Source organism: Hyperolius riggenbachi, chromosome 3, assembly GCF_040937935.1.
Source record: "Hyperolius riggenbachi isolate aHypRig1 chromosome 3, aHypRig1.pri, whole genome shotgun sequence".
NCBI classification, from domain to species: domain Eukaryota; kingdom Metazoa; phylum Chordata; class Amphibia; order Anura; family Hyperoliidae; genus Hyperolius; species Hyperolius riggenbachi.
Genome location: NC_090648.1, coordinates 75,305,634 through 75,449,812, shown reverse-complemented (window position 1 = coordinate 75,449,812; position 144,179 = coordinate 75,305,634). Strand labels below are relative to the sequence as shown.

Below are 144,179 nucleotides of genomic sequence, written 5' to 3'. Positions count from 1 at the left end.
GCATATTTAGGCATGCGAAAGCAAATGCATATTTGCATGAGCAATGTCTCGCGATTAGCCAATAGGCCAAATTTGCAAAGCCAGATTTGTCAGGTTCACTTGGTTGATGCACACATTTTCTCTCTGTTGTAATTAGTATTTAGATAGTTTACTCTGTCTAATTCCCCCTCATCTGTGCCTAATCACAAGTTGTAATTTGATCTTTCCCCTGTGTCAGCAGACTGCCATGGCAGATAAGCTAAGTTGAAAGCACAGGATGTTAACAATATGTCTGCTTCCATGAAAGCAGGAAGTAGACACACTGCAGATGTCTTGTAGGATTTGTATCAGCTGTAACAAAGAAATGTTTTTCTTTAAAGGTTATTATGATGTTGCCTATCTTTTAGAGCAGAGAGGAAGTTCTGAGTTTAGGTTGAGGTTTATTTGTCCAGCTATACAGTAGACCTCTCCTTAAATGGATACTTCTTGGTTAGGTAGCCTGCTGATTGTGCATTGGCAACACAGTTGTCCATGATTTTATCCCATGGCTTCTTACAGGCTCTTCACAAAGTTTCCATGCTGATTTCTCTCCATTCTATTTTCAGCGTAGTCATTGATTTCCTCGTGTAAAAAATGAATAGTTTGTAGCGCAGGAAACCTGGGCACACCAGGCGCCGCCATCGACCATAATAGGAATTATGGCTATAATTTGGGCAATGTCAAGTGACGGAGCCCAAATTACGATAAAAACAGCGTAATTCGGCTGCCAGCAATATTTTTCTCACAGCAAGGAAGTTCTTCATGTCTTTAGTGCAATGCCTGCTGGCTCAATCCCAGACTCTTTACCCCCTTACTAAACAAGTGGCAACATTATATATTGACACACTTCCTTCTAACTGCTTGTGGGCACCAAGCTTTTTTCAGTCTCAAGAACATAAACGCCTGAAACACAATCAATCACAACTTTCTTGCTCATAGGGCCTGTTCTCACCTGAGCGGGAATCGCGCGATTCCCGCTCACGGCAAACCGCTAGCGGTTTGGCAAAAACGCTACACAATGTAGCGAGTGGCAGTGTTCTGCATGCAGCGGTTTGTCGGCGACGAGCGTTCCGCGATTAGCGATCGTGATTGCGATTGCTCCAAAACCGCCGCAGTGTCCAGTGATTTTTCCGCGTTAATCACGGGAAAATCACTCCAGCAACGTTTTGCGATTATAAGTGTGAACGGGCCCTTACTGTTGATTAGAGGCAGGGCTTTATTTCTGTCCAGACACATTGCCAAGATACAGGCAACACGTGCACTTTCATAGCCGGTCGGATGGAACGTAGAATGAGGAGGCACCTCTCTGACCAATTGTGAATTGAGATCCTTGACCCATAAACACTGCAGTTTCATCCTCCATAGCAATCATGTTGGAGAGATGGTATTTCAGAAGCTGTTGTTCAGAAGCTGGGAACATACCCAGTGTGTCTGGAGGCCTGTCAGATATGGCTGCTGCAGTGTTATGGCCCATACTCACGAGGGACTTTTGTCGCCTCAACACGCGGCGCGCGCGTGTTGCGGCGACAGGTCGCCCGTGAGTATGGGCCGTCGCACACGCGCGCACCCCGAACTGTCGCCCGCCGCTCATGTCGCCATGCGATTGAAACTTTCAATCGCATGGCGACAGTCGCCGCTGCCCCCCCGCCGCAACTGTCGCTAGTCCGCGTGAGTACGCGGACTAGCGACAGCAACCTCCATGTAGGTACATGGAGCTTCCGGCGGGGGGAGGAGGAACGTCAGCGACAGCTTCCGCCTTGCCGCTGGTCCCTCTTCCGCGTGTGTACGCGGAGGGACCTGGCGAGAAGCTGTCGCCGGCCTGTCGCCCACACGCTCACGTGTGCTGGCGACAGGCCACATTTCTCGCCCGTGAGTATGGGCCATTAGTCTCAGGGTCAGCGGCAGTGTCAGTTCTCTGCCTGGATTTAGCATTGCTGCGTGATGTGGGTGTGCTGGGTGATGACGAGCTGCTGCTGTTGTGGGTTGGTGGAATCGGGGAGCCTGGAATTGTGCCTGCGAAGAAGGAGAGAGATATCTGTTGCCTGTTCAGAGCAGCAGCGCCATACGGGGACGCGAGGGCAGATCTTGTGAGCGGCCGCCGCAATCTTTTAAAAAAAAGTCAGTGAGTTTGCGCAGCTTACTGCTGTTTTTCTTCCTACTGCCAGTCATGGCAGATAGAGGAGAGATTTCCCTGTCAGATGTGCCCAGGAACGAGGAGGTTTGCTGCAGATTTCCACTGTTAGTCGCTTTGAAGGAGCCGGGCTGAGCGCGAGCTAAGTGTTACGTGTCCTGACACATTGGCTTCCGGGCACGCCACCCAGAAAGATGGTATTTCAAAAAGTTGATGCCATCAACAAAGGACTTAAATGAAAGTACACATTTAATAATTTAAGTATCTTCCAACTTGAACAGTAATGTCAACCTTCTCAGATATAGTTCATTTCGCTGAAGAAAGCCATCCACCTAGTGTTGGAATACTCTGAATTCTGGGACTGCGGATATTTCTAAATGTGGTAGCATTGAGTATCAGCTCTGCGCACAACCAACCAAAGCCTTTGTTCTCCAGTCTGCAATCTATTCCCTGATGATGTCTTCCAGCTCACCTGATTCTTGTCCACATGCTCTTGACTGAGGTGATCATACTCTGCAGGCCACTTTCAGACCATTCTTAGATCCAGCTTCTTCTCTTTGCAGAAAGTTCTTGCCCTGAGAATCCTCCACAATTCCCTTCTTGTGTTCCACAGAATAGCTCTTCCCTTTTGCACTCATGTTGCCTGTTCACATGATTGTACGGCATCACGTTTTGCAAAATACGCTATCACCATTATTGCAGCTGAATGAAAACTGGGGCTTTTTTTTTGGGTAGTTCTTATATTACAATCATAATGAGAAAATCATGCTATGGCTTATTTTATGGGTAGGTCTTTTTTTCTGGGGAAAAATGGTATGTAGCGTATAAGCTGCTGTGCCAATACTAATACTAAAATGGACAAAGTGTGTCTTGGTCCTTGTTTTAAAAAGTGTTTCTAAAATGTTCCCACTTCTTCTGAAGTGTTTAATTCCTTCTCCCTTATTAACACTTCAGCAAACACTGAACAGAAGGAGCATTAGTTAGCAATGAGTCATTTTTAAGGTAAACCATGGGAGTGGCTTTCTACTATCTTAAAGGAGTTGTAACCCGCTTTATCTGCTAGCACCTGGCACTCCGCTGTTCTTTAAGTTTGTATTTGTAGCACTGAATACACTCTACTCTAAATACCTGCCCCCTGAATTGGGCTCCCCAAAACAACAGACAAAATAAAAGATAAAGCAAATAATCAAAAAGGGTTAATGCAAAAGAAAGATAAACAAAATAAAATATAATGTGACCGATGCACCCCACTATACCATCAACATCTCCCCACTACAATAGAACTTTGTTTAAGTGCACTTTGATGTTAAAGCTGAATAAACTCTGAATTAGAGTTAATGCAAAACTTGTAATCCAAGTACGTTAACTCTGTAGCTTGACCAGGTATCACCTGGTTGCTCCTGCAGCACACTTTAATATCACAAGATGCAATGTGACTCCTCCTCCACTCTTCCACTGTAATGCTGACAGGTTCACTTTAAATATCAAACTCTTGTTAATTCTGCAGAACACATCTACTGAAGAACTTGTAACTTAACTCCTTACTTGAAACAGACTTGACAGGAAGTCAGGAACAATGTCTCTTGATTCACTAGACCCTAATGCTGGCGGGGGCTGAATCAGCTATGCGGGTACTCTAGGGAGGCTCACAAATGTCTATCAGCCGCAGCTAGGCCTGAACATGCAATGTACTTCTTATCATCAGCAGTAGCTTCTCTTAGCACAATGTCACTGTGTTTGGAAGGCTCTCTCACACTAACAGTCTCTACTAGTAACACCACTTTAAAACACATTATGTGGCTTGAGGTTGGCCCGCAGGCCTGTATTCATCTGTCTGTGGCCTCTGGTATGGCTCGGGTGTTGGCAGGGTCTGCCTCCTCCAGCCTCCGGTCATTGTCCTACCTGCTGCCGCTGTCCTTACTGTTCTGCGCTCAGGGCCGGATTTTTACTTACCAGTGCCCTAGGCCTGCTGTCACCAAGCGCCCCCCCCCCCCCCCCCGCCACCACCACCACCAAAAAACATTCTGGCCAACTATCTGACTAGCGATCACTGGTTTGAATGGGCTCATTTCAGTTGTGCTGCTGTGCCCCTCATTGAACAAAGAATCAGTGGATGCTCTGTCCTCTCACGAATGTGCACAGCAGCCGATAGTGTTCTGGGCATGCATACTTGAGAAATTACGGTGATGTATGATCGGTACTTGTCAAGAATGCATAACACTATACTGGCCTCGGTTGCTGAGCCTGTGCACATCTGGGCAGGAGCAGGAAATTACAGGGAGTGCGAGTGGCCAGAGCATGCGCTGCTTCTTTATCCTCTGTGCGACTGGCTGCAGTCGGAGCCACAAACAGGTGGCAGGGCAGTGCGAGTGGCCAGAGCATGCTCTGCTTCTTTGTCCTCTGTGCGACTGGCTGCAGTCGGAGCCACAAACAGGTGGCAGGGCAGTGCGAGTGGCCAGAGCATGCTCTGCTTCTTTGTCCTCTGTGCGACTGGCTGCAGTCGGAGCCACAAACAGGTGGCAGGGCAGAGCCATGGAGAGAAGCCCATCCAAAACAGAGAACAGGTAAGTAGCAAACATCCTGTCAAGACCCACTTTGGATGTTCTGTTGTAATTACAGTGGACCTGAACTCAGAACTTCCTCTCTGCTCTAAAAGATACACAACAACATAACCTTTACATAAAAACATTTTTGTTACAGCTGATACAAATCCTGCAATAAATAGACAGTGGCCCATATGCAATTCACTTTTTCACCTGAGTTTTCTCCTAGGTGATAATTTTAAACTTGTCAATAAAATGCCCTTTAAGCCACCAGAAAGCAAGAACATACTGAAAATAAATTTGATAGTACTTTTTTACCTACTTTTTGGTACTTTTTAAATTGAAAAGTACTGGAAAGTTATCTTAAATCGACGATGAAAAATTATCTCCTAGGAGAAAACTCAGGTGAAAAAGTGAATTGCATATGGGCCATTGTGTCTAATTCCTACTTTCATGGAAACAAATATATTAACATCTTGTGCTTTAAAATAAGCTTATATGCTGTGGCAGTCAGGTGACACAGGGAAGATATCACATTTGTGATTAGACACAGATGTGGAAGAATTCGAAAGGCTCTCTAAATACATACAGGGTGCATTCCTCTGTTTTCCTTCTGTCCTGTGCAAGAGTTCAGCTCCACTTTAAAGCATCTGAATGTCATTTATTTATATTTGCTGAAAAAATCTACGTATCTCTTTTGAATGCTGAATGTACATATGGTGGTGTGCTCTAACATATTGACAGTATACGGGGACAAAGTCTGAAGAAGGCTTATTAGCAGAAAGATTACTCTTTTTCTTTTAAGCCAATAAATGGTATCATCCTGATTCAAAACTCTCTGCTTTTGCTGATGGCTAAGATGGTAGAATGCTCTAATGCTACAGGAAAGCAGAAGGATGCCAAACCATACACACTAGCATAGAGGTAGTAACAGCTTAGGTGACAGTGACAGTTTAGCAATGAAAGGGAAGCATACAGCATTTTTATTCCAGGCTGCAGCAGTTCTCATAGATGGTCAGAGCTGACGGACAGAAAATTAGTCAGGAAAGAGTTAACTTAAGCAGGGAGGAGATCACTGGCTAGGAAGAAAAAAAAGCAATAAATTACGGCTAGATAAGAAAGTGTAATTTACAACTGCTGGGGTCAGTGTCAGAGCTGTAAAAAAGAAGGCAAAGAAACTAGCAGAAATGTTTGTGAATGCCTGCATTAGAACTCAGCGGAACTTAGTTTTATCTGCTTTGTAATGTAAATCCCTGGTATTTCTCACATCCACTTGTACTGTATGTCGATCATAATTGGATCATCACTGGGTGACAGTTATGATTGATCCTGATTGTTATAACACATCAGGAAGTGAGAGATGCAGGGATTGGGGAACTCTGGAATTCAGCTATTAGTGCAGAGCAGGGCGCTGGATGGCTGTGCTGCGGGAACAGAGGAGATGATTTACTTTGACATATGACCTCTTCTCTCTCCAAGTCGTGCCACCCTTCTGATCTTATCTGATTTTACGCCCTAGGCCATGGCCTTTGTGGCCTTTGCAGAAATCCGGGCCTGTCTGCGCTGGCCGCCGGGTCCCCTCCTACTGTCCGGGCGACTGCTACGGCCTCTCTGTGTCACCTCCTTCCCGCTCCGCACCACCAGCTCCTGGCACAAGTCCTTCTCTTACTCTCTGGCGCCCTGTCCCAGTCTCAGCCTGTTTCCCTCCGGCTACACCCTGTTCTCCCCGCCCCCTGAGCCTGCGCAGTAACTCTGACTGGCCACGCGGGGCTTCTAGAAAGTTCCAGCAAATTCCCCTAATTTGTATATTGGATTGCTGGCAACAGTCTATGCGACATTTTAGTTCCACACAGGCTTAAAACCTCAGTGCTGCCATCTTGTGGCCGTTTTACAGAAGGCAAATGTGCAATTATATTTTGTAACCTTCTTTTGGGGGTTACAGAGTTATCAGGGGAAAAAAATCACAAATGAGCTTTACTCACCTGGGGCTTTCTCCAGCCCCTTGCAGCCGACTGTCCCACGCTGTCACCTCCGATCCCTGCCACTGTCCCAGTCTCCGCACACGGTATTCAGGCTGACCCCGAGGTCGTCCTTACTTCGGCTGCGCAAAGCGCCGCTGTCGATCATGGTCATGTTGCCCGCAGCGTACTGCGCAGGTGCACTAGTTCTTTCCCTGATAACTCCTTTAAAACTCAAGTAATATTAGTACATGTTAAGTCACGAATATACTAGAGCAAGAAGTTTTGAATCAGGATGATACCATTTATTGGCTAACTTAAAGAGCAACTGTTAGCCATAATATGCTCCCCACAAAAACACATATGTAAGTGGATAAATACTTGCTCTACATACATCCAGATGTATTGCATTGTCATCATTCTCCTGGCAGTGGCCATCTTGTGCCCTCCAGGTTAAAGAATCCCCTCTCTAGCATTCCCCCACCCCCGGATCCCCCTCCTCCCCACACTAATTATGAGCACAGAGGGGAGGATAAATGCAGGAAGCACAGACTCACCTAATAATGGATCCAAGCGCTGCCGTTCCCATCTATTCTCTGCACTACCGCTGGCGGTAGTGCAGAGAGTATAGAAGGGAACTTCAGTGCCTGGAACCATTATTATGTAAATCTGTGTGCGCCACCTTTAACCTTCCCTAATAGGAAAGAGGGGGAATGCGGCGGCCGGCAGATGCGGCAGAGGGGCGGGCATGCCACTGGAGGAGGGGGGCAAGGACAGTGACAGGAGATAGCGTGTGGCCCCCCTCCCAGTGCCTAACAGCAGCAGCGAAAACCGCAATGAAGGGGAGACCAGGCGGCTAATCAAAAAGGAGAGAGGTGAGTGACAGAGGCTTCAGCCAATCAGGCTGATTCAGCATGCCATGTCACTTCTCTTTTGCATCTGTGTACCAGCATAGAGCCTGGGAGCATGGGGAGAGAAAACCTAATTGGAAAAAAAGTAAGATTGATTTTAAAGTTTTGAATTGCCTGGTTAGTATCCTTTTTACCCTTGTAACAGCCTGCAATAGAGAATTAATTTTGTATTTAATGCCTAACAGTTACTCTTTTAAGGAATAAAAGCAAGCTTTCGGGTGTGCAGCCTTCATCAGACTCAATCCTGTTTGCTTACAAGCTGTTGGAACAGACAGCTATATACATGCAACTTCAAAAGGGACACTGTAACGATCGGTGAAGCACAGAGAGGTCTGATTACCGGTGACCTGCAGCGTCACGGGGAATACAGACGTATACCAGATTATATGTGATCTGCAGTATCACCGATAATCCAATATACTAGCTAACCTCCGTTCACCTGAGTAGAGTGTAGTGTTAGGTGTAACAGTAACACTTAGAGGACTAGGCCTCAGTACAGCAAGACGTACTGTACAGATTCCCTCCGCAACCGTGAGCTCTCCAAGACGGGAGGGGTCAGGCTGCCAGCAGGAAGGATCTTCTGGAAGTAACCCTCAGGCGGAAGGGTCACTAACAGAACAAGGAACCGCCTCCAAGAGTGAGGTCGGTTCTCGAGGTCGGACAAGCCAGGTCGTACACACACGGACAGATAAAGTACAATACAGTAGGCAAAGGCGGAGTCAAAGTACAGGCAGGGTTCGGCAACGGGGTATCAGATATATCGGGGTACAAAATCAGGAGGCAGAAACAGAGTCTAGGAACGAGCCGAGGTTCGGCAACAGAGTATCAGAAATATCGAGGTACAAGGTCAGAGTTCAAGAGAGTAGTCGAGCAGGCAAATTGTCATAACAGATAATCACAATCAAACTAGTACTTTAGCTATCAATATCTAGCTAAGTGTAGGATTACGGCTCCAGCCGGTCCCGGCACACTTAAGGATCTGACTACGGATCTGGGTGCTCCCACATATGTGATCGCAACGCCAGACAAAGCAAGAGTGAACAGCCGGCAGTATATATGCCCCTATGCATCCCCCAGCACCTCCCAGATTGCTGGACCAATGGGGAGCGGAGTAAGAGTCAGCTGACCTCCCTGATCAGCTGACTCTCTCCCGGGTGTCATAAGGGCTGTTTGAGTGCGCGCGCGCGCGTCACTCTAAACCCTGTGGGACTACGAGTCCCAGCCACCGCAGCCCCGCTCAGCGGTGTCTCCGCTGCGGGGACATGTGCGCCGCGTTGCCCCACCTGCTGCATGGAGGCAGCCGCCTCATGATGTGAAGAGGCGGCTGCCTCTCCGTGTGCTGCGGAAAGAGCCGCCCGCCGCTGGCTCATGGCGGCGGCTCTTCCGCGATTCCTCACAGTACCCCCCCCCCCGAGGAGTGGACTCCGGACAGCTCCTTCTGGGCTTCTCTGGATGTAAAGCGTGAAATTCCCTTACTAGCTCCTCCGCATGCATGCGGTTCCCAGGTACCCATTGCCTCTCCTCAATGCCGTACCCCTTCCAATGTACGAGATACTGTACCAAGTTCTGTACAGTACGTGAGTCTATGATCTTCTCCACCTCATACTCGGGTTGGGCATCGATTAAGACAGGAGGAGGAGGAGTGGGACCCACCTGGGCTGCGGGTTTGAGAAGTGATGCGTGGAAAGACCTCACTCCACGCATGCTGGCGGGAAGATCAACGGTATACGTGACATCGTTGATCTTCCTAGTAACTGGGAATGGACCCACGAACCTGGGACCAAGTTTGTCAGAGGGTTGTTTCAGGGTCAGGTGACGGGTTGAAACCCAAACCAAATCTCCTGGTTGAAATTTCCACTCTACCGAGCGTCTCTTATCAGCCTGACCTTTCTGACTCTGAAAAGCTTTAACGAGATTATTCTTGATGGTCCGCCACATGTCTTTGAATGATCTTTGCCAGGCCTCCAAAGCTGGGAACGGAGTGGATGCAACTGGCAAAGGAGAGAATTTAGGCAGTTTACCTGTCACAATCTGAAATGGACAGAAACCCGAGGAAGAGCTCTTCAAGTTATTGTGGGCAAATTCTGCATAAGGTATATATTTAACCCAATCGCTCTGTGTCTCGGCAACATAGCACCTCAAAAATTGCTCTAAGGATTGGTTAACCCTCTCCGTCTGGCCGTTTGTCTGCGGGTGGTACCCCGAGGAAAATGACAATTTCATGCCCATTTGGTGACAAAATGCCTTCCAAAATTTCGAAACGAACTGGACTCCCCGATCGGATACTATGTTTTCTGGAATGCCATGCAGTCTGAAGACATGGATGATAAATAAATCGGCCAGTTCCTGGGCCGAGGGGAGTCCTTTCAGAGGCACGAAGTGGGCCATCTTACTAAAACGGTCGACCACCACCCAAATAACTGACATGCCCTCCGATCTCGGAAGCTCTCCCACGAAATCCATGGACAAATGGGTCCATGGTTCACTCGGGGTGGGCAAAGGCTGTAAAGTACCTACAGGTGCCAGGCGGGAGGGCTTGCTTTTCGCGCACACCGCACATTCCCTGACAAACTCCTTACAGTCGGCGGCCAGCGAAGGCCACCATACACATCTGGCCACGAGATCTTGCGTTCTAGACGCTCCCGGATGCCCCGCGTTCTTATGGGAATGAACCATCTCCAAGATCTGGAAACGGAGTGGTAACGGAACAAATAATACCCCGTCCGGTTTCCCTTCTGGGATATCCTGCTGAAAAGGACTCAAAGTCTCTTTCCAGTCCTCCCAAGTCTCGGTGGCGGCTAACACCATACTTCGTGGGACAATGGTCTCGGGAACAGAGGGCTGTGCTGTCTCTGGCTCAAAACACCTAGAAAGTGCGTCCGCCTTGGTATTCTTACTACCTGGCGTATACGTGATCAAAAATGTAAATCTCGAGAAAAATAGCGACCACCGAGCCTGTCTCGGGCTTAACCTTTTAGCCCCCTCGATGTATTCTAGGTTTTTGTGGTCGGTATAAACCGTGATCGTGTGCTCGGCTCCCTCTAGCCAATGACGCCACTCTTCAAAGGCCAATTTGATGGCTAGGAGCTCCCTGTTGCCTATGTCGTAGTTTCTCTCTGCCGGAGAGAACCTTCGAGAAAAATAGGCACACGGGTGTAGTCTACCCTGAAGACCAGAACGCTGGGACAGCACAGCCCCCACCCCGATCTCCGAGGCGTCTACCTCAACAATAAACGGAAACGAAGTGTCCACATGTCTGAGTATGGGGGCTGAGCAGAACAACCCCTTTAACTTAGAAAAAGCCTGTAAGGCCTCGGGAGACCAATGAGTGGTGTCTGCCCCTTTTTTAGTAAGGCTAGTGAGAGGGGCGACAACTGTGGAGTACCCCTTTATAAACCTTCTATAATAATTCGCAAACCCCAAGAACCGTTGCAATGATTTTAACCCCACCGGCTGTGGCCATTCCAGGACTGCAGAAACCTTGGCAGGGTCCATAGACAGACCTGAGGTGGAGATTATATACCCCAGAAAAGCCACCGACGTGACCTCAAAAATACATTTCTCGAGTTTGGCGTATAACCGATTCTGCCTCAGTTTGTCTAAAACCATCCTGACATGAGTTCTGTGTTCCGGGAGGTTGTTAGAAAAAATGAGAATGTCGTCAAGATAGACTAGGACGAACTTCCCCAAGACCTCCCGAAAAACCTCATTGATGAGTTCCTGGAAGACGGCCGGGGCATTACACAAGCCGAAAGGCATCACCCTATATTCGTAGTGCCCATCAGGGGTATTGAAGGCCGTCTTCCATTCATCGCCCTTCCTTATACGCACCAGGTTGTATGCCCCCCGTAAATCCAGTTTTGAAAATATCCTAGCCTCCGTGACCTGTGTGAACAAATCGTCTATAAGTGGTAACGGGTAACGATTCTTCACCGTGATTTTATTGAGGCCACGATAATCAATGCAAGGCCGTAAACCCCCGTCTTTCTTTTTAACAAAAAAGAAGCCTGCCCCAGCGGGTGACCGGGATGGCCTAATAAACCCCTTTGCCAAATTCTCACGGATGTACTCCTGCATGGCGAGTTTCTCGGGACCAGATAAATTATATAAATGGCCTCGAGGAGGCATACAACCAGAACGAAGGTCAATGGGACAGTCAAATAGGCGATGCGGGGGTAATTTATCCGCGGCCTTGGGACAAAACACATCGGCATAATCTGAATACTGTTCCGGTATACCTTCCACCTGTACCTTAGTTAGACCTAATGTTAGTCTCCCCAAACACTGCTGGAAACAATGAGGTGACCATGCTGTCAACTGTCCTGTGGCCCAGTCTATTTGTGGGGAGTGAACCTGCAACCAAGGCATGCCTAGGATTATAGTGGAGGTGGACATGTGTAAAACAAAAAATTGTAACTGCTCCTCGTGCAATACCCCTATGGTGAGCTTCACAACCGGAGTCTGTGACAGGGGACAATTCCGCTGCAAAGGGGAATCGTCAACAGCCGTAACCTGAATGGGGGGTCTCACGGGAGTGAGTAGTAGACCCAACTCCTGAGCAAACTCAAAATTCATAAAGTTAGCCGCTGAGCCGGAGTCAATGAAAGCCTCAGTGGCAACAGACTTATCATCCCATGTGATAGTACAAGGGAGAAGTAATTTTTTCTCTTTAAGAGGTGAAGGTTGTGTGCCTAGGGTGTCACCCCCCACTACTCCTAGGCAGACCCGTTTCCCGCCCTGTTGGGGCAATTTCGCACCCTGTGCCCTGCCTCTGCACAGTATAAGCACAGTTGTTCCGTCATCCTCCGCCTTCGCTCCACCTGGGTCAGTTTTGATCGACCAATCTGCATCGGCTCTGGTGAAGGCAAGGCCGGAGCGGGCGAGACAGGCGGAGATGCTGTTACAGAGGATGCAGCAACCGGTGCCGCATACGAAGTCACCCTGACACGGTGACTACCCCTAGCCTGCCTCTGATGGCGTAGTCTGCGATCTACTCGAATGGCCGATGATATGGCCTCATCAAGAGTCTTGGGCTCGGGTACCGTTAACATTAAATCGGAGACCTCCTCCGTCAACCCAGACAAAAAATAATCCATTAGTGCGAAGTTATCAAATCTGGAGGTGACTGACCACCTGCGGAACTCCGCCGCATAATCCTCGACCGAACCCCTGCCTTGCCGCAAAAGTTTGAGCTTCCGCTCTGAGGATGCAGCAAGGTCAGGGTCGTCATAGATTATGGCCATGGCCTTAAAGAATTCCTCTACCGAGGTCAGGGCGGTATCGGTGGGAGACAGGTTATATGCCCAGGATTGGGAGTCCCCAGTCAACAACGTTTTAATAAAGATGACCCGTTGGGTCTCAGTCCCCGAGGATCGGGGTCTTAATTCAAAATATGATAACACTCTACTCCTGAAATTCCGGAAGTCAGACTTGTGGCCGGAAAACTTCTCAGGGACAGGCATACGTATGTCATCACTAGGAGGGGATCGCACTGAATCAACTGATGTCTGGAGGGTTCTCACGGAGCCGGATAAGGCATCAATTAAGGCTTTGTGCTGGCCTAGTGTTTGGTGAATGCTATCCACCGAAGTGGCAAGCACAGTCAGAGGATCAGTGCGTTCCATCAGTTGTTTTGGTCTGGCGTTCTGTAACGATCGGTGAAGCACAGAGAGGTCTGATTACCGGTGACCTGCAGCGTCACGGGGAATACAGACGTATACCAGATTATATGTGATCTGCAGTATCACCGATAATCCAATATACTAGCTAACCTCCGTTCACCTGAGTAGAGTGTAGTGTTAGGTGTAACAGTAACACTTAGAGGACTAGGCCTCAGTACAGCAAGACGTACTGTACAGATTCCCTCCGCAACCGTGAGCTCTCCAAGACGGGAGGGGTCAGGCTGCCAGCAGGAAGGATCTTCTGGAAGTAACCCTCAGGCGGAAGGGTCACTAACAGAACAAGGAACCGCCTCCAAGAGTGAGGTCGGTTCTCGAGGTCGGACAAGCCAGGTCGTACACACACGGACAGATAAAGTACAATACAGTAGGCAAAGGCGGAGTCAAAGTACAGGCAGGGTTCGGCAACGGGGTATCAGATATATCGGGGTACAAAATCAGGAGGCAGAAACAGAGTCTAGGAACGAGCCGAGGTTCGGCAACAGAGTATCAGAAATATCGAGGTACAAGGTCAGAGTTCAAGAGAGTAGTCGAGCAGGCAAATTGTCATAACAGATAATCACAATCAAACTAGTACTTTAGCTATCAATATCTAGCTAAGTGTAGGATTACGGCTCCAGCCGGTCCCGGCACACTTAAGGATCTGACTACGGATCTGGGTGCTCCCACATATGTGATCGCAACGCCAGACAAAGCAAGAGTGAACAGCCGGCAGTATATATGCCCCTATGCATCCCCCAGCACCTCCCAGATTGCTGGACCAATGGGGAGCGGAGTAAGAGTCAGCTGACCTCCCTGATCAGCTGACTCTCTCCCGGGTGTCATAAGGGCTGTTTGAGTGCGCGCGCGCGCGTCACTCTAAACCCTGTGGGACTACGAGTCCCAGCCACCGCAGCCCCGCTCAGCGGTGTCTCCGCTGCGGGGACATGTGCGCGAACCGCCGCGTCCAACGCGGCGGTTTCGCCGCGTTGCCCCACCTGCTGCATGGAGGCAGCCGCCTCATGATGTGAAGAGGCGGCTGCCTCTCCGTGTGCTGCGGAAAGAGCCGCCCGCCGCTGGCTCATGGCGGCGGCTCTTCCGCGATTCCTCACAGACACACAGATTTTGTTGCAAGCATATTTTGTTGCATCTATGTATCCCTTTTGAAGCCAATAAATGGTATCATCCTGATTCAAAACTTCTTGCTTTTACTGATGGCTAACACGGTACAATATCCTACTGCTACGAATATACTACAGCAATATCCAGGCTTGTATGTTGAAATTATTAGTCTTAGCAGTTGTAAGTTAACATCTATTTACTTATAAGCCAGGCAGTGAGTTTTTAATGCTGTCTTTATCCGCATTGGTTGAGATTTTCTCCTGGTCTCTATTTGTGGAACTGCAGTGTCTTTAATGAGAACTTTGGAGAGAAATGAAAGTCTTACATAACAGAGGTTCCTGGGTAATATGGAGGCTGCCATAGGTGACTATAGTAACTGCTTTGAATGGTAGATATTATTAATTTGGGCGACTGGGGCTTCTGATAAAATAGCAGGCACAGGCCAGTCTCGCTATGCAAATTGCGGCTACAAATAGCAGGGAGGAATGTGGCAATTAATGTAGCTGCCTATGGCGGCGCCTATATTAACGGTGGAGGGGGGGTTGTGGTTTAGAGTAAATCATTGGAGGGGTTTTAGTGTTAGGCATCGGAGGGGGGGGGGGGGGTAGGCTTCGGAAGGTTTTTTTTTTTTAGGGAGTTAGGCATCAGCAGCATCAGCAGAGGGGGGGGGGGGGGTGGTTAGGGTTAGGCTCTGTATGAGAATGAGGTTAGGCAATAGTAAAATATCTGCAAAAATTACCAATATATTACTATTAGAATAACTCACTGAACTATAGTAGAATATTGGTAAATTACCGATACTCTTGCGGCACCTTAAAGAAAACATATGACAGTGGTTGTACTTCTTTCCAATGTATAATACCTATAAAAACCCATAAGAGTTGTTTCATATCCATTTCGACACTATCCAAGTCTATTTTTCTTTAGGCCTGGAGCCCACTAGAGAGCTTTCAGCTTTCCTTTTGGAATTGCCAGTGATTCAAAAAGCTCCAGGTTAATGAAAGTCAATGGAGGTGATCCCATGGTAGCCATTGTGAGTTGATGAACCTGCAATCGGGGTGCCTGTAGCATTCTGGAGCATTTGTGCTTCAATACAAATTAAAGGGTCGCTGCAAAACCCGCTTTCTATTGCTGTCCAAAGCGATTATGCAACAATTTTATTACCCAAAACCACTTGCTGTACCCACAATGCCTTACACTCAGGGTCGGATTTACCATAAGGCACTGCAGGCACGTGCCTACAGGCGCCTGATGAAGGAAAGGCTGCCCCCTCCCCTCCCTGAGTGCCTCCCTCCCTATGCAGAGTCCTGATGAGATAATAAATAAGAGATAACTCATCCTGCTCTCAGCATTCAACTGATGAGATCTCCCTTCAGTCAGGTGCACCTCTAGCTACTTAATATTGAGGATCCTTTAGCTACTTAATACTTGGGGGCACCTCTAGCTACTTAATGTTGAGGATACATCTGGCTACCTAATACTAAGGGGCACCTGGCTGTAGCTATCTATGATGGGCAAGGAAAGTAAGGAAAAAGTGATAGCTGGGACAACCAGCACACTTGTGGTGAGGTTCAGAGGGAAGTTGTACAGTAGATTGCTAGAGGGCAAAGTCTAAGGTGCCAGGACATCTGTGCCTATAGGCTCCTCTGAGGTAAATCTGGACCTGCTTGCGCTAATGGAAATCAAAATCACTACGCAGATAACTAGCACTAAATTAAAACACTTCCAAATTGCCAGAAATTGCTCAGCCTACCTTAAAATGCTTGATGTTTCCTTTAAGCAATTTCTATTGTGATTTCTAGTAGGCCCCAGCCAGAGTTGGGTACCAAAAATGAAAGCACCAGTTACTTTTGTGACAATCCCCTCCAGTGTGTTGTCCATCCAGAGGGGTATAGTAAAAATAAAGTTCATTTATTATATGAATGTTGTCTTCATTCTGGTAAGCCACATCATATTTTTCTCTTTTAATTGATTTGAACTCAGTTTTTTATTTATTTAAGTATTTATATAGCGCCAACATATTACGCAGCACTGTACAGAGTATACTGTCTTGTCCCTCAGAGGGGCTCACAATCTAGTCTCTACCATAGTCATATGTCTATATATGTATCATAGTCTAGGGCCAATTAAGGGGGAAGCCAATTAACTTATCTGTGTGTTTTTGAGAGGAAACCAGAGTGCTTGGAGGTAACCCACACAGACATGGGGGCCATACAAACTGCTTGCAGATGTTGACTTGGCTGGGATTCGAGCCTGGGGACCCAGCGCTGCAAGGCGAGAGCGCTAACCATTACTCCACCGTGCTGCCCTCTATTATACCCTTGGGCACCTCTTGTGCTTGTTCACCCTTCTCTGGAGGAGTGTACCCTGGCCCTATGGGGCCTTTCCGCCATCAGGACCAATAGTTGTTGTCTTTATATGAGGAGGTCGACCACATGCAGCTTCTGTTGGACACCCAAGAGGAGTCAGGTTTATACCTACCTCCACACCCCTGACATATCCCCCACTACCATGGCCAAGGTCTCCTCCTGCCTATCTGCCATCTCCTCCTGGATGTCCGCTAGGTTCCTGAAACTAAATCTAGACAAAACTGAATTATGATCTTCCCACCCCGGTCATCCCTGGACCTCCCAGATGTGCAGGTCAATGTTAACCACACTACCATTCGCCCTACCTCTCAAGCCCGCTGTCTGGGTGTCATCCTGGACTCCACACTCTCCTTCACTCCCCATATCTAAAACCTCACAAAGTCCTGTAACTTCCACATTCGTAACATCTGTAAGATTCGCCCTTTCCTGACCTCTGCCACCACCAAACTCCTTATCCATGCCCTCATAATTTCCCGCCTCGACTACTGCAATGCCCTTCTGTCTGGTCTCCCTATGACCCGAATAGCTCCACTGCAGTCCATCATGAATGCGGCAGCCAGAATTATCCACTCCTCCCATCGCTCCACCAGGGCGGCTCCCCTCCGTGAATCCCTCCACTGGCTTCCTATCCAGTCCAGAATCAGATTCAAGATATTGTGTCTGACCTACAAATCCGTCCTCAAAACCTGTCCAACCTACATTTCTGATCTTACTCAAAGGTACACACCAAGCCGCTCACTCCGCTCCTCCAATGAACTTCGCCTGACCGTCCCCCACATCACCCAGTCCCATGCACGCCTCTAGGACTTCTCAAGAGCCGCTCCAACACTATGGAACTCCCTACCTCCACCCATTAGGGCAACCCCCTCCTTCAACACCTTCAAGAAGGCCCTCAAAACTCACCTTTTCACTCTGGCCTTCCACCCCTTACAAGTGCTCCAAACCCGCAGCTGAACTCTGGTCCCCTACCTCTTGTGTCCCTACCTCTCCCTCTAGATTGTAAGTCTTTGGGCAGGGTCCTCCTCCTTTTGTGTCCTACCTGATCATGCACCTCCATTACTGTAAACCCATGCTATGTATTTGAGTGAACCTAACTTGCCTAATCTCCATGCTCCCCTCCAGTGACTGACTAAGCATTACCTGGTACTAATACTGTGCTGCGTGATCTGGTCTTTCTTGTATTCATGTATTGTCATTTTGCTGTATGTCACCCCTAAATATTGTCTGTAACCTAAATTAATGTCCAGCGCGGCGTAATCATGTTGGCGCTTTATAAATACAATAATAATAATAATAATAATAATAATACCTCTCCACCTGCTTCTAGTGGTTGGCTGCCCCTCTTGCACCTTCCCTTTGTGATTACTACCTTTCCATACACTTTGGTCTTGACCCTTGTTTGACAGGCTACACTATTGGGGCTCCTGTTGTCTCTGTGTTTTTCTTATTAGAGTGTTTGCTCGCCCTCTCTGCCTATACTTCTAGACTTTGCAGCATATTTTGTGAGCAAAATTGAAACACTACAGAACAGCTTTCTAAAGCAACCCTCTTCACCGGTCCAATCACCTCTTCCTTTTTCCTCTCTGTCCGGCAGCTCCCCTACTATCAACTATCCCTCTCCACATAACCACTCACGCACTCATACCTCCTCCCCGCTAACAATCTTCTCAGCCTTAACTGAACAGCGTCTTTCTTCACTAATCTCTAAAGCTCATCTTACTACATGCCCCTGAGACCCTATTCCCTCTCATCTTATCCCCCAGGTCTCCTCCCCCCTCATTCCTGCTTTAACAACACTGTTTAACCTTTCCATCTCAACTGGCACTTTCCCTTCTTCATTTAAACAAGCTATCATAACACCACTAATCAAAAAACCCTCTTTAGACTCTACGGCCCTTTCTAATTACCGCCCAGTCTCTCTCCTTCCCTTTGCCTCCAAACTGCTGGAACGCCACATTTACTCAGTTGTCTAACTTTCTCTCTGCTAATTCCCTGTTGGACCCCTTCCAGTCTGGCTTCCGCCCTCAACACTCTACGGAAACCGTTCTCACTAAGGTTGCCAATGACCTCCTAGCTGCTAAAGCCAAAGGCAGATTTTCGGTACTAATACTCCTAGATCTGTCCTCTGCCTTCGACACTGTTGATCATACCCTACTTCTCCAGACCCTCTCAACACTGGGAATCAAGGGCCTAGCACACTCCTGGCTCAACTCCTACCTGTCTGGACGTTCTTTCATGGTCTCCTATGCCAATACCAACTCCTCTCCACACCCACTGTCTGTGGGAGTACCACAAGGGTCCGTCCTTGGACCCCTCCTCTTTTCCATTTACACCCATGGCCTGGGACAGATAATAAGCTCTTTTGGGTTTCAATATCACCTCTATGCTGATGACACCCAAATTTATTGTTCTGCCCCAGACCTCTCCACACTACTATCAAAAGTTCCCGAATGTCTATCCGCTGTATCTACATTTATGTCATCCCGCTTCCTTAAACTCAATATGAGCAAAACGGAGATTGTGATATTTCCACCTTCGCTCTCTGTTCCACCTCCCATTGTCACAATCAATGTAGATAACACCCCAATAGCATCAACTCCCAAAGCTCGTTGCCTAGGGGTAACTCTGGACTCTGAGCTCTCCTTTAAGACCACATATTAACACTTTAACTACCTCCTGATACTTCCATCTCAAAAACATTTCCAGAATCCGTCCCTTCCTTTCACAAGAAGCAACTAAAATGCTTGTACATGCCCTAATCATCTCCCGCCTTGACTACTGCAACACCCTACTCTGTGGTCTACCAAAAAGCAGACTGGCACCTCTCCAATCCCTACTAAACTCTGCGGCCCGTCTCATCCACCTCTCTTCTAGATCCTCTGAGGCAGCCCCTCTCTGCCAATCCCTCCATTGGCTACCAGTTGCCCAAAGGATCCAGTTTAAACTTCTCACACTTGCATACAAAGCTCTATACAAGCTATCGCCTCCATACATTTCCTCTTTAATCTCCAGATACCTCCCCGCCCGGACCCTCCGTTCCTCACAGGAGACCCTTTTGTCCTCCAGCCTAGTCACCTCGTCTCACTCTCGCATCCAAGACTTCTCACGGGCTGTCCCTCTCCTTTGGAACTCTCTCCCTCAGCCGGTTCGTCATGCCTCAAGTCTGGAAACCTTCAAACGTACTCTGAAAACACACCATTTCAGACAAGCCTATAATTTGCTATAGGCAGCACTGAAGGCACACTGGCTCACCCACTAAACCTTGTGTTTCCTTCCCTTTTGTTTCCTCCCCACTACCCTCTAGATTGTAAGCTCGCAAGGGCAGGGTCCTCCTCCTAGTGTTTCTCATACTGCTGTTATTTTAACATATGTACATGTACCAACCACATATCAACTATGTATGTATCTGTATTTACTCTATTCAATGTCATGACGGTACAGTGTCTTGTATTTCTTATGTATATTTGTTCCCCATTATTTGTTTGTACTATGTACAGCGCTACGGAAGATGTTGGCGCTATATAAATAAAAAAATAATAATAATAATAATAATAATAATACTTCTTCATCAAGGCTTTGGCCAGTGAGGAAATATTATTATTCTTGCTGGCCTGGGACTCCACCGATGGCAGTTTTGCTGATGACAGCCTCCTGTGCTTTGTCAGGTCAGTGTAATCTGCTGATACAGGCACATTTGTTGTCACCAGCCCAGCTTACTCAGTGTGAGATATCAGGAAGCTGAAGATCACCCTACGCATGAACTTACTTTCAATTGAGGAAGTCAGGAACAGAATTTACTGGAGACAGTTAATGCAGACAAAATCCGGTGCATCGCGGAACGGAAGTTCTGTTGCTACAAAACTAATAAACACCTGCGCCACTGGAAATAAAATGTACCATTCAGCCTTCTGGGACTGAGTACAACAGGCATGATAAACCAAAGTTTCCAAAGTGTTCTGATTCAGCTCAGGAAAACAACAAGGTGATGATTGAGAGTTTACAGGATTATTGTTACTGTGTATTTATATAGTGCTGACCTACCTCGCAGTGTTTACAGAGTCCATTGTCATGTGAGTAACTGGCCCTCACAAAATCACAGTCCGTGCCATAGTCAGTCCAGTATGTCTAAAGGGGCCCATACACTTACCGATTTTCCCGCTGATATACAGCCGATTCGATCACTGTGATAGAATCGGCTGTGAAATTGTTGCGCAAACGCTGACTGAACGATCGATTTCCCTCCGAAATCGATAGTTCCTGTCGATTCCCGTCCTTCCTGTCCGTACGGAAGATTTCGCTCAATCGCCGGCGGGTCGGGAGTGCGTCGATAGCGGCGTTCGAATGCCCGACAACCAACGCAATACAGCGGCAATACATTACCTGCTCCGCCGACACGAGTCCCCGCTGTCACCGCTGCTTCTTCTCCGCGCTAGGCTCCCAGTCCGGCAGGCTTCACTTCTTCCTGTCCCAGCAGGAAGTTTAAACAGTAGAGCACCCTCTACTGTTTAAACTTCCCCGGACAGGAAGTACAGTGAAGCTGGAGAAGAAGACAGCGGAGACTGGGGGACTCGCGCTGGCCAGATCAGGTAATTTATGCGGGGGCCCGGGGGGAGGCAGAGGCGGCAACGGCAGCTTCACAGATGGTAAATCGATTTCATGCTGAAATCGATTTACAATCTGTTTGCAGTAAAGGTGCCATAAGATCCCTCTCTGATCAGATTCGATCAGAGAGGGATCTATCTGTTGGTTGATCTGATGGCAAATCGACCAGTGTAAGGCCACTTTTTGAAGGGACTTGTACAAGAGAGACAAAAAGGGAAACCGAGAGCCCACAATGGTTTAGTAAAATACAGTAGAGGTAAAGATGTAAAATATAGGATTGAATACTCACAGACACAGGTTACCGCATAGGTAACCACTGTAAACGCAGGTGGGGAGAATAGACCTGACCCCACTCAGGTTAAGAAATCGCTTTCTGTAGACAATAAATTAAGGGGACAACACCTCTAAAGGATAAACTATGCTAAAAAAAAGTTTAAAAAGGGAGGTAGTGGTGGACTTACCTCCCTAAAGTAGACTCAATTCTGTGGATTATGGTCAGTATTTTCTTTATTAGAAAACACCACAATGCAATGCATTTCACAGGTATAATCCTGCTTCATCAGACCCCATGCCCACCCCCCCCAGACTCCCCTCCCGCTCCACCCACATGTCATGGCCACGCCCACTTTCTGTGGAATAGCCACACCCATTTTTGCAGTGAAAGGTATGCAGTGACTGCTATACTAAACAGCTTGTGGTCACACAGATGCAGTGAAAGGTATGCAGTGACTGCTATACTAAACAGCATGTGGTCACACAGATGCAGTGAAAGGTATGCAGTGACTGCTATATAAAACAGCATGTGGTCACACAGATGCAGTGAAAGGTATGCAGTCAGGGCCGGCGCTACCATAGAGGCAAAGGAGGCAGCTGCCCCAGGGCCCCAGAGCTTGTAGGGGCCCCCAGTGGCTACAAGAAGCAAAAAAAAATTTCAAATCGCCCTTATAGTTTTTGAGAAAATCGATTTTAAAGTTTCAAAGGAAAAAAAATACACATTTAAAAACCTGCCGACTTTAATGGTTAATAGCAAATCCCCCTTAAATGCTAGAAACCCTAAATTTGCAGGATATGTTAAGGAGAGCATTAGGAATAAGAGGAAAAAACAATTTTTCAAAAAGACCTTATAGTTTTTGAGAAAATCGAATTTAAAGTTTTGAAGGAAAAAAGTATACTTTTAAATGCGGTAAATGTCACTTTTAGTAGCAAACCTAACGGTAGTGTAATTTTACATGCATCAAACGAAAGCGCAATAAATTTCCTGACGGGGTTTCCAGGGGGTCTATACGCAGCCGCAGCGCTTTGGCCAGGGATCGCTTTACAGCCGCAATATGGCTGTATGAAGATCCCTGGCATTTTTTCCTATTTTCCCAATTTTTTTTTTTATGTTTAGAGTGTGGGAATTTTTTTTTTTTTTTAATTATGTGGGGTCCCACCTCCTGAAGCTTTTTAACCCCTTGTCCCCCATGCAGGCTGGGATAGCCAGAATGTGGAGCTCCGACCGATTGGGACTTCACACCCTGACTATACCAACTGCAAAAAAAGGTCCCCTAATTTTTGTTCCGGGGTATATGTTGGGGGGGGCCCCCAGGTTTATTTTGCCCTGGGGCCCCATTGTTGCTTAAACCGGCCCTGTATGCAGTGACTGCTATATAAAACAGCATGCGGTCACACAGATGCAGTGAAAGGTATGTAGTGACTGGTATGTAAAACAGCATGTGGTCACACAGATGCAGTGAAATGTATGCAGTGACTGCTATATAAAACAGTGTGCGATCACAGAGGTGCACTGAAAGGTATGCAGTGACTGGTATTATAATACAATGTGCAGCAGTCACACTAGGCACTGAATGTGCTGGGCCTGGCACAGTATAGCAATTAGCAACAACCAGCTGCAACAGACAGGGCTGTATATGCAGTGTCAGTGGGCCACAAAAAAAAAAAAAAAAAAAAAAAAAAAACTATCACAAGAACATTAGCTCTCAAAAGAGCTGTTTTGGTGGTGTTTTTCAGCATCACATATCAGGAAGGAGCAAGCTAACAAGAGCCTAACTAAGCTTTCCCTATCTCTGCAGCAACCTCTCTCCCTTCTCTCTCTAAAACAGCACTTCAGCAGCACACAGAGTGAGAAAATGGCCGACGCTGCTGCCTGGGGGGGGGGGGGCTCCAGGAGGGAGTGCAGCCTGATTGGCTGCCATGTGTCTGCTGACTGTGATCTAGAAGGTCAAAGTTTAGCCCAATGATGTAGTATGGGGGGCGGGTCGAACTCGCATAAAGTTCGCAATTCGATATCGAATGTGAACCCACGTTGTTCGCGCGAATAAGTTTGCGTGCGAACCATTCGAGACATCTCTAATCATAACGTGTAATTGTGTACCTGTTACTGTGGTTAGTTGGGAAACTGTTAAGTCCTTTAAATGTGAAATATAAAAGCAATTTGCAGGGGATGTAGTTGAGAGAAATGACTGCAGGAGGAATGTTGGGCCCCGCTGTATGGCAGGTGTATTATTCTGCAAATTCCAGCCAGTATTACTTGTCAGTGGGAGGCAGAGAAAGGCTGGCTGGTCTCATTTATGTTTACTCCCTGTAGGCATTTATTAAAGGGCCAGCGAATATAAACAATGGGATGCTATAAGTAGAAATAATGCATTGTTTGAAACCACACAAGTGAGACTTTAAGAGAACAAATATTTACAAGTGAAGGGTCCACTGGCATAATACACAGCATGCTTAGGCAATGTCTTACCTCCTCCCTATTCCTTTGGTTTTCAAGCCTGCATAGGCAAGGGTCTTAAGCTGTTATTTCTGGTAATTTGTGTATCCAGGCCCAAATTTACATTGCTGGAGCCCATAAGCACACATGTCCTGGCACCCTAGACTTCACCCTCCATCAACCTACGAACCCCTGGCAAACCACACCACTGGCCCAGCTGTCACTTCTCACTTACTTCCCTTACCCGTTGTAAGGCTTGGTGGTATAACTTTCGGAGTCAGCGTGAATGCCCCAGACTAGAGGTCTCGCTCTTCACCTAGCTGTCCCTGCCTGGCACACCACTAGTTGACACCTAAACTGTCCCTGCCTGGCACACCACTAGCTGGCCCTAATTAGGACTTAGGTGAGCAAGGCATACAAGCTGACGTAGAAGGCAGATAAACCACCAAGAACCAATATGACTATGCAGCTGGGTGATATTAGGTAGTAGAGCGGAATGCTCTTGTGGAGGAAGTTATACAGATCACACTAGGAGCTATGAACAAAGGAGCAAGATTGCTCAGAGCATCAGCAGCTCTGAGCTTCCGATAACTGTCACAAATAAACAAGACACAGTGGTTGCTAAGGGTAACCGCAGCCCTGAGCTTCTGATGTCCAGCACACAAAACAAACAACAGACAGACAAACGAAATGCTTGCCAGCAAACAAGACACTGGTTGCTCAGGGCGACCTCAGCCCTGAGCCTCTGTTGACCAGCACACAAGACAGACAGCAGACAGACGGAATGCTTGTTAGCAAACAAGACACATTGGTTGCTCAGGGCAACCATAGCCCTGAGTCTCTGATGTCCAACATACTGAGTAACAAAGACAGACAATAGAGAGACAGACTGAATGCTTGCCAATCTAATCGCTGCCCCATCGATAGCAAACATTCACATTGACAAGCACAAGACAAACAGGTAGGAGCGTAACTAATAGCAACCACAGCCTATAGTTACTGTACCTCCACAGGAACAGGACTAGCAGGGACAGACAGACAGAAGGATAGTTTGCCCATCAATAGCAAACATCCACACTGGCACAGACAAGACAAACAGGAAGGAGCGTAACTAATAGCAACCGCTGCTACAATCACGTCCACAGGAACAGAGCAAGCAGGAACACCACCAGTCACCAATGTGGCAAAGGCAGTCTCCAACTAACAGGAAGGCAAAGACTCCACTGTACCCCCGCGGGTGCAGTGAACGTCCAGGCAGGCAAGGCAAGATAATGCAATACAATAATACAACTTTCACACCATGAACCCAGCAAACAACTATGGCTAAGCTGTACGCTATGTCGGGCGAGGTGTGAGAGGAGAGGCAGGCTTTTCTATGGACATCAGCCAATGAGAGCAGACATGCAAATTCCCACACAGCTGAATGGTAATCATGCAATCCTGTGTTAGCCTGATTGAAAGCTGCAAGCTGCCGGTGAATGGAAAGGAATTTCATTACAAATGCATGCCAGGATTTAAAAGTTATACAAATGCTACCTAATGCTAAGTAGCTAGTAGTGTCTCCGACTGAAGGGAGAGCTTGTCAGTGGAATGCCGAGAGCTGGGTGAGTAAACTCTAATTTACGCTCTCATAAGCACTCTGCACAGGGAAGGAAGCAGGGAGGCTCTCGGGGAGGGGAGTGAGCCGCCTTTCCATCATCAGGCGCCTGTAGGCACATGCCTACAGTGCCTTATGGTAAATCCGGCCCTGCATGTGTTGGTAAAAATGCGATTCTCTTCAATTAACTCTTCCTTCTGTGTTTTATCCCAGGAAATAATCTTTCATCCTTTCTTTAAAATAACTTGTTTGCACCTTGCAATTTAAAAAGTTATTATTATTATTTTTATTTGTATGGTGCCAACATCTTCCATAGCGCTATACATAGTACAAAACAAATATTGGGGAACATATATACATGAGACGTTCAATACACTGTATGATCATGACATCCAGTATTACAAGTACAAATACAAAAATACAAGTACAAAAACAAGTACAAGTACAAATACATACATATTTAATGTGTGGTTTGAGATATCACTAAAGTTGGTACACGTTCATGTGGTGAATTACAGCAAAATAAGAAATAATAGGAGGTGGTCCCTGCCCTTTCAAGCTTACCATAAAGTACGTGAAAAATGACTATTATCGTCACATATTCAGGTATACAAGATTTCTCTCAAGCCTCACCCCTGCCTCTGGAAGCCCAAAACACAACAGTCACTCTCTAACCTTTGAAATCTTCAAGCGCTCCCCAAAACTCACTTTTTCAAATACGCATAAGCTGTAGCAGGCAGGTCGACCAAGCGACAGATCGCTCTCTAATCAGAGAGATCTGTTGGCTGCCTATACACCACAGGCCAATTCCCAGTTGATTTCAGAATGAAATATAACAAATGAATCGTGATGCCGCCGTGACATCACACTGGCTCCATGTATTGTATGCGGCAGCATAGGGAGGGAAGCAGAAGCAGTTTGACACTTGCAGGAGCTGAAACAGTTGAGATTTGATTGCACGGGTGCCTACAGGGGCACATTAACATTTAAAGGAAAAGCGGCCAGGAGTTCCGTCTCATTAGTCACTTGTCCCATTATCGCACACCATTTCTGCCGCTCACTTGATCCACCGCGTCGGCCCAAGATTTCCCAGCATGTTTAACCCTCCTGGCGGTCTATTAGAAACTACCAGTGGGCAGCGCAGCAGTTTTTATTTAATTTTTTTTTAAATCATGTAGCGAGCCCAGGGCTCGCTACATGATAGCTGCTCTGCAGCGGCATCCCCCACCCGCTTCGATCGCCTCTGGCGATCTTTGATCAGGAAATCCCGTTCAAAGAAATGGATTTCCTGGAGGGCTTCCCCCGTCGTCATGGCAAAGGGCATCCCGATCCACCCCTCAGTGCTGCCTGGCACTGATTGGCTAGGCAGCGCACGGGGTCTGGGGGGGGGGGGGAATGCGGCGTGGCGAGCGGCAGCTAATCGGCGCGGAGCGGCGGCAATTGGAGTGCACACGCAGCTAGCAAAGTGCTAGCTGCATGTTGCAAAAAAAAAAATTATGCGATTCGGCCCAGCAGGGCCTGAGAAATCCTCCTGCTCGGCATAGCCCGAGCTCAGCTCGGGCTTACCGCCAGGAAGGTTAATCAATACATTTGACTGATTTCTGCAATCGGGTATTCCTGTTGTGGCACTGATTTTCATCCGATTCGATAAAATGATCAAATTGGATGGTTGATCATTTAGATGTATGGCTACCTTTAGGCCATTCATTTTTATTAACAAGGTCCCTTTTTCAATTAACTTTTCTCCTGAGTTTTCTCATAGTAGATAATATTTCATGTTCCCTACAACACACTGTTCTCTGCTTTTCCAGACCCTCTCATCACTGAGGATCAAGGGCCTAGTACAATCCTGGATTTGCTCTTACCGTACCTATCTGGATGTTCATTCACTGTGTCCTGCTCCAATATTAACTCCACTTCTCGCCCAATGTCTGTTGATGTCAGGGGCGCCTCTGGCCATTTTGTCACTCCAGGCAAGAAAACCTGTGGCACAACACCCCCACCCCCCGTGGTACACCACTCATGAACCCATGAGAATAATCGCAACGCGGCAGCATTTCACCACAAAATAATCGTGTTACAGTAGTGGTTCAGTACAATACTAGGAGCCGCTGATCTACCGGCGGTCTGCCACTATACCACTGTGTCAAATTGAAAAATGTTCTGTTTAATTAAAATGTTTATATATTTTTGCACCGGATTGATCTAAAGTATTATCAATGTGATTTTCTTCTGGCAGACTCAAATTGTTTGAGCTGCAGCCACTAAGATTCACTCAGTAGGCAGTATCAGTGTTAGGGAGTCTTGCCCAAGGTCTCCTACTGAATAGGTGCTGGCTTACTAAGTAGGAAGAGCTGAGATTTGCACCCAGATCGTGTGTGCCAGAGGCAGAGCCCTTAACCAGTACACTATCTAGAGAGAGGGGAGAAAAGCACTTTTATTTAGCTTTCCTGTATGACAAGAAGACAGCCAGCACTAGGGAAAGGGGGGAAACGAAGGTTAATGAGGGAGTAAAGAGAAGTGGAGAGATACTGAGAATAGCCTGAGATGGAACAGAGAGCTTATCTGTATTGCAGCCACAGCACACAGAGGTGACTTGCCTGTAATGTGACTCCTGTCCCTGCCAATCTCTCACACAAGCTGCAGCAGCCCTCCTGGATGCTAGGGACTGTCAAATTTTTAACCTTGTGTAATACCTTATCCAGCTGTCCACATGCAGCCTTTACAATGGTGAGACAGCAGACAGAGTTTTTTTCTACAGACTCTGTACAGCAACCAGCTTGCCGGTTCCCCTGGGGATCAGTGAATAATGGCGCACAGTGCCTATGCATAGAAATGGCGCCGTATTAAAAAGATACGCTTATCGCTATTTATCGTTAGTACTGCATAATAATGGCGCACAGGGTAAAAAGAAGAAAAACGGCACACAGTAACGTTATTTATCAATAGTGGCACACACTAACGTTATTTATCAATAGTGGCACACACTAACGTTATTTATCAATAGCGCCCTACATAAGCCAAACTGCAGAAGTTATTTAACTGCAAAACGATGAATGGATTTAATGTAACACTGTCAAGGTTAGGATTAGGCACCACCAGGGGGGTCTTAGGGTTAGGTACCATCAGGGGGGTGGTTAGGGTTAGGCACCACCAGGGGGGTGGTTAGGGTTAGGCACCACCAGGGAGGTGGTTAGGGTAGGCACCACTGGGGGTGGGTCTTAGGGTTAGGCACCACTAGGGGGGTGGTTAGGGTTAGGCACCACCAGGGGGGTGGTTAGGGTTAGGCACCACCAGGGGGGTGGTTAGGGTAGGCACCACTGGGGGTGGGTCTTAGGGTTAGGCACCACCAGGGGGGTGGTTAGGGTTAGGCACCACCGGGGGGTTTAGGGGTTAGGGATAGGTATAGAGAGGGTTCTGTGTGTTAACGCTACATAACAATAAGGCTAGAAACCCACTAGGAGAGCTTTTCTGAGCGCTTTGTGATTTGAAAAGCTCTAGCTAATGTAATGCTATGGGTGTGATCCCACTTGAGTGATGTGATTTCATAAAAATCCCCCATAGCATTGCATTACCAAGAGCTTTTTCAAATCACTCACGCTTACAAAGCTCTCCTAGTGGGTTTCTAGCCTCAGGCTTTAACGCTAAATAACAATAAGGCTTTAACGTTAAATAGCGATAAGCGGCAAACGGATTAGCGGCAACACCGTGCGTCATTATTCACAGGCGCCATTTTCAGATGGATGCGTTCCCCTGTACTTGTACTATTATTTCCTTCAGCCAGCTTAGTGCTTCACATTGCCTTATACTCTGTATCAGCAACCTGGGGGAAAAATCTAGTCCCTTCCCCCCTGGCCAGTCCGTTCTGGAATGCCTTGTACCTGCTTCGATAGAAAGACACCATCCTCCTCCTCTGATGTGTTTTCTTTTCAAGGTCATAAGTAGGGGCGGAACAGGAGTGCACAGACAGGCACACTCTAGATCTCCAGATAACTAATTAGGGAATGTCGTACAAAATTTTGTTGTAGAGAAAAGGTTTGTAGATTCCTTATGAGAGGCTTAGCAAATGCTTTCATTAGAACTTTTTATCTCCACAACCTTAGTCTCCAAGGACAGGAAAAATAAACTTTTTTTCCCCCCTGGAAGCCCGCTCCTAGATAAAGCTGCGCTACACTCATGGCCTGGGACAATTAATAAGCTTTTTTGGTTTTCAGTATCACCTGGCTGAGGACAACCAAATCTATTTCTCAGCTCCTGACCTCTCTACACTATTATCCCGAGCCCCTGAATGTCCGCTTCCTCACCCATAGTGGCAATCAATGTAGAAAATACCCCAATACCACAATAACCTCAACTTCAGCTTGCTGTCTGGGTGTAACTCTGGACTCTGAGCTCTCATTTAAACTACATATAAATACGTTAACATCCTCTAGCTACTTCCAATATCTCTAGAATTCATCTCATCCTTTCAAAAGAGGCTATTAAAATACTTGTACATTCTCTAATCATTTCCCTTCTTGGCTACTGTGACACCCTGTCTTGACTACTGTAACATGAGATGAGTGACAGATATTGTGAAACAGAGGAGATGCAGTCTTTGGTGGGTATGTTTAAACTACCTATGATCACTTAAAGTGGACCCAAATTAAAAATACAAGATTTCAGAAATAAAATCTATTTTCGAAATTATAATAATAAATAGCAGCCTTTTTTCAGCTGCATGATGCCAAATATAAAATATTTTACATTTATTGGAGGAACCCCTCCCTTCCTTTCAAATTGCCGGGACAAAATCTGGCAAACTGGTGGAGTAGCAATGAAGGAATGGCTAATGGCTGCCCCCAGTATAACCCTAGTTATGAAAAGAGAAGGGTGAAAAGCATGCACTGAAATGCTCAAAGGTTTGAAGGAGTGTTTATTTATCTTTGTATGTGTTAGAGTGGTGCAACTAAATATTTTTAATTAAAAAAAATGTTTGGTTTGGCTCCGCTTTAAGGCAGAGGCGCCCATTAGGTAGATCACGAAGGAGTTCCTGGTCGATAATGGCCACTAAAGTGGCCGGATGGTGTACTGGTAAAGGGCTCTGCCTCTGACACAGGAGACCATGGTTCGAATCTCTGCTCTGCCTGTTCAATAAGCCAGCACCTATTCAGTAGACAACCTTAGGCAAGTTTCCCTAACACTGCTATTGCCTATAGAGCGCGCCCTAGTGGCTGCAGCTCTGGAGCTTTGAGTCCGCTATGGGAAAAGCACAATATAAATGTTATTTGTCTTGCCTAAAGTAGTAAAGAGGAGGTAACCACTTCCTTTCCAGACCTTGTTTCCAACTTATGGACCAAAGCAATTTTGACATTTTAGCTATGTTCCTATTTAATCAGCAATAACTTACAACTGACACCTAAATGAAGTATATATCTTTTTTTTTTTTAAGCCAAACTATGCTTTCATTGTATGGCATTTTTTCTCTCAAACAATTTTGTTTGCTATGCATTTTAATGGGAAAAAAAGTGAAAAAAAAAAATAGAAAAAAATACATTATTTCTCAATTTTACTAATTCCAGATTAAAAATAGAAAGTGCTACAAATTTTGTTTGGATATTTCTACCTTTGATCACAAAACTTAGATTATGTTCCTGTCAAAATTTATGGTGAGGATGTTTAATTCTGAAATAATGCTACAGAGTGTATTTTTCACTATGAACTGAGAAAATAAAAGCATTTTTAATGGTAAAAATCAATCTTATTGGCTCAGGGAACATATATTCCCATTCACCAATTAGTGCTACAGCAGATAGTGCTGGAGGTGTGCACAGGGGCAATGCATAACCATTCGCAGCGTGCTCCAGCTACAAGACATATATCTACATCCTTGTGGCTTAGATTAAATCACAGAGGTCGTAGATATACTGTAGTGGTGAATAAAGTGGTTAAAGTAAAAAAATGTAAAAGTAAGTTATATTGAATGAATTAAACTGAAATAAAGTTAGAGGCATCCACTATATTATAGAATAATTTAAAAAAAAAACTGTTTGAAAAGGATGTAAATGTTGACTTACGGTACATCCAAATACAGATGAGATAATTTCAACAATGTTTATTAAAGAGCACATGAAAATGCGCTTTTGCAGTCAATCAACCACTTCCTCAGGTCAATCAAACATGCCTATAAGAAAAGAGGTACGCACAAGCTCAAATAACTATAGTAATATGCAAATTTATCAAAGTACACATGCTAGTATAAAGTGAATGACATATACAAAATCATATGCAAAATATGCAATATGCAGATATACCAAAATCCATGTGCTTATGTAAGAGATACAGGATAAATAACATATGCAATAAAGTGGTTTCTGTGATGATTTGCTCAGCTGCCTGTGCAGGCAGCCAGCCTTTTGACCATTGTGTAGGTTTGCATGCTGCAGGACTCTGGAAAGAAGAGCTTCTGTCAGTTTTGTAGCTTGTGCTTGCAGAGGAATTTGCATACGTTGTCATGCAAATTGCCTGGCCACATTCATTGGAGGCGTGTACTATAAGTACTATGTCTTTCCCACAATGCTGGCTGTTCATAAGGATTTCGTCCTATGTAACACTCCTGGTGGGGTGTCAGCCTTGCTCTCTGTTTGAACATCAGCTTAGAGTAATTCCTGAATCTGCGCTAGGCAGATTTCCCTAGTGCAGTTAGGATTGTATTATCTGTATTGCCTGTTCTGTCTTGTCTTGCCTGTTGCCATTGTCCAGTCCCAATGGTGGTCGACAGGAAATGGTTCTGATCTCTGTTCTTGGAGTATAGCTGGTGCAGCGGTTGCTACCAGCTATCTCTTCTGTTCTGTCTCCTGGGATCGCGCTAGCTACTTTTCGCTAGCGCTGGGGATCCTTCTGTTCTGTCTCCTGGGATCGCGCTAGCTACTTTTCGCTAGCGCTGGGGATCCTTCTGTTCTGTCTTCTGGGATCGCGCTGGCCACTTTTCGCTAGCGCTGGGGATCCTTCTGTTCTGCTACTCTGTACCTGGATCGCGCTAGCCACTTTTCGCTAGTGCTGTGGATCCTATCTCTCACTTGTCCCCGTTTTCGTGTGTCTGTCTTATCTGCTACGACCGCTTGCTAGAGGCTCGGTGAGGTAACCGTTAAGCAAGCGTTTGCGTCCTCTGTTTCATGTTTGTCTGTCGATGGTTAGTTAGGCGTGCTTGTCTCTATTGTGCTTATCACGCGGAGACCGCGCATAACCGCGTTCACTGTTGCGAATGAGTGCGGTGTTCGCGGTTAGCTAGCGTTTGTTGTTTTACGCATCTTCTCATTGTATTATTTACTGTGCCTTTGCTACCCTCGTATTCTGTCCTGATCTGCCTTGTGTCACGTCTGGCGATCGCACCTCTCGCGATCGCGTTCCTATTTCATATCTGCTGTTGTGTGTGCGCGGTCGCGGGGTGGCGACTGGATTGGCGCACACACATACAACCTGTCCCTTTGCTCGTTCTCATTCGCAATCGCCTCTCTTGCGATTGCGTTCTGAGCTTCGTACAATTCCTGTCTGGCATTTGTGGAGGTACAGAGGATTGGTTCCTCTGCACTCCCCAGCGCCTTCTGCCGACAGGAATTTCCCTCTACAGGTGCGTAGCACCTTTTGCTGGGTGCCTGCAAATATACGCTTGTGGAGGATTTCCGCCGTGTCAGCGCACGCGTTGTGCGCTGATCACGGAGAAAGTTCCACAATCGTTACAGTTTCACTATAAAATAATCATGAAGCAATCGCTGAGTAGTAATGTCTGTAATGTGCTTATTATGATTTTGTGAAATCTCACGTAATGTTTGTAATTACAATTACAATCGTAATGGGAAAAACGCAATCACTAAAAATTATGTGAAATTTCGCACAATTACGACCACAGAAGAAATTACGATTACTTTCATAATCATGATTGATTTTGTGGTGACATTTTTGTAATTATGAGTATTTTTCAGGAGGAATTTTCATGTCAAACACGAGATTACTATTTCGTGTTACATCCATCTGAAAATGGCGCCTGTGAATAATGGCGCACAGTGTTGCCGCTAATCCGTTTGCTGCTTATCGCTATTTAACGTTAAAGCCTTATTGTTATTTAGCGTTAAAGCCTTATTGTTATTTAGCGTTAACACACAGAACCCTCTCTGTACCTATCCCTAACCCCTAAACCCCCCGTTGGTGCCTAACCCTAACCACCCCCCTGGCGGTGCCTAACCCTAACCACCCCCCTGGTGGTGCTTAACCCTAACCACCCCCATGGTGGTGCCTAAACCTAAGAACCACCCCCAGTGGTGCCTAACCCTAAGACCCCCCTGGTGGTGCCTAACCCTAACCACCCCCCTGGTGGTGCCTAACTCTAAGACCCCCCTGGTGGTGCCTAACCCTAACCTTGACAGTGTTACATTAAATCCATTCATCGTTTTGCAGTTAAATAACTTCTGCAGTTTGGCTTATGTAGGGCACTATTGATAAATAACGTTAGTGTGTGCCACTATTGATAAATAACATTAATGTGTGCCACTATTGATAAATAACGTTAGTGTGTGCCACTATTGATAAATAACATTAGTGTGTGCCACTATCGATAAATAACGTTAGTGTGTGCCACTATTGATAAATAACGTTACTGTGTGCCGTTTTTCTTCTTTTTTCCCTGTGCGCCATTATTATGCAGTACTAACGATAAATAGCGATAAGCGTATCTTTTTAATGCGGCGCCATTTCTATGCATAGGCACTGTGCGCCATTATTCACTGATCCCAATATGATGACTTCTGTGCCTGGAATGCCACATGGTCAAGTACATCACACAGATGCACAGGGCCATCCTGAACCCTTCTGCTCAAGGTCAGGCTGGCGTCGGGATGTTTGGCTTCCTCCATTAAAAGTACAGGAAGTACAGTAGTCAGGACTCTGGATGCGACATATGAACTCTGTGACAGTGTGAGTAACATTCGTAACAAAACCAGCTTCCTCCCAAGCCTTCTGCTCCTAGTTTAGAATTGGAGTCAGTTCCTCAAACAATGACTTTCTTTATCCCACACCCATATCTGGCCTTTGTCGCATTACTTTCCCCTTTTCTCAAGAACTCTGAGACTTCTCTCTCTAGCAGTATTACCTTGAATCATCCTTCTGGACTTTGGAAGAATGCCCAGTGGGCACATACCATTAGGGAGAGTGCAACCCAGCCCCCCCCCCCCCCCCTGGAATTGTGTCAAATTGTCAACACTAGTTTAGCATAGTTCAGGTACAGTTAGGCTAGTGTTAGTGATACAGCCTATTCCTAACATCTGAAACAGGTAATTTGTGTGCCTCCATAGACCGACATTTTAATCAGCTATAGCAGTATTCAGTGTGTAATTTGGGTACCGGCAATAGCCGAAGCCTAAATTACATTAAGATGGGTAGTATTAGGCGTAGGTTTTGCAGTAGGGGTTAGATTAGAAAGTAGATGCTGTAGAATTAGCATAGGTGCAGGTAGAATATCGGCAGTATTGCTGATGCTGCTAAGGTTTTGTGGCCCCAAGCAACACAGTCAGAGGCCCCTTCTCCCATAATAATAGGTAGCCAAAAGTGACCCCTCACCAAAAAAAAAAGGATGGCTTCCAGTATAAGTAGGTAGCCAAAGGTGCACCCCTCCCCCCAGTGTAGGTAGCCACTCTAGTATAGGGCATTGGTGTCAGTGGGGGTATGTAGCTTCCTGCTGCCTCACCATCATTAACACTCACCGACCTGCAGATCAGCAGCAATACGAAGACAGGAGAGAAGCGCACAGTAACTGCACGGCAGACGGCACACTTAAAATGCAGGAAGTGAGCAATGGCCTCAGGTCTGGCTCAGAAGTGTACTCCTTGGTCTCTATGCCTCTCTCCCCTCTGTTCCCGTTGCTGCTAATCTGAGGTCTGTGTGTGAGTAATGAGGAAGTAGCAATGGCCATAAAAGTCACAGATAGTCCAGCCCTGGCAGCATGGGAGGCCCCCACTGTGGGTGAGGCCCCAAGGCAGCAGCTTGGTTCCCCTGGGCCTAGTGTCGCCCCAGCCAATACACTACTAGCAGCTTCACCTGGCACCCTGGTGGCTTTTTTTCAAGGTCCACTCTATCATCTGCATTCTGTTAGCACGGTTGCTGGAGGAATGCTGGACCCGCCTAGTAAGGATGGTGAAATTGCCGAATTCTGAATCCAATGGAATTCCCAAACTTCACATGGAATTCTGAACAATTACCAAATTTTGCAGATTCCGAGTTTGCATGAAATTGTAATTTATCGCAAATATATTTTTGCATTAAACATAAGATTAATTATAGTTTGTGCAAATTTGTTGAAAATATGTTCACATGTTCAAGCAAATTTCAACATAAACTTCCAGATTCAGAATTCTGCTAAATCTGTGCACGGATTCCTACTGTCTGCCCTATGACAAGTGAAATTTCACAGGACTGTTTGGTTTCTCCAACAAATAGTAAGGCTTGACCACGGTGATCACACTGTGCAAACTGCTCCCTTCCACGAGATGCACCATTCACTGATTGGGAGGGGGAACTCCTCCCTTCCACGAGATGCACCATTCACTGATTGGGAGGGGGAACTCCTCCCTTCCACGAGATGCACCATTCACTGATTGGGAGGGGGAACTCCTCCCTTCCACGAGATGCACCATTCACTGATTGGGAGGGGGAACTCCTTCCTTCCACGAGATGCACCATTCACTGATTGGGAGGGGGAACTCCTCCCTTCCACGAGATGCACCATTCACTGATTGGGAGGGGGAACTCCTCCCTTCCATGAGATGCACCATTCACTGATTGGAAGGGGCAGCTTGGACAAGCCTTCCTTCCCAGAAGCCAGTGCGATCAAGGCCGGTGTTGTACTTTTTACTGCCCAAGGCTAACTATCACCAGCTGCCCCTGGACCAACAGCATCCTAAACTACCTCAACAACACTGCAGGGTTTAGATTCTAAGCTCCTCTGAGGACAGCTAATGACATGATGGCAAGGATTACATTATAAGCTCGTCTGAGAACAGTAAGTGACATGATGGCAGTGGTAGGGATTAGATTGTAAGCTCCTCGGTGAGCAGCGCATTTTGTGAGTGACAGGCAGCTCAGAGATCACTGTAAGTGCCTATTTATGGCCCCTTCTTCTCCAAAGTGCCAGATCTGGCTGTTGGTAGCCACCCATCCCTAAGTGCAAACTCTGTGAAGCAGAACGTCCGCAGGCCAGCACTGGATAGTATTGTGTGCAGAGTGTAGCACAGCCAGCATCAGGAATAGCCCGTTCAGGTGCTCACCCAAATGCTGCTAATGTTCTGCAGGTCATCTGCTGCTGCCAGCCTGCTGCAGACAGCTTGAGCCTTGATTTCCTGGTTCCCTAGGCCATGGCCTTTGCGGCCTTGCCTGAAATCCAGCCATGAGTGCGACTCAGCGACGCTAGGAAAGCAGGCTGCAATGGAGCAGTGCTGGTTTCCTTCAGAATTGAGGGATTTATGAACATTTCAATGCATTATAACCCATTTCAACCCATAATTCTAATAATTGCGACTTACAGTATGTGACTAATGCCAGCGAATGAAAGGGGTTTGTGTAATAAAATACAGGGCTGGACAGGGCTTCAAACATCAGAAAGAGACCAAGTATTTCTATATTTTAAATGACTATATTGGGTTTTTTAGAGTTGTCTCAATTGATTGCTCTGCTCAGCAGCACATGCCAGAGAGAAGAGTTCTGCTGTCCTGAATGTGCTTGTTGTGAGCACTAATGCAGCGTAACCTACTAATTAGCTGTAATACGATTGTGTGCATCATCTACAGAAAGCCTATTCTGTGCTTTTACAGTACAGCATTGTCCGCGTGACATACTCATTTATCATACAAGTAGATGTACAGAGGCGCCAAAAGGATAAAATATGCTAAAATGTTTAAAATATTCGGGTGGCGGTGGTGGACCTGCCACTCACAAATAGACACGATGCTGTCGCTTGAGATAAAGACGATTTATTCACATACTCCACGAACAAAGTCACAACGCGTTTCACGGGCACAATCCCGCTTCATCAGGCATTAAACAAGCGGAGTATCACACTGAAAAAATGACAGAGATGAAAGCATATATCAGAGCGCTGTCTAAGTATGGTAGTATTGACATGTAAAAAATAGAATATAGTATAATGGGCCGATAAAATAATCCAGGGTGAAGCTTTTGATATATGTAGGTGGTGGGTGTTAGTGTTGGGCGAACACCTGGATGTTCGGGTTCGGGAAAGTTCGCCAAACATGGCCGCGATGTTCGGCATATTCGGGCCGAACCCCGAACTCCCCGAACATCCCGCTTTTGGGGGCCCTATGGGGTCGCAGGCATAAGGGGGGAGCATGCCCCGATCGCGGGGGGGGGGGGTCGGAAATTCCCCCCACCCCCTCCGCTAGCGCTCCCCCCTCTGCCCGCTTCCCCATACAAAAGTTTAAGGAAAGTACCGGTGGTAGTGGATGGCCTGGCAGTGGCACTGTGGAGTGAGGAGGAGGAGTCCGGAGAGTGACGCATTGAGGGAGGCCGGGCAGCGGGCGGTTCAGCGGTAGTACCCTTGTGGTACTTCCGCCCTTTCTCTGACCTCACGCCCGCTGCCCGGCCTCCCTCAACGCGTCACTCTCCGGACTCCTCCTCCTCACTCCACAGTGCCACTGCCAGGCCATCCACTACCACCTGTACTTTCCTTAAACTTTTGTATGGGGAAGCGGGCAGAGCGCTAGTGGAGGGGGTGGGGGGAATTTCCGACCCCCCCCCCGCGATCGGGGCATGCTCCCCCCTTATGCCTGCGACCCCATAGGGGGGCCGTATTCGGCCGAACAGGGGCCCTGTTCGGCCAGGTTCGGCCAGGAATTGAGCCGTTCGGGCGAACGCGAACAGTTTGGCCGAACACCACCAGGTGTTCGGCCGAACTCGAACATCACCCGAACAGGGTGATGTTCTGCAGAACCCGAACAGTGGCGAACACTGTTCGCCCAACACTAGTGGGTGTAAATAATGAAGTGGGGGAAGGTATGAAAACTGATGATTATATTCCTGTACTGAGTTTGTATGTGTAAGAGTAAATACGAGGCATCTCAAAACGTGTAGTAAAATGTATAGTATAGTGGCATAGAAAACAAATTATGGTGAGAAACCACATCAATATATATACACATATCTACATATACCTGCACATATACATACCCATGTATAAACATATCTACATACACACACATATGTGGTGAAACAACCCAGGGGAGGGGAGGTTTTTTTTGGGGGGAAACATAGGTTTGTGGGGAAGCGACTGGTTAATACAGTACAAAGAGGTGGTGTAATTAGCTGTAATACGATTGTGTGCATCATCTACAGGTATCGGTCCATCTACACCAGGACCACTAGACACAGAAATAGCTTCTTCCCCTCAGCTGTAAACTCACTTAACTCTCACCACGCACTCCCCACCACAACGTGATCATGTTTTTGCCGCCACACATATCCTTCATACACCTGAGTGCCTTGTAAATATGCAATATTGGAATTTGTAAATTGGAAGTGAAAATTGAGTGTTGTTTGCTTGAATGTTTTCTCTGTATGAAATGTCTGATATAGTGCTGATCCTTTTTGATGTATTCTATGTACCCTACCCTACCTGTATCCTGTACGTGCCAAGTCCAATTCTGGGCACGACCCAGTCATGCTTGGCGAAAATAAAGATTCTGATTCTGTAGTGGGGGGTATCCTCAAAGGGATATGCTAGGGAAAGATATAAGTAGGGGAGTGTGTAAACCAAGTGCATTTAAGCAGTTCAGGGTAATACATAGTTAAATAGTGTAGAAACCTATCGTCAGGTAGTGAAAGTAAAAGGACTCACCAGCTAATGCTCCAATCCGCGCTTGGCACCTCTGTGATCTTGTGCCGGCGCGGGGTCTTTAAATAGCCCTGTGTAGTGTCACAGGGCTATTTAAAGACCCCGCGCCGGCACAAGAAAGTGAATGAGATAGAGGTTTAAAAAATATGAATTTAAAATTAATTTAAATATATTTTCATTTTGTTATACGTTTATAAACTTCTAATAGCAACAACAACAACAAGACATTTGTAAAGCGCTTTTCTCCAGTAGGATCCACAGCGCATTAGCTATTTAGCTTGTCTCAGATCAGTACATAGTGATGTGTACAGGGGGGGAAACAGTTACGTGATCATAAATGCCACACTCAGCAGGTGGCTTTTCAGTTTTGATTCAAACGTATCCAGGGTTGGAGCTGTCTTGATTAAGTTTGGCAAGGCATTCCAAAGCGTAGGGGCAGCATGACAGAAAGGACTCTGGGGGTGGTCAAGTTATTGAATCTTTTTGATCTGAGGTTGTGGAAGGCGTGACGCAGTTGCAACAAATCCTGCAGGTAGCCGGGGCCTACTGTAGGTCATGTAGGGATTTGAATGTTAGCAATTTAAATAATCTGCTGGCGCAAATCACAGGTGCCCAACTTTTCACCAACAGCCTTCAGCCTCCTCACATGCCTCCAAAAGTCAGAACTTGGTCAACTGGTAGGCTGGCAGTCATAAACCCGTTCCATTCCAATTTCTGTATCACGTCCCCTGTAGCACTTACTTTTTTCCAGGGGGGGGGGGGGGGGGTTTGTTAGAGAGACACGGGGACCTAGAAATTGCTCCTGCGGTGGGGATCTGGAGGGTATCTAGCGAGGTGGTGACCCAGCATTAAGGGTAGGGGGTGGGGCCAGCTTACGCATGCAGCTCTGCCCCCTTGCACACGCCTGCATAATTTCATAATTATACTGTGCAGCGTGATGCTGGAGGGGGACAATGTGCCGAACCAGATCCTGCTACAGTGTCCCTGGTGAGAAGCCCAAATGCACCCACATAATATTGAAATTACGTGTAGCAGCGGGGGAGGATAGGGTTGGCCAGTTTCCACTACAAGCGATTTACCGTGTTCCCCTGCATGCAAATTCGGCTGGGGAAACGTGTACTATGGAGAGGAATAGGCTGCCATCCCATTCACATGTGAAGAAAAATATTGGAAGGCATGCAGCATAAAAATGTATTGTGCTAGAGGGATTCAGTTGTGTCTCGCGTCACAGCTGTGCCGACATTGTTGCCTACTGTGCACAGTGAAAACAGGCCCTTAGTCCAATGCTTTGATCTGAAGGGGCAGACACTGTGCCACATTTTATCCACCAACAGCGCCACCTAGCGGCAGCCATTTTTTATGTCGGACTATGTCCCCCATTGGACTATGCTGTAACAAACAATTTTTTTCTTTAAAAGTTATTATGCTGTTGATTATCTTTTAGAGCAGAGAGGAAGTTCTGAGTTCAGGTGCGCTTTAAAAAGGCTATAAAATCTAAAACAGACATGGTATGCATGACTTTCTTCTAAAAATTTTAAGCAGCTTTTTTCAGTGTAACTCATTCTCGGAGCCCCCCTGTTTGGTGACTTCCAGCCAACCGAGTGCTGTGTGGCCCTTTTGTGGCACTCTGTATCTCCGATACAGAGAATGCCATGGCACTTGCCTGCAAGGGGGTGGGGCTAAGCGCTGAGGGTCTCAAAAGATGAGTTACATTGAAAATCCTGCCAAAGTCATGATAACTTTTTAAAAGAACACCATGTATACCACGTCCATTTTAGACTTTATAGTCTCTTTAATTAGAAGTGCACAATGTTTTTTTTGCATTGCAGGTCTATCACATAATGTATCAGTACTGGAAAGTTTGAAGTAGGATTTGTACCATGGGCAGGGCTAAGTTTCTGGAAAGGCCACAAGGACCCGAGCCTTGGGCGCTGCAGCGCAAGGGGGGCATCTGAGCATGAAAGCTACATATGAAAGAGGAGGCTACAAATGGGGAGCAAAACATGAAAAAGAGAAGCTGATTCCCAAGGGAGCTATTTATGAAAGAGCTGCTACAGTACACGAATGTTACACATGGAAGAGGGGGCTACGCATGGAATGGAAGAGCTGCTGTACACAGATGTTACACATGGAAGAAGGGGCTACGCATGGAATAGAAGGGCTGTTGTACATGGATGTTACACATGGAAGAGGGGGCTGCGCATGGAATGGAAGGGCTGCTGTACACGGATGTTACACATGGAAGAGGGGGCTGCACATGGAATGGAAGGGCTGCTGTACACGGATGTTACACATGGAAGAAGGGGCTACGCATGGAATGGGAGGGCTGCTGTACACGGATGTTACACATGGGAGAGGGGATGCGCATGGAATGGGAGGAGCTGCTGTACACGGATGTTACACATGGAAGAGGGGGCTACGCATGGAATGGGAGGGGCTGCTGTACACGGATGTTACACATGGAAGAAGGGGCTACGCATGGAATGGAAGGGCTGCTGTACATGGATGTTACACAAGGGAGAGGGGGCTGCACATGGAATGGAAGGGCTGCTGTACACAGATGTTACACATGGAAGAAGGGGCTACGCATGGAATGGGAGGGCTGCTGTACACGGATGTTACACATGGAAGAGGGGATGCGCATGGAATGGGAGGAGCTGCTACAGTACACGAATGTTACACATGGAAGAGGGGGCTACACATGGAATGGGAGGGGCTGCTGTACACGGATGTTACACATGGAAGAGGGGGCTACGCATGGAATGGAAGGGCTGCTGTACACGGATGTTACACATGGAAGAGGGGGCTGCACATGGAATGGGAGGAGCTGCTGTACACGGATGTTACACATGGAAGAGGGGGCTGCACATGGAATGGGAGGAGCTGCTGTACACGGATGTTACACATGGGAGAGGGGGCTGCACATGGAATGGGAGGAGCTGCTGTACACGGATGTTACACATGGAAGCAGGGGCTACGCATGGAATGGAAGGGCTGCTGTACACGGATGTTACACATGGAAGAGGGGGCTACGCATGGAATGGGAGGAGCTGCTGTACACGGATGTTACACATGGAAGAGGGGGCTGCACATGGAATGGGAGGAGCTGCTGTACATGGATGTTACACATGGAAGAGGGGGCTATGCATGGAATGGAAGGGCTGCTGTACACGGATGTTACACATGGAAGAGGGCGCTGCACATGGAATGGGAGGGGCTGCTGTACATGGATATTACACATGGAAGAGGGGGCTGCGCATGGAATGGGAGGAGCTGCTGTACACGGATGTTACACATGGAAGAAGGGGCTACGCATGGAATGGAAGGGCTGCTGTACATGGATATTACACATGGAAGAGGGGGCTGCGCATGGAATTGAAGGGGCTGCTGTACACGGATGTTACACATGGAAGAGGGGGCTACGCATGGAATGGAAGGGCTGCTGTACACAGATGTTACACATGGAAGAGGAGGCTACGCATGGAATGGAAGGGCTGCTGTACACGGATGTTACACATGGAAGAGGGGGCTGCGCATGGAATGGGAGGAGCTGCTGTACACGGATGTTACACATGGAAGAGGGGGCTACGCATGGAATGGAAGGGCTGCTGTACATGGATATTACACATGGAAGAGGGGGCTGCACATGGAATGGAAGGGGCTGCTGTACACGGATGTTACACATGGGAGAGGGGGCTACGCATGGAATGGGAGGAGCTGTTGTACACGGATGTTACACATGGGAGAGGGGGCTGCACATGGAATGGGAGAGGCTGCTGTACATGGATGTTACACATGCGAGAGGGGGCTGCGCATGGAATGGGAGGGGCTGCTGTACACGGATGTTACACATGGAAGAGGGGGCTGCACATGGAATTGGAGGAGCTGTTGTACACAGATGTTACACATGGGAGGGGGGGCTGCACATGGAATGGAAGGGCTGCTGTATATGGATGTTACACATGGAAGAGGAGGCTACGCATGGAATGGGAGGAGCTGCTGTACACGGATGTTACACATGGGAGAGGGGGCTGCGCATGGAATGAGAGGAGCTGCTGTACACAGATGTTACACATGGGAGAGGGGGCTGCACATGGAATGGGAGGAGCTGCTGTACACGGATGTTACACATGGGAGAGTGGGCTGCACATGGAATGGGAGGGGCTGCTGTACATGGATGTTACACAAGGAAGAGGGGGCTGCGCATGGAATGGGAGGAGCTGCTGTACATGGATGTTACACATGGAAGAGGGGGCTGCGCAGGTATTGGTAGGGCTGCTGTACACGGATGTTACACATGGAAGAGGGGGCTGCACATGGAATGGGAGGGGCTGCTGTACACGGATGTTACACATGGAAGAGGGGGCTGCGCATGGAATGGGAGGAGCTGCTGTACACGGATGTTACACATGGAAGAGGGGGCTGCACATGGAATGGGAGGAACTGCTGTACACGGATGTTACACATGGGAGAGGGGGCTGCACATGGAATGGGAGGAGCTGCTGTACATGGATATTACACATTGGAGAGCGGGCTGCACATGGAATGGGAGGGGCTGCTGTACACGGATGTTACACATGGAAGAGGGGGCTGCACATGGAATGGGAGGGGCTGCTGTACACAGAGGGGGCTATGCATGAGATGGAAGGGCTGCTGTACATGGATGTTACACATGGAAGAGGGGGCTGCACATGGAATGGGAGGGGCTGCTGTACACGGATGTTACACATGGAAGAGGGGGCTACGCATGGAATGGAAGGGCTGCTGTACACTGATGTTACACATGGAAGAGGGGGCTACGCATGGAATGGAAGGGCTGCTGTACACGGATGTTACATATGGAAGAGGGGGCTGCACATGGAATGGGAGGGGCTGCTGTACACGGATGTTACACATGGAAGAGGGGGCTGCACATGGAATGGAAGGGCTGCTGTACACGGATGTTACACATGGAAGACGGGGCTGCGCATGGAATGGGAGGGGCTACTGTACACGGATGTTACACATGGGAGACGGGGCTGCACATGGAATGGGATTGGCTGCTGTACACAGATGTTACACATGGGAGACGGGGCTGCACATGGAATGGGAGGGGCTGCTGTACATGAAAGGGGAGACACAACATACTTGGCCTAGGGGCCAAGTATAAATCCGGCCTTATCTATGTGAACTAATTTTTTGTCTCACAAGTCACTTCAAAGTCCCTATAAGTGTAATGGTAGATGATGACATAGAGAGGGACTGGTTTTAAAAACAGAGGACTCCAGATCTAATGTAAGCTATAGGACTCTTTTCCTGTCAGGGTGTTGGGCTTGAAATCCTTCAAGTGTATTATCTGTATGGACCTTGCAAAGATTTCCTGTACGTCCCCCAGTCAGTTTCCTCCTACATCCTGAAAATATACTGATAGGGTAATTGGCTTCGGTCCTAAAACTGGCCCTAGAGAGCTATCAGAACATTAGATAGTGAGCTACTTAAAGGGTCACAGTGATGTGTTAAATGTTGTCAGTGCTTTTGATGATGATTTTCCTCCTATAAGGAGATACTGAAAGCCAGGAATGCTAACTATATCACCAGCCATCTGCCTATACTTGAGCTATCACAAACCCTCCTCTTATTTAATTCATATGACAAAAACCAGACTGTGTTTAGCCAACAGTGTGTCAGTTAGTATAAAACCTGTACCCACTACACAATTTTTATGGTGACATTTTGCGACGGACGACCGTTTTCTGCGCTATCGGGCAACATCTTGTAGCACCGTTTAACTTAAATTATTTAAACAATGTTTAGCAACGTGCTGTGGTCATGACTGTCATGATTGCGGACGATCGCTCCAATCCTCATAGACCCCTGCACAAAAGTACCACGATTGTATCGCACCCGTTGTGTGCAGAAGATGGATACGAGAACAATCGTTCGTCAGATTGCGGGTCGCTGGTAGTTCCTTGATCTATCGTTTGCCGTCTCATAGCTTAAGAGTGTCCCTGATCGGCAGCTGAAAGATTTTATTGCTTACATTCAGTGGCGTAGCTTAGGAGCTAGGGGCCCCGGTGCAAGTTATACTTGGGGCCCCCCAGCACCTTACACATAACAATTGATATGGCGCACCAAAACCTGCCAGTACAACCACAGTGTCAGAGCTGCAAGAAGGGCATGATGGGGAGCAGCTTGTTAATGATTAGTATCATTCAAAACATCTATGGAAGTGATTATTACAAGCACAGGACCAATAAAGAGCTAATACTGCAGTTCAGGGAGGGCCTTATGGGGCCCCAATGCGATGGCAACCTCTGCAACCCTTATTGTTACGCCACTGCTTACATAAAAAGTAATTGTGAAAATTAAGTGAAGTTTCAGGAAACCAAAATTACACATTTTGATCAACACTAATGCGTGCATGGTGGCAATTCTAAAAGACACGGGACACAGGAGGAGGACAGGAGTGGAACCGTAGTGGCAGATAAGCATGCAGTAGCAGAGAAGAAGTTGCATACCATTCCTGGACCAAAGTAACACGAAGAACAATCCAAAGGGTCCGCACACTCCAGTTTAGAACAAATCCGAATGACGGCTCTCCCTGCTGCTGTTGAAATTCTGGGCAGCATTAATTTCTATTTCCCCTCCAAGTCATAGCAACTTAAAGGGAAAAGAAATTGATGCTATAGCCATGTCAAACTCAAGCGCTATGTGGTGTGCTCTGAGGAGCCCTGCCTTGGCACGATTTACCCTCTAATTGCTTGTTCTGTGGATTTGCTCTTGTGCCCCTATTTCCTTCTTTGCTGAATTTTATCACCTTTTGTGTTGATCAAGCTCCAGTTCATCCATTTTTTTAACTACCTAAAGATCGCGTCATGCCAATGGGTGTGACGGCGGCGGCAGCCCCAGGACCGCCTAACGCCAACTGGCGTCAGGTCTTGAAGCTGGCTTGTGCAGGAAATCGCGTGAGCTGCTGTGCGCGCATCTCCGCTTGTTATCTCTGCCTTCAGTCTCCCAGCTGCGATCGCCGCTCGGAGACTGTTAGTCAGCGAAGCTACCGTCTAGTTAGCATGTCCAGTGCTGCGATCTACAGCAGCGCTGTACTGGGGACAGCCGTGTGACATGGCTGTCCCACTGGGACACAGGAGAGCGATTGGCTCTCATAGGCTGAAGCCTATGACAGTCGATCGCTGTGATTGGCTGACTGAGGAGAACGAAGGTATTTTAGAAATAAATAAGTAAATAGCAAGATGTATTAGTAAAAAAAAAAAAAAAAGTACATATTTGTAAAAAACAAACAAAAAAAAACACTTTGGGGGTGGGGGAGGGGGATTATGGGGGGATCAGACCCCACCAACAGGAAGCTCTGTTGGTGGGAAGAAAAGGGGAGGGGGGAGAATTGTGCTGAGTTGTGCGACCCTGCAGTTGTGCGACCCTGCAGCTATGCCTTAAAGCTGCAGTGGTCAATTAAGTAAAAAATGTCCTGGTCTTTAGGGGGGTTTTACACTGCGGTCCACAAGTGATTAAACTAACCTAAGGGTCTCTTCCTAAAGTTTTTTGAAAATACCAGTAATACTGTATCACAATAAAACTCTGACATGCCCCATGGCCTTCTGGGAAAGGAGAGGAAGCCAGTGTTGCTAACTCATCCCTGCAATTACAGAGATATGAACTATACAGATCTCAGGGCCAGTAACTTAGATGCAATTTAGGAACTGATTGAGTGTTAGTAGCCCCAGAACCTGCATTCCCTATATGTGTCAGTATTTAATGCATGATATCTCAACCCTCGGCATAGCTGAGCTGCCAGTTGCCAGTCACCCAGTGTCGGACTAGGAGGTGGAAAACCTGAGGAAATCCACCTGCTGGCTGAGCAGCAGAATCCCTGTGTTATCACTAGTATACCAATAGAAACCTGCAGCAAGTTCTCACTGCGAGCAGCAACACATGATTACTTCTGCTTGGCCAGCAAGTGGATTTACTCAGCTCTCCCAGCTCCCAGTTGACACTGTTGCCACCCCCTCCCATTGAAAGTGGTCTGAAAGCCAGCATTTCTACTTTGCTCTAAGGGCTGGAACCCACAGGAGCGCTTTTGGCAGCATTTTGGCAGCACTGCGATACGCTAGCAGTTTGCCAAAACGCTGGGCTAATGTTAATGGATGGGGCAACTTCCACAGGAGCGTTTGCGTTTCTCAGAAACGCAAACGCAGGACGTGCAGCATTTTGGGAGCGTTAGCGCTTCAATGTAAAGTATTGAACCGCTAGCGGAAACGCTCAGCAAAACCTAAACTGAGCGGTTTTGCTAGCGTTTTGCGGTATAGCACACTGTAACAAAATGAAAAATAATTCACAGGACCAATCAGGATAAAAACGCAAAACGCAAAACGCTACGCACCCGCTGGGGAAAAAAATACAATGTTGCAAAACACGACCAAAAACGCGCATGAATCCGCTTGCAAACCGCTCAGACAAAACGCTAGCGGTTGCGTTTTGCGTTTGCGGTTTTCAGTGGGTTCCAGGCCTCAAAGATTCCTCACAGCTTTAAAGAGAACCTGAGGTGGGTTCTAAGAATCCTAATTACACACAGAGGCTGGGTCTGCATATAATGCTAATTACAACAGAGAGAAAATGTGTGCATCAACCAAGTGAACCTGACAAATCTGGCTTTGCAAATTTGGCCTATTGGCTAATCACGAGACATTGCTCATGCAAATAAGCATTTGCTTTCGCATGCCTAAATATGCAGGGTCAAAAACCAAAAACCGCAAAACAATCGCCCTGCAGGAATTAGTTCATGCTACATAGCACTATCCAGGGGCACCACCAGGAGGCTTCCCATTGCCCCCATACAACCGGGGGGCCGCGGGGTCCCAGGCTCTCTCACCGCCTGGAACCCACACAGCGGCACCTCAGAGGTGGAGGCTGGGGGGTGCAGGCGATCTCCCCAGCGTGGACAGCGCCGGGAAGAGCCGCCCGTACACACCTCCCAAGATTAAAAACAGGCACTTACCTTAACGTCCATTGCGTTCTGCTATATGCGCAAGACCTGGGCGCGACACATAAGGGGAGGACAGGCGCAAATAGCCTGCTCCAGGGCTCTCACCTCCTAAAACAAGCCATTTACCACTTGCCTCCAAAGAAAAGAAAATGTAATGCTAATTGCATATAATGCCCAGCCTCTGTTGCTATATAGTTCCCCCCACAGGCCCCACTGAGCTCTGCTTGCCCCCATAAATCATCAGCCGTGCTAAGCGACACGCAGCGTGTCGCAGCCGGCTGTTTATGTCTGTACTGTCATTCTCGACGCTCCCCCGCCTCCTCTATGTCGCCACTCCCCACCTGCGTCCCTTCCCTCCCCGCTGATTGGAGGAGCGGTGACATAGAGGAGGCAGTGGAGCGGCGATACTGATAATACAGACATAAACAGCCGGCTATTGACACGCTGCGTGTCGCTTAGCACGGCTGATGATTTATCGGGGCAAGCACAGTGCAGGGGGGGGCCTGTGGGAGGAACTGTATAGCAACAGAGGCTGGGCATTATATGCAGACCCAGCCTCTGTGTGCAATTAGGATTCTTAGAACCCACCTCGGGTTCTCTTTAAATATACTGTCCCAGACATTTTTGTTTTAGCAGAACATTACTGAAATGGTTAAACAAAGCACTTTGTCCTGCTATTCAGCTTTAAATCCACATCCAAACTGGAGATAACAGTATCTTTGTTTACATTCCAATGTACTGTATATACATTTGTCTGTAACAAGTAAAAAACACTTTCTGAGAAGCTGTCTCTGCTTCAGGCACTCACAGAGTTCAGAACAACTCATTAGAAGATGTTATTATATAATAAAAAGCAGTTGGAGCAAAATGCAATCATAGTTTTCTGGGCAAGAGAAATTCCACTTTGGAAACTTGTAATTTGTAGACAGACAATATTACTTGTGCACAAAAGCAAATATGATAACTGTATGAATAGTACAAAGTAGAAAAACACATTTTTATTAATTGTTATGTCAGAGTTTCAGACCACTTGAAGACATGGAAGGTAGTGTGGCCAAGCTGTCATACAGCCCCTATTCTGTTTGGGGGGGGTTCTGAAAGTGAGATGGGATGGAGTTTGGACAAGAGGGCTCTCCAGTCTGCAAAGGGAAGTGGTTGCTGCTGTGAACCACTCAAAAATGTGTATTACTGCAGAAATGTTGTTTTTAGCAATCTGACAAACTATAATAAGGGGAAAATAGTAAAGGTAAATAACATTAAAAATATAACTCGTATGATGTTTTTATTTAACACATCCTGGAGTTGTCCTTTAAGGCCTTGTTCCCATCTGGGTCAGTTTAGGGCCTGCTCACACTGTATGGATCAAAAACTGATCTGTGTAAAAACTGATCAGAGAAATGGATCAGTTTTTAATTTGTAATCAGTTTTTGATCCGTGACCCACCCTTCCTTTACGGGGCAGTCAATGTGACACATGCGCCAATCCATATATACTGAATATCAGCATTTCCCACCAAAGTTGCGGCAGAACAGGCCAATCGGATCCATTTCAACGGAGCAACGTGAACGGATCCTATTGATAAACATATTCTTCCGTTAGGATCTAGTTTGTTATGGTCCACTAAACGGACCGCTTTATGGCCAATGTGAACCGGTTCTTAGGTTTTAACATACTGTTCTGATAGTAAACTTGTGACCTCTACAATCCCTGACTTTTGGAGCCTCATCCATAAACCTATGTAAGCACTGACCCTGGTTCCCACAATGCAATGCAGGTGGCCATACCAGATACAGGAAACATATGGCACCGGCACGATTGCTGCACCCTAGCCAAAATGCACACACTGCTATGCAGTGTTGATCAGACAGTGCAGTCTATATACAGCAGAATCCCTGTTATCCGGAATTCAGGCAAACGGAGGTCTCAACTAACCGGCATGCCTGAGAGGGATAGCATGGACCTTTTTTTAGGGGTTTGGAGGCATTTAAAATACTTACTGAGCCTCCAGTGATGTCTTGTAGTCTCCCTGCAGCTCCTAGCAGCTTTCGGGTGCCATGCATAGGAGATGGCGTGTCACCTGACACAATTTGGGTCAGGTGACAAGCTGACTTCTGTGCACGGAGGACGCTGGAAAGCCGCCAGGAGCCCGCTAGGAGCTGCAGGGAGACTACAAGACATCGCTGGAGGCTCAGTGAGTATTTCTGGGGGGAGGTTTGTGCTTTTTCAGCCAGCTGTTCAAACAACCGGAAAGCATGGGTATCCGGCATCATCAGGCAATCTCCTGGTGGTGGATACCAGGGACTCTGCTGCACTATACTTCTCATGACCTGTCCTCTTAATGTGTATAGTGGGGGCCAGGCCTAGCTGCACAAGTCCGCTAGTCTCCTCCTGTGTTCTGTCTAACCCTTTCTCATCACATTCGCATGTGGCAATAAATGTACTTACACAACACATGAACACATTTTTTCCATGCCTGTGGTTTGCTGATAAATTAAAACATGAATAATGAATCTCACTGAAGAAAGTGAAGTGAAATGAAATGACTTGCGATATCTGCAGGCGGGTGAGTCATGAGACTGGCATTGGGAGTGCCAGGCCACAGCTGTTGCTGCTAATGTGATATCTGGTGTTACATCACACAACCGTTAGGACCAGAATCCAAGTCTCTCTAATGAATGAGGTCTGGTGACTTGCAGGCACAGATAGCATGCAAGGGAGGTGATTTACTAAATCCTCATTGGTCCCTTCTTCAGCTGGCCACCCACAAGCAAAGACTGGGTTGGTCAGCATCTATGCTGGAGTCTCACAGTTTTTTCCTCCCTTTTTAAAGTCATGAAGATTGAAAAGGTCACGTAAAGCACACCAAAATAATGTAAATGCACGAAGATTGAGAAAATGTGCACATGCTGGTGTTGTAACCAGGGCAGGATCATCCACATGGCAACCTAGGCAGGTGCCTGGGGCCTAGTGGGTGTCAAGGGGCCCACCTGCCACCTTCTCTGACCGTTCTCTACTTCAGCTTACCTAAGGGACCACAAGGGGGCACCAAATTTACTACCTTGCCTAGGGCCCCATTATATCCTTATCCATCTCTGGTATCCAGAGATACGTTTTTTTTAAATAAATGACAAGACAGAGAACATTTATATTGGGGTTTTCTCCTGGTGGACTTAAAGTGCCAGAGATGCAGCCACTAGGGCGCACTCTATAGGCAGTAGCAGTGTTAGAGAGTCTTGGCCTAGGTCTCCTAGTCCTACTGAGTAGGTGCTGGCTTACTAAACAGGAAGAGCTGAATCCTGGTCACCTGTGTCAGGCAGAACCCTTGGCTAGTACACTATCCGCCACTCCACTAAATAAGCAGCCCACGCAGGAGGTGGTGCTATGCCTGCCCATGCATGGAGAAATGTGCATGAATGTGCATACATCCTAGTTAATGTCAATGGGGCAATGTTGTTGCTCCCTATCCATGTACAACAGCCCCTCTCCCATTCCATGCGCAGCTCCCTTTTCCATGTGTAACATCCATGTACAGCAGTCCCTTTCTTTCATGAATATCTCCCTTGAGCAGCAGCACTCCTCTCTCATGCGTTACTCCCCCTTTGCAGCCTTCCTTTTCCATTTGCAGCCTTCTCTTCACTGTGCAATAACCTTTTTTTTCATGTCCAACCGCTACCCAAGGCTTGGGCCTTTTTGGCCTTTCCAGAAATTGGGCCCTGTAAAGGCTGTGCCACTGCTGAATACCAGTGTTTGGCTGGACTTCCTGATTTGAAAGCCCAGCCATGAAGCCCCAGCCCCCTCCCCTTACCAGAAATGGGGAGTTCTAGAGTAATTGGTTGTTAGGAGGCAGTGGCGTAGCTAAGAGGTTAAGGGCCCTGATGCAAGTTTTATATTGGGCCCCCCAAGCACTCTATACATAACAATTGATGTGGTGCACCAAAGCCTGCCAATGACGACTACAGTGTCAGAGGTGCAAGAAATCTCTAGAAGTAATTATTACTAGCACAGGATCCAAAACAAAGATAATACTGTGTTTGAGGGAGGGCCCCTTGTGGCCCCTATGGTCCAAGGGCCCTGATGCAGTCGCAACCTCTGCACCCCCTATTGCTACGCCACTGGTAGGAGGTCTTGTATTGAGGAGTCAGATAGTGTAGGGATAGAAAGTGTTTCTGTGTTTTGAAGTCCTGATGGAGATGGATCTGTAGCAGTAGCCTGATGTGAGAAGATTGAAGTAGCAGTTACAGTGGTGGGAAGGATCATTTGCTCCTCTGTAGGCCACGGTTCTCAGTCTGGAGGTGCGGAGGAGGTCAAATGATGGCAGAGGTGTTCCAAAGGTCCTCTTGGCAGTGCTGATGATGCTGAAGTTTGTTGAAGTCACTTACGGAGTCGCCTTCATACCAGAAGTATTGAAGTATTGACCAGAAGTATATTGACTTCATGGTGGCAGAATAGTTGCTGGTCAGTAGGTCCTGCAGCATAACTATTTTTTTAGTTGTCTCAAGAAGAAAAGCCTTTGTTGGGTTTTTTTCTGGGTTTTGATGGTGTACCACACCTCCACCTGCCCTTACCATGCTCCTCTAATTCTGGCCACTCTCCAAGACACCAGTGCTCTGTTGACAACCTTGCCTGGCCCATACATCAATATTTAGGCCAAGCAGAGATCATATGGGGCAGGGGGGTTGAGTTAATTATCAAGTTTCTAGTAAAGCTTAGTTCTATGGGGCTTCATTTGACCTTTACATAGTCCCATTGTTGACAGCAGCCAGTACACTATGCAACTGCACTGGAAGAAAGGGAAGCAGTGACCCACCAAAGGGTCACCTTAAGGTCTGGGTACTGAAAGTGAAAATCCTTCCCTAAGTGGTGATCCAACTTCTTCTTTAACATGGAAAACCCCTCTAACTTTCTTACACGTCATCATCTACTACTGCATTATGTTGCTTTGCCTATTTATAATGAATCAATTTATTTTTATAATAAAATTAATTTCACAGCTTGAGCAAAAGAAAAGTATTTCATACCACAAACAGTTGTGATAAAAGATAAATCCAACAAAGTTCAGAGGAAGCAAGAAATATCTATGAAGAAAGAATTAAACTGAAAACAGACGAAGTGAAAAACAAACTTTCCTAAAACTAGTGTCATTAACAAACTCAGTGGCATAGCTCCCTGGGATGCAGACCCTCTGAAAGTGGGAAAACCCGTGGCCAGAGAAGGCCCTTTGGAATTCCCCTCTAGAGCCCTGCTGGTAGCCTGGAAGCAGAGTGCACAGGGAATCAAAGGCAACCAATTTTGTGCATTTACTTCTTATAGCACACAGTTGTCCTTTCTTCCTATCTGCCTCACTTTTTCTTATCTCCTCCACCCAGCATTGTTTTGGTGATCCGCTGATGTCATGTCAACACTGGATCGCCATCGGGATAAGGCTACATGGAAAAGAGAAGAGGGGGAATGAGGCAGATGAGAAGAAAGACATGGCTTTACGGTGTGAGTGGGGGGAGAGATGACACTGCAGGTGAAACTGCTAATAATGGGGGGGAAAAGTGGCACTGCTGTGACTACATGGTTAGAAGGGGATCATGTGGCGCAACCCCCCCCCCCCCCCACACACACACACACAAACACACACACACACACACTAGAGTGTAGGCTTGGATATATTTCAAGTTTAAACACATCTGTAATGGGGTAGAAATTAGCTGCTTCAGTAGCAGGAAGACTCTAGATCAGAGTTCCCCAGCCCTATCCTCAAGGCCCACCAACAGTACATGTTTTGCAGGAAACCACAAACATTCACAGGCGGGGTAATTAGTTACTGATTAACTACCTCTGATGATTTACATAAAACATGCACTGTTGGTGGGCCCTGAGGTCAGGGTTGGGGAACACTGCTCTAGATGGTCCTTAGGCTTCCTGGATCCTCGTAGAGCCCATTCTAGTGCAAGGTCCCTCTACATCTTTTAGCTGCCCTCCAGGTCATGGACAAGTACATCTGGACTTGGCTGCTTGTACATGGCATCTTTCCTCCATCTGTGCATGAGCACTTCATTCTACTGAGCATGCAGGGACCTTATTTATGCACGCTCAGTGCTGATGCGCTTGTCTACAGCTTGAAGCTCGGCCAGAGGAACTTATTCAACACATTTTTGTCAAATAGATTTAGAAGGACCTTGCACTGAAAGAATGGGCTGTAGGAAGATCCAGGATGCCTCTGGGAGATCTAGAGGCTTCCCACTACTGAGGTAGGTATCTAAGGTTTTTTTCTGTTCCTTTTTTCAGGTACGGTTTAAGTTTCAGAGGAATATCGGAAAAACAAATTGTACTGTATTTGGGCTTTCTATGAGCTTTCAGCTACATCTTTACTTAGAAATTAGAATATGAAAAATTGTTAAGACCTGTACCCACTACACGATTTTTCCAATAATTTTTTCAATTACTTTTTGGCAACGTTTTGAGCGACGAGTGATCTTTTCCGTGATCTCATGATGTGGGTACAGGCATTTGATTACACAAACGACATTTGGCGACAACGATCATCATGGGGACTGGATCTGTAAGATTCCCAACGACTCCTGTGCAAAGTACCGTGATTGTTCGCGCCCGTCATGTGCCATTGTGTGTACCCACCGGCAGAAAGACGCGTCACTAGGTGAATATTCAGCTTTAAACTTACAGCAACTAAAGTATGATGGATGCACCTTGAATGAAAAATGTATTTGTAAACAGGTTTTCTAGGACATAGCTAAAACAGTCCATATAACATCAGCTTTCATTCTTGTAATATTTTAAACATTTTCTTGACTTGGAAGTAGCATAGCTTCCATTTTAATTAAACCTCATAGAGGTTGTATGGTAATTACATCTCACGTTCAAGTGGAGACATCCCATAGGAGCAGGAAATTGCGAAGTCACACAAGCAAAAGGTTAGGAAGTGAGAAGCACAATCAACAATGAATTCCTCCGGCTGTTGGCCCGCTTGGGGGTACGGTGTGTTCCTCTGTTATATAAATATGTGTAAACAGATCTTTTCTACGAAGTGTGTTGCATGTCTATGTACTGTATGCATATACTCCATATTACGGAATACCGAGATAGCTCATGGTTATCCAAAACCACTAGGAGTGTATAAGGGGCTTTAAAGAACACCTGTAAGGAAAAAAGTGCCCCTGTGGGGTACTTACCTCAGGAGGAAGAAGCCTCTGGATCGTAATGAGGCTTTACCATCTTCCTTGGCCAGCCCAATTCTATGGTGGGACTCCCAGACAAAAAACAGAACAAAAGAATCCCCGTTGCCGCTTCGTGCATGCGCAGGGGTGACTTCCTGCTCCCGCTATGGCGGAAATAGCTAAGCCCGATTCAGTCCACTCTACTGCGTAGGCGCGAGGCGTCAGTACAGTGGACCTGTAAGGATCTGCTCAGCTGTCTGCACAGGCAGACAGCTGTTTCTCCATTCTTTAGGTCTGAGTGTTGCAGGTCTCTGGAAAGGAGACCTGTCTTCGCTTTGCAAGTTTCAGAGTTGCTCTGCTGGTGAGGAATTTGCATATACTTGTCATGCAAATTGCTTAGCTGTCTCCTTTGATGGCTTGCAGTATAAATACCTTTTGCTCCCAGAATTCCTTGCTGGTCATGATGGTTTGTTCCTGCTAACTCTCCTGGAGTATCAGCCTTGCTATCGTTTGCTAAGATTATCTTAGAGTAATTCCTTGGGACTGCACTAGGCATCCCTTCTAGTGCAGTCAGGTTGTATTATCTGTATTGCCTTGTTCTGTCTCTCTGTCTCGATCTTCTTGTCGCCAGTGGCGGTCGACAGGAAATCGTTCCGTCTGTCTGGGAGTGTAGGCCAGAGCTGCGGTCACTACTGGCTGCTCCATCTGTCTGGATTGCATTCGCCCTAGTGGTAGTGGCAGTGCTTCCTTCTGTATTCTGCCTTAGGGGTGCTAGCCAGAGCAGCGGTTGCTACTGGTAGCCCCATCTGTCTGTCTGTCTGGTTTGCATCCGCTCTTGCGGTAGTCTCTGTCTGGGTGTGTAGGCCAGAGCTGCGGTTGCTCCTGGCTGCTCCTTCTGTCTGTCTTGTCTGGTACGAACGCTTGCTGTAGGCTCGGTGAGGTAACCGTTTATCAAGCGTCCGCGTTCTCTATTTCATGTTTGTGTTTCATTGGTTAGTTAGGGTGGCACGCTTATCGCTGGGCGCCTAACGCGCGGTGATTGTGTCTTAAACGCGTTCGCTGTTGCGAATGAGTGTGGTGTTCGCGTTTAGCTAGCGTTTGTTATTTTCCTTGATGTTCTGATTGTTGTTGCTTGCTGTGCCTTTCTTGCTACTCTCGTGCTCTGTCCTGCTCAGTCTTGTGTCACTGTTGGCAATCGCCGGTCTTGCGATTGCGTTCATACTTTGTTTCTGCTGATGTGTGTTCACCGTCGCTGGGTGGCGACTAGACTGGTGGACACACATTCATTCTGTCTCTATGCTCTCTCTCTTTTAGGGCTATCCAGCCCTGCATTGCTTCAACTCGTGCAATTCCCATTTGGCATCTGTGGCTGTGCAGAGGCTGTGTTCGTCTGCACTCCACAGCTCCATCTGCCGGTGGGAATCTCCCTCTACAGGTGCATAGCACCATAGCTGGGTTCTCTCAATTTACACGCTTATGGAGGATTTCCGTAGTGTCAGCGTGCGTGCTGTGCGCTGACCACGGAAATAATTCCGCAATCGTTACAGGACCCAAGAAGTCGCTAGCGTGCATATGCACACACACTGGATCCCCTCTACTGCAAAAGATGGGGGAAGCCTCTTTAGGATCCCGAGGCTTCCCCCTGGAGGTAAGTACCCACAGGGGAACTTTTTTTCACTACAGGTTCATTTTAAGAGACCAAAACGCCCTCTTTCTAAAAAATTGATGCTAAATATAATTTTGCCTTCTTAAAACAGAACACATTCGCAATAATTCAGCTTTCAGAGAATGACAAAGATCTCCTAATATCTCCTAATATGCATCACTGTTGAATATCCAAATCATCTCTTTATGCCCCTAAAAGCTTAACACCCCTCCAGAACCACTGGTATACAGTGCGGCCATCGCTTATAAATTGTACAAAGCCGCACCAATCCAACAGGCATACAGATGTTTTGCTGCCTCCTGACCTTAATACAATTGAGCCCCACTGCGGGGACCTTAAACGTGCAGTTCATGCAAGACAGCCCAAGAATTTACGGGAACTGGAGGCTTTTTTGCCAGGAAGAATGAGCACCTTTACCAGAAAGAGCCTCATTCACAACCACCACAAAAGACTTCAAGCTGCCATTGATGTTAAAGGGGTCAATACACTGTATTAAAGGGGAACCTGAGCCTAAACAAACATACTGTCATTAAGTTACATTAGTTATGTTAATTAGAATAGATAGGCAATATAATCTCTTACCCACCCTGTTTTAAAAGAACAGGCAAATGTTTGTGATTCATAGGGGCTGCCATCTTTGTCATGGGGCAGCCATCTTTTTGGTTGAAAGGAGGTGACAAGGAGCAGGAGACACAGTTCCAACTGTCCTGTGTCCTGATTACCCCTCCCAGCTGCACACGCTAGGCTTCAAATGTCAAATTCAAAATGTCAAAAAAAAAAAAAAGCTCCAAAACAGCAGAACGAGAACAACAAAATCAGAAATCCCATCATGCTTTGCACAGCATCAGGGGAAAAATGCCCGGGCAGTTTTCTTCTGTGCGGCTAAAAATGAGGCTTGTATAAGAGAAACAAAGTTCTGCTGCTGTGAAACTGTTAAAGAAACACCAAGCCTTTTCAGTGCTGCTGAGTCGATTTTTAGTCCAGAGTTCACTTTAAGAACAGGGGTATGTAAACGTTTCATCAGGGTCATTTGGGTAGTTTGTATAGTGCTGATTTAAAAAGAGTGAACACAGTTGTTTGACGATATGTGGCTTCAGCCAACCACTAACCATGAGTGAAAGAAAAGTTTTTAGTATTATCATTCATATTTTACAAATAATGGTTAAAACATCATAAATTCTGCCAGGTTATGTAAACATATGAGCACAACTGTATATGGATTTACATGGGTGATGAGTGGATGAGGGGTTAAAGAGGCTGGGGGGGGGGGGGGGGGGGGAGGGGAACCCCACAATGTCCGTTTTCTTAAAGTGTGATAAATGTATAAAAACATCCACCAATATGCTGCATGCCTTGTGATGTGATAAGTATTTTGCCTTTCATTTATGATTATCTGGTTTTTACAAGAAGTTGGCTGGATAGTGTAATGGTTAAGGGCTCTGCCTCTGACACAGGAGTTCTGGGTTTGAATCTCGGTTCTGCCTGTTCAGTAAGCCAGCACCTGTTCAGTAGGAGACCTTGGGCAAGACTCCCTAACACTGCTACTGCCTATAGAGCATGTCCTAGTGGCTGCAGCTCTGGTGCTTTGAGTCCGCCAGGAGAAAAGTGTGATATAAATGCTCTGTGTTTGTTTGAAGTAAAGTTTTGCAACTCCAATCAGTAGCTCATACCCTCTTTCCTACAAGAAATCTTTACCTTTTCTCAAATAGATCATCAGGGGGGCTCTGTATGGCTGATATTGTGGTAAAACCCCTCCCACAGCGTGATGTCATGACCATGGTCCTGGCAGTGTGCTGTCTGTGAGAATTTCAGATTTTTGCAACTGCCAAGTAAGCAATACCTCCCTCTGCATAGAACTCTCAGTAACGAACATTCTATACAGAGATCACCTGACAGAACTAAAGCTGTCACCACCAGTGATACATTTCAGAATGTAAATCAGGGAGTGGAAAGATTTTACAATGGGCAAACACTGACTAAATAATGTACAAATTAATAAATTAAAAATAATAAGCAATTTTATTCATAATGTTATTTTCACAACAGTTCCTCTTCAACCATGCATAGAAATATTTTTCCTATCATACTTTTAAAGAAAACCAGAGATCTCAGCTCACAAAGCTCTTTTACTTACCCGGAGGTTCCTCCAGCCCCATAAGCATGGATGCGTCCCTCACCGTCCTCCTGCGGTCTGCCGTTTAGCCGCAATCGCTTCGTGAGCTGAGATCTCTGATACACTTTAAAATTGCTTTCCTTAAAAACTAAAAGTGTCAAAAGTCTGAGGAAACATTTGCGATCACATCAGCGACAATTTCACTCATCCCTCGTTAGTAAGAGCAGCTTATTGTTTATTTATTTATTTTTATTTTTACGGAATCAGTTTGTATGAAACTCCTCTGAGATAGGCTCTTATCAGAGATTGAGAAATCTCAGCAGAAAGTTCCCCGGCCAGGCAAAGCTGAGTCAGAGCTTGCCAGCAGCTTGCCGTGTTCCGGGAAATAGTCCACATGGGTGGAAACTGAAACTAAAAACAAAGCCAGTCACAGCAGTCACCAGAAATAGCTCTGTCGTCAGCCTACAGAGTCAGTCACATACAGAAGACCCCCAACTGCTGCAGCTGATTCACTGCTCAGCTAGCCATGGAATGCTCACTGGACAGAAGGCTTGTTCTGTTTCCTTAGTGATTGGGAAAACATTGCATAATCACGCACATTGCATGTCAGTCTTTCTGATCTGTGGGACAAGGCATTGACCGAGAATCAATAAGTAGCGTAGCTTAGGAGCTTTAGGCCCCAGTGTAAGTTTACATTGGGCCCCCAAAGCACTCTATACATAACAATTCATATGGAGCACCAAAACCTGCCAAGGCACAGGATCAGAGGTGCAAGAAGGGGATGGGGAGCAGTTTGTTAATGATTACTACTATTAAAAGCATTTGTAGAAGTGATCATTACCAGAACAGGACCAATAAAGAGCTAATACTGCCATTCAGGCAGTGCCCCTCGGGGCCAAGGGCCCTGCTGCGGCCACAACCTCTGCATCCCCTATTGCTACGCCACTGCTGAGAATATTGTCCCCAGTGGGCCACAAACAATAAAATCTGAATACTGGACTATAAAAACATTGTGGTACTCCATGGAAAAGGCATCAATGTATGGTCATTGTGAAACGCTATCAAACCATTTTAGCAGAAAGCATTTAGACATGCTAGGTACGAAATTGTCATTACTTGTTTAAAGGCAATTGATCACCACTAAGTTTTTTTTTAAATTAACTTTAGAGTAATATTTGTAACGTGATGTTTGTAATGGAGTGTGCCACTTGGTTGCAGGGGTTGGGGGCATTAGTACTTACCTGCGGGGTGCTGCTCCTCTGGTTTTCAGCCCGTATGAGATCTGCCATGTTCTCCAGGGAGAGACCGCAGCTTCTGAAAGTATTGTTGCCATCGTTAACCCACCGTAAGCTGCTTCATCATTCATGCTCCGCACCATTTTCTCCTTCCTCCTTCATAGCAACAATAAATGTTGCTGGGCTGTAGAACCTTAGGAATCGAGTCCTGGTCCCTACGGGCGACATTTATTGTGAGTGTGTAGATGCTTTAAACGAAACCTGAAGGGAGATGGATATGGAGGGTGCCATATTTATTTCCTTATCAGCTATCCTGTTGATCCACTTCCTCTAGTATATTTATTAGAGGAAGACAGGAGCAGCAGGGAGAAGCAACGCATGAAATCCTGACATCTTAGATAAGGTTACTTGTCAGCTGAATACTTCCTGGTCTCTCCCTTGAGTGGATGCATGTCTTTCTTCATGGCCCTCTCCCCCTCCCACCCTGGTATTTCCTCCTCTTCCTCCCGTTCCCCTGTGTCGCCCAATGGGCCCACAGTGTAGGACATGTGCCATCCTTTCTCAGCTTGCCCCTGGGAAATGGGAAAAGTGTTGTTTTTATTTTTAGAGCGGGTTAGGTAATGTGGGACAGAAAGGAAGAGACACTGAATAAAGAGTTCAGTCATAACTAGAGGGGAGCAGACCCTGCAAGCACAAGGGGGCCCAGAGCTGTAAGGGGGGCCGCAACTACTACTTGACTCTGTCCAATAAAAGGGTTCATACTCCAGATCAAGTGTTTTTTTGTGGCTACACTTGTTATGGGTGTAAAGATTATGATGTCAACACTTGTTTTATGACCCTTGTGAGATGGGCCACCAGGCAGTAAGGATCACCAGCGATAGGCAAGAGAAGGGGTGTGAATGCTGGGGGGAGGGGGGTGAATTGTGGTTACGCCTCGATAGAGAGGGGGGAGAGAGAAGGAGAGAGAGTGGAGATTGGGGTTGGGAAATATGAGTATGTGAAATGTTGGAAAGAGAGGGGGATATACAAGGGAATGGGGGAGGCAAGAGAGAAGTCAGAAGACAAAGAGACGGGGAGATAAAGAAGTAGAGGCACAGGAGAGAGAGACTGGGGTGAGGAGAGGAACAGAAGAGAGCTATCTCACCAGGACTTCAGTCTTCACACTTATGCCTCATACTCACGAGGCACATTTGTGGCCTGTCGTTAGCACACGGGAGCGTGTGCGCGACAGGCCAGCGACAGCTCGTCGCCAGGTCCCTCCGCATACACACGGCGGAGGGACCTGGCAACTGATGTGGCGGAAGCTGTCGCTGTTGCTCCTCCCCCCGCCGGAAGCCCAAGGTATTTACTGCTTGTTGCTGTCGCTAGTCCGCATACCCACGCGGACTAGCGACAGTTGCGGCGGAGTTGCGGCTAGATTGTAGCCCGTGAGTTTGGGCCATTAGTCTGCTGTCCTGACCAGAAGGTAAAACACTTCTATTTAGCTGAGTGAGGAAATACTACTGATAACAAGACAGGGCTCTAAAGATCAAACAGCAGTTATTTATTTAGTTTTGCAGCAGAATGACACAGATTTTACATCACACTGACATGGCTGCTGTTTAAAATTCATTCTTAGAAATTCAGCCCTTCAACTATAAGGGTATAATTCCATTATCTCACAACTGTCTTTTCAATTCAGGTCTGAAGCTTAGAAGCTTTGGCTAGTGTTCTGCTTTATTTTTCTCTGTCTTAATATGTATTTTTCACATTAATGTATATAACCCCCACCCCAGTTAATGAGCCCTAAAAAATATAACAGTAAAGCTTTCTACAGATGTACTGGGTTTTTCCATAGACTAAGTAAGCCCAGTTTATCTAACATTTCATTATAGGTGAGATCTTCCAGCCCTCTAATTGTAACTCTCATCTCTGAATCTGCTTGAATTTTAATATGTCCTTACTGTAATGTGGTGCCCAGAATTGTATTGCATAGTCCAGATGTGGCTTTACAAGAGAGCAATATGGGCCCTATTATGCTAGCATCCTGACTCATTATTTCCCTTTTAATGCATCCCAAAAATGTGCTTTAGCTGCAGCTGCTTGGCATTGAATATGATTATTTAACTTGTTGTCCACCAGCCCTCCAAAGTCTCTGCTAGAAGATGCATGACTTTATGTTTTCAACATGGAATTTCATCTGCCATTTACTTGTCCATATTTAATCCCGATCCTTCTGCAAAATGTTACTATCTTACTATATGTTGATAATTCTGCACAACATTGTATCATCTACACATTTAGCAAAATCAATTTCTACTTCATGTACTAAGTCATTGATAAATAAATTGGAGAGTACTGGACCCAGTACTGACCCCTGTGGGGCCCCATTGCTAACAGTCACCCATTTTGAATAGAATACATTGACCACAATTTTTTTGCTTTCTGTCCATTAGCCAGTTCCTGGCTGAGGAGGACGGGGGAAGACTCATTAGAGTCTAAAGACGTCCCTCTCCTGAGATAAGTATCTTTTTTTAGTTAAAAAGTTATAAAGTAGATCCACTTTAAATGCAAACATTAATTTTTGACACGAAAATGTTATGTCTTGACTAAAGTAACTAGCACATATTTTCCCACCTACAAAATATTGTATCTGATCTACCTAAATAACCTGATGTGAATGAGTTTTGAATTTATGATCTCTTCATGCCAAGTCAGACTTTCTAAGGTATGCGAGATTTCCCCGAGAGAACGTATTTAGTTGCATTACATATCTTTACAAACTCTCAGGCCTGGAACCCACTAGAAAGAAAGCGCAAAACGCTATTGCAATTGCTAACCATTTGTGAGGACTAGTTCACACTGGGCGCTTTAATAGCCTTTTGCTAATCGTTGTTCATCAGCAAAAAGCTGTTTTTTCACTGTACAGGCAAGCGATTCAGGAGCGATTGCGTTTTGTGATTCTATAACATTGAAATGCAATTGTTCCAAAAAAGCTGCATGCAGCATCAGCAAATCGCTAATCACTGGCGATCGCTACAGTGTGAACACTACCATTGACTTGCATTAGTAGCAGCATTTTGCTGGTCACCAGTGATCAGCAAATTACTGAAAATCGCCCAGTGTGAACTAGCCCTGATAGCGTTTTGCAAGCGATTTTTGGAGAGATTTCTCTGCTCCTATACAATTCATTAGAATGGAAATGCTCCCAAAATGCTGCATGTCCTGCGATTGCAATTTCCTTAATTGCAATCGCAGAATCTGTCACACCATTTCCATGGTAGAGAGTTTAGGGCAATCGCTAGCGATTAAAACCGCTCCCTAAACGCGCAAATAAAATGCTCTAGTGGGTTCCAGGCCTTGATGACATTTATATGTGTTAGGCTATGTTCACAGTGACATGTTGCAGTGCATCAGAAAAAATAATCGCATTGCTAACCCGATACAATTATATTGTAATGGTACGATCACATCGGCATGCTAGAAGTGCAGCAGTGTAATCCATCTGCATAGTGCGGAGCATGCATTGCGGTACTGCATAAAGCACATGTTAACAGTGGCGGTGAAAAATACATGTACTGTGTACTTTCCTGTGGCACAGCAGGTATAACGCGTAATGCAACCCCTTAGCTGAGATTCTGTTTTGCTAGGTGTACACTGTGAGGAACTAGCTATAACTAAGTGGTATGTACTGTCCAATAGGGAGGGGGGAGGGAGGGGGTATAGCATGCCACATGGCGGAGATTACTATTCATAGATTCTTGTGCCCCGGTATCACCTTTCGTTCTCCGCCAATCTGCCCCGTACTGTATTGCAAGCCGGCACGGTCGATGACCTCCGACCTAAACATACTATGCTGCGCACTGCAATCGCACATACCCCTTACCTCATATGGGGTCGCTGGAGAGCGCGGCCGCAAGGCGCCCAAGTGGACAAATAGTCCACGTGCAGCATAGTATGTCTGGGTCGGAGGGCACCGTCCAACAATACAGAATGGGCCAGATTGGCCGAGAACTGAGGGCGATGCCGAGGCACGGGATGTAACTCCTCACACACACAGAATATTTTAAATATATTTAGCTCCAGGGCCGGCACTACCATAGAGGCAAACAGGGCAATTGCCCTAGGGCCCCAGAGCCTGTAGGGGTCCCCCAAGGGGTCCTCTCCCTCCCCTCCAACTATGATGATCCCATACGTGCCTGCAGAGAATGAGGAAAATAGGGGTTGGTGGGGAGAAGCCCAGAGTACGGTGCTGCTGCCTCGTGTCCTGTCTGGATTATGTAAGACTCTGCTGTGTGTAAACTCTGAATTTGTAAGAGAAAGAAGGGGAATAATGAGATCCCAACAATAATTTGGGGATATATAACAGACATGTAATGATTTTGTGTGGCTGGGAGGGTGGTGGGATGGGTCCTGGGAGCCGGCTTGGGGCTGCGGGGGGTTGTTGCTAGGGCCCCCCAAGTTACTTTTGCCCGAGGGCCCCATTGTAGCTAGAACCAGCCCTGTTTAGCTCTTATGCTGGGTACACACGGTGCGTTCCCGCACTCGATTTCCCGCTCAATTCCTGTTTACTCGATAATTTCCGACATGTCCGACTTGCTTTTCGATGGATCGTTAGGTCGATTCGCATGTAAAGTATGCCAAATCGACCTAACGATCCATCGAAACGCAAATAGGACATGTTGGAAATAATCGAGTCGACGGGAATCGAGCGGGAAATCGAGTGCGGCAACGCACCGTGTGTATCCAGCATAAGGAATCCTTTAGTCTCTTAAGTGGAAATCTTAGGAGAATAGATTAATTAGTAAATCAGGCACAGTGTGACATTCCAACTCTGGCAAATATTTCTTCCTTCTCTTACCACAAGTAATGCCAACTCCTCCTCCCCCCTTTACTGAATTGTTTGGCATGTGCTCCTTCAGCATACTCTAAAATCAGGGATGACCTTTGTTTGGGGAATTCCAATCATTCTGACCTCGTGGTAGCTCTGCTCTGCCTGTGGTGGGTTTCTCTAAAAGCACCTAGCTGGAAATACCCGCACTTTCCTTCCCCTCTCTCTTTTTGACAAAAAGCTAAAAGTGAAAGAGGACAGCCCCAGAGCTGAGAGGTCCAGCAGTGAGAGGAGTGGACAGCTGCAGCCAGGAGAGGAGGGGACAGGAGCACAAGGAGCTGAGCTGGATGAAGAGGACCGTTACGCACAAGAGAACACAGGAAACATATTATAAACCTGAGGCTATTGAGAGGCGCAGGATCCTCAGTCATCATCATAGCTTATTGCATTAGCCAGAGGGGGAGGCTCAGCACTGTGTGTAGGAGAGGAAGCGAGCAGTTCTCATCACACGCTGAGAATCAGAGCTCTGCAAGCTACAGAGGAGGGAAGCCTGCCATACTCTCTCTGCCTGTACCGGATCCTCCGCCTGGGCTTGGGATTCTCTGTGCTACAGAACACAATGGAAGCACATGGGATTCTGCTGCTTGCCTTCCATTTGATTTTCCTCATTCACACGGGTAGGTTGTGATTCTCTGCTCTACTTGTGGACGGTGTGTGTGATTTCTATATTGTGTGCAAGACAGATAAGCAAAAAACAGAAAAAGTCAGACACTCGGACAAAACAAACAAAAAACCATCACAAATAGAAAAAAAAAGTTAGCCTGAAGATGGTCCCTAAAGAGGAACTTTAACCTAGGACTAAACTTCATTCCAATCAGTAGCTAATGGGCGTAGCAATAGGGGTTGCAGAGGTTGTGACTGCATCGGGGCCCTTGGGCCAGAGGGGCCCCGAAGGGGCCTGCCTCAACCACACTACCACAGTATTAGCTTCCTATTGGTCCTGTGCTGGTAACAATCGCTTCTATACATACTTTGAATAGTAGTGATCATCAACAAACTGTTCCTCATCCCCTTCTTGCACCTCTGACACTGTAGTTGCCATTGGCAGGTTTTGGTGCACCATATCAATTGTTCTGTATAGAGTTGGGGGGGGGGGGGGGGGGGTGTCTGATATTGTGGTGAAACCCCTCCCACGGTGTGATGTCACAACCAAGGTCCTGACAGTTTTCTGTCTGTGAACTTAATTGTATTGTGGGATAATGGCTTTCCAGCTGCCAAGCAAGTTATATCTCCCTCTGTGCATAGAACTGTCTGTAACGAACATTCCGTACAGATAACCTGACAGAAGTAAAGATGTCTCCACCAATGATAAATTTCATAATGTAAATAAGGGGGAGAAAAGATATTACACTAGGCAGATACTGACTAAATAGTCTATAAATGAATATTGAAAACAATAAGCAATTTTATTCATTATGTTATTTTCACTGCAGTTCCTTAATGATACAATCTTACCACTTCTATGTAACACAGTATGGAGGACTACCTAAAGTATCAATTCAAAATATATTCCATTAGTTTACCCTTCATCTACATACATTTGGTAACATTGTACAATCAAGATTGTATCATTATTGGGCACTTTAAGAGTGAGATCAAATTTAGTGGTACGGTTAGGTTTATTGTATTATAGGCATGTATGGGGTTTTGGTTTGGTTCATATTTATTCAAACTCTTTTTCTGAATCTCTTTTGGTAACTCTTATTTTACAACGCCCATCTCTGTAGGTGTACCTCAAGGTTCAGTATGTAGACCTGTGCTCTTCTTCCTTACACCTTCTTTCTTGGCAAACTCATGAGTCCTTTTTGGCTAACAATACCATTTGTTTGTAGATACTCAAATGTATCTGTCCACCCCGACTTGTCTCCTGTACTGAATGAAGTTTAATGTTGCCTGTCAGCCATCCTGTTATAAATGTCTAATGTGTATCTAAAGCTTAGCTTGGATAAAACTAATCATCCTCTGACATTTCTGTAACTGTAAGTAACAACAACACTAAGCTGTGTGACTGAAGGATTGGCCCCCTGAAATGGATGGTGGTGGTATGGACAGATGGTGGTCAGTCCATGATTTACAAACTGACAGTGATCCTAACAGCCACCAAAGAGATGTTTGCCAACCACACCTGCCAGATGTTATAAGGCAAGTTCCATATTATGTCAGATTCCTGTCCCAGGTGATGCTGGACAGAAGTAATCACTCATAGGAGTTCCCTTCCAATTTTGCAGCAGATGTTACACTGTATGAATAAAGTGGGCAGCAAGGTGAGTCTTAGAAGCCACTTGAGTTAGCGGCTGTCTTTTGGAGTACAGTCACAACATCCAAACTCCATGTTTATAGGTAATCTTTAAAGTCCAACGTGCAGCGCCCAGTCGCAGAACTCTGTGTCTTTGGAGACGTTCTCTAATTAGCTGATATCAAGTCAAAGTCAGGAGATCCTTCTCCAGCTGTTTCCTGTAGCACAGACTCCAGGAGATGCAGACTGAAATTCTCTCAGAAAGTGCATCCAATATGAACCTCAGGGTGGCGCACAGCCAACAGCAGCTCTAGACCCGCCCACATATCCTCATTTTTTTTAAACAGGGATTTTAGCTGCAGAAGAATTGTCAGTAAAGGTAACATTTGGCCTCCCTGCACAGTAAGCTGTCAGATAGGAAGCCCCCTTCCCCATTAGTCCTTCCGACCAGCTCCTTGTTGCAAGAACTGGGGGGGTATGCGATGGTGTCATCTGAACTGGGGAGGGGGACATCGTTGGAGTCATCTGAACCGAACAATCATGTAAATGATTGTGATTGCAACAAATTAGCGTGAAAGTCCAACATTGCGATCATTTAAAAACTGACGGTTGCCGTGGGTGGCCTACATCGCGAAACATCGCTTGATGAACTTTAGTTAAGCGATGTTACATAATATTGTGAAAAAAATTGTTTGCTGCAAAAAAAAAAATCATCCAAAAAATTGCATCGTGGGTAAGGGCCTTTAGAATTGTGCTTGGAAATGGGCTTAGCCTAGTCTTCAGAATTTTGTTGATACATTTAATTTTATTTTAAGTGATAATCTAAGAAAAAAAATCCAGCAGAAAGTCAAAACCAGAAGATGCAACCAATAAGCTTGCTGCTTGCTAATTAACAAGCAGTTAGAGGCTATAATTAGCTGTATTCTCATCATCCTCACCAACACAACACACAGAGGCGTATAGACAGTGTTCTCCCCAGAAATTCTTTCCAGCCGGGTGGCATGAAATAGTAGCCGGGTGGCATGAAAAAGTAGCCGGGTGGGGCAAGATGAGAAAATGCAGGGCCGGTGCTTCTCTGCACAAGTCTGCTTACAGTATAGGAGGAGGTGAGTTGATAACAGCCGGGTGGTCACCAAAACTAGCCGGGTGGAGAGCCCGGCTAAAAGACCCTGGGGAGAGCACTGATAGAAGTATATAGTATGTCAATCATGTAGTCAGTATACCAACATTCATAGCAAAAGGTAGAATTCTGGACTATTCACACAGAAAGACACACATTTTTTGGTGTTCCCCTCACATCAGGGCCGTTTCTGTGCGCTTTTCACCAGGGCTGTGGAGTTGGAGTCGGAGCAATTTTGGGTACCTGGAGTCGGAGGTTTCATAAACTGAGGAGTCGGAGTCGGATGATTTTTGTACCAAATCCACAGCTCTGGTAAGTTTTAGATTAAGGAGTCGAGGAATCTGATTCGGAGCTATTTTGGGTACCTGGAGTCGAAGTTGAATTCGGAGTCGGTGGTTTCATAAACTGAGGAGTTGGAGTTGGATGATTTTTGTACCGACTCCACAGCCCAGCTTTTCACAGTGCATTTCTCTGAGTGTTCTGCAAGGTATTGATTTTCCCATGTTCTTGAATGTGCCTCGTTCACATCTATGCTCTGCGCTGAGCTGCGTTACAAAAACATAGTGTTGCATGCATTTCTGTGCGTTGAGTTGTAAAGGGCACATCAATGCAAGTGAATGGGTGCGCTTTTTTAGCGCATACAAGCACATGCGTTTTTTACTCCTAATTGAAAAAATATATATTTTCATATGAAAATAAAGCTTTATTGACAACTGCTTCTGCTACAATAAGCTTACCATGCTGAAAAAAAGCGCACTGCAACACACTTAAAAGCGCACTAAAGCGTGCACAAGCGAATGTGTTTTTTTAATTATGCATTTTTACACGTTTCTCAACGCACCCAATGTGAATGAGGCCTTAAACGTGTAACATCCATGCACCTGTACAGCTCGCTTGGGCAGCTGCTACTATCTTAAATATGTGTTGTTTCTCATATGCGCCGTCTTCTCCTATGTTTACCTCCTCTTGGGCAGCAGCCAACCTAGGCCCAGGCCTGTAGGGTGTTTTCAGAAATCTTACCTTGGAACTTCGGCGACGGTAGGAAGGAGTTATCATTAGGGAGGGGAAAGGGGGGTTCATTTTTGGTGTCAGGAAGGAGATTAATCATTAAAGGGTCAACAAAGGAGATATGAGGAAACACAAACAGTGCTGCAATCCTAGAATAGACTATCGTGCTCCTGGGTCAAATCCACTGACACTGGATTCTAATGTAGCCACTCAGAGCCGGATCATCCACAAGGCAATCCTAGGCAGTTGCTTAGGGCCTTAGAGAGAATCTAGGGGGCCTGGAGGATGCTAGCCCCCACCAAATCTTACTGAAAAAGCCAGTTGACCATTAGCAGTGGGCAAAAGCTGCTAACTTGCCTAGGACCCCATTTCATCAGAATCCTTCTCTGATGCCACCCTGGTTTCCAATGCCATCTTTCTAATCTTCCCTAATTCCAGGTCCATGGTCCCTTGCCCCCCCCCCCCCCACCACACACACACACACCGTAGCACAGCTTCCTGGCAGTCATATGGCAGCTTCCATATCCCTCTCGCTTCAGTTGTACTTTAAAGTGAACCTGAAGGGAAAAAAGTGCCCCAGATTGCTACTTACCTTAGTAGACGCTTCCCCTGCCCCCTTTGCCTCCACCAATCCAGCGCTGGGACCCCTGGAGCCCTTGTGGAAGAGTGCGCAGGGCCACACTCCTGTCCATGAACGACCATGACACACTGAGCAGGGGCAGGAAGCCGCACGCCTTGACTTAACTTTCACTGCCTAGCCTGAGTGAGCGGGCTCTGTGCAACTGCGAAGCCATGAGGTGTCCTGCCTCGTGCAGTGTGCCGTGCTCCTCCTTATCGACAGGAGTACATCTGCAAACTTCCTGAGGATCTCAGTGCCAGATTGGTGGTCGGAAGGAGGACGTGGGAAGTCTCAGGAGGTATACGTGTCTAAATTTGCTTTGTTTTACTTCACAGGTTTACTTTAAAGTGTATGTGTATGGGAAAAAATTGCCCCTGGGGGCACATACATTTGTAGGGGGAAGCCTTTGGATCCTAAAGAGCCTCCCCCTTCCTTCTAAGTAGAGGTAATTGAACGCTGGCACCCCCTGAAAATCCGCAGACAAGTCTTGTCCATTGCGCACAGGCGCAGTAGTGGCTGCCCTCGGGCTCCGGCAGATATAGCCAAGCCCAGACGGGTCCGCTCTACTGTGCAGGTGTGGTCAGGCTCAGCTATATCCTCCAGAGCCCAAGGGGAAGTTGGTACTGTGCCTGCGCAGAAGCACAGATGTAAATATTGCCGTGTGCTGCAGCCACTATGGCGCCTGCACGCCCGGTCGACAAGTCTTGTCCACGGATTTTCAGGCGGTGCCAGCGCTGGATCGCCTCTACTTAGAAATAAGGGGCAATATTATTACCGTGTGTTGTTTGGAAGAGCCAGCACTGTAGCGAGAAGGCACAGGAGGACGGGGGAAGCCTCATTAGGATCCAGAGGCTCCCCTCCTCCCAAGGTAAGTACTTTTCAGTGGCACTTTTTTTCCTTACAGGTTTTCTTTAAATATACAAATAAGCAGAAAAAGAGCAGCTGAAATCTAGTGATACTTTCAGGGATCCTGTGCAGTGCTCAAAAACCAGTGTCCCTGCAGAGTAGGGCTGCACGATATTGGGTAAAAATCGAAATTGCGATTTTCTTCTCATAAATTGTGATTTCGATTTATTCACGATTTTTTTAAAAAAAACAAGCTTTAGCGGGGGGCGGGGTCAGTGTGTGTCACTGTCAGGTTGATGGGGCGTACGGGACTCTGAGCCGGGGGGGGGGGGGCGGGTGATCGTCAGTATCCTCGTTTTTTTTATAGTGCCAGCACGCTTCTCTGGCCCGCCTACCGCTGTGCGGGGATTTTCCAGGAGCAGTGAATATGTTTTAGTGTTATTGAGCGGGGGGGGGGGCGGATCCATTCGAGCGAGCGGCCGGGCACAAACAGCTTTACCAATCGGTGCATAGCGATGGAATGACGGCAGCGGTAGGCGGAGCTGTACAGAGCATACATCTCCGCCTACCGCTGCCGTCATTCCATCGCTATCCAGCGATTGGTAAAGCTGTGTGCGCCCAGCCGCTCGCTCGAGTGGATCCGCCCCCCGCTCATTAACACTAATACATATTCACTGCTCCTGGCCAATTCGCGCACAGCGGTAGGCGGGCCAGAGAAGCGGCCGGGCACTATAAAAAAAAAACAAGGATACTGACAATCACTAGATCGTCTTGACACGAACCGCGGTTTCGGTTTTAAAGCGGAAAACCGTGCAGCCCTACTGCAGAGCATTGTGACTTTGACATTTCTGCAAATGTAACCAAATGTCCTGCTCAAATAGAAGAACTGTGAATGCTATCATGTGGCTGTGTGTAGTATTAGGGAATCACATGTTACCCACATGGAGTTATTGGAGCCACTAGGAAGAAACAGTCTAATTTAGAAACTGCTGAGCAATTAAAAGTGTTACACAATAAGGTAATACATGCATAGTAATTACTATAAATAAATTCATTGATGGTTTTGGACATCCTTAAAAGACAACTATCATGATTGATTGTAAAATGTAATGTATACTGTACATATAAATGTACATTTCTCCCAGAGTAAAATGCATGTTTTTCCTATGTTGCTGTCACTTACAGTAGGTAATACAAAATCAGACAGGTTTTGGATTAGTCTATTTCCTCATGGGGGGGGGATTTTCAGTTATTTCTTTATTTGCATAAGCACTTACTGAACTGCAGGTGCTCAGTCCACCTGCCAAAATAGTGTGCACATGAGTAGGGAAGCTAGCTGACATCTTTGTATAGAGTCTATGCTGGGATGGTTTTGTACACAACAAAGGTAATACTGAGAATCTTCCATGAGGAGATGGCATATGTGAATGTCGGGCACCATGGAAAATCGGACGCAGAAACAGTGCCGATAGTAGAATATAGGTAAATTTACTGATACTCTACTAATTAAACTGTTAATTTTCGGTAGTTAAACATCGATAATTGTTACCAATATTTTACTATAGCTAAACCTAACCCTACTCTCACACAGAACCATTCACTACCTATGCCTAACCCTAATACCCCCCCGTTGTGCCTATACCTAAGATCCCCATGGTGGTGCCTAACCCTAATACACCCCCTGGCGGTTCCTAACCCTAAGACTGCCCTGGTGGTGCCTAACCCTAAGACCGCCCTAGTGGTGCCTAACCCTAAGACCCCCCACCCCTCCTTCCATGGTGCCTGATCCTTAAAGAGGATCTGTAACATAAAAAGATCCCCTGGGGGGTACTCACCTCGGGTGGGGGAAGCCTCCGGATCCTAATGAGGCTTCCCACGCCGTCCTCCATCCGTCAGGGGTCTCGCTGCAGCCCTCCGTGGAGTCCGGGCAGCGGTGACGTCATTATTTACCTTCCTGGCTCCAGCGCAGGCGCTCTGACGGCTGTCGGCTCCGAACTACACGGAAATACCCGATCGCCGTCGGGTCTGCTCTACTGCGCAGGCGCAAGTTTCCGGCGCCTGCGCAGTAGAGCGGACCCGACTGAGATCGGGTATTTCCGTGTAGTTCGGAACGGAAAGCCTCCACAGCGCCCCCCGCTGGAGCCAGCAAAGGTAAATATTAAACTAACAGTCGGCACAGTCGCCGGCTGTTCGGAGGGCTGCGGAGAGACCCCCGTGGGACAGAGGACGGCGTGGGAAGCCTCATTAGGATCCGGAGGCTTCCCCCACCCGAGGTGAGTACCCCCCAGGGGATCTTTTTAATGTTACAGAGTCTCTTTAAGACCCCTCTGGTGGTTCAGAAAACGATAATTACCTGGTGCACCTTGTGCAGGAATTTACCCTTTGTTGCCGGCTTAAAAACAGAGTAAACACACAAATAACAATAATTGTCAGGCGTTGCCTGGCGCCTGAATTTCCCTTTTGGTGCCGGCTTGCCAATATTTTCAATCAAAGTCTATGGCGGTGCCTGATTTGTCCAGAAGCTGCATGTGCCCGATTTGCCTGATACAGAGGAGATGGACTGGTCCGGGTCACTGTGATAATATGTCGTTCTGTCTTCAACAGCCATTAGTAATATTTGGTAGAATGTAGGTCCCGCACATTACATCATTGCTGGAACAATCAGAGGTCCCAGTGAGCATGGAGGAGGCCTGAGAGAGGGAGGGGCACCATTTAGGCGTTTATGGGGTTGGCTCAAAACAGGAGTCATAGAGATGTACCAGTATGCTGTAGGGGGAAACTCCCCTAAAACCAGAAAAGCATAAAACTCCATAGTGAGCCTGTCCTGGTTAAGCTGTAAACATGAACAAAATATACATAACTTCGTTTACAAAATTGTGACTATAGACTTTTTTCTTTTTTTTTTAGTTTAGCTGCTTTCTGTATTTGACTTAAAGAGACTCTGAAGCGAGAATAAATCTCGCTTCAGAGCTCATAGTTAGCATGGGCACGCTATTGCGCCGCTAAACGGGGTCCCTTCACCCCCAAACCCCCCACTGCAACACTTGGTCGCAGACTTGGTCGCTCCTGGAGGCAGGGCTAACGGCTGCAGCCCTGCCTCCAGTCGCGTCTATCAGCGGCGCATCGCCGCCTCTCCCCCGCCCCTCTCAGTGAAGGAAGACTGAGAGGGGGGGGGAGAGGCGGAGATACGTGTTGACAGACGCGCGTGGGGCAGGGCTGCGGCGGTTAGCCCTGCCCCAACCAGGAAGCGCTCCCCTGCTGCACGGAGGGGGATTTGGGGGTGAAGGGACCCCCGTTAAGCCGCGGGATAGCAGGGGCATGCATGCCCCTGCTATCTATGAGGTCAGATTTATTCTCGCTTCAGACTCTCTTTAAAGTAGTTCTTTCGGGAAAAAAGTAGGCAATTAAAAAATGTGACAGATGACAGGTTTTGGGTCAGTCCATCTTTTTAAGGGGGATTCTCAGGCCTTTCCTTGTTTTCAACAGCATTTCCTGAACAACAGTTGCAAAATCTAACTGACATAATAGTGTGCAAGTGATTAGGGAGGCCGGTTGGTATCTTGCTATTTTGGCAGTTAAACTGTTGTTCAGGAAATGCTGTTGAAAACAAAGAAAGCCCTGAGAATCCCCCTTAAAAAGATGGACTGGCCCAAAACCTGTCATCTGTCACATTTTTTAACTGCCTACTTTTTTCGCGAAAGAACCCCTGTAGGTTCTGCTCTAAAATTACAAACATGCCAATTGCCAAATGTCATCAGCAGACTAATTAAGTGTTTTGTTAACCTCATCATACGATATCCCTTTACCTGGATGTGTCACATCAGATGGGTAACACTAAGCACACCCTAATGATGTGTTTATACATGGCTGTGAGTATTGGGGGAGGGGCAGCCAGTTGTTCTGCAGATCTCACGCTGTCCACATATGTAATCTATTTCAGAGCTGGGAGGTCCTATTTCCTCCGCATTCTTTACGAGCTTGGAAAAGTGGCAGATGGCAGTGTTGAGTTGTATTAAAAAGCGCAACTCAAATCAGTGTTTCTTTTAATATCTATTTAGATGTATAAGTGAAAAATGCCAACATTAAAAGACAGCGAGGGGTCTATACTGTAGATCAAGGCATACTACTCATGTGATGTGATGTCTCCACGACTCCCCTATGTAAATCTCTTCACTGGCTCCCGATCCACTTCAGAATCAGCTTCAAGATCCTATGTCTGGCCTACAAATCTATACACAAATCCTGCTGGACCTACATCTCTGACCTCATCAGCAGATACACACATGGCTGCCCACTTCCCTCCTCCAACAACCTCCTCCTAACCACCCCATGCATCTCGCACTCCCATGCACGACTACAGGATTTCATTAGAGCTGCCCACATCCTGTGGAACTCTTTCCCACTGCCCATCAGGCTTGTCCTCTCTTTCAACGCCCCAAAACTCACCTCTTCAAGAAGGCCTACCCCATCCTGCCAATGTCCTAACTCTCTCTGCTGAGAACCTCTCGATGCAGCCCTCCTCTTATCGTGTCACCATCCCTCCCTTTAGATAGTAAGTCTCTGGCAGGGTCCTCCCTCCTTGTGTATCGTACTAAAGGAAATCTGAAGTGAAAATAAACTTATGATATAATGATTTATAAGAAATAAAACATGAGGGGGGGAAGCATGTTCAGAGAGTTGACAGCTGAGGGGAAGAAGGTGTTCCTGTGTTTTGAGATTTTGGAGGAGATGGACTGATACCGCCGACTGAAAAAGCGGTGACCTAGGTGAGAAGTATCGTTGGTGATCTTCAGTGCTCTGGAGTTGTAGAGGAAGCTCAGAGGGGTAAGCGGACTCCCGATGGCCCATTTCGACGATCTGATGACTCTCTGTAGTCTGTGGCTGTCCCTGGCAGAGGAGCCAGTATACCAGACTAGGATGGAAAAAGAGAGGACAGATTCAATAGTGGCGGTGTAGAAGCTCTTTAGAACTTCTGGGCCATGCCTCCTTCAGTTGGCAGAGGAGAATAGCCTCTGCTGGGCTTTCTGCTGGGTGGAGGTGGTGTTGGCCTTTCAGCCCCGGTCATTGCAGATGGTGGTACCCAGGAGGCGGACACAGGGAACTCTTTCATGGTGGGATGGGGGCGTGCTTCCTAAAGTCAACAATCATCTCCGCTGTTTTGGCGGTGTAATCTCATTGCTCATTACCCGTGTTGTGTTGTCTGTCACCCATTATCATTGCAACGTTATTTATTGTCCAGCACTGCGTAATATGCTGGTGCTATATAAATCCAAGAAATAATGATAATGTGATAATCACAATTATCAGTGCTTTTGCTCAAGCTAAGCTGATTGCCACCAAGATCCCTGGTGGTCTCCAAACTCCTCCAAACTGCTATTCTTCACTTTCATTCCTGAAGAAATAGTAAGAAAGTGGCCACTGACGGGGTTCTCCCCAGCACCTGTGTTGCTGGCTTCTCAAAATGTTAACACTTTTATACCCACTTTACATACAGTATCGTCTCCTGTGAGTTCTGGTTCACCATGAGCTTGCTGGGTACACTGTAACACTGGGTGTTTCAAGTCCTACCCCACAGAGCCATATTAATCCATGCCATACACTGATGAGAATCAGCCAATCCGAAACAGTCTGTATGCATGTTGGATTATTCTGGCTCTGTACAATTAACAAGCTGACACATCATTGCATTCCAGCGGATCTGGAGGTGTGTATAGCTTTCAGGGACAACCAAGGGTTGATTTGCATATTCAGCAGTGATGCATTGTGGGACTCTGCAAAGCTCACCCCAACCTGAATAATCACAAATGCCTTCTGTTTTAAAGGACAACTGAATTGAGAAGAATATGGAGGCTGCCATACTTACATATTTCCTTGTAAGCCATGCTAGTTGCCTGGCAGCCCTGCTGATCTGTTTGGCTGCAGTAGTGTTTGAATAACACCAGAAACAAGCATGCAGCAATCCTGTCAGATCTGACAATAATGTCAGAAAGACCTGATCTGCTGCATGCTTGTTCATGGTCCATGGCTAAAAGTATTAGAGGCAGAGGATCAGCAAGACTGCCAGGCAACTGGTATTGTCTAAAAGGAAATAAATATGGCAGCCTCCATCTTCCTCTCATTGCAGTGTCCTTTAAAAAAGGCAAACCGTTGCTTTACATAGCATTTTAGTAAGTAGGCTTTTTGGTCTCTTTCAGCCCCTTACACTCTCCTAGGAGTTCTGGTTCACCATGAGCTTGCTGGGCAATCTGTAACTCCTGTACCTATTATTGTACCTATTATTGTACCAGAACCTGTCTATTCACCAAGAGCAGATTACGACAGTAACATGACAAACATTCAGGTGACTAGACAAGATGAGGTACAATTTCCTTTAACAAAGCATGTTTCAAGATCCATTACGTTATCGTGAGAACTTCTGCTTTCATCTAAATATAGGAACTACCATGTGGGTTTTTTTTTTTTTTGCTCACAAGATGATTTCCTGCGGAGTAGTGTCATGGGTTTAAAACTGCATGAATCAAATTAGCCCAAACACAACTTATACTATGTTAAGTCTTTAAAGTATACTTATATTTCCATTAACGTTCAGTATTGTTAATTGAAACAAGTTATTTCCAAGTCAATACTTACAGTAAAAAAAAATGGATTGTTATATACTTTTTATATGTATAGTACTTACATTTTTCGCAATGCTTTACACAGTACGTTGAAAAACTCGTTATAATAATAATATAATAATAATTATAATAATAATAATAATCCCTCAAAGAAGCTAACATTGGGGCATATTCACTAACATTGGGGCATATTCACTTAAAGCGCACCTGAACTCATAACTTCCTCTCTGGTCTAAAAGACAAGCAACAGTATAATAACCTTTAAAGAAAAACATTTCTTTGTTACAGCTGATACAAATTCTGCAATAAATCTGCACTGTTTCTACTTCCTGCTTTCATGGAAGTAGACATAGGGTTAACATTCTGTACTTTCAGATCAACTTATCTGCCGGGGCAGTCAGGTGACACAGGGGTGAGCTCAAATTACAATTTGTGATTAGACACAAATGCGGGGAAATTAGGCTAAACTCTCTAAATACATAGAGGTTGCATTTGTATGTTTTCCTTCTGTCCTGTGCAAGAGTTTAGGTTCACTTTAAGGATGATAAAGTTACCAGGTAATTTTGCCGGCATTTACGCCAATGTGATGTGCATTATATAAGCAATGCGAGTGTTACCTAGCAGTGATGAGTGAAAATCCCGATATTCTTTTAGCATTAATTTTCGAGAAAATAATGTAAAATTTGACTTTTAAGCGAAAATGCCATTGAAAATCATTTTGCAATAAGTTTGTGATTTCCCGCATTTTTCAGAAAATTTTGCGCTAAAATTAACTATATTTTTTGTAGCGGAGGGATGGGATATCGGCACTACAATGTGCAAAAGGCAGTGACTATGTAGCTCTTGTATCCTGGCAGCGTGCTCTCGATGCTAGAAGTGTAAAGATGCTGAAGCCAGAGTAATAAAGAAATTGCTGGCACTGCTGCTCAATAAGTTTAATTAGTTATGTGCAATGGTTACAAGCAGGTGTGACATGTCATCCATTAAAGAAACCGTGTAACGGGAAAAAAAAAACCTCTGGAGGATACTTACCTCTGGAGGAGGAATCCTGTCCTCCCGTGTCCCCCCCCCCCCCCCCCAAACAGCAACAGGGTAAATATTTACCTACCCAGTCCCATGCACGCCTCCAGGACTTCTCAAGAGCTGCTCCAACACTATGGAACTTCCTACCTCCACCCATTAGGGCAGCCCCCTCCTTCGACATCTTCAAGAAGGCCCTCAAAACTCACCTTTTCACTCTGGCCTACCATCCCTCACAAGTGCTCTAAACCCAAAGCTGAACTCTGGTCCCCTACCTTTCGTGTCCTTACCTCTCCCTCTAGATTGTAAGCCTTTGGGCAGGGTCCTCCTCCTTTTGTGTCCTACCTGATCATGCACCTCCATTACTGTGAACCCATGCTATGCATCTGAGTGAACTCGACTGGCCTAATCTCCATGCTCCCATCCAGTGACTGACTAAGCATTACCTGGTACTCATACTGCGCAATCTGGTTTTCTTGTATTCCTGTATTGTCATATTGCTGTATGTCACCCCTAAATATTGCCTGTAACCTAAACTAATATCCAGCGCTGCGTAATATGTTGGCGCTTTATAAATACAATAAATAAATAAATAAAATACCGGGATCCTGTGCAGGCGCACTAGCAGCTCTCCATAGAGGTTAAGGCAGAAATAGTTAAACACAGTCGTATCCTCTATGCTGCGCAAACGCGAGTCTTTTGTGCCTGCCCAGTAGAGCGGATCGATCGGGCCCGGCTATTTCCGCCTTACCCGAATGAAGAGCTGCTAGTGCGCCTGCGCAGGATTGCGGTAGGTAAATATTGCCAGCGTCTGCACACCACCTGTCAAGCCTTGTCGAGGGGCTTTCGGGGGAGCCAGCGCTGGATTCTCCCAAGCTTCAGAGGACGGGGAAGCTTCATTGGGACCAGGAGGCTTCCCCCTCCCAAGGTAAGTATCCCCCAGAGGGGCTTTTTCTTCTTACATCTCTTTAAAGAGAGTCTGAAGCAAAAATATATTGCGAAATTTACCTTGCAATTTGCTTCAGTACTCTCTCCAGCGCTAAACTGCCACATCACCGGCGAAAAACGAGGGCTGCCGACCCCCCAAATTCCGGGAGGGGGGGGACGACTAACGACGGCGCTTCCTGGAAGGGGCAGAGCTCTCTGCTGTAACTCTGCCTTTCTTGCCGTCAATCACCGCGCATCGCCGCCTCTCCACGCCCCTCTCTTTCTTCACAGAAAGGGGCGGGGAGAGGCGGCGTTCTGTGCGGCGATTGACAGCAGGAGAGGCATAGCTACAGCTCATATAGTAGCTCCGCCTCTCAGGGCAGCACAATCCACGACCAAGTTGGTCGTGGATGTTTTCCCGGGCATTTGGGGGGTCTGCAGTGCTCGGTTTTTGGCGGGGATGCGGCAGTTTAGCGCTGGTGAGACTTCTGAAGCGAATAGAAAGGTACATTTAGCAAAGAAAAATTTGCTTCAGAGTCTCTTTAAACAAACCGCCCGGGTTTGCTTGAGTGGTAGTGTGTGCCCTGCGTGAGACAAGCCCTGGATCCTGGCATGTTTAATGGATAACATTTCACACTTGTATGCACCACCAGCTGCCTGTAACCATTGCACGTGACTTATTAAACTTATTTAGCAGCAGTGCCAGTTGCTCCTTTTCTTCATTAATGTAAAATAAACTATTTTCGTGGTCAAAAATTTTTCACAAATTTTTCATATTGCAAAAATACAATGGGGTTGATTCACTAACGCAAATAGCATGTCTTATCAGAATTAACATAACTTATCAGAGTTAACATGCCTTATCAGAGTTAACATGCCTTATCATAGTAGCATAGCGAGCGCTACGAAGTTATGCCTGCTAATTTCTGCGATGACGTTATTTCCACATGGGGGAAGTTTGAAGAAGCAGCTTGAAACTTCCCCCAAGTCTCAGCGCGTGCAGCCCGCAGCATCGGCAGTGTTGGCATGATGAGAAGGAGGAGAAAGAGGCACTGTGGTAGCAAAAATATATGGTACCTTTAATCCACGGTGTAACAGACAGCGGGGTACACAGTGGGGGTGAGGGGATGCCTGCCTGACAGCTGTTTCGCTAAGAAAGCTTCTTCAGAGGCAGATTTTTCTTTATCTGCCTCTGAAGAAGCTTTCTTAGCGAAACAGCTGTCAGGCATCCCCTGTCTGTTACACCGTGGATTAAAGGTACCATATATTTTTGCTACCACAGTGCCTCTTTCTCCTCCTTCTCATCATGCCAATGTATGCCTCTGAGAGCACGTCCTAGCATACAGTACAGGATCCGGTGTACCCACTGCCTCTGTTTCATCTAGTGCCAGTCTTTGCCTCTCCATATTGCATTGGCAGTGTTGGACATACCTTCTGACAGCAGTTGAATGCTTTCAATCCTCTCTCGCCGTCTGCCAGCTCTTGTGCACGGCATACTTCCTGGTTCCTGTATGTCACATGACATACAGGAAGTATGCAGTGCATTAGAGCCTGCAGGAGGCTAAGTGGATAGATGGGCATGGCTGGACTCGTGCTGGAAGGTATGCCCAGCAGAGCTGCAGCTTGGGGGACAGGGGGCAGAGAGAGAGAGAGAGACCCAGAGGGTGCACAAAGAGAGAGAGGGGGACAGAGAGGCACAAAGGGGAACAAAGTTTGATTTGAAGGAAATCGTAAAAATCAAAATAAAAATAGTGATTTTGGACAGAAATTGCTCAATTTAATTTACAATACCAGTAATTAACAATACCAGTTGCCTGGCTGTTCTTTAAAGAGACACTGAAGCGAAGAAAAGTATAAAATATGATATAGTGAATTGGTTGTGTACTATGAATAATTACTAGAAGATTAGCAGCAAAGAAAATATTCTCATACTTTTATTTTCAGGTATATAGTGTTTTTTCTAACATTGCATCATTCTATAATATGTGCACATTACACAAAACTCAGCATTCAAAATGATTCTTTCAGAGCAGTCTGTGAAGTAATGACCTCTTCTCTAGCAGAGGAAAAGTAAATAGTCCAGGAACAGTTGAGATAATAAAAGTCAGATAACAGCCCTCTCCACAACTAACTTAGTTGGATAGCTTAATGGCTTGTTTGCATAGAGATAACAACTGGAGTTTCTCAACTCTTCCTGTACTGGAAACAATTACACTGATGTATCTGATCTTAATGTTTTATTTCTTAGCTGTGCTACACATACAAATCATAATATCATCATTTTTTTTTCCGCTTCAGTGTCTCTTTAATATTTTTAGCCATAGACCCTGAACTAGCATATTCGGATCAGGTACTCTGACTCAGCTGACTGGTTCTACTGGATTAACCATATGCTTGTTCCAGGGTTGTGGCTCAGACACTACATATGCCAGAAGATCAGCAGGACTGCCAGGCAACTGGCAGCGTTTACATGGACATAAATACGTCAGCCTCCATATCACTCTCACCTCAGGTTCCCTTTAATGACCCTATAAAAAGCACCCCTGACCCAAACTTGCAGAGGGTCACATGATAAGGGTAAGTGTCCCCTTCTAGGGGTGAGGTGGTGGTATTCACTCAAAGGGACAGCCTACTTTTGTCACGGTGTCTTTTTGTAATATGTATAGAATGGACTTTGGGAGAGACACATATGTTAATCAGTGTTAGTCTAGTTGTTTATTTTTTTCACCTTTAGATGGGTTTTCAGGCTTTTTCGCTAACGTCAGTGCCTGGAGTGGAGTAGGACTTGTTGAAATAGCAACACAAGGAAATGTATTAGGTTATTGAGGCAAACACTTTACTTGGGTGGGGGGAGGTCAACTTCACGGAATCTCTTTTTTTGGCTGGTTGCCATCAGCAACAGAAAGCCTCCAACAACCCTTCTCCCCTTGCAGTAACACAGCACAGGCCACTCTGCTGACCTCAGTGTGCAAGTCTGAACAAGCATCACGTGTAGGTTTTGGTAGATCAAGTAAATAATTCATAACTGCCTGATAAGGATTGTTTGTGTTCTACCACCTTGACATGAGGGAAATCAGCGCTGGCGTTCTCACAAGAATTTTCATAAACTTCTGACGGTTCTGTGAAATTTAGGCGAACCAGTCTTGTGAAAGTCAATGGTGCTGAGTGGCTTTAGCAGTTAATAATAAAGCCCAAATAACTGCTATAATCACCATATTTGTGAGGTATTTGTGTGGGAACAAGTCAAAAGGGTTTGTTTTTTTCAAAAAGATCTTGTCGTTTTTGAGAAAATTCTTTTTAAGTTGCTACAGGAAATATGTTTTTTTATTAATTTCAAAAGTTTTTTTATTGAAAGCGTATCAAAAGCAGAAAATACAGTAGAAACACATACATAAACAGTAGAAACACATATATAAACGAATTAACGCTATAAAAGGCATTACGGTGTTAAAGAGACACTGAAGCGAAAAAAAAATATGATATTATGATTTGTATGTGTAGCACAGCTAAGAAATAAAACATTAAGATCAGATACATCAGTGTAATTGTTTCCAGTACAGGAAGAGTTAAGAAACTCCAGTTGTTATCTCAATGGCAAAAAAGCCATTAATCTCTACGACTTTCAAAGTCGTGGAGAGGGCTGTCTTCTGACTTTTATTATCTCAACTGTAAGTGAACAGTTTTCTTTTTATCTGCCAGAGGAGAGGTAATTAGTTCACAGACTGCTCTGAAAGAATAATTTTGAATGCTGAGTGTTGTGTAATCTGCACATATTGGAGAATGATGCAATGTTGGAAAATACACTACATACCTGAAAATAAAAATATGAGAATATTTTCTTTGCTGCTAATCTTCTAGTAATTATTCATAGTACACAACCAATTCATTATATCATATATTTTTTTTCGCTTCAGTGTCTCTTTAAGGCTATAACAGTCTACACTGGGCGTGATTCACAAAGCTTTTTCACCTTATCTATTTTACATTTTTAAGCTCCCAAAGAGCAAAAATATAATATAACTAAGGTAAGAAAAGCAATATTGGAATGAAGTTCATCAGGAACAACTTCCTTTGAGTGATTATTTTGCTTGTAAATTTGCTGAAAGATTATTTTTATCGGTCAGGTGATAAATAAGTCATTTATGAGAAGTTAAATGAATATAGCCCAATATTGCTGCATTAAAACTGAACATTAAAGAGAATCTGTGCTCTAAAATTCGTACAATAAAAAGCATACCATTCTATTCATTATGTTCTCCTGGGCCCCTCTGTGCTGTTTCTGCCACTCCCTGCTGCAATCCTGGCTTGTAATTGCCAGTTTTAGGCAGTGTTTACAAACAAAAGACATGGCTGTTACCAGCTTGTGATAGGCTGAGAGGAGCTCACTCTGTGACTCACAGAAAGCCTGCAGGGGGCATGGCGAGGGTGTGTATAGCTTCTATCCTATCACAAACAGAGCAGTACATTCCAGCCTGAGTGCCTGAGCCCAACAAAGATAACAGAAGAAAGAAGATTAGATTATATAACAAGAAGATTAGATTATATAACAGAGATAATACAGCCACTGTGCAACTAGGAAAGGCTGCAGTAAGCCAAACCACATTAGAACAGGTATAGGAACTTATAGGATAGAAGAAATAAGGGCTGGTTCAGACGGACGTTTGGAGGCGTCTCGTTCGTTGGCGTCGCGGCGGCAATGCGTTCGGGCTTTCAGCAGCGTTCGCATTGTGTTCGGATGCGGTCGCGTTTTTTCTTCCCCTAGGGGGACATTACCCGTCGCGGTTAACCGCTCCTGGAAGCAACATGTAGCTTCCAGGGGCTCCTTGAACGCCAGTAAAAATCGGGACCCGAACGCCGCGTTCGTGCAAATGCGCGTAAAAGCTTGGTACAAACGCTCCCATTCACTTGAATGGTAGCATTTAACGCCAAGCCCCGAACGCTGGCAGTAAACGCTCTGCAAGCGTCCGTCTGAACCAGCCTTTAGGCTGAAAATTTAGTTACAGAGAACCCAGATTCAGCAAATACCATAGCATAAATATTTTCTCCACTGTAAATGAAATTACACAACAACATTTTCATTACAAACCTCTAACCCCCCCCCCCTCCCTTTTTTTCCCCTTTAATTCTGAAGTCTCGTTTTTCACCTGCTTTTTCCTTATAATACTGTTCAGCATGATTGCCCCACTAGATTTGCAGCATCCCCGCGGCAGATGAATGATTTATTGCTGACAAACAGCCCTGCAAAGCTCCCGGGCTTTGCAGGGCTTTTCTTCCTGGAGAGGCTGAGCTTTGAGCTGTAGCTCTGCCTCCTCAGCAGTCAATCTCCTCTGATCGCCGCCTCTCCCCGCCCCACTCAGTCTTCCTTTCACTGAAAAGGGTGGGGCGGAGGCGGAGATCGGCAGAGATTGATTGCGGAGAGGCTGAGCTACAGCTCGAAGCTCAGCCTCTCCTGCGCAGCACAATCTGCCACCTGCAAGTCGTAGAACTTTGCTGGTCTATTACAAAGCAATAAATCATTCATCTGCCGGGGGGATGCGGCGAATCTAGTGGGGCAATCATGCTGAACAGGATTATAAGGAAAAAGCTGGTAAAAAACGAGACTTCAGAGTCTCTTTAACCTCCCTGGCGGTCAATTAAATCCGCCAGGGAGGCGGTGCAGCACTATTTAAATTTGTTTAAAAAAAAATCATGTAGCTAGCCTAGCGTGATAGCCTCTGCGCAGTGGCATCCCCCCACCCCCTCTGATCGCCTCCGTCGATCAACCCCGTCCGGAAATCCCGCTTTGAACGGGATTTCCATGAGGGCTTCCCCCGTCACTGACGTCATGACATCAGAGGGAGTCCTGATCCACCCCTCAGCGCTGCCTGCCACTGATTGGCCAGGCAGCGCACGGGTCTCGGGGGGGCACCCTCTGATGCAGCAGGCAGCGGCAAATTGGCGCGGAGTGGCGGCGATCGTAAGTAACACGCAGCTAGCAAAGTGCTAGCTGCGTGTATAAAAAAAATTATGCAAATCGGCCCAGCGGGGCCTGAGAAATCCTCCTGCGCGGCTTACCCCGTGTCCAGCACGGGGTTACCGCTAAGGATGTTAAAGGACACCTGAGGTGAAAATACAGTAATGAAATACACAATTGTTGATTTTAATTAGGAGACCTCCAGCTATCCAACCCCTTACCAGTTAAACGGGTATAGGGGGACCCCCTGCCTATTTAGATCACCCCACGCTTCTCCCTGCGGACACTCTCTAAACTGGTGTATAGAGAGCCCTGGCAAAAGCATCTTGAAACCGCCCGTGGTGCTCCCCATTTGTCCACTTAATGAACCACTGAGAATGCTCCCTGAGGATTGCCTAATTTGATGATTACAACACATATGGGGGCTTTGCTATCAACCGCTAAAGTCGGTGGATAGGCACCATTGCCATCAGTGTAAATGCGTAATTGTAAATCAGAAATCTGGAAGCAATTTTGTAAAAAACTTTGGTCAGCAAATTCAGCCAAATTTGCAGTCAGATCGAACTTTCACATTTTGCTCGCTCATCCCTGCAGGAAACACACCCTATTAGTCCAGATTTCAGCAGAAATCTTATCAAATAACAATCACACCACCATGTACCAAGAATGCAGGGGGTGCCTGCAAAACTGTGACAGGGTCACCTGAAATTCAAATTCTTGCCGTCGTAACTCCCCCCCCCCCATATATGCTAGGTTCTTGAAATACTAGCTTTAGGTAGCAGTGCGATGATGTAATGCATTTCTGTACATAACTGAAGCGTGCGTGTCTCAGAACAGGCAGAAACTGAACAAGCAGGATGTGTCTCCCCCCCCCCCCCCATCTCTCCCCCCAATGCTAGATCTCTGATCCAGGCTGCAGTCCCTCAGCATTGTGCTCATTAGTGTGACAGCAGACACTGCATTGTTTTGTCTGACTCAGAATTGCTTTCTCAGCAAATAAAATTTCTATAGTGCTTTTCTCCCATAGGACTCAAAGCGCTTAGGCTCTCTCAGATTTAGTAGTTGGTATTAGGATGAGGTATTCACACAATAATATTATATTTCTCCAAATGCCAAACTGCACAGGTGGGTTTTCAGTCTGGATTTAAACACATCCAGGGTTGGAGCTGTCCTGATCTGCTGAGGTAAGGAGTTCCATAACGTAAGAGCAGCATGACAGAAGGCTCTGAGACCAAAAGTTTTCAGGTGGACTCTGGGTATGACTAGTTTAATAGAAGCAGTATTTATTTATTTATTGTATTTATAAAGCGCCAACAAATTACGCAGCGCTGGACATTAGTTTAGGTTACAGACAATATTTAGGCGTGACATACAAGAAAGACCAGATCACACAGCACAGTATGAGTACAAAGTAATGCTTAGTCCCTGGATGGGAGCATGGAGATTAGGCAAGTTAGGGTCACTCAGATGCATAGCATGGGAGCACAGTAATGGAGGTGCATGATCAGGTAGGACACAAAAGGAGGAGGACCCGGCCCAAAGGCTTACAATCTAGAGGAGTAGAGTGTAGTACCATGTTAGTGTTGCACCACCTTATATATACTGACATACAGAGAAGGAATGTTTGCTAAAGAATGTTTCTTCTCCGTGTGTCAGTATATATAAGCTGTGTTTTTCACATTTTGTCAGGAACCAAGTCCGACGAAGGCTTATTATTAGCCGAAAGCTTACTGTTTATGTATCTCTGTCACGGACGGTTGCGGGGCCGCAGGCGCGTCCTGTAACCGCCCGTGAAGAAAAAGCGATCGCACTCGATTCCCTGCATCGATTGCGCTTCAAATCGATACAATCTGGGTTGAGTGTGTAGGGGGAGCTGAAGTCCTTTTCTTAGCAGAGAGAGCACCATCCTAAAGGCTGGATGGCGCTTTTGATATGCTAATGAGCCTGGGCCCAGAGAGTCCCTGGCTTCAAGCTGTGCGGATGGCCCATCCATCAGGTATAAGGTGACACCTAGCTGATCTCATGTAGATGTTAATTAACCAAGGGGTGATCAGGATGCCTAGGTGCAGCCAGGCAGGCTACAAATCTCCGGGAGGTCTTGACACCTTGCTCACTGGTAAAGATCAAAGGGAAGTCAGCTGTTAGCAGCTAGAACACATCCTGAATAAACCTGAGTCTCATAGCATAATCCATAACTTCCCAGATCTGTCATATTTCTGGGGTTCCTGAGATGGCAGCTTCGCCAAACGTGGGGGAAGTGTAGCATGAGCCCCGGTGCTGGTTCTGAGGAAGTTTCAGAACATTCTGAGGTAAGGACTGCCAGTTAGGCAGTTTGAAAATGCCCTGATGATACCACAGGGGTCCCACCCCTCATGTCTGGTATCAGGGCGCTGGGTAAATCGAGACAGACCTGAAAATGTTAATAAATCTGCCCTGACCTGTACGGTTCTGTGAGATAGAGCCCATATATGGGTAGATATGATTTCTAGCCCCCAGGACAAGGGGAGGGCTCATCTCATCTTCTAAGGGGGTGTATGGCTCCCCGCCCTCACTCCCTCCTACTGAAGCAGGGGCATAAGAATGGCAGAGGACCCAAACTCAGTGTCCTCCACACTGAAACATCTTGAACTCATCAGATGCCAGCTTGAGGATATGCTGGCATCCACCTGGTCTGAACTCTGAACTCAAATTGAAACCCAGAACTCTGTTTTCCCACAAAAAGGACATCTTTCCAGGAACTAAGTATTTTTCTCCCTTCTTTTATTTTTTATACTTGCTATTACTGTCTTAATAATTGTGATTTTAATAATTGTCTGTATATATTAATTATTTATATTGCGTGAATAAACGACTTTCTCCAAGTCATTCACTGTCCGCTACCCTGCTTATCAGCACACACACAGAACTGATCCCGGGTCTCTGAAGATACGCTACTGTTTGTTTGTTGTTGGCTAGACAGAATACCGTGTGTTTAACCATTTTATTCGCAGGACTAGTCAGTCAGTTAGTGGGCTCCACGGTCCCATGGTAACCGCGGTGGTGGCAGTTTACTCTGAACCAGTAGGTGACGTTGTAATTACCCGTGTCTCACAGGCTCCCTTCTGAGTTGTCTGCGGCTAATTCTTAACGGTTCCTGCGCATTGACTGCGACCAGAGTTCGCACGATCTGTGCGCTGGCACCGTTTAGAAGGCTAAGTGCGGTCAGCCACTAGGGCTCCTGTGACAATCTCTAATTTAGCCAATACATTGTATCATCCTGATTCAAAACTAGTTTATTAGAACCTGTGGATCTGAGGTTGCAGAGATTGCTTTGCAGCTGTAACATTTCTTTCATGTATCCAGGGCCCAGATTATGTAGTGATTTGAATGTCAATAGGCCGATCTTGAATAGGATCCTCCATAGCCAGTGAAGGGAGTGCAAATACATAAAGGAGATGTTGCATTTTTCGGTGTATCCCACAAAATATGCACAGCTATACTAAGGGCTGGTTGGACTCAGGGAAGGGATCACCATGGCTAACCCTGCTGCCATTTGAATACAAGTTAGCTATCAAAATAACATTGCCATTTAGCATCAGCAGTAAAATATAAGTCTAAGGCCCGATTTACATTTGCCTAAAAAACGGAAGCTTTAGCGGAACGGGTGCAGACGGATTTAATGTTAACCAATTGATCCGTTCACGTTGGTTCATTTGAATGGATCCATTCGGTCCGATCCGCCACATGGACCAAACGTTTGGTTCTGCTGCAATTTTTCCGGATCAACGGATGCGTTGCATTGACCACGCGCTTACGGAATGTAGGGTCATGGATGGAAAACTGATGGCATTAAAGACTAATCAGTTCCACCCATTTGGGTGCAGGGTGAGTCAAATGACGGCAGATGGCGTTAAATACTATCCCTATTTGTAGCAACTAGAAGGGAGAATCAATTTGGGGTCCGGCAACCGCTGGAAGCCTGAATTACCTGAGCGCGAGCCCCGGCCTATAGCATTACTCCTATAGTGGCGCTCAACTCAGGCACTACACAGCCGGCATTTAGCGCCAAAACCACCTGCTTTACAGTTTTCCAGCTGTGGCAGTGTGAACTGCAGAAACCATCTTGTTTTCAGCTAAGTGCTAACTAGATCAGCACTAGCCTGTAACTCTTCCTCTCCCAGTGCAGTTTCTAGTCTCCATGGCTACAGAAGGGTTAGTGAGCAAAGTGGAATGCCCATGCTCCAGGTTCCAACCCAGGGCTGTGGGGTTGGTACAATAATACTCCGACTCCTCAGTTTATGAAACCTCCAGCTCCAGGTACTCAAAATTACTCTGACTCCGACTCTACAGCCGGTCCCAGTAGAAGCCACAGCAGCAAGGCTGGACCTGGAGGAGTATATATACCGTATAATCTGGTTATAATAAACTTGGCTATAGTAAACATTCAGGTATAGTAAACTACCTCTCCAGGTCCCAGACAATCTCCATTATATATATTATTTTTATTTAGTACTTACAGTGGTGTGAAAAACTATTTGCCCCCTTCCTGATTTCTTATTCTTTTGCATGTTTGTCACACTTAAATGCTTCTGCTCATCAAAAACCTTTAACTATTAGTCAAAGATAACATAATTGAACACAAAATGCAGTTGTAAAGGATGGTTTTTATTATTTAGTGAGAAAAAAAACTCAAAACCTACATGGCCCTGTGTGAAAAAGAAATTGCCCCCTGAACCTAATAACTGGTTGGGCCACCCTTAGCAGCAATAACTGCAATCAAGCGTTTGCGATAACTTGCAACGAGTCTTTTACAGCACTCTGGAGGAATTTTGGCCCACTCATCTTTGCAGAATTGTTGTAATTCAGCTTTATTTGAGGGTTTTCTAGCATGAACCGCCTTTTTAAGGTCATGCCACAACATCTCAATAGGATTCAGGTCAGGACGTTGACTTCATTTTGATTTCTTCAGCCATTCAGAGGTGGATTTGCTGGTGTGTTTTGGGTCATTGTCCTGCTGCAGCACCCAAGATCGCTTCAGCTTGAGTTGACGAACAGATGGCCGGATATTGTCCTTCAGGATTTTTGGTAGACAGTAGAATTCATGGTTCCATCTATCACATTCACAGCAAGCCTTCCAGGTCCTGAAGCAGCAAAACAACCCCAGACCATCACACTACCACCACCATATTTTACTGTTGGTATGATGTTCTTTTGCTGAAATGCTGTGTTACTTCTACCCCAGATGTAACGGGACACGCACCTTGCAAAAAGTTCAACTTTTGTCTCGTCGGTCCACAAGGTATTTTCCCAAAAGTCTTGGCAATCATTGAGATGTTTTTTAGCAAAATTGAGACGAGCCTTAATGTTCTTTTTGCTTAAAAGTGGTTTGCGCCTTGGATATCTGCCATCCAGGCCGTTTTTGCCCAGTCTCTTTCTTATGGTGGAGTCGTGAACACTGACCCTAATTGAGGCAAGTGAGGCCTGCAGTTCTTTAGATGTTGTCCTGGGGTCTTTTGTGGCCTCTCGGATGAGTTTTCTCTGCGCTCTTGGGGGAATTTTGGTCGGCTGGCAACTCCTGGGAAGGTTCATCACTGTTCCATGTTTTGGGGATTTGTGGATAATGGCTCTCACTGTGGTTCACTGGAGTCCCAGAGCTTTAGAAATGGCTTTATAATCTTTACCAGACTGATAGATCTCAATTACAGTACTTTTTTTCTCATTTGTTCCTGAATTTCTTTGGATCTTGGCATGATGTCTAGCTTTTGAGGTGCTTTTGGTCTGCTTCTCTGTGTCAGATAGCTCCTATTTAAGTGATTTCTTGAAACAGGTGTGGCAGTAATCAGGCCTGGGGGTGACTACAGAAATTGAACTCAGGTGTGATAAACCACAGTTAAGTTATTTTTTAACAAGGGGGGCAATCACTTTTTCACACAGGGCCTTGTAGATTTGGAGTTTTTTTTCTCACTAAATAATAAAAACCATCATCTAAAACTGCATTTTGTGTTCAATTATGTTATCTTTGACTAATAGTTAACAGTTTTTGATGAGCAGAAACATTTAAGTGTGACAAACATGCAAAAGAATAAGAAATCAGGAAGGGGGCAAATAGTTTTTCACACCACTGTATATAGCGCTGAGATCTTACACAGAGCTATACAGAGTATATATTATCTTGTCACTTAACTGTCCCTCAGAGGGGCTCACAATCTAATCCCTACCATAGTCATATGTATCATGTAGTGTATGTATCGTATTCTAGGGCCAATTTTAGGGGGAAGCCAATTAACTTATCTTCATGTTTTTGGGATGTGGGAGAAAACCAGGGTGCCCGGAGGAAAGCCACTCAGACACGGGGCGAACATACAAACTCAAGATGTTGACACTGCTGGGATGCAACAAAAGAGACCCAGCGCTGCAAGGCGAGAGCGCTAACCACTACGCCACTTGTGCATAGTGATTTTAATTGTATTCGCCATGGCTCCTTAGCAGAGCCGAATATATTGCAATTAGGCCCCTGCACACGATAAATTCAGAATTTATTGCATTATTATAATATTTACAAACACGTGTTTTATAAAGCAAGAGATTCTACTGTAAATGCCACAAACATTTCTAACCGGAAGAATGAACAGAAAGAAAGCTTTTGCTGCCCTCTGTTGGTGGAAATTAAGAAATGAATCTGTTTACATATAGGATGTACATACTAGCAAATTTGGAGGACACCTGTACACACTTTAGATTTCTGACTAAAATAATCAGGGATAATCATTATGGCAAACGTGGGGTTTTAATTGTATTTTGCCAAATAGTATTGTTGGAAAAAACTGCAACACGAGAATGATCGCATGAAAATGGCTCTGCAACCCTTGGGAAATGTAAACTGGAATAGATCACAATCACATTCCTACTGATTTTCTTAGGGGGGGGGGGGGGAGGAGGTTGGTCAGGGGATGGGCGGTTTAATCAGTTTGTGCTCTAGTGCAGTGATAGGCAAACTTGGCTCTCCAGCTGTTAATGAACTACAAGTCCCACAATGCATTGCAGGAGTCTGACAGCCACAGTCATGATTCATAAATGCAAATTCATTGTGGGACTTGTAGTTCCTTAACAGCTGGAGAGCCATGTTTGCCTATCACTGCTCTAGTGGTTTGAAATGGACAGGGGGTCCGACCCAAGCATCAATTCACTGCTACACTATTCAGCACCGCTACACTGTCCTGCACTGTCCTACACTGCTACACTGTCCTGCACTGCTACATTGTCCTGCACTGCTACACTATCCAGCACCGCTACACTATCCAGCACTGCTACACTGTCCTTTACTGCTACACTGTCCTGCACTGCTACACTGTCCTAAACTGCTACACTGTCCTACACTGCTACACTGTCCTGCACTGCTACACTATCCAGCACCGCTACACTATCCAGCACTGCTACACTGTCCTTTACTGCCACACTGTCCTGCACTGCTACACTGTCCTACACTGCTACACTGTCCTGCACTGCTACACTGTCCTGCACCGCTACACTATCCAGCACCACTACACTATCCAGCACTGCTGGATATATTATAAAGTAGAATGGTTTGATATTGAAGAGAACTCCAGGTGCAAGCTTCTAATATTCACGCTCCTAAGATTGGTTAAGGCTATTTATCTAGCTCATCCTGACAAGACTGGGCCAGTTGATCTCTGGAGGCTGCCTTCGAAGGAGGGAGGTGGGCAATGTCATACTAATGGTGGGACCACTAGGGAAGTGATATGGAAGGACCTCTAGACCACCAAAGAAACTATGGGGGGGGACACTAGACCACCAGGGAAGCTGTAGGAGGATGAGGGGGTTACTAGACCACCAGGAATGCTAAATGGGGGTGGGGAGACCACTAGATCACCGGGGGAGCTATATGAGGATGGGGGGGGGGGGGGAAGCACTTGACTATCGTGAAAGCTAAATGGGGATGGGGACCACTAGACTACCATGGAAACCATAGACCACTAGGCAAGCTTTATAAACTTTATCAGGATGGGGAACTACTAGACCACCATGAAAGCTATATGGGAATGGGGAGACCACTAGACCACCAAATAACCTATATTGAGATAGAGGGGACCAGTAGACCATCAGGTAATACTGTAAGGGGGTGGGGGAACCACTTGACCATCAGGGCATACTGTAAAAGGGAGGGGGGTGACTAGAACACCAGGGAATCCTAGAAAGGGAAGGGGGAACTGCTACAGCACCAAGGAATATTATAAGGGGCACAGCATAGGGACTACAATTAGGCTGGGCTGCAGACCAAAGCAAATTTGGAAATTTAAGGGGGTAGTCTGTCCTAATTATGTATGTGGGAATTCCTGCTGATTGATGTGAAATGCTGCCTAAATGTGTTTGGGCAACGTGCTGACTAATTATGTTTAGGGAACATCCTGCCTAAATACATTTAGGGAACAACTTGCTTTCGCATGTGGGCTAATGATTGCTGCATTTCGTTTTTGGGTTAATGATTTTTGCATTTCATATGTGGGGTAATGTTTGCTGCATTTCATATGGAGGCAACACTGCTTTCTTATGTGTGGTTATTCAGATGGAAATTCTGCCTTATTATGTGTGTGGGTTTTTCTTTTCTTCTAGTTACCTTTTGGGTTCACTTTGCCTGTGTTTTGGGAATAAACTCTGCCTTTGAGTTACGCTATTACATTACAGAGCGCTCCGCTCACATCCCGTTCTGGCCATACCCATTTTCACTGCACTCTTCCTTTTGCCTTGGTGTCCCAGGGTGCCCCAGATCTTTCCGGAACCTAGCAACACCCCTGGTTCATATAAGGGATAGAGTATGTCATTTCTCTGTATTTTATTACCTTTTTATATACACATAGTTGCCATGAAACTGTCCAGAAGCTCTCACCTTTCTGTAAGAGCTATTACCTGCATAAAGCAGGAGGCTTTCTCCTTCATTTTGATCACCTGGACTAGTCTTTTGACTGGCAGCAAAACTGGACATGCCAGTTTCAGCTACAAACACTGTGTAGTGGCTGTGTTTTATATGCACATTAAAAACATAGTGAGCAAGCAAGAAATAACGCTTGCCATTAATCCCTACAATATATAGTGACACTATAGTCTCAGCAAAACTGGAAATCTCCTACGGGAATGCTTCTGCCCCTGGGAGCATTCTGCACCTGCGCAGTAGTACTGCGCAAACGCAGAGCACTCCAAGCCGCAGGAGCGCAATGTGAGAGTGCGCCTTGCCTCGCATGTGCGATGAAGAGCGACTCTGCCAGGCTTCCCGGCACTATTTCAGGGGACAAGAGCCACCCGGGAAGAGACAGCAAGGGACTGAGTGGCCTCAAGGGGGCTTAAGGAAGCCCTAGGTAAGTATAATACCTGAGATGGCTTTCATCTCAGGTACACTTTAAAGAGTACCTAAATTAAAAATGTCATTAAAAGCTCTGTCTAAAAAGGGGAGATGGGGGGGGGGGGGTTCATGGGGTGAAATAGAGGTTTCCAAAGTGCTTTGGCAGTCTTAGGAAACATGGCTGTGACTGCACGGCTGAGAAGGGGGGTGGAGCATCAGCTGTGACCAGAAGACCAGGTAAGTAATCCAGCAACCTCCTCCTCCATCCATTCTTGTTAAGACAGAGCCTGTCATTTTTACCCTCTAAAGCAGTGTTCCCCAACTCTGTCCCCAATGCCCACCAACAGTGCATGTTTTGTATAAATCTACAGAGGTAGTTCATGAGCTCTGCTGAGACACTAATTACCTCACCTGTGCATTTTTGTGGTTTTCTGCAAAACATGCACTGTTGGTGGGCCTTGCGGACAGGGTTGGTGAACTCTGCTCTAAAGATAAAAGAAAGCACTGCTGAAGAGCAGGTCATGTGGTCAGGTGGGGGGGAGTCAAGTTACAATAAGATTTAATACAGTGCTCTATGACATTTCCTCTGATTTCCTGTTTTCTTCTCCTCAGGAAGCTCCTGTACAGTGCAGGTTGACAGAGAAATGCTGTTTATACCGTTTCGAGAGTATGGCTCTCTAAACTGCACCAGCAATGACTGTACCGACAGACCTACGTGGGAATCCAGATTTAGAAAAGAAAATATAATAGAAGGAGCCGGTTTTACATCAGTTGATGTCAATGCTAGTGACTGGGATGGAGCGATCATAGCCTGCCAGGTGGATCCAGATGTTGGAGACTTAGTCAGATCCCAGGTCACAGTCATGGCTTATGGTAAGTTGGTCCTGCACATACTGGGGTGAGGTCCTGTCTATATGGGGGAGGGGCATCTTTGGAAAAGGGAGAATCTGGATTGGCCAAAAGCAAGTACTGATGGGCTTCCCTCCCTTCACTGCTGGAGGGGAGAAAGATGCTCCTAGAAGAAATAAAGGTAGAACCTACAATAAAAAAGTAGAACATAGAGAAGTGATGGTCAAAGAGATGCTGGGAAATGGACCAATCAAATGCAGCAGTGATCGATATTCACATAAAATTAGCATACCATTTACACCGGCTCAGAACCATTAAAGTGCTCCCGAGCTGAAGTCAAGGAAAGCTACATTAGGATCCAACGACACAAGTGAAACAGAACAAACCAGCAGGGCTGTGGAGTCGGTACAAAAATCTTCCGACTCCGACTCCTCAGTTTATGAAACCACGACTCCGGGTACCCAAAATGGCTCCAACTCCGACTCCTTAGTCTAATACTTAACAGGGCTGTGGATTTTGTACAAAAATCATCCGACTCCTCAGTTTATGAAATCAACGACTCCGACTCCGGGTGCCCAAAATTGCCTCGACTCTGACTCAACTCCGACTCCACAGCCCTGCAAACCAGGTGAAGAATAAAATCTATATTTACTTACCTGGTGCTTCTTCCAGCCCCTAGAAGTCTACTGGCTCCCTTTCCGAAACTCCAGTGCTCCACGGTGTCCTGTTGGCTCGCCGACCCATAGGATGATTGGCGCGGGAAGGCATGAACATGTGCTTGTGAACGCGCCCATGTCACCTGGTGCGTACTGCGGCTGCACAGCAGTCTGCTCAGTCGGGTGACATGTGCGCGTTCGGGAGCGGGTGCTCATGCCTGCATACGTAGGAATGCCAACCAGCCAATGAGTTGGCAAGCCTTATTGCCAGCTACTGGAACGCTGTACACTGGGAAGGACCGGAGTTGCGCCAAGGGAGCCAGTAGACTTCTAGGGGCTGGAAGAAGCCCCAGGTAAGTAAAGATAACTTTAACGCTTCACCTCGTTTGTCCTCTGAAGTGAAACAGAGACAAAGCACTCTCATGTATTTTACCATATATATCAGTGGGAACATTAGAGAAAACACCTACCTTGCTCTCTGTTTCATTCTTCACTGCTCAGCTTGGTTCTTATCAGCCCTGATAAAATCCCTGACTGAGCATTCAGTCTGGCTTTGTTTAGGAATCATAGCTAAGTCTGTGTTCTCTGGTGTCTTTTCAAGCCCAAGCCTGCCCCCTTGTGGCTCTGCTCAGGAATCATTATAGCTGAGTCATTATAGCAAAGCCAGATTGAATGCTCAGTCAGGGATTTTATCAGGGCTGATTAGAAGCAAGCTGTGCAGAATGAAACAGAAAGCAAGGTAGGTGTTCTTTGTCTCTGGTTCATAAGGTCTCTACCCACAAAGTGATTTTTGCAGGCATTTTTTTGTTGCTGACCTTTTTGTGGCAAACAATCATTTTACTAATCAAGTCAGATCACTGAACAAGCAATCCTTCAAATACCCATTGACTACCGCAATAATTTGCGTGATCACTGAAACAATAGTTACAGTGATCATTTGTTTTTCATCCATAAACTATGCTCAACGATTGTTTGTCGGCGGAGATCCCCGATCCACGTGGCCGTGCATGCTTAGCCATTCACTGAAATGCTGATCTCACACATCACAAACTATACTATCTGTTCACCAGCCACTGCTATGCCCTGATATGACTCAAGCAATGGCTAGAGTGATCCCCAGCAAATAGCTGCCAATGCTTCTTTTGTATACCTTTTATGTGACAGGTTTTTCGTTATACAGCAAAATGTTATTGTTATTATGCAACCTATGTTTGAATTTTGTTCTTGAGAAGAGGATCAAAAAATGAAAGAATTATTAGAAGTCATATAAAGGTGCAAGTCCCAATTTTAGACTGCTGTGCATGTTCGCATATGCTGTGCGTATGTCACAGTCTTGCTTGCTGGGCATAACAGGACAACTCATGTATAATAAATACACCACCGTTCCGAACCATACACCAGAGTGACATCTGGCAATGCATATGCACAATTACTACTATGAGGACCTATTCATTTCATTGGAAAATTGCACATAAAGATTTTAGTTAATGTGAAAAAAAAAAACACCTTAGGATAATGAATTGTATATGTAGTACGGATAATGAATAGAACATTAGTAGCAAAGAAAAGTATCATATTTTTATTTTCAGTTATATAGCTTTATTTTAAAACATTGCATCATACTGTCATATTTGCAGTTTACAAACTACACTCTGTATTTTAAACTATAAAACAGAGCAGAGCCAATGCCTCCTTGAACTTCCCTTCAGTTAAACCTTCTCTAAATCTGACTCTGACTTTGTTTTTGATCTATAAGTGCTTCAGAAAACAGCACTGTAGCCAACCCAAGTTAGGTCAGAGAAGCTCTTTTGCATAGATAACAACATAAGTTTTTTTTAAACTCTTCCTGTACTGGAAAACAATATGAGACTCTTTTCTTTGCTACTAAGGCTGTGTTTCTTAGCTGTACTACACATACAATGCATTATCTCATAAATGTATGTTCGCTTCATGTTTCCTTTAAGTGTCGAAAGATCTGGTTTATATAAATTAGGCCTTCACTATATCATAAAAGTAATTTCTCCTTTAAAGAAAAAATTCTTAATCAACATACCAGAAAAATTATCATAAAGAAGACACAATGCAGTAAAGCGCAGTAATATTGCTGTGCACAGACAATATTACCCTTACTACCGGCACTATTTACAGCGACTTACGCTATTAGCGCAACCCGCGGTACTTGACTAACGTGGCTGTTGCTAAGGTAATCCGTACAACTAATGCTTGCTACTAATGCGCGTTACCATAGCAACGGTCACACTAGTCGAGTACCGCAGATGACGCTTATACCGTAACTTGCGGTACAAAGTGCTGCTAGTAAGATAATATTGCTGTGCGATGTCTGTGCATGGCAATATTACACTGCTTTCCTGAATCAGGCCCAATATTTAGTTCTCTACAGCTGATGTTCGAAAAAAAATGCCCCAACCACTTAGTAATTAGAGCAACATTACCCTTTTTTTTTTATAAAAAAAAATGAATTGTACTGTATAATGATGTTTCCATTGGTCACATGACCTGAAGAACTGCGTACAGTGAGCAAGCTTTTGCGCTGTTTGCTGATTTTTTGCTGCGTCAGTCCCACTGTTCAGCCTGCAAGGAGGAAGGCACCGGCTGAATCTGACGGAGAAGACTGCAGCCTATAGCGCAGTCAGTTTGTGGTGCAAGAAGCTGGCTGTTTCCAGGCTTCTGACCAGATACCAGTATTTTACAAATTATTTACCTGACATTGGCTAATTGAGGACCTCACGGACAAGATCAATACAGGCTCTGCAGTACAAATCTGCACATAGTTACTGTGGTAGCAAACATACATAAAGTTAGTCAGGATGTAGCAGCACACCGCTAGCACACAGATTATTTCAACTGGTGACTTAAAGGACACCCAAAGTGAAAATAAGCTAATGAAATAAACAATTGTATCTATCCTCCTTCTCCTAAAAATGACTTTTTAAGACATTCTACAGTTTTATTTTATATTCAAATCTACCTTTTAAGTTTTTACTGTTTTATTGTTTTTGCTCAATGACACATTCATTGAAGTATGCCAGAGCTAAAAATCTATGAACTATTGACCCGTTTTATCTCTTTCCTGCTCTCAGAAGACATTTTCTGCTAGGAAGTGTTTTAAGGCTGTAATTTCTAATCAGTGAGGGTGATGCTATAGTCTGATCCAGTCCTAACTCAGACAGGAACAGCCACTTACATACCTGATGATTAACTATTTCAGGCAGAGAAAGAAAAAAAGGAACACAGCATAGTTATTTGTGTGCTAGGCACTGTACATATCTATGTCACATGTCACTTTGGGATTCCTTTAATCCAGGATCTCACCAAGATACATTCTACACCGCACATTCTAACCTTCTGGGAAGGACTGCATGCCGGTTTGGCACTGGAGTCTCCAGCAGTGGAATGGGGTGAACTAGTCACCAGTGTACAGGCTAGCAGAGAGTGGTGGCTTCCACCTGGGGCTTCTCACACTAGTGTGTTGCTTTGTAGTTCCTTTTCTATAAATATTGTATCTCTGGACACACGTACATAGTGAAATTACCTGTATGTTTTACCATTGCAGCTCTGCCATCTAGAGTGACTATACAGCTGGAGGAGGAGCTAGAGGAGGGAAAAGAACATGAAGTCACATGCTCGGCTGAAGGAGTGGCTCCTGTCAACTATCTCACTATATCACTGGCCAGAGGAGGAGAACCATTTCTAAATAAGTCCTATAGCGGGGACTCCGCTAAAGAGCCAGAAAAACGGATGACAACATTTAACTTCACAGCTCATCGTACAGACAACCTGCAGGACTTTGCCTGCCTGGCTACACTGAATCTTCCCAATGTCACCAACACCACCGTGTGGTCACCCCCTGTCACTGTTAGGACATATGGTAAGATGGATCATGTATAAAGTATGCTATGATCACTCAAAGCTGGAAAAAAGGAAAAAATAGGCGGCAATGATAAAAGCCACGATTAGTGGCAGTAGATAGAAATTAGGTAAGGTCGTAGTAAAATATCGGTAAACATACCAATATTTTACTGTTGGAATTAAGTAGTAGAATATCATTCATTTTAATTATATTCTACTAGAGGCAATATTCGGCGCCCCTTTTTCCAGGTGCCTTTTTGATATGTACGCATGATTACTGTGTACCCTCTGTAATTGGTTTCTCTCTTCTCAGGAGACACAACAGTTTCTTATTTTGAGTTTATGTAAGGAAACGCGGAAATGCCGCCGTCTCTCAAGGTGAGGCGGCTGTTTCCGCGTCCAGCATGGCGTCACAACGCGGAAAAAACGCTGCATGCCGCATAGGCAGTGCGGCGGAATCCGCATTGGGAACGGCGGAATCCGCATCAGAGGCGGCCCCCGCACTAGATACATTGCATGACAGTACTGGTGTGGCTGGGACTGATAGTCCACCAAGATTCAGACTTACACGCGCGCGAGCAGAAAGGCAGAGTTTAAATAGCAGTTAGAAGGGTGTCGGCTGACCAGCTGGGTCAGCTGACAAATTCCACTGCTCTCATTGGACCAGCAATTAGGGAGGTCCTGGAAAGGTCCTAGAGTATATATACTGCTGGTTGTTCACTTGCTCTTTGTCTGGCGTGCGATCACATATGTGGGAGCACCCAGATCCGTAGTCAGACCCTGAAGTGTGCCGGGACCAGCTGGAGCTGTAATCCTACACTTAGCTAGATATTTGATAGCTAAAGTACTAGTTTGATTGTGATTATATGTTATGACTTTTGCCTGCCTCGACTATCCTCCTGAACTCTGACCTTGTACCTCGATATTTCTGATACTCTGTTGCCGAACCTCGGCTCGTTCCAAGACTCTGTTTCTGCCTCCTGATTTTGTACCCCGATATATCTGATACCCCGTTGCCGAACCCTGCCTGTACTTTGACTCCGCCTTTGCATACTGTATTTGTACTTTATCTGTCCGTGTGTGTACGACCTGGCTTGTCTGACCTCGAGAACCGACCTCACGATTGGAGGCGGTTCCCAGTCCTGTTAGTGACACTTCTTCCTGAGTGTCACTCTCGGACTTTCCTTCCTACTGTCAGTCTGACTCCTCCCGTCTTGGAGAGCTCAGGTCTGCGGAAGGAATACGTGCAGTTCTCCTTGCTGCACTGAGGCCTAGGCCTCCTAGTGTTACTGTTACACCAAAACACTACACTCTACTCAGGCGAACAGAGGTTAGTTTGTATATCGGATTATCGGTGAGACTGCAGATCACTTATAATCTGGTATATATCTGTATTTCCGGCGATACTGCAGATCACCGGTAATCAGATACTCTCTGCGCCCACCGATCGTTACAGAACGCCAGACCCAAAAAATGCAAATGGACGCACATACTGACCGTCTGGGCGCACTTGCCACTTCGGTGGAAAACATCAACCAAGTGCTGGGTAGCCACAAGACTATGATTGATGTCCTGTCAGGCTCTGTGCAAACCCTCCAGACGTCAGTTGATTCAGTGCGATCCTCTCCTAGTACTGACATACGTATGCCTGTACCTGATAAATTTTCCGGCCACAAGTCTGACTTCCGGAATTTCAGGAGTAGAGTGTTATCGTATTTCGAGTTGAGACCCCGATCCTCGGGGACTGAGACCCAACGGGTCACCTTTATTAAAACTTTGCTGTCTGGTGACTCCCAGTCATGGGCATACAACCTGCCTTCTACCGATACTGCTCTGACCTCGGTAGAGGAATTTTTTAAGGCCATGGCCGTAATCTACGACGACCCTGACCTTGCTGCATCCTCTGAGCGGAAGCTCAAACTTTTACGGCAAGGCAGGGGTCCAGTCGAGGATTATGCGGCCGAATTTCGTAGGTGGTCAGTTACGGCCAGGTTTGGCACTTATGCCCTGTTAGATTACTTCCTGTCTGGGTTGTCAGATGAGGTCTCCGACCTAATGTTAAGCCAACCCGAACCCAAAACAGTCGACGAGGCCATCTCATCGGCCATTCGAATCGACCGTAGGCTACGCCATCAGAGACAGACTAGGGGCAGTCATCGGCTTAGGCCGACCTCTTACACAGTGCCTCCCGCTGCACCCCTAGTAACTCCGTCTCCTTCTGTCTCATCATCTCCGGTCTTGCCTCCACCTGAGCCGATGCAGATCGGTCGGTCTAAATTGACCCAAGTGGAGAGAAGACGGAGATTGTCGGAACAACTATGTTTATACTGTGGTGAAGGGGGGCATAGGGTACGAGACTGTCTCATTAAGCCTAATAAGGATAAGCCGGGAAACGCTACCGCCTAGGAGTGATAAGGGGTGACACCCTAGGCGCCCAGCTCGCACCCCTGAAAGAAAGACGATTGCTCCTCCCCTGTACGATTACATGGGGGGACAAATCTGAAGCCACAGAGGCCTTTATTGATTCAGGCTCCGCGGCTAACTTCATGAGTTCCGAATTTGCAGAGAAGTTGGACATTCCTCTCACCCTAGTAAAACCACCTATCCAGGTTACTGCCGTGGACGACTCCCCGTTACAAAGGGACCGTCCGCTGTCCCAGACACCAGAGGTGGAAGTCATTACTGGGGTACTGCATAGGGAGAGTTTACGTTTTTTTGTGTTACATATGACCACCTCCACCATTGTCCTAGGTATGCCTTGGCTGCAGCTTCATTCGCCACAGATCAATTGGGCGACAGGACAATTAACCAGTTGGTCAGACTTCTGTTCCCAACAGTGCCTAGGAAAAGTGGTATTAGGTCAGACCAAGGTACATGTGGAGGGTGTTCCCGAGCAATACTCCGAGTTCTCGGATGTATTCTGTCCCAGGGCTGCTGATAGGTTACCTCCTCATCGCCCTTTCGATTGCCCCATCGATCTCCGTGCCGGTTGTATGCCCCCTAGGGGTCACCTGTATAATTTGTCTGGACCAGAGAAGGTGGCTATGCAGGAGTACATCCGTGACAATCTGGCCAAGGGGTTCATTCGCCCCTCCCGCTCGCCTGCAGGGGCCGGTTTCTTTTTTGTTAAGAAAAAAGACGGAGGTCTTCGACCTTGCATCGATTATCGGGGCCTAAATAAAATCACGGTGAAGAATCGTTATCCGTTGCCATTAATAGACGATTTATTCACGCAGGTCACAGACGCTAAGATCTTTTCAAAATTGGATCTGAGGGGTGCATACAACCTGATCCGCATTAGAGAGGGCGATGAATGGAAGACGGCATTCAACACACCCGATGGGCATTACGAGTACTTAGTGATGCCCTTCGGGTTGTGCAATGCGCCAGCCGTCTTCCAGGAATTGATTAACGAGGTATTCAGGGAGGTGTTGGGTAGGTTTGTGCTTGTATACCTTGACGATATACTAATTTACTCCAACAACCTCTCCGAGCACAGGGTCCATGTCAGATTTGTGCTAAACAAGTTGAGACAAAATCTGCTGTACGCCAAGTTGGAAAAATGTATTTTTGAAGTTACATCTGTCGCCTTTCTGGGGTACATAATCTCCACCTCGGGCCTGTCTATGGACCCTGCCAAGGTATCCGCTGTTCTGGAGTGGCCTCAGCCGGTGGGGTTAAAGTCGTTGCAACGTTTTCTGGGTTTTGCAAACTATTATAGGAGGTTCATAAAGGGGTACTCCACCGTTATTGCACCTCTCACCAGTCTCACTAGGAAAGGGGCGGATACTACTCACTGGTCGCCTGAGGCCCTACAGGCATTTTCGACCTTGAAGGAGCTGTTTTGCACAGCACCCATACTAAGACACATAGACACTTCCTTCCCTTTTATTGTTGAGGTAGACGCCTCAGAAGTCGGGGTGGGGGCTGTGCTGTCTCAACGTTCAGGCTTACAGGGTAGATTGCACCCATGTGCCTATTTTTCTCGGAGATTCTCTCCAGCAGAGAGAAACTACGATATAGGCAACAGGGAACTCTTAGCCATTAAACTAGCCTTTAAAGAATGGCGTCATTGGTTAGAAGGAGCGGAGCATACTATCACGGTTTTTACCGACCACAAGAATCTGGAATACATCGAGGGGGCTAAGAGGTTAAGCCCTCGTCAGGCTCGATGGTCCCTGTTTTTTTCAAGGTTCACATTCGTGATTACGTACACCCCGGGCAGTAAGAATACTAAGGCAGATGCGCTATCCAGGTGCTTTGAGCCAGAAACAGCACAGGCCCCCGTCCCTGAGACGATTGTTCCGCGAAAATTGGTGCTGGCTGCAATTGATACTTGGGAAGACTGGAAGGAGACGTTGAGCCCCTTCCAGCAGGACATCCCGGAAGGGAAGCCCGAAGGGGTCATGTTTATTCCCTTGCCCTTTCGTCTTCAGATCCTTGAAATGTTCCACGCACATAAAAATGCTGGACATCCTGGAGTTGCCAGAACACAGGATCTTGTAGCCAGGTGTGCCTGGTGGCCTTCCCTGTCTGTTGATTGCAGGGAATTTGTTAGGGAATGCGCAGTATGTGCTAAGAGTAAACCCTCCCGGCTGGCACCTGTCGGTACCTTACAGCCTTTGCCCGCCCCGAGTGAGCCATGGACCCACTTGTCCATGGATTTCGTGGGTGAGCTCCCCAGGTCTGAAGGCATGTCGGTCATTTGGGTGGTAGTCGACCGCTTCAGCAAGATGGCCCATTTCGTGCCCTTGAAAGGACTCCCCTCGGCTCAGGAATTGGCCGACCTGTTCATCATCCACATTTTCCGGCTGCATGGCATTCCGGAAAACATAGTGTCGGATAGGGGAGTCCAATTCATTTCTAGATTCTGGAGGGCATTTTGCCACCAAATGGGCATGAAGCTGTCTTTCTCGTCCGGCTACCACCCACAGACTAATGGCCAGACTGAAAGGATAAATCAGTCTCTAGAACAATTTTTGAGATGTTATGTTGCGGAGGCACAAGACGACTGGGTCAGATTTTTGCCCTTCGCAGAATTTGCTCAAAATAACTTGAGAAATTCCTCCTCCGGATTTTCGCCTTTTCAGGTGGTAACGGGGAGATCGCCCAAGTTTTCCCCCTTGCCAGTTGCCTCCTCTCCGTTTCCAACCCTGGAAGCCTGGCACAGGGCATTTAAAGTCATCTGGGGGAAGGTGAAGAGTAATCTGGAAAGGGCATTCCAGAGTCAAAAGGGTCAGGCTGACAAAAGACGCTCATTGGAGTGGAAGTTCCAGCCAGGAGACTTGGTCTGGGTGTCCACACGTCACTTAACCCTGAGACAGCCCTCAGATAAACTGGGCCCCAGGTTTGTGGGTCCATTTTCAGTGGCCAAGAAGATCAACAACGTTACGTATTCCGTTGATCTTCCCGCCAGCATGCGTGGGGTAAAGTCCTTCCACGTATCCCTGCTTAAACCAGCAGTCCATGTGGGTCCCACTCCTCCTCCTCCTGTGGTGGTGGACGACCAACCTGAGTACGAGGTAGAAAAGATATTGGATTCACGCATGGTACAGAATTCGGTACAGTACCTCGTACATTGGAAAGGGTACGGCATTGAGGAGAGACAGTGGGTACCGGGTTCACGCATGCATGCAGACGAGTTAAGGAGGGAGTTTCATGCCTTACATCCCGAGAAACCTGGTAGGAGTTGTCCGGAGTCCACTCCTCGGGGAGGGGGTACTGTAAGGAAACGCGGAAATGCCGCCGTCTCTCAAGGTGAGGCGGCTGTTTCCGCGTCCAGCATGGCGTCACAACGCGGAAAAAACGCTGCATGCCGCATAGGCAGTGCGGCGGAATCCGCATTGGGAACGGCGGAATCCGCATCAGAGGCGGCCCCCGCACTAGATACATTGCATGACAGTACTGGTGTGGCTGGGACTGATAGTCCACCAAGATTCAGACTTACACGCGCGCGAGCAGAAAGGCAGAGTTTAAATAGCAGTTAGAAGGGTGTCGGCTGACCAGCTGGGTCAGCTGACAAATTCCACTGCTCTCATTGGACCAGCAATTAGGGAGGTCCTGGAAAGGTCCTAGAGTATATATACTGCTGGTTGTTCACTTGCTCTTTGTCTGGCGTGCGATCACATACGTGGGAGCACCCAGATCCGTAGTCAGACCCTGAAGTGTGCCGGGACCAGCTGGAGCTGTAATCCTACACTTAGCTAGATATTTGATAGCTAAAGTACTAGTTTGATTGTGATTATATGTTATGACTTTTGCCTGCCTCGACTATCCTCCTGAACTCTGACCTTGTACCTCGATATTTCTGATACTCTGTTGCCGAACCTCGGCTCGTTCCAAGACTCTGTTTCTGCCTCCTGATTTTGTACCCCGATATATCTGATACCCCGTTGCCGAACCCTGCCTGTACTTTGACTCCGCCTTTGCATACTGTATTTGTACTTTATCTGTCCGTGTGTGTACGACCTGGCTTGTCTGACCTCGAGAACCGACCTCACGATTGGAGGCGGTTCCCAGTCCTGTTAGTGACACTTCTTCCTGAGTGTCACTCTCGGACTTTCCTTCCTACTGTCAGTCTGACTCCTCCCGTCTTGGAGAGCTCAGGTCTGCGGAAGGAATACGTGCAGTTCTCCTTGCTGCACTGAGGCCTAGGCCTCCTAGTGTTACTGTTACACCAAAACACTACACTCTACTCAGGCGAACAGAGGTTAGTTTGTATATCGGATTATCGGTGAGACTGCAGATCACTTATAATCTGGTATATATCTGTATTTCCGGCGATACTGCAGATCACCGGTAATCAGATACTCTCTGCGCCCACCGATCGTTACAGTTTAGTAGTAAAAATGTTTCTGTACCATGTTAGCCAAACAAATTATGTAGGTAGAAATAAGAAAAACTTGTGGAAAGTAATACCTTTTAATGGCTAACTGATAAAGGATTATGCAAGCTTTCAGGGATCTAGTCCCCTTTTTCAGGCGTATTTCCAGATGTTAGCTGATGTAAAACACTGATGCAGGTAAATAGTAATCATGTAGATGGCAGTTGTGCTGGCTACTGTTTATGTTAAATATCAAAGGCAAAAGCTGTAATTCATTGTGTGTAGATTTTAGCTAAGTTTAGTGTCTCCTTTGCAGAGGTATGAATCTCTGCAGTCTGACGTGCTCTGAACAGTGTAATATTAAAGCAGAGTTATATTAAAAGCTTGTTATATTTTAGACACACAATTACAAATGTTTATGTTGCCCACAAGATACATTTCCTCTGCTCTCTGTGAGAGAAAGCTCTGCCCGTCTCTGACCGAGCTCTCTGCACACACAGGGTTAACAGATACAATGTATCGGAATTCCCCCTCCCCTCATGGATCACTCTGGTGTCAGATTACAGCAGACTGAAAAATGTGAAAGGCATTAGATAAAAGTAAACAAAGAGATACAGATTCAAATGTATACGCCAGTACTTAGCAACACTTCCCAAACATTTTCTATCTCAATTGAAAAAAACATGTGAATCGATAGTGTTCCTTTAAACAGTCAGGGAAAAGGAGGGACCCTGAAGACGATGAGCAGCATGGGGGGTGTCAGGAGTAATATACAGTATGTCCAAATTCAAGAACTTTTTTTGCTTCGGGTGTTCTCTAAAAGATAAGTGCTTTTTGTTCACTATGGAGTTATTTTTGCTTTCTAACTGGTCTTAAACTGTAGGTGTAATAAGTCAATATGTTTTGTATATATCACTCATTTTTTGGTGACCTCTATTTACAGCTTTGCCAAATGAACCCCAAATTACAGCCGAGACATGGATGGAAAAAGGGACAGTCGCTAAAATTGCATGTGATGCCCATCAAGTATTTCCTGCAGAAAATGTCACTGTACAGTTGTCTATTGATAACAACCCTGTTAACATTAGTTCCACCATTGGCAGTGACAAAGTAACTGCAACTTCCACAGTAGATACCAGTGATTTACTACCTGGTGAGCACAACGTGACTTGTACATCTCAAGTGTTCAGCTATCGCAAGTCGAGCCATAACCTTATCCATATCTATGGTAAGTATTATTGTAATTATGTACTTATATAGTGCAGACATTTTCCTCACCACTTTATAATGAGTAGATAGCCTTGTCCCTCAGAGGAGCTCAAATAATACCTACCAAAGTCATAATTTAGTGCAGTGATGGCTAACCTTGGCACTCCAGCTGTGGTGGAACTGCAAGTCCCAGGAGGCATTGCAATACTCTTGACAGCTCTAAGCATAACTCAGGGAGGCAGAGGCATGATGGGATTTGCAGTTTTGTCACAGCTGGATTGCCAAGGTTAGCCATCACTGATCTAGTGTCTTTACCTAAGTATGTCCAAGCAATCATTAACCATCTGTTCAAAACACATGCTCAAAATAAGCTGGAACAGTTATGGCAATAAAAATGACCAAGTTATCAAAATGGAGGCTCTTTCCAATAAAGACCGCAGTATCTTTTATACTCGGCCAATTTACCTTGCCATGGATTAAACTTGATTCCTGCTCTGCCTACACTAGTCAGCACACAAGAACAGTATCTTCTAAAACCTGAGTTTTAAATGAAGACAATTCTGTTTCTTGATCTTTCAACAAAGGGAATTCATTTACCTACATAAATCTTTCTCCAAGTTGGGACAAATTCTACCACTCACATAAAAAAATTGGTTGCGCTGGAGAAGGAACAAGAGAGCAACAGCTGGTAACCAGACAACAAGGGTAGCTATGCTTATCTGAATTTGAATACCAATACTATTAACCACTTCACATCCAGGAAAAAATAGAAAAAAACACATTACTTCTCAGTTTTACCAATTCCAGTTTAAAAATAAAAAATGCTACTGTAAAAAAACCCCACATTTTTGTTTGTCTATTTCTCCCATTTATGTTATGTTCCTGACACAATTTATGGTGAGGATATTTGATTCTGAAATAATGCTGCAGTGTGTTTTTTCACTATCAACCGAGAAAATACAAGTATTTTTAATGGTAAAAATTAATTTTATTGTCTCAGGGAACATATATTCCCTTTCACCAATTACTGCTGCAGCAGACAGTGCCAGAGGTGTAGAAAGGAGCAGTGCCTAATCATGCACAGCTGTGCTTCTGCTACAAGACGTATATCTACATCCTTGTGGCTTCGATGTCACAGAGGATGTAGATATACTGTAGATGAGGCTTAAGTGATTAATAAGGTGTGAAAACCGAGGCAGGTCATTTGGAAGCGTGCTCTTGCACGAACTGCGCCTGAACTGGGCTCCACCATAGACACGATGGCCATGCAGCAGTGTAATTGGGACCACCGGATCCCGAATTACTTCTCCTTCTGAGTTTCTACAACTTGGGAGCGGGGAAATGTGATTAACATCACCCGGAATTTGAGCGGCACCAGGGTGAGCCGCCATTCGGCTGTCATTTGTCTCACCCTGCGCCAAAGTGACCGGGGCAACGAAACAGAAAGTACCCATGAAAACCTGTCCTGTGAGGAAACGTAGGAGTAAGGCTCTTTTCACACTGCATCCGCTTAAAATGGACAATATAAACACATCCTAACGCAGTGCAATTATTTGTCTATGGTATGTTCACATTGGCGCATCAGCGTTGTGGTGGGTTCTGTCAGGATAATGTGCAGCATCCAGTGCATTTGCAGGGAAACTTGCACATTTACAGTGGCAGTGAAGCATACTTTCAGTGGTACTGCATGCTTCGCTGTATACAACGCATCACACTTGTAATAGGGGATGCAGCTTTTCGGCAACATTTAGTTGTGATTGCCAAGTGTGAAAGCCTGAGCCTTAAAGTGAACCCGAGGTGAGAATTATATGGAGGCTGCCATATTTATTTAAGGTACTTACGTATCATCCTATCTAGAAAGTTTGGCAGCTTTATGTTAAAGTTCTGTTTGATCCCCTAGCCAGATCTAACCATTTTTGGAAAACTGAAAGTCCCGGCTTTCCTTTGCACTGGGTCCCGAGTCAATGCAATGCCCCATTCCCAAGTTGGGGGTGTTTGGGGGACGGGTGTGCCCTGCACTTTTCTGCAGAGAGCACTGTGGTATTGAGTCTCCTGTCCATGCCAGTAAGACAGAGAGGAGAAGAGGGTGCATAGCTGCGCTGCTTCTTCATCTGTAATGAGAGACCCAGGGCACTTGCCATAAGTTTTGAAGACACAGTTTTATACTGTGAAGAAAGAAGACCTACCGGATGTGCTGCTTATCCTCATGTCTAGTGCCACCCGTACTTCTGCAATTGCATTTTCTACAGCCAAGTTCAGGGGACACCCCTCCTTCAAAACCCCATAACTTGGGAACTGAGCATCATACCGACTTGGGACCCGGTGCAACAGAAAAAATGGTCAGATCTTCCTGGTAGAGCAAAAAGAACTTTAACAAAAAGCTGCCAAACTTTCCAGGCGGGATAATACCTAAGTACTTTATTTTCTTTTATGCTATACCAGTTGCCTCATAAATCCAAATAAATCCAAAGTAATCAACAGTGCTCACGTCTAATTATCCCCATTACAGGGGTGATGTAGGAACACCCTGGGAATAGAAATAAAACGCATATAGTGCTAAGTACTGTACGGCTAAGCAAATCCTTATTCCCAAACTGGCATTCCACTGGGATATGCCCACCTCCAGTGAATAAAAACAAACAATCCCCCTTATGTGATTACACTCACCGGAGGGATGCTTGCATCAAAGCGTATCAGTACTCGGTACTCCTCCTTAGATCCTCCTGGAATCTGGATAGGTAAAGACAGCTCCGCACACACCTCCAAGTATAAAAAAAGCTATTTATTGAGCATATAGGATCAGCATCCACTCCACATACGACAGGCAGCTGCACCGCAGAATACAGCCTGCCACTTCCGTGCTGGGCCTTTCCTCCATAAAACCAATTGGTGTCAGCGTGTACTGCAGGCGCAGTAGTTCTGTATCTGCGCAGAACACTCCAGACCACGTGCAAGTGATTGGCAGCGGCACTCATGCAGGCGCAGTAGATCCCAACCTGGCGAGGTTGGCAGTGAGGGTCACACTGCAGTCAATTCCTGTCTGAGTCAGGACTGAGTCAGCCACTTACATACCTGATATTTAACTCTTTCAGACAGAGAAAGAAAAAAAGGAACACAGCACAGTTATTTGTGTGCTAGGCACTGTACATACACATGTCTATCTCATCAAGTCACATGTCAGTTTGGGTATCCTTTAAGTTTATTGATTCAGCTAACTTTTCTCACAGAAATTAAATCTAATTTTAAGTATTTTTTCACTTGCCAGGTGCTGAAAAAGTGTAAAAAGAGGGAAAAACACCTCCTGTGAGAAAACTCAGGAAAAAGTTAATTAAATTAGTCAGGGCCCTTATCTGTTTTGCCTCATGAATTATCTCTCCCTCTCCTCATCTGTTTATCTCATGAGTTCTTTCTTCTTATAGGTAAGGGGTCCTATACAGAGAGAGGGGTCCTATAAAGTGTTCCCCAACCCAGACCTCAAGGCCCACAAACATTGCATTTTTTGTGGAAATCCCCAGAGGTAGTTAATCAGCTGAGACGCTGTGGTTTCCTGCAAAATATGTACTGTTGGTGGGCCTTGAGGACAGGGTTGGGGAACTCTGAGCCTTCCCGTTCGTGTCCGTGTTTGGCTGCCTTTGGGAGTCTTCGGAAGCTCTCGGGCTTTGAGGCAGGGAACACACTTGACAGTTTTCGTACGCGTTTTCTGCACAGAAAAACTGAGAACTCATGTTAATCAATGGGCTAGTGCACACTTACTGTGTTGTTCACACGCAGAAAAAAAACTGACATTCTGCATCCTGACTCTGCACATTTTGGCAGTTTTCTCTATCAATTACATCAGCTGCTGTGAAAAAACGCATGCGTTTTACTGCATGGAAACACACTTGGTGTGCAGAAAAAGTAAAACTGAAAATCAAGTATGTTCCCTGCCTCAAGGATGGGCCGCTCTGTACTGCACACTTGCGAGCACCCTCTCTCGCGCACTCGCACGTGCACAGTACAGACCCCGATTGCTTCCAAAGACTACTGGAGTCTCCCGCAGCAGGAGATTCAAACGGAGGAGCCTGCGGGGGAACGAGGACACCGGGAAGAGAACGGGAAGGCTCTATAGGACCCAGAGCCGTCCCTCTCCTTAGGCAAGTACAGGTATCTGGGTTTTTTTGGCTTCAGATTCACTTTAACCATAGTAAATTAATACAAAATGTTATTGTCCAAAATGACTGATTTTCTTTCTTATTATTTCATGTTTTCAGAGATTCCTAGAGTGTTATTTGGTCTGTCCGCAAATCAAGCAGTCCTGGGTGATAGTGTGACCGCTAACTGTACTATAATGGGGGTCAGCGCTGAATATTTCCATATCTCCATAAAATGTGATGGAAAATCGTATGACGTCACAGAAGAGATCATCGTGAACAGAAGACAGCCTAATCTTCCGATTTCCTGTGAAGTGTTTATTAAGGAGAATGGCAGAGTGGTGACAACATCAAGCCAGAATCTCACTGTGTACTGTAAGTGTCTTGTCACATTGGCAGCATTGTTTGTCCTGGTCAGTAACCCCACCCTCAGCATTGTACACTAGCCTCACTATGAGATCACAGTCTCGGGCATTCAGGGATATAGGCCTCAATTCACGGAGCATTATCAAACGTTTATCAAACACTTTATCAAATGTTTGATAATTTACCTCATGGGTAAAATCTCATTTTAAATTCACTAAGGTGTTATATATTTATCGAATGTATTTCCGATAAAACGTTCAACAAATATATAACACCTTAGTGAGATTTTACCCATGAGGTAAATTATCAAACGTTTGATAAAGTGTTTGATAAATGTTTGATAATGCTCCGTGAATTGAGGCCATAGTCTGTTATCTACTTGAGTGCAGAGGATTAAAGGATACCCGAAGGGACATGTGACATGATGAGATAGACATGTGTATGTACAGTGTCTAGCACACAAATAACTATGCTGTGTTCCTTTTTTTCTTTCTCTGCCTAAAAGAGTTACATAGTTATTTTGGTTGAAAAAAGACATACGTCCATCGAGTTCAACCAGTATAAATTTAAATATCAGGTATGTAAGTAGTTGACTTAATCCTGACTCAGACAGGAAGTGACTACAGTGTGACCATCACTGATAAGAAATTTCAACTATAAAACACTTTTCTAGCAGAAAATGGCTTCTGAGAGCAAGAAAGAGATAAAAAAGGGAATTTCTTATCAGTGAGGGTCACACTGTAGTCACTTCCTGTCTGAGTCAGGACTGAGTCAGCCACTCACATAACTGATATTTAACTCTTTCAGACAGAGAAAGAAAAAAAGGAACACAGCATAGTTATTTGTGTGCTAGACACTGTACATACCTATGTCTACAGGGGAGGACTGGCCAGGGGGGACGGGGGGAGATTTCCCCCCAGGCTGCCTCTCATTTAGTGATTTAGGGCTGGCACTGTGCCTGGTGAATTCAGGTTTTTGTATAAGGCAATGTGAAACACAAGGCTGAATGAGGGAAATAAATGCCCAATTACAGAGCAATTGCAGGATGGGCAAGCTAGTAAGTATACACAGCATGATACAGAGCAGAGACTTGCCTGCAGGGTCCGTGGGAAAAAAAATCTGTCTGGTCTCTCACCATTGTTAACTGCATGTGCACAGCTACATAAGATATTGTCTAGGTTGAAAAGTTTTCGACACTCCCTAGACTCCAGAAGGGCTGCTTACAGACAGTCCCTAGACTCCATAAGGGCTGCTTGCAGGACTTGTGTAAGTGATAGAAACCCTAACCGTTGTAACTCAAAATGTATTATGTGCCCCCCGGAGCCAGTGCATTCATACTTTACCTGTCACACTGTCCCTCGAGTGTCCTTGCTGTATTTCCCACGTGACTACCGACATATAGCACGTGGGGCACGTGTGTGATGTCATTTGGGCTGGGGCTGCCGTGAAAACGGGCCTCTAGTTTGTGTTTTCCCCCCAGGCCTAAAGGTCCCAGTCCTCCCCTGCATGTCTATCTCATCATGTCACATGTCACTTCAGGTATCCCACTTCGGGGGATTGTCAGCCACAAAATCAAATTCCATTCTCCCACTGCTCTATGCAGGGCTGTGGAGTTGGAGTCGGAGCAATTTTGGGTACCCGGAGTCGGAGATTTCATAAACTGAGGAGTCGGATGTTTTTTGTACAAAATCCACAGCCCTGGTAATTATTAGACTAAGGAGTCGGGAGTCGGAGCCATTTTGGGTACCCGGAGCCTGAATTTGAGTCGGTGGTTTCATAAACTGAGGAGTCAGAAGATTTTTGTACCGCCCTGGCTGTGTGTTTATTATGCAGCCTGCAGCCTTACCCTGCATTGCAAACACTCCAATCTATTCAGAAATGTTTCTGCTGTAATAAATCCTATCTTAGTCAGCCTAGCTCTATTTTTGCCATTGCCAACGAGAAGGAAGTTTGCCATCACTACTCCCACATTCCTGCTCCTCACTGGTTGGCTGAAGGCAGTTCAGGGTGATACAAAGCTGAGAAGGGAGACGCTGCTTAAAGGGAAGGTTCAGGGAGGATGGGTAAAAAATAAAAATCAATTTCCACTTACCTGGGGCTTCCTCCAGCCCGTGGCAGGCAGGAGGTGCCCTCGCCGCCGCTCCGCAGGCTCCCGGTGGCCGACCCGACCTGGCCAGGCCGGCTGCCAGGTCGGGCTCTTCTGCGCTCCAAGGCCGGGAACTTCTGCGTCCCACGCCGGCGCGCTGACGTCATCGGACGTCCTCCGGGCTCTACTGCGCAGGCGCAGAACTACTGCGCATGCGCAGTAGAGCCCGGAGGACGTCCGATGACGTCAGCGCGCCGGCGTGGGACGCAGAAGTTCCAGGCCTTGGAGCGCAGAAGAGCCCGACCTGGCAGCCGGCCTGGCCAGGTCGGGTCGGCCACCGGAGACCACCGGGAGCCTGCGGAGCGGCGGCGAGGGCACCTCCTGCCTGCCACGGGCTGGAGGAAGCCCCAGGTAAGTGGAAATTGATTTTTATTTTTTACCCACCCTCCCTGAACCTTTCCTTTAAATCTGATCTATGAGTGCTCACATGTGTTTACAAAGCAAGTTAGCTATAACAGTGCAGTTTCTAGGAGAAACAGTATGACATCAGGATCGGATTCAGTCAGAGGGAATTAAAATGGAAAATGCCAGGAACAGAATTCTCTTTATTTACTATATAAAATTCACTGAAATCAAAACGTGGACAGTACAATACACATGTTCTATACGTAGAACAAGTAGTTATCTACTTATATATGTGTTTTCTTTTTCCTGGAAAAGTATGGCTGTCCCTGATGCTTAAAGAACCTTCACCTGCTAAGAGCAATGAGTTTGGCCTCACAGTCCCAGTTTTTCAGTTTATTGATTTAAATGGTGGTCAGGCATGTTAGAATTTTCCAGTCTAATGGGTGGCAGGAGACAGCAATGCGTTATACAGCTGTATGACTGATACATTCTACAATTAAGTAGCAGGGTTGTCCAGATGCCAGAATTAAACCTGAACTCTTGCACAGCACATAATGAAAAGTCTTAATTGCACATATAGTAGCTGAAGAAATTAACTTCTTTGTGCTCTTTGGTTAGGTGGATCAAACTGTCTAGTTCTTATCAGCCACTGTAAAAAGACTGCAGAAGAGCTTTGCCTCTGCAGCTGCGTATGTGTTGTTTCATCGTGCAGTCAGTTCGGCGCAGGGTTAGCCGAATGACGGCTCACCCTGTTGCTGCTGAAATACCGGTTAAATATTTCCCCTCCCAGTCGTAGCAAATTAAAGAGAGAAGTAATTGGGGTTCCTGCGATCAGCGGCATCAAAATTTCATTTCAAATCCCGTTAAGCGACCATACACGTGCAAACATTATGTCTATGGCGGCGGTCAGGTCATGTGCAGCGCAAGGAAGCGCGCACCCCTGAGCATATATATGTTACATTTGGAAACTGCACAGAGGTCAGTGAAAAGGTTAATAGTAGGATAAGAATGTAGGGTACTTATGTAAATCAGAAGATCAGGATAGCCTGGCAGCTGGGACCCCTATGCCTGGACACGTGTCACGGGATACACAACTAGTTGGATGAAACTCAATATTAAGAGAATTTTTTTTTTAAATCCTATAAGAAATATTTTATTTAGCTTACCTTTCCTGTTGTTTTGTTAGTGTTCACTGTCAGATTTAAGAGAAATGTGATATGAAAAAAGAAAATAACATTTCTGCTGGTTTCCATCTTCACTGTTTTTCGGAAATGTATAGCTGGCCATACACTGGCCCGATTTGCGGCCGTTTCGACAGCAGATTCGATCACGTTCGCGCTAAACGCACCCGCCGATCCGATTTCCTCCCGAAATCGGATCGGTCCGTCGATCGCGGCGTGCGGAAAAATACAGTCGATCGCCCGCGGATAGGGAGTGCGTCGCTAGCGTCGGCCGATCCGATCAGGTATACATTACCTGACGCTGGCTCCCGGCATCTTCTCCGCGTCTTCTCCGCTCTGTTCCTGCAGAAGCAGCTCAACAGATTGTGATCGGTTTCAGGCTGAAACTGATTCACAATCTGTTTGCAGTAAAGGCAGCCATACGATCCCTCTCTGATCAGATTCGATCAGATAGGGATCTGTCAGCTGGTCGATCTAATGGCAAATCGACCAGTGTATGGCTACCTTTATCACATCTGCCCTTTTTTTTTTAACCCCGCTCAGTGTTAATTTACTGCTTATTTTAGGGATTACTGTCCGTCCCACAGCAAACATCACCTTGATAACAGGCTTAGATCACTGTGTAAACGCTTCCAAGGGAGGGGGGATTCAATTACCTTCTGGTCATAGTGTCCTTATCTTATCCAAGATGGGAAGTTTCTGTTTTTTACATAAAAAAAAAAAGACTTCCCACAATCCCGTTGGCACAGTTCAGCAAAGGCATGCAGACCAGGTAAAAAAAAAGGAAAAATTATGGGAAATATAGCGATATATTGTAGAAAACCCACTTTGAACCTAGAACTGACACTTTGAGCCTAGAATATTGAATATTTTCACAATATTCTAATGGTCTGAGATTTTGATGTTCCCATAAGCTATAAAATTATAACAAGTAAAGGCTTGAAATATCTCTCTTTGCATGTAATGAGTCTATTTCATATATTAGTTTCTCCTTCTTCTGAATTACTGAAATAAATGGATTTTTGCACAATATTTTAATTTTTTCACCTGTATGTAAATGCTATGTATATAATATTCTTCTGTAACAATAGGGTTCCCATATATAACGGAAAATGGTATACCTGACCTGATGGTAATTTTCCTTTTCTGATACCTCCATGGCGGCACTAATGGGGTGGAGCCACTACCCACTAGTCCTGCCATGGAAGCATAAGGAAATATATATATGATTGATGTAAGTAACAAATTGGCAAAAACAAAACAAATAAACTGTTCCGTTTTGTGGACATTACTTGGAAAATTAGGCATCTGTACTTAGTAGAGCTGCACGTTACTTTGTGATACTGCATAATGATGCCAAACACAGAGAGGCGGGATTTGTGTTTAGCCTCAGATAATCTTGTAAATACCCGATTTTGTGGTCCCTCTTTATTACCATGATACATTTTATTGTATTGTATTTTGTTTTGTTTCTCAGATCCGCCAGGACCCTTGCATATAAACGTTTCAGAAAATTCACCAGTCAGAAAAGGAGATTCATTTAATATAACATGTCACTCAGAGGCCATGCCCCCTCCTGAGTACCTCTGGGTAGTCCCGCCCCAAGCCCAGGTGACCTATTCTGCAGACAACAGTTCCATCACCATCCGGGAAGCATCACCTCATCACAGTGGTAACTACACGTGTACAGCCACAAACAGATTGGGAGCATCACCAGGCTTTAGGAATGTTGAAGTTCAGCCAGGTAGGTAACCTGATTTAACCCTCATGCATTATATGCCACATGCATGTTTAGCTTACAAATACATAACTTTACATGTATTCACAATGGCCCTGATCTGCAGTGTGGTTTATTCGAGGCCCCTTTTACACTAGCAGGATAAACCTGCCTTGCATTACCCTATTTTACCGCAAGGGGCTGTAAAAGCAATGAAAGTCTATGGAGACTTTCACACTGATTGCGGTCCCTTGCAGAGCGCTTGAAGTATCCTAGCCGAAGCAAGAGCAGCTTTACTGCAAGCTCTGGGGCTTGGGGTAATGGAAGTGTATGGCTATGTGTGAACGACAGAGCTCAGTGCATTGCGTTGACTGGCGGGAATCCCAGTGACATACTCCCATCCCAGCACGGAGTACATCACTGAGTGGCGAGGCGCTATGCGTATGACCCTCTCGGCACGCTCTGCTCTACTTACTCTATACTTACTATAGAGGACTTTGACCAGCACATCCAGCAAACAGAAACAGTCCTTACTGGCTGTAATCCTGTGACAGAAATATAGCATGAAATAGTGTGCTAATAACTCATCAGCTGTTCCTGTATCTGTCTGCCTCGCAGTCTGAAGTAAACAAATTTTACAGCCAGGAAGAGCTCATTCTGAATGGGAGGGGGAAGCATGCAAGTATAGGTTCTTCACTTCAGATCCTTTCTCTGTAGCTAAAAAATCTCAGGGAAGTGGAATCTATCTACATGGTACAGCTCTATCCCCCAACGCTGACTTTGTTGCAAAAAGCTGATTCACAAGGTTTTTTTCACACAGGCTATGATCAGAGACTCCTGAAAAACTTTCTATTGTTGCTGGCTAAAAGCTCTATAGGTATGTGGGGTTTATAGAATTACAGTTTCTTTAAAAGTGGGTTAAGTCTGCTTTTTGTCTGTTTTTTGTCTTAATTTATTTTTAATTACTGTACTTCAACATTATTACAGAGTTTATGGTAAGTCTACAGTATGGGGTATAACATTGTTTTTTAGCTAGGCCTATTTTTAACACTGGCTCTCAAGCAACCATTCAGAAACTACACTTATCTGGCATCAGCCGATCCCCATTGGTGACTGATAATGGGGGTTTTATTGTATATCTCCTTGAGCGTCTGGTTCACAAACGCCTGACCCAGTACCTCAATGCCAACTCCCTACTGGACCCACTGCAATCGTGATTTCGTCCTGCCCACTCAACTGAAGCCGCTCTCACCAAAGTGGTCAATGACCACGCCTTAGCTAAAGCTGAAGGCAAATACTCCTTCTCCTTGACCTTTCAGCAGCCTTTGACACAGTGGACCATCCCCTACTCCTCCAGTCCCTCCAGTGCATGGGCATTCAAGACCTCGCCTGGCCTAGCTCTTATCCTACCTCTCCAACCGCTCCTTCCCAACCTCTTTCAGTGAGTCTTCATCCACCCCCAACCACCTCTCGGTGGGAGTCCCTTAAGTCTCGGTCCTTGCCCCCCTACTGTTCTCCCTATACACATCCTCCATTGGCCCATATGCAATTCACCTTTTCACCTGAGTTATCTCCTAGGAGATCATTGTTATATTCTCTTTAAAATAACTTTTCAGCATTTTACAATTTAAAAGTACCTAAAAGTTGGTGAAAAAGTACTATAAAAAATATTTTTAGTATTTTCTTGCTTGTTGTTGGTGTTTAAGGTATTTTATTGAAATGTTATGAAATATTACCTAGGAGAAAACTCAAAAGAAAAAGTGAATTGCATATGGGCCCGTGTGTTTTAACTATCATCTGTATGCAGATGACACCAAGATCTACCTCCACACCCCTGACCTATCCACCACTACCATAGTCTCCAGTGGCGTTGTGGGCCCCCGATGCAAGTTTTACAATGGGGCCCCCCAAGCACTCTATACATAACAATTGGTACGGCACACCAAAACCTGCCAATGGCAGCTACAGTGTCAGAGGTGCAAGAAGGGGATGGGGAACAGTTTGTTAATGATTACCACTATTCAAACATCTATAGAAGTGATTATTATGAGCACAGGACCAATAGAGAGCTAATACTGTAGTTAAGGGAGGGCCCTTAGGGGCCCCTCTGGCCCAAGGTCCCCGATGCGGTGGCTACCTCTGCAACCCCTATTGCTACGCCCCTGATAGTCTCCTCTACCTATCAGCCATCTCCTCCTGGATGTCCACTAGGCACCTGAAACTAAACCTGGACAAAACAGAATCTATGATCTTCCCACCCCAGCCATACCTGACCCTCCCAGATGTGCATGTCACTGTTAACCACACTACTATTCGCCCTACCTCTCAAGCCCGCTGTCTGGGTGTCACCCTGTACTCTGCACTCTCCTTCAACACCACCCCCCACCCCATTCAAAACCTCACAATGTCCTGCAACTTCTACCTCCACGACATCTGCAAGATTTGCCCTTTCCTGGACTCTTTCACCACAAAACTCCTCATCCATGCCCTCATAATTAACTGTAATGCCTTTCTGTCAGGTCTCCCTATGACCCGGTTTGCCCTGCTGCATGAATGCGGCAGCCAGAATTATCCACTCCTCCCATTGCTCCACCACAGCGGCTCCCTTCTGAGAATCCCTCCACTGGCTTCCTATCCAGTCCAGAATCAGATTCAAGATACTGTATCTAGCCTACAAATCTGTCCACAAAACCTGTCCAACCTACATTTCCGATCTTACTCAGAGGTACACAACCAGCCGCTCACTCCGCTTCTCCAATGAACTTTGCCTGACTGCACCCCACATCACCCAATCCCATGCACGCCTCCAGGACTTCTCAAGAGCTGCTCCAACACCATGGAGCTTCCTACTACCTCCCCCCTTTAGGGCTGCTCCCTCCTTCAACATCTTCAAAAAAGCCCTCAAAATGCACCTTTTCACTCTGGCCTACCCCTCCCCACTGGTGCTCTAAACATGCAGATAAATTCTGATCCACTACCTTTTGTATCCCTACCTCTCCCTGTAGATTGTAAGCCTTCGGCACGGTCCTCCTCCTTGTGTCTCCTACCTGTTCATGCACCTCCATTAACGTACACCCATCCTATGGATCTGAACAAACTCAACTTGCCTAATCTCCATGCTCCCATCCAGTGACTAAGGCAGCATTACCTTGTACTCATTCTGTACAAGACAAGACAAGACAAATAACATTTATATTGCGCTTTTCTCCTTGCGGACTCAAAGCACCAGAGCAGAGCAGCAGCCACTAGGGCGCGCTCTATTGGCAGTAGCAGTGTAAGGGAGACTTGCCAAAGGTCTCCTACTGAATTAGTGCTGGCTTACTGAACAGGCAGAGCCGAGATTCGAACCCTGGTCTCCTGTGTCAGAGGCAGAGCCCTTAACCATTACACCATCAGCCAACTGCTGTACTGCGTGACCTGGTTTGCCTGTGTTCCTGTATTGTCTTATTGCTGTATGTCACTCCTAAATTTTGACTGTAACCTTAAAGAAAACCTGTACTAAAAAAAACATCCCCTGGGGGGTCCTCACCTCAGGAGGGGGAAGCCTTGGGGTCCCCATGAGGCTTCCCCCATCCCTGTAGCTGCAGGCAATCCAGCGCTGGGTCCCCCAAAGTGTCCCGCAATCCTCCCTCGACAAGCCTGACAAGGCTTGATATATTTACCTTGCCGGGATCCAGCGCAGGCGCAGTAGCGGCCCTTCCTTCAGGTAAGGCGGAAATAGCTGAAGCCGATCGGATCTGCTCTACTGCACAGGAGCAAAAGGACTGGCGCCTGCGCAGTAGAGCGGATCGATCGGGTCGGCTATTTCTGCCTTACCTGAACAAAAAGCCGCTAGTACGCCTGCGCTGGATCCCGGCGAGGTAAGTATTTACATTGCCGCACTTCCTGGGACCCGGGCAGGCTAACGGAGGCACGCAGGAGGATGGGGGAAGCCTCCTTAGGATCCAGAGCCTTCCCCCTCCCGAGGTGAGTACCCCTCAGGGGCGTTTTTTTTAATACAGGTTTTCTTTAACTAATGTCCAGCGCTGCATAATATGTTTGCGCTTTATAAATACAATAAATAAAATAAATATCTTATCTATGCTTGTAATGTAATTTTTTTCCTGTTTTCTTCACAGAGACTGGAAGCCCTCCCCATTGGATAATCTGGATAATTATAGCTGCAGCATTGGTCGTTATGGGTGTCTTGGGAGTCTCCTACTACTGCTACCGTAAAAATGGCAAAAAAGGCTTTTACAATCTGTTGCGGCGGAACCCTAAATCAACTGAAGTCCCATTGCCACTAAAACCCTCAGCCTAGGATTGGAATTGACTGAAATATCCTTGTTAGCCCCACAGACATATGGAATGTATACCCTGCAGGGAACATTGTTACTCAACACAGATGTTTATGTGAAGCCCCCAGCAATAATCATTTTCAACCCTTGTGAAAAAACTATGACATGGTAAAAGTGACTGTGGTCTGGACATAAGGGGGACACTTATTGTTTAGTTTTTTTTCTTCAGGATATGTTGGGAGATGTGATGCTTTTTTCCATCATGGCCTTGTTGTTAGGAATGTCATCTTGAGTGCCAGGATCAGTGCACAGGACTTCTCACAAGCAGCTCCAGCTCTGTGGAACTTGCTCCCAGCAGCCTGTCTGAAAGTCTCCATCCCTGGATATCATCCCCAAAAACCTAAAAGCTTATCTATTTTCCTGAGCCCTATGACAGTGGGCTATTTCTGCATACAGAGCTGTGAGTCCCCTGGGAGAGAAAATCTGGAGAAATGTTATTCGTTACGGAATATTTGTAAAGCAGACTTCAGTCTACCTTTTCAGTTTTGGACTTAACCTTATTATTGAGTGCCTACATATGTTTATTATTGAGTGAGCCCACATGCTGATGTTTTATTGTGTGTTAATAAGTACCTGTGCTCCATAACAGTTACTTTTAGGGGTTTTGTTTTTTGTTTTGTTTTTTTCAAAAGTGGCATTACAATTGTACAGTGTGCACAGTTCTTATTTTATATTTCTCAAGAAGGATGGCATGGTAACACTAAGCCAGTGTTGGGTCGACAGCACGATGTGGGAATGCAGGGCCAGGGCAACTCTGCTTACAGCATAGAAGGATGAGGAGAAGAGTAGATGACAGCCGAGTGCTCACTGAAATTAGCCGAGTGGAGCGCCCAGCTAAAAGAGACTGGGGAGAACACTGCTAAGCTAAGAGGAACACTGGACACAATTAGCTGAACAGTGAAGTACAAGTAGAGTGATGAAGAATCTAATAACCGGGGTAGATACTGATGCCGGGATTTATAATTAGGGATCGTTTTAGGTGGAAGTTTTGTAATGAGTGCTGTAGAGACACTCGTTAGGCTTGCAGTACGTTCTGCTCTGGGGAGAGAATGAGCTAGTGGCACCCCACTATGTGTACATTACTGTAGGCTATCGATACATGGATAATGATGGGGATGGATAGACTATTATAGGCATGGGCAGCATGGGATAAGAATTTGTATATACAGGATGGAGAAGGGAAAAATATTATAGGAATGAGTATGGGCAGCACAGGATAGGATGCATCTATTCTGGTGATCAGAAGCCCCATTCACTTGCATCATCGCATGAAGGAAAAATAAAATTGTCGACCTGTTATTTCGCCATTCAAGTATAGTCAGTTCTCCTGGCGTGCTATTTGAAGTCATGATGATTAGTCCCCCATTAACAACTTGCTTTGAGGTGCTGCTGCTTCTTCCTCATGCACCATTGGCCAAAGTGCTGAACAGGGTGTGTGAGACCACCATCAAAGCTTTCTACTATTTCCTCTGGGATTCTGCAATACGCCATTGGTTATACTATCAAGCCTTAGACATGGGGCCAGCAGGATGTGGATTGAATAGGAATGGATCATGCCGGAATGTAGGATAAGCACTTCAGTACAACATGAAAACAGAGGAACCAACAGAGGAACCTTAGGGTTATAATAGCTGCAAACGTCTCTCTTGTAGTGACAAGTGAGGGGACATCTGGATGTGCTGTGTCATTTTACTGCAGGGACCCTACGTGACATTCAGCTTATGAAGAAAGTAGGGCATTTGTGGTAAAACAGCCCTCCCTTCCACCATAGAGAAGGGAAGGATGAGCACCCTCTGTAAATGTGTCTCACAAGCTCTCCCTCTAGTGTCTGGAGCTGCTCCATAGGGGGCTCATGTACTGTAGAGTCTGGTAGAAGGATCCCTTACAACATGTAACCATCTGCCACTATTATAGACTGAAGAGTATATGTGTGTTTCCAGGAAATGTTGTGAGTGAGGATCAGGTTTTTTGTTTAATGTGAGTTTCTTTCTTCGCCATTACTGTAACCTAGGATAGGTTTCACCTTTAAAAAATGTATGTCCGCTGTTATAATTTTTTATTTTGAACTGCGATGGGCATACCAAGTTAGTCTTGTACACAAGAGCCAATATTCCCTTGGCAAATGGTCCGATGAAAATAACGGGATTAGTTGATAATTGGCGGTGAATCCTATCACAGACCGTATGGAAGGTAATCATCATCAAACGATCAATTCCTCAGCTACCAAGTGATCAGATGTGCTAAATCGAATTACTGTTGGGTTCTGTGCATGTCGCACAGTGATGGTCACGTCTAGGAGAACTCATAGAGAAGCGTGTGATTTGTTTGATCAGCTGATAGATTTGCAAAGCTCTGATTTGCTGTGATCACATCCTGCTTTATCACATGATCATGACCAGCAAATCAGAGACTTACATATCTATCACCTGATTAAACTGATCACATGCTTCTCCATGAGTTCTCCTAGACATGACCATCACTAACGCTGCACAGGCACATGTGAGGCTCATTGATTGATGTACCGCAGAAACCAGGAAAATACAATTAAAATATTGCCTGCAGGTTAGCTTGTGTGTTCCTGGCTTTATAGCAGTGTTCTTGTTAATGGTAATATGTAAGTCAAGCCTACATCTCTATCAATCAGTACTGTGAGTCAAGCCTACATCTCCATCAATCAGTACTGTGAGTCAAGCCTACATCTCCATCAATCAGTACTGTGAGTCAAGCCTACATCTCTATCAATCAGTACTGTGAGTCAAGCCTACATCTCTATCAATCAGTGCTGTGAGTCAAGCCTACATCTCTATCAATCAGTACTGTGAGTCAAGCCTGCATCTCCATCAATCAGTACCTCCCTATCTGGGAAGTACTCAGCTAATAGAATAGATGCCACACCACTGAGGATTCCTTCCCACTATCTCAGCACTGAATGGTGGAAAAGGCAGCTAGTCTCCCTATCAGGAATGGGAGTGCACTTACTGGCTCCATAGGTTGTAGCTCCTGTGGCAAGATTTACCTGCTGCTTCGAGCTCTAAAAGAGGTTAACACAGGTGGATTTGCACCTCTGAAATTTTCATTTGCAGGTTTTGATTTTTGCAATAAGCTAGGTCACGTCTTTGAAACTCAACACGAGACAAAACACCATTTTCATAATTTTGGATTGAATGAGGAAGAGTAAGGACTTAAAGGGGTTCCCGGGGGGTGTTTGAAAATAAGAACGGACACTTACCTGGGGCTTCTATCAACCCCCTGCAGCTGTCATGTCCTGCGCCATCCTCCTCCGATCACCTGTTCCCCGTCGCCAGCACTGGTCAATTAACAAGATGAATAGTGCGTGCTCCCGCTCGTGTCATCAGGAGCTTACTGCGCAGGCACAGTATGAAGTTTTCTTGTACTTCGTCTGGGCAGAAAGCTCCTGAAGATGCGTGCATGTGTGAGCAGGCGTGCGGCCATGGCTGCGCAGTCGCAGTCTTGCTAGGATCGGAATTACACTAGGACCGGCGGCAGGGAACGATTGATCGTTGCAGGACGGCGTGGGAGATTACAGCTTCAAGGGGCTGGTAGAAGCCCCAGGTAAGTGTCAGTTTTTATTTTCAACCCCCCCCATCACAGAACCCCTTTAAGTCAGATTCTTATTGCAGTCTGCTCCTGTCAGATCACTGCTGTATGTTACCATAAGATTGTTACTGTTGTCTGTCTTGCTGTAAAACAATGCCTTTATTTCCTATTTCAGAGTCCACCTGGCCTCAAGTGTGCACTTTGGTCATCATCAGGATATAAAGTGAAGGACAAAGACCAAAAAAAAATCCAAACTGACAGGTTCTGTCTGATGTCCACTAGACAACAAATAGAGACACGGAGTAATTGAACACAAAGGGGGATCTAGCTCTTTTTAGACATACTAAAATAAAAGTTTTGGCTGGAGTTGTGTTTTATCGGTATGTGATCACTGAGTATACAGGCTGGGGGAATTCTAGGGGCCATGTGTGCCTATACATACTGGCTAACATGTTCTGCTGATGCCAGGGGAAGCTAGTGTCCTATGGCTGCTTCCCATTGCCCAGTGGGATTCTAGTTTGACATGAATGGCTCCTGAATTCTTCATATATTTCCACAGCCTCTAGTTTCATGTGTGTTTGTTTCATTTTTTGTACGTTATTTGTTATTTTTAAAGGGGCACGATGGCGAAAAATTGTATAATGTAAAAAATGTGCAAACATATACAAATAGGAAGTATGCTTTTTCCAGAGTAAAATGAACCGAAAATTAGTTTTCTTCTATGTTGCTGTCACTTACAATAGGTAGTAGAAATCTGACAGAATTGATTAGTCCATCTCTTCATGGGGGATTCTCAGGGATTTATTTTCAAAAGCACTTAGTGAATGGCAGTTTCTCTGTCCAACTGCCAAAAAACTGTAGTGAGCAGGGAGGCTGGCCAGCATCATTGTTTAAATACTTTTTAGGGAATATCTTTATAAAGAATAAAAGCCATGCTGAGAATCCCCTATGAAGAGATAGACTAGTCCAAAACCTGTCACTTCTGTCAGATTTCTACTGCCTACTGTAAGTGACAGCAACATAGGAGAAAAGTAATTTATGCCTCATTTTACTCTGGAAAAAAACATACTTCTTTTTTGTCTATGTTTGCACATATTTTTAATTTTACAATTTTTCGCCATAGTGCCCCATTGATAGTGTTTTATCACCATGGAACCGATGCAGACAGAGTGGAAGAAAGTAGTTGCCATGGCAGCCGTAACCGTGGTACAGAAAACACATCTGGGATTTTATTGGCATCTAGGGAAAATGACGGTCAAGAGTACTAACTACAAAATAGCCCAAAGATGTCTTTTTTTGTTGTTGTTACATATATTGTTCTCAGAGACTTTAAGATTTAATTCACTGAATTGCTCTAGATTTTTTTCATAGTCAAAAGTTTAAAGGCAACCCAGATCAGGGCTTGCCTCCACCAGCTGTTTCCAAATGTGAACAGGTCTAATATAAAACGGTTAATTGAATTGTTCACAGTGAGCCTCTGATAACGGACAGACAAGAATTACCATTTTCTATCATTCAACACAAGATCCACTTTATAGGACTAACTTGGCAAACATACTGACATGTTGCTACCTCTACAGTCATTCATATAATAGCAGCAGAATAATATACTCAGGATACTTTGTACAATCTTATTTCTGTTGTACTTTGTAAAAACCAATGCTGGGAAAGGCCACTTTTCAATATCTGTCTGCCCCTATCAGTCATCAGGGTTGCTATCTGGGACCAGGATCCCCCTTTTCACTTTAACCATGTGAACAGACTTGTACCACGAGCCGGGCCAAGGCAGAGGCACAAGAGGCACCAGACTATGGGTGCAGAGGGCACAGTATGAGATCGATCCCATCAATCTGATTGGATTGGTTAGGAGATTTCAATCTGGTAGTGGTTCCAAATAATTGTTTCCAATCGTTAATACGAATGATTGGAAACAAAAGATCGTTTGGTGAATTGTATCGACTGTCGCCTTCTTTAGAAGTCTTATGAGTTGGAAGGTACTAAGTGAAGAGGGGGGTTATTGTCCCCATCAACAGCCTGTATTTAATGGAAAAAAAAACAGCTGAATATCTGTCTTGGTCTCTCCTATAGAACTCTGAGGGATTCTGGTGTCAGAGTTGTAATTTCCTACCTGAAAACTGTTTGGGCCTTAAAGGGCAACTGCAATGAGAGGGATATGGACGCTGCTATATTTATTTAGTTTTAAACGATACCAGCTGCCTGGCTGTCCTGCTGATCCTTGGCCTCTATTACACTCAGCCATAGACCCTGAACAAGCATGCAGCGGATCAGGTGTTTCTGGCATTAGTGGCAGATCTGACAAGATTAGCTGCATGCTTGTTTCTGGGATAATTCAGACACTACTGCAGCCAAACAGATCAGCAGGCTGCCAGGCAATTGGTATTGCTAAAAAAAGGAAACAAATATGGCAGCATCCATAAACTTCTCACTTCAGATGTCCTTTGAAGAGACCCAGAGACGAAAAGATAACATATTTATACATACCTGGGGCTTCCTCCAGCCCCATCAGCCTGGATCGCTCCCACGTCGCTTTTCTCCGCTGCCTCTGTCTGCCGGTACCGGGTCCCGTCATTTCCGCCAGTCGACGCAAGCGCAGTGCGCTCCCTCCGTACTGCGCAGGCGCATGCATACAAAGCCGGAGGGAGCCCCTGTGCATGGGGAAGACTGGTCGCATCCCGCTGAAGTGACGGGACCCGATACCGGCGATAGAGGTAGCAGAGGACGGCGGTGTTGGAGCGATCCAAGCTTATGGGGCTGGAGGAAGCCCCAGGTATGTATAACATCTTTTTTTCATTTTTAGGTTCGTCTCTGGTTCCCTTTAAAGGCTGATTGATCTGAAGCAGAACGTAACACCACTGACCCAGGAACCCCATGATAGAATGACACGGACCAGGGGAGACTGCTGAGACCACTCCAGTCTTCTGTCTTAGGTGGATCCAGAAACAGTTTTATCGTCTGACATATTTGTAATATGTGTGTAAATATTTGATTCATGTTTTAATTTAATGTAGACTTTTATAATAAAAACGCTTTATTACAAAAAAAAAAGTATCTGAGTTAATTACTGCATAGCGGTGCTTGTATTGCAAAGTATTGCATTGAAAATGAAAAGGAAGAAAGTGATTGGGTATCTTGACAAAAAGAAAAATACATCATTAAGAAAAAAAAAATTCTGGAATTTGATTTTGAGGCTGACAATCCAGCTTTAACCCTATTGCTGCCAGCTGATTTGTCCTAAACTGCAGTTTTTAGACATGTTGTACTCATTAGGTTTACTTGGGATTTTTGACAACCTACATGAAATAGGACATAATATATTATATATTGTTTTTTTCCGTAATTAATTGGGCTTGAACACAGAAATGTTTTACTTTTTCTGGAGATATAACCAATATAACCACATTTTTGAGTGTAATATGTTAAAAAAAAAAGTGAAATACAAAATAAAATATTTTTCTGCTTTTTTTTTTTTTCAAAAAAGAATTATATTTACTGAAAAAAATGTTACTGTTTGTAAAAGCCCTGATTCTGCTGAATCCAACGATACCAGATATGTATTGGTATCCCACTTTCCCTGTCTTGGAATAGGTGCGCCAGTACAGGTAGCCAGATATAGGAGCAGCCAGCATAGGTAGTCAGGTATAGGTGTGCAGCCAATACAGGTAACCAGGTATAGACGCAGCCAGTCTAGGTAGCCAGGAATAGATGCCCCAGTCCAATTAACTAGGTATAGGTGCAGCCACTATAGGTAGCGAGGTATATGTGCAGCGAATGCAGGTAGCCAGGTATAAATGCAGCCAGTCTAGGTAGCCATGAGAAGATGCCTAGTCCAGGTATAGGTGCAGCCAGTATAGGTGTGCAGCCAATACAGGTAGCCAGGTATAGACGTAGCCAGTCTAGGTAGCCAGGAATAGATGCCCCAGTCCAATTAGGTATAGGTGCAGCCACTATAGGTAGCCAGTGGCGGCGCCACACTGGGGCTTACCCAGGCTTCAGCCCCAGCTGGCGACTCATTAGCCCCCCTCAAAGCCCCCCGCCGGCTGCCGCAACTTAGTACTAGGAAGTGTCTGACCCGACCTCAGCTCGTCATCTGTCTCTGCAGTGGACCGAGCCGAGCCTGGCTGCCTGGGAGGAGGGCGAGGGCTTGGGCTGGCAGTGGCACCCACCCCAGCGATCAGTCCCAGACTCCCACGGACTCCCACCCACCCTGGCGATATGTCCGCTTCGCTTCCACCCTGGGCCGGGCGCAGGTTCAGCTCAGTCACGCAGAGCGGCCCGCCCCAGGGGGTACGTGGTGGCGTCTAGCGGCGTTATAAAAGTGTGTCACGTGACACTTGCCCGCCGCGCAGCCAGCTAGTTGCCGCCAACAGGAGAGTGTCTGCGTCACTCTCCAGACTCTCTCTGCGGCACGCCAGTCACGCGGTGTGACTCCCACACAGGCCAGGCACCGCACCGACCCACGGACAGCGCACGGGACTGGAGGCTGGACTCTGGAGCTGCCGAGCCAGTCAGCTAGACAGCCAGCAGGACTTGGAAGAACTCCAACAAGGTGGGTGCGGTGGCTGTCCTCTCCAGCCAGCCAGTCAACTGCCAAATTGTTTTTCTGCCCCAGCCCCCAGGCCTCCTGAGCCTAGCACCATCAGGCACACCACCAACAACCCCCAGGCCTGACTCTGGGGCCCCCCATCCCACCACCGCCAGCCAGGCCTGAGCTGCCCTTGGGCCCCCATCCCACCACCACCAGCCAGGCCTGAGGCCTTCCCACCAGGCCTGAGCTGCCCTGGGACCCCAATCCCACCACCACCAGCCAGGCCTGAGGTGCCCTGGGCCCCCCATCCCACCACCACTAGCAAGGCCTGAGGCCTTCCCACCAGGCCTGAGCAGCCATGGGGCCTCCCATCCCACCACCACCAGCCAGGCCTGAGCTGCCCTGGGGCCCCAAGCCCACCACCACCAGCCAGGCCTGAGCTGCCCTGGGGCCCCTAGACCACCAGCCACGCAGGCCTGAGGCCTCCAGCCCACCACCAGTCAGGATTGAGGTGCCCTGGGGCCTCCAGCCCACCACCACCAGCCTGACTACATATACTGGGGAGAGCTATACGCCTGGCTACATATACTGGGGACAGCTATACACCTGGCTACCTATGCTGGGGACACTGGCAGTCTGTCATTATGTGCGTTTACTGGTGAAAAGTTGTCTCTTATGTGCATTTACTGGGGAAATGCTGTCTGTCATTATGTGCATGAACTGGTGAAAAGTTGTCTTTTATTTGCATTTACTAGGGAAATGCTGTCTGTCTCTTATGTGCATTTACTGGGGAAATGCTGTCTGTCATTATGTGCATTAACTGGTGAAAAGTTGTCTCTTATGTGCATTTACTGGGGAAACGCTGTCTGTCATTATGTGCATTTACTGGTGAAAAGCTGTCTCTTATGTGCATTTACTGCGGAAATGCAGTCTGTCATTACGTGCATTAACTGGTGAAAAGTTGTCTCTTATGTGCATTTACTGGGGAAACGCTGTCTGTCATTATGTGCATTTACTGGTGAAAAGCTGTCTCTTATGTGCATTTACTGGTGAAAGGCTATCTGTCATTATGTGCGTTTACTTCATTTTTTTTATGTAACTACGTTAGCTGGTACAACTACATTACAGTTAGCCCCGCCCACACGACGTCATGACCACGCCCAATTTTTCGCCGCGCGCCAGATATTGGTGCAGCCAGTATAGGTAGCCAGGAATAGGTGTCCCAGTATAGGTAGCAGGTATAGGTACCCCAGTATAGGTAGTAAGTACAGGTGTACCCAGCATAGGTAGCAGGTATAGTTGCCCCGACATAGGTAGTAGGTATAGGAGTAGACAAAGTAGAAAGACAGAACAGGCACTGCAGTGTTATAGCATTGTAGCATTGTTAGTAGATTAAACTGTTGCAGACGTACAGAGGCAGCAAGCAGGGTAGTTAGATGTCAGATGATGCGTGCTCAAGCCCAGAAATAACAAGGGTAGCAATTAGGTTCAGATTAGAAGAGAGCAGGCTGGCACTTGCATATCCAAACATATAAAACAGCTTTATTTCATCCGGCTGATAACATTAAAAAATGCGTAGATACATAGCATTAGTTCTATTGCCTACCCTGACTCTGATGGCTGTGGGGGGAGATGGGAGGCAGCGGTGCTGCCTAACGAACGTTTCGTTCCTTGAGCGTCTTCAGAGGCTTCTGCGCACTAAGGTAGCAAGGTATATGTGCAGCCAGTCTAGGTAGCCAGGTATAGATTCCACCAGTACAGGAAGCCAGATATTGGTGCATCCAGTATAGGTAGCCAGGAATAGGTGTCCCAGTATAGGTAGCAGGTATAGGTACCCCAGTATAGATAGTAGGTATAGGTGTACCCAGCATAGGTAGCAGGTATAGTTGCCCGACATAGGTAGTAGGTATAGGAGCCCCCAGTATAGGTAGCAAGTATAGGGGCCACTGCAGGGAGTGGGACCGACATCATCCTTCCTCCCTCCTCATGTCCCCCTCCTGTGGCCCTACTTATGGCTGTAGTGCAGCGGTCGGTGTGTAATTAACTCACCCGATCTCTGGCTCCACAAGGTGTCCCCTCCAGCTCCAGGCTCCTCTCTGTTCTCCCGATCTCTATATGACGCATAGTTACTATGTGTCATACAGGAAATAAAGGGCAGAGAGGAGAGGCTGCCGGTGTGGTGAAATTTTTTGCAACTTTATCAGATTTTGCAAACGGTTGCACTTATTTATAGGTATAGCTATCAGAAAGTGCAACCTAACCATTGACTTTAACCTATCTGTATCAGAAAATGCAACCCAACCAAACCCTATTCTCACACAGAACCCTCCCCTCTTGCTCGACTAATAACCCCCCCCTGGAGGGAACAATCCGCCCTCTTGCTCAACTAATAACCCCCCCCCCCCCCCCCCGAGGGAACAATCCCCCCCTCTTGCTCAACGAATAACCCCCCCCCTGGAGGGAACAATCCCCCTTCTAGCTCAATGGGATCTGTGGTTGCAAAAAATTACAGGCTTGCTAACAGAGAGGAGCCACGCCTACACAGTCATACACTGTCCTCTATGGCAAGTTGCATAATATGATGGGTTGCAAAATGTTTCACTACATCGGCGTGGGACACAGCGAGTGATCGGTGAATAATTACACACCGCACCGCTAATCCAGTTCTGCAGGGGGCCAGAGGAGGGGGCCCACATGGAGGGAAGGAGGTCGCAGTGCCACCTGAGCTCACAAAGATCACAGTCGTCCACTATTGACTTGGTCGCACTTTGGTGCCTGGATTTCAGTTCAGATCATTCAGCAGTTTAATAAAAATATATACCACAAGAGGGAGCCATTGACTTGGTTTAGAATGGAAATGCCAAACACAACCAGGATGTCCAAAACAACACGGAAGTTTTGGACTGTTAAATTAAGATTAAGGGCCCATTCACACTTGCAAAACACTAGCACTTTTGCTAGCGGTTTGCTCAGACGATTTTTGGCGATTAACGTTTTTTTCGCATTCACGTTTAGCGCTTCTATAGCACTAAACGCGATCGCGGGTAAATCGCCTGAAAATGGTGCAGGCTACATGTTTGCGTTTGGCAATTTGCATTAACCGCCGGTGATTAATGGAAATCGCCCAAGTGAGAGCGGGTCCATAGGATATTATTGCACTAGTGCTTTATCGCTAGAAATCGCTGGCAAAACGCTCTAGTGTGAATGGGGCCTGTGGAGGGGTTTAAAAAACAAAAACCGGCACTTACCTGGGGCTTCTTTCGGCCCCCTGCAGCTGTCATGTCCAGCGTCATCCTCCAATGATCCTCCGTTCCCCGTCACCGGTCCCGGTCTAATTACCCATACAACTAGACTGCGCGCGTCAATGGGAGCTTACTGCGCCTGAACAGTAAGCTCCCAATGACTCATGCGGGAGCGAGCACTATTTGTCTAGTTAGACGAATATTAGACCGGGACCGGCAGCGGGGAACCGAGGATCGTAGGAGGACGGCGTGGGACATGACAGCTGCAGGGGGGCCGGTACAAGCCCCAGATCTGTAGGTTGACTCTGACTGTTCTCACCATTCATCACTTCCGTCTATCCAAGATTTTTCTTGGTCTGCCACTTCGAGCCTTAACTTGAATTGAGCCTGTGGTCTTCCATTTCCTCAGTATGTTCTTAACTGTGGAAACGGACAGCTGAAATATCTGAGACAACTTTCTGTATTCTTCCCCTAAACCATGATGGTGAACAATCTTTGTCTTCAGGTCATTTGCGAGTTGTTTTGAGACCCCTATGTTGCTACTCCTCAGAGAAAATTAAAAGAGGAGGGAAACTTACAATTGACATACTTTTTCTCATAATTGGATTCACCTGTGGATGTAGGTCAGGGGTCACTGAGCTTACCAAGCCAATTTTAGTTCCAATAATTAGTTCTAAAGTTTTTGGAATCAATAAAATGACAACAGTGCCCAAATTTATGCACCTGCCTAATTTTATTTAAACAATTATTGCACACTTTCTGTAAATCCAATACACTTCATTTCACTTCTCAAATATCACTGTGTGTGTCTCATAGGAGATAAATATGATATATTCAACTGACATTTTTTATCGCAACAACCAACGATTTATACAGAAAAATCCTGACAATTAACAAAGTTGCCCAAACTTTTGCATCCCACTGTAGGTTTCAACTTCCGCACCGCGCGCTCACACCACTCTCTACCTACCACAGTTCACTTGTCCTTCCGTCTATATAAGGACAGAGCTCTTTGAGCCGATCAGGAGCAGATTTCATTGGCTCCTGACCACGTGATCACTGTGAGCCAATCCCATTGGCTTACATTAATGGACAATGGCTCCTGACCGATGCACAGAGCTCTGTCTTTATAGCGATGGCAGAGAGAGGGGCCTGCGGCAATGGGAGAGCGACATGACTGGCGGGTATATGCAGCGATTTGTCAGTAAGTGCCTTTTTTTGTGGTACCAGCAGTTTCTTGCCCCTTAAAGTGTACCAGAGATAGTACACTGGCACTTATTTATACTTGCCTGGGGTTTCCTCCAGCGCCATGAGCACTGTGGCCCCCCACGCTGTCCTCCTTGGCCCCTCCACTAAGCGCTATGAGTCCTGGTAATCCGGGCAGTCACGGCCTTCTGCCCATGCACAGCCCGGCCGAGTACGCGCCCCTCATCACACTCCCGTCCCCTGAGTTCTGCGCCTGCACAGGCACAGAACACTTCAGGGCTCGTTTCCACTATAGCGAATCCGCATGCGGGCACTGCATGCGGATTCGCAGTCAATGTAAGTGGATGGGGCTGTTTCCACTTGTGCGGCGGCGGGATCGTTTTTCGGTGCGGCAGAAATCTGCACAGCAGAGCCGTCAGATTTCGCGTGCGGGAGGAATGCGGGCGAATCGCCGCTAATGCATTTAATAGGGAAATCGCATGGGGCTTTGTCATGCGGATTTCCCCGCGATTTCGCGTGCGATTTCGCATGGTTTGCTATGGAGCTTTACTCAGGCAGTGATATGGTTAAATTCGCCTGGCTCCTTGCCATGCGAAATCGCGGCTAAATCCGCAGGCGGAAACACAGCCGCATGCGATTTCTTCTGCGGTGGAATCCAGGCGATTCCGCACCGCAACAGTGGAAACGAGCCCTAATAGGGAAATCGCATGTGGCTTTGTCATGCGGATTTCCGTGCGATTTCGCATGGTTTTCTATGGAGCTTTACTCAGGCAGTGACATGGTTAAATTCGCCTGGCTCCTTGCCATGCGAAATCGCGGCTAAATCCGCATGCGGAAACGCAGCCGCATGCGATTTCTTCTGCGGTGGAATCCAGGCGATTCCGCACCGCAACAGTGGAAACGAGTCCTCAAGGGATAGGAGCGCAGCGAGGTGTGCACGCGGCCGGGCAGTGCATGCTCAGAAGACCTCGATTGCCTGGATTACCAGGAGTCATAGCGCTTTTAAAACACTAAAGGACAAGACATCCCCCCGGAGTTTGTAAAGAATACCTATCTAGGAACAAAGGGAGATTCAAAAAGCCAGGAGTAAATGCAAATCGCTTTATTCAAGCCAATTATAAAAAATAATAATTAAATCCATTAAAACCAAGGCAAGCCGTAACCAGGCTAGGAAGCGTCATAGCGCTTAACGGAGGGGCCGAGGAGGACAGCAAGGGAGGCCACGGTGCTCATGGGGCTGGAAGAACCCCCGGGTAATTATAAATAAGTGCCAGTGTACTATCTCTGTTACTAGGGCCAGATTTACAACCCAGAGGCCTGTAGGCACAGGCGTTTTGCCCCCCTAAGCTTTACCCCTGGACACAGGCCAAACCCCCAAGTAGTACCGTGTTTCCCTGAAAATAAGACACTGTCTTATATATATTTTTACTCCAAAAGGTGTGCTAGGGCTTATTTTCAGAGGATGTCTTATTTTTGGGGGAAACACTGGTAGTTTTCCTATACAAAATGTATACACTGCATGCCATGCTGAAACACAAGCAGTATACACAGAGCTTGTGGTTTGCAGATATTGACTCTCGCTTATAAGAAATTGATTCTGCTGATCATGTGGGTAATACACGGTTAGTTTCTGCCGCTCAATTCTCCTCTCAATCGTTTTTGCTGCTTGATTCTCCAGTCAATTTTCTTATCTTCTGCTCGTTTCTTATGTTTTTCCATTCACTTCTATCAGCAATCGAGCGGCAAAACGATCGAACGGCAGATCGGACATGTCGGAAATTATCTGTCGAGCCATCTATCTGCGGCAGAAACGAACTGTGTATTCCCAGCATAAAGGTGCATACACACATCAGACTATAGTCTTTGGAAAATGAAAGATCACAGACCAATTTTACCCCCTTCCATGTAGTATGAGAGTGATACCTTCACAGTCTATTCTATGGAGCTGAACTCCGAGTCCACATCAGAAAAAAATCTTTGCAAGATGCTGCACACACAGATGCTGTACACATTCAACAGATCAGTATCTGCAAGAGATCTGTTCCTGCAAAAGATCCGTTCCTGCAAAATGCATTCATAGTCTATGATATCTGCAGATCCTCATACACACCTTGTTTAACGGACATTCATCTGCAGATCAGATCCACCAGGATGGATTTTCAGATCTGCAGATGATTGTCTGATCTGCAGTTGAATGTCTGTTAAACAAGGTGTGTATGATGATCTGCAGATCTCATAGACTATGAATGCAATTTGCAGGAACGGATCTTTGGCAGGAACGGATCTTTTGCAGATACTGATCTGTTGCATATGTACAGCATCTGTGTGTTCAGCATCTTGCAAAGATTTCTGTCTGATGTGGAGTTCAGCTCCATAGAATAGACTGTGAAGGTATGGCTCTCATACTACATGGAAGGGGGTAAGATTGGTCTGTGATCTTTCATTTTCCAAAGACTATGGTCTGATGTGTGTATGCACCAGTGCTGGTCGTAATGGAGAAAGCTACGCTTACGGATCATTACGCGTAATTTTACGCTATTACGCATTACGAAATTACGCTTACGGCATAGACAGTCAATTTCGGTACATGTCTATAATTACGCATAGCACTTACGCAATTACGCGTAAGTATACCGTAATGCAGGTTATTACGTTATAGGTTTACGCGTAAATTCATACTAGCAATTAATGCGTAAGGTCATGCTGCCAAGCGGAAAAGTTGACGCATGGATCAATGTTAGGTAGCCGCCGACTTTAAGGGTTAATAGCAAAGCCCCCTTAAGTGCTAAGAGCCTCAAATTTGGAGAATATATTAAGGAGATCAGAAGGAATAAGAGGAAAAATTTTTTTTTCAAAAAGACCTTATAGTTTTTGAGAAAATCGATGTTAAAGTTTCAAAGGAAAAATATATACATTTAAAAACCCGCCGACTTTAACGGTTAATAGCAAAGCCTGCTTAAAATTTAGGAACACCAAATTCACAGGGTATATTAAGGGGATCAGTGGGAATAAGAGGAAAACATTTTTTTTCAAAAAGACCTTATAGTTTTTGAGAAAATCGATTTTTAAGTTTCAAGGGCGAAAATGTCTTTTAAATGCGGAAAATGTCCGTTTTTTTTGCACAGGTAACAATAGTGTTTTATTTTCATAGATTCCCCCAAGTGGGAAGAGTTTTACTTACTTCGTTCTGAGTGTGGGAAATATAAAAAAAAAACGACGTGGGGTCCCCCCTCCCAGACCTCTTTAACCCCTTGTCCCCCATGCAGACTGGGATAGCCAGAATGCGGAGCACCGGCCGCGTGGGGCTCCGCACCCTGACTATACCAGCCCGCATGGTCCATGGATTGGGGGGTCTCGGAAGGGGAGGGGCAGCCAAGCTTTCCCCTCCCCCTCCGAGCCCTTGTCCAATCCAAGGACAAGGGGCTCTTCTCCACCTCCGATGGGCGGTGGAGGTGGAGGCCGCGATTTCCTGGGGAGGGGTTCATGGTGGCATCTGGGAGTCCCCTTTAAAAAGGGGTCCCCCAGATGCCCACCCCCCTCCCAGGAGAAATGAGTATACAGGTACTTGTAGTACCCCTTACCCATTTCCTTTAAGAGTTAAAAGTAAATAAACACACAAACACATAGAAAAAGTATTTTAATTGAACAAAAAACATAACCACGAAAAAAGTCCTTTAATATTCTTAATTAACCATTAATACTTACCTGTCCCTTTAAAAGCCAGTTCCCACGCAATATCCTCGGAAATATACTAATCAGTTACAATGTAACAAAGTTATTACAATGTAACAACTTTGTTACTTTGTAACACCACCGCACCCGACGTCACTCGCCGCTCACCCGCCGGCCGCCGCATACACGCTAGTCCCCGCCGGCTCCCGCCGTCCACTCCGCCCACACCTGTCACTCATATACATGCTGGCACCCATGGGTGCCAGCATGTATATAGGTGACATGTGGGAGAGGCGGGGAGGGCAGCGGAGCCGGCGGGGACTTAGCGTCCCTTCACCCGACAGAGCTCTGAGCTATATTAGCTCAGAGCTCTCGAAAGCATCTTTGTATTTGGGCTCCAAGGAGCCCCATTGGTCCTTAGCAGACCAATGGGGCTCCTTGGAGCCCAAATACAAAGATGCTTAGAGAGCTCTGAGCTATAGCTCAGAGCTCTGTCGGGTCCTGCAGCACAGACGCGGTGGCGGCGGCGGCGGTGAGTGACGTCGGGTGCGGCGTAGTTACAATGTAACAAAGTTGTTACATTCTAATAACTTTGTTACATTGTAACTGATTAGTATATTTCCGAGGATATTGCGTGGGAACTGGCTTTTAAAGGGACAGGTAAGTATTAATGGTTAATTAAGAATATTAAAGGACTTTTTTCGTGGTTATGTTTTTTGTTCAATTAAAATACTTTTTCTATGTGTTTGTGTGTTTATTTACTTTTAACTCTTAAAGGAAATGGGTAAGGGGTACTACAAGTACCTGTATACTCATTTCTCCTGGGAGGGGGGTGGGCATCTGGGGGACCCCTTTTTAAAGGGGACTCCCAGATGCCACCATGAACCCCTCCCCAGGAAATCGCGGCCTCCACCTCCACCGCCCATCGGAGGTGGAGAAGAGCCCCTTGTCCTTGGATTGGACAAGGGCTCGGAGGGGGAGGGGAAAGCTTGGCTGCCCCTCCCCTTCCGAGACCCCCCAATCCATGGACCATGCGGGCTGGTATAGTCAGGGTGCGGAGCCCCACGCGGCCGGTGCTCCGCATTCTGGCTATCCCAGTCTGCATGGGGGACAAGGGGTTAAAGAGGTCTGGGAGGGGGGACCCCACGTCGTTTTGTTTTTATATTTCCCACACTCAGAACGAAGTAAGTAAAACTCTTCCCACTTGGGGGAATCTATGAAAATAAAACACTATTGTTACCTGTGCAAAAAAAACTGACATTTTCCGCATTTAAAAGACATTTTCGCCCTTGAAACTTAAAAATCGATTTTCTCAAAAACTATAAGGTCTTTTTGAAAAAAAAAATTTTCCTCTTATTCCCACTGATCCCCTTAATATACCCTGTGAATTTGGTGTTCCTAAATTTTAAGCAGGCTTTGCTATTAACCGTTAAAGTCGGTGGGTTTTTAAATGTATATATTTTTCCTTTGAAACTTTAACATCGATTTTCTCAAAAACTATAAGGTCTTTTTGAAAAAAAAAAATTTCCTCTTATTCCTTCTGATCTCCTTAATATATTCTCCAAATTTGAGGCTCTTAGCACTTAAGGGGGCTTTGCTATTAACCCTTAAAGTCGGCGGCTTTTTTATATTATTCGGGAGCGTAATATTACACGATTACGGCAGACTGTGTAATTTCAATGGGAGTTTACTGTCTTACGCGTAATTTGTTACGCGTAAAACGTAACCCTACGGTCTACGCGTAATTAATTACGCGTAATACCGTAACCTTACACGTAACGCTTACGGTGCATTTGTAGTGAAATACGATGCGTAATTACGCTATTGCGTAATTTCGGCCCAGCACTGGTATGCACCTTAAGAGTCTATTTCTTGCAGGCAAGAACTGTCAGGCTCCCCAGAGCTATGATAGGATAAGCTGTGTGTCCTGGGAAAAGGTGAAGAGGTGAAGTGCTGCTGATGTACACGTGCCTACAGTGCCTTATGGAAAATCCGGCCTTGTCTGGTACACTTTATGGGGCTGCTGGTACACAAGGGGTCACAGAAATCAAATGTATAAAAAAAACAAAAAACACTATTTTGTAGTTAGTACTCTTGACTGTCAATGTCCCTAGATTTCCTACTAAACCACTGTGAAAATAACAAATACAGTATAAAAATGAAACAAACACATGAAACACCTAAACTATATGAAGAATTCAGTAGCCAATCGGGTCAAAGCAGAATTCCCCAGCCTGTATATTTAGTAATCACATACCAATAAAACACAACTCCAGTCAAAACTTTTATTTCTGTTTTAGTATGTCTAAAAAAGGGCTATATCCTCTTTTGTGTTTATTACTGCCTCTGTCTCTGTTGTCTAGTGGGCAAGAGACAGAACCTATGTCACCTTGTTGGTCTTTTTCTCGATCTCTGTCCTTCACATACAGTATATCCTGATAATGACAATAGTCCACTCTAGAGGTCAAGTGGACTCTGAAGCAGGAAATCAAGACATTTTTTACAGCAAGACACAGACAACAGTAACAGTCTTATGGTAACAGACAACACTACAGTGATATGACAGGAGCAAACAGCAATAAGGATCTGACTTAAGTCGCCCACTAACCATACGATTTTCCAAACGATCGTTTACAAACAATTCTTCATATGAACGACTGCAAATGATCATTTGGGACTACTAATGGACAAAAATGTTCTAACCAATCCAATCAGATTGACGGGATTGATCCGAAAATCGAATCATTTCATTAATCTTACCAATTTGATTAGGGGATTTTTATCAATTAGTGGTCCCAAACAATCATTTGCGATCGTTCATACGAAGTATCGTTCATATACGATCGTTTGGAAAATCGTATCATTAGTGGTCACCTTTAGATCCTTACTCTTCCTCACTCAATTCAAAATTATGAAAGTGTTTTGTCTCGCATTGCATTTCAAAGATGTGACCTAGCTTATAGTAAAAAATAGATTAAAATCAAAACCTGCAAATGAGTATTTCAGAAGTGCAAATATGTTTCCACATATGTTACCCTCTGTTAGACCTCGAAACAGCAGGTAAATCTTGCCACAGGAGTGAGGGTCTATGGAGCCAGCAAGTGCACTCCAATTCCTGATAGGGAGACTAGCTGCCTTTTCCACCAATCAATGCCGAGATAGAGGGAGTCCTCAGTGGTGTGGCATCTATTCCATAGGCGGAGTATTCCCCAAATAGAGTGATACTGATTGATAGAGATGTAGCCTTGACTCATTACCATCAACAAGAAAACTGCTATAAGGCTTGGTACATACAAGCTAACCTGTGGGCAATATTGTACATCAATCAATGATCCTCATGTGTGCCTGGTGCGACATTAGTAATGGTCGTGTCTAGGAGAACTCATGGGAAGCATTTGATCAGGTGATAGATATGTAAGTCTCTGATTTGCTAGTCATGATCATGTGTAAAAGCAGGATGTGATCACATCAGCTTTGCAAATCTATCAGCTGATCAAACAAACCACATGCTTCTCCATGAGTTCTCCTAGACATGACCATCTCTGTGCAGCATATACAGAACCTAATTAGACGCACATCTGATGACTTGGAAGCTGAGGAATTGATCGTTAATGATTACCTTCCATTTAGTCTGTGATAGAATTCACCGCCAATTATCAACTAATCCCATAATTTCGATCTGATCATTTATCGGGAGTGAATATTAGTTCTTGTGCACAAGGCATAACTAGGTATAACCATCACAGTTCTAAATGAAAAATTATAACAGTTGAGAACAATTTTTTAAAGGTGAAACCTATCCTAGGTTACAGTAATACAGAAGAAAGAAAATTACAGTAAACAAAAAACCTGATCCTCACTCACAACATTTCCTGGAAACACAAATACAGCGGGAGGCGAAAGTTTGGGCAACCTTGTTAATCGTCATGATTTTCCTGTATAAATCGTTGGTTGTTACAATAAAAAATGTCAGTTAAATATATCATATAGGAGACACATGCAGTGATATTTGAGAAGTGAAATGAAGTGTGTTGGATTTACAGAAAGTGTACAATAATTGTTTAAACTAAATTAGGCAGGTGCATAAATTTGGGCACCACAAAAAAGAAATGAAATCAATATTAAGTAGATCCTCCTTTTGCAGAAATTACAGCCTCTAAACGCTTCTTGTAGGTTCCAATGAGATTCTGGTTGAAGGTATTTTAGACCATTCCTCTTCACAAAACATCTCTAGTTCATTCAGGTTTGATGGCTTCTGAGCATGGACAGCTCTCTTTAACTCACACCACATATTTTCATTATATTCAGGTCTGGGGACTGAGATGGCCATTCCAGAACATTGTACTTGTTCCTCTGCATGAATGCCTTAGTGAATTTTGAGCAGTGTTCTCTTGTTGAAATATCCAGCTCCGGCGCAGCTTCAGCTTTGTCACTGATTCCTGGACATTGGTCTCCAGAATCTGCTGATATTGAGTGGAATCTATGCATACTCAACTTTGACAAGATTCCCAGTCCATGCACTGGCGGCCATACAGCCCCGGCCACAGCATGATGGAACCACCACCATATTTTACTGTAGGTACTGTAGGCAGCAGGTGTTTTTCTTGAAATGCTGTGTTGTTTTTGCTCCATGCATAACGCCCCTTGTTATGCCCAAATAACTAAATTTTAGTTTCATCAGTCCACAGCACCTTATTGCAAAATGAAGCTGGCTTGTCCACATGTGCTTTAGCATACCTCAAGCGGCCCTGTTTGTACTGTGGGCAGCGAAAAGGCTTCCTCTGCATACAGCATCTTCTTGTGTAAAGTACGTCGAATGGTTGAACGATGCACTCCATCTGCAGCAAGATGATGTTGTAGATCTTTGGTGCTGGTCTGTGGGATGACTCTGACTGTTCTCACCATTCGTCACTCCTGTTTATCCAAGATTTTTCTTGGTCTGCCACTTCGAGCCTTAACTTGAACTGAACCTGTGGTCTTTCATTTCCTCAATATGTTCCTAACTGTGGAAACAGACAGCTGAGATCTCTGAGACAGATTTCTGTCTCCTTCCCCTAAACTATGATGGTGAACAATCTTTGCCTTCAGATCATTTGAGAGTTGTTTTGAGACCCCCATGTTGCTACTATTC

The 144,179-nt window shown here is 45.9% G+C and overlaps 1 protein-coding gene across 1 annotated transcript; it reads left to right on the top strand.

The window, feature by feature from the left end:
- Window positions 1-65,641: 65,641 nt before the first annotated feature.
- LOC137562746 (intercellular adhesion molecule 1-like) lies at window positions 65,642-127,079 on the top strand. Its single transcript, XM_068274395.1, has 7 exons — window positions 65,642-66,132; window positions 95,808-96,068; window positions 100,275-100,589; window positions 108,337-108,621; window positions 112,853-113,107; window positions 118,248-118,514; window positions 122,606-127,079. Exons 1-7 carry the CDS (start codon window positions 66,075-66,077, stop codon window positions 122,785-122,787), a joined length of 1,623 nt encoding a protein of 540 aa, XP_068130496.1. The 5' UTR covers window positions 65,642-66,074; the 3' UTR covers window positions 122,788-127,079.
- Window positions 127,080-144,179: the final 17,100 nt, after the last annotated feature.

Bases quoted from the DNA above. Each gene is read 5' to 3' on its own strand.
- LOC137562746 (XM_068274395.1), top strand. From the start codon at position 66,075: ATGGAAGCACATGGGATTCTGCTGCTTGCCTTCCATTTGATTTTCCTC. The intron at 108,622-112,852 runs GTAAGTATTATT...TCATGTTTTCAG, and splicing joins TAACCTTATCCATATCTATG to AGATTCCTAGAGTGTTATTT. The intron at 113,108-118,247 runs GTAAGTGTCTTG...TTTGTTTCTCAG, and splicing joins CCAGAATCTCACTGTGTACT to ATCCGCCAGGACCCTTGCAT.